This window comes from Vidua macroura, chromosome 5, assembly GCF_024509145.1.
Source record: "Vidua macroura isolate BioBank_ID:100142 chromosome 5, ASM2450914v1, whole genome shotgun sequence".
Lineage (NCBI taxonomy): Eukaryota > Metazoa > Chordata > Aves > Passeriformes > Viduidae > Vidua > Vidua macroura.
Genome location: NC_071575.1, coordinates 30,654,120 through 30,798,298, shown reverse-complemented (window position 1 = coordinate 30,798,298; position 144,179 = coordinate 30,654,120). Strand labels below are relative to the sequence as shown.

At 40.9% G+C, this 144,179-nt stretch overlaps 4 protein-coding genes and 1 long non-coding RNA gene across 5 annotated transcripts in view; 4 read left to right on the top strand and 1 right to left on the bottom strand.

Annotated features, from left to right (window-relative positions):
- Positions 1–6,648, top strand: part of LOC128807740 (sulfotransferase 6B1-like) — a 10,060-nt gene extending 3,412 nt beyond the window's left edge. The window contains exons 4-7 of the mRNA XM_053978308.1: positions 784–910; positions 3,111–3,205; positions 4,219–4,405; positions 6,530–6,648. Coding sequence (XP_053834283.1) covers positions 784–910; positions 3,111–3,205; positions 4,219–4,405; positions 6,530–6,648 — 528 coding nt within the window. The remainder of the gene's footprint in view (positions 1–783; positions 911–3,110; positions 3,206–4,218; positions 4,406–6,529) is intronic.
- A 5,741-nt stretch (positions 6,649–12,389) lies between these two features.
- On the bottom strand, positions 12,390–24,212 carry CMAS (cytidine monophosphate N-acetylneuraminic acid synthetase). Its single transcript, XM_053978800.1, has 8 exons — positions 24,002–24,212; positions 21,196–21,338; positions 20,823–20,978; positions 18,007–18,140; positions 17,053–17,147; positions 16,243–16,414; positions 14,584–14,734; positions 12,390–13,836 (listed from the first exon to the last, which is right to left on the bottom strand). Exons 1-8 carry the CDS (start codon positions 24,160–24,162, stop codon positions 13,562–13,564), a joined length of 1,287 nt encoding a protein of 428 aa, XP_053834775.1. The 5' UTR covers positions 24,163–24,212; the 3' UTR covers positions 12,390–13,561.
- A 26,179-nt stretch (positions 24,213–50,391) lies between these two features.
- On the top strand, positions 50,392–112,062 carry ABCC9 (ATP binding cassette subfamily C member 9). The gene is made up of 39 exons (XM_053978168.1): positions 50,392–50,539; positions 53,763–53,904; positions 54,263–54,384; positions 55,338–55,504; positions 56,184–56,426; positions 60,483–60,677; positions 63,165–63,329; positions 64,842–64,997; positions 66,825–66,959; positions 68,262–68,424; positions 69,053–69,093; positions 70,037–70,179; positions 73,639–73,747; positions 74,858–74,968; positions 75,505–75,577; positions 77,559–77,664; positions 79,210–79,248; positions 82,267–82,305; positions 84,168–84,269; positions 85,649–85,733; positions 86,216–86,296; positions 87,221–87,358; positions 87,834–87,959; positions 88,655–88,751; positions 89,681–89,928; positions 90,830–90,978; positions 91,752–91,821; positions 92,635–92,792; positions 94,918–95,010; positions 97,665–97,767; positions 99,981–100,082; positions 102,877–102,997; positions 103,965–104,095; positions 104,684–104,762; positions 107,127–107,235; positions 107,454–107,557; positions 108,288–108,421; positions 108,685–108,747; positions 111,136–112,062. The coding sequence occupies exons 1-39, from the start codon at positions 50,395–50,397 to the stop codon at positions 111,271–111,273; spliced, it is 4,725 nt and encodes a 1,574-aa protein (XP_053834143.1). The 5' UTR covers positions 50,392–50,394; the 3' UTR covers positions 111,274–112,062.
- Positions 112,063–121,565: 9,503 nt separating this feature from the next.
- KCNJ8 (potassium inwardly rectifying channel subfamily J member 8) lies at positions 121,566–128,852 on the top strand. The gene is made up of 3 exons (XM_053978683.1): positions 121,566–121,790; positions 122,112–122,558; positions 126,049–128,852. Exons 2-3 carry the CDS (start codon positions 122,194–122,196, stop codon positions 126,947–126,949), a joined length of 1,266 nt encoding a protein of 421 aa, XP_053834658.1. The 5' UTR covers positions 121,566–121,790; positions 122,112–122,193; the 3' UTR covers positions 126,950–128,852.
- A 403-nt stretch (positions 128,853–129,255) lies between these two features.
- LOC128808097 (uncharacterized) lies at positions 129,256–136,522 on the top strand. Its single transcript, XR_008437370.1, has 3 exons — positions 129,256–129,357; positions 129,588–129,774; positions 136,437–136,522. It is a non-coding gene; the product is annotated as an uncharacterized LOC128808097 (long non-coding RNA).
- Positions 136,523–144,179: the final 7,657 nt, after the last annotated feature.

Below are 144,179 nucleotides of genomic sequence, written 5' to 3'. Positions count from 1 at the left end.
CAGAAGTCTCTCACTGGTAATTGGGGTGTTCTCATTACCTCAATTCCTACTCTCTTAGAAAATCTTGGCTACTTACAGGCTGCTCTGGGATTAAAGGTACTCTGAACCTCCTGCTGGAGCTTTCTGAAGACCCCATAAAGGTATTGGGCAAACAGAGGAGAAATGAGATGAGGGAGGCAGATTCAGAGCACAGTTTTGAGTTCAGAGAATCACAGAATCACCTGGATTGGAAGAGACCTTAAAGATCATCTTGTTCCAACCCCCATGCCATGAGCAGGGACGCCTACTAAACCAGTTCCTCCCATGCTAATGTGGGAGATCTTTGAATATAAAATCTGAGACACAGAGCTTATTTTTTAAAGTAAAAAATTTCAGGATTACTCAGATCCAGACTTTTGGGACGAAGCTGATTTGAATGAAAGGCCAAAATTTACGTTTTGCAGCTGTCCTTTGCATGTTAATTAGTAAATGCTTTCATATGTGAGATATATGAGATAATATACTGACTCAAGGTTAAAGTTAACACAGGCTCTTTCATAAAACATAAACATTACCCAGCCAGGGCAAACACACCTCTGTCCACATGGAATTGTTTACTAATCATGATGGACTCCTTACTAAGAAGAGATTTCTGTTTTAATGGCATGGTCACCGAAGGAGGAATACTGAAGGAAAGGGTTTTGACACTGCAAACTGCCTATGACAATGCTCTATTTACACACAGAGCTCCTCTAAAATAAAGGGAGGATATATCATTAATAACTACATTTTCTTCATTTACAGATGATCTACATCAGCAGAAATCCAAAAGACACTGCAGTTTCCATGTTTCATTACTACAGAGATAACCCAAACCTTCCCACTGTAGACACCTGGACTGCTTTCTTTGACCTGTTCTTAAAAGGCAATGGTAAGGATAAATGTTTTCTCTTTGCAGTTCATGTGAGTTTGTTATGCACAGAAAGACTTAAGAAATTTGAACTGTGTGAAAACTCCTTATTGAACTCCTTATTCATATGGGATTGGTGGGGATAAATCCTAATGCCAATCTAAACAAGAGCAAATTATAGGATGCTCTCTTCAGCCCTGCAAGGAGTCATTCTGAGAAGCAGCTGCATCATTCCAGCTCTTTGCAGGTTTTTGCTGACCTTTGCTGCCCTGGGCGAGCAGGGCCATGGCTGGTGACAGAGCATGTGAGCCTGTCACCAGGCTGAAGGGATAGCTGTGACTGCAGGTCTGGTGTCTTCTCCAGGCTGGGAGACAGCCCTGGGCAGCCCAACAAAGGAGCCTGGACATGTTCCTAAAGCCCTTCTGCACACACACTCCCTGATGTGCTGTCTCAGAAATGGGGTCCAAAGACCAAGGACAAGAGGGAGATTTTTTTAGGAGTGGTGGGATGGCAGCTGGCAACAGGACCTTGTTCATGTTGTCAACTCCCATATTTAGTGTTTTATTACTCCTTTGAGGACATGTGTCACCACAGTGGTGATAACAGCAATAATGATTGATCACCTTGAAAACCCCAAAACAAAAGTGCCGCTGCCGTCATCACGGGCTCACATCAGAGCTCCAGGAGTCAATTTGTTTACTGCCTCCTCCAGGCTTTGGCTCAGATCTGGTGTTCTGAGTCCAGAGCAGCCATAAGGCACATGCTTCAGTGATTTGCAGGATCTTGGCTCGTTTGGCATCAACTCTGAATGTACAATAGTGAAAAAAAAGGAAAGAGGATTCTATTCAAGGCCAGGCTGGATGGGGCTCTGAGCAACCTGCTCTGGTGGAATGTATCCCTGCCCATGGCAGGGGAGTTGGAACTAAATGATTTTTAAGGTTTCTTCAAATCTGAAGCATTCTGTGCTTCAATTATTAAATTTTAAAAGCATCTCCTATTTCCCCATAAATTATTAGCCACCTTCTAGTTTCCAAGTGCTTATGTGTGGCATAAATAGATAACTATGTTGGTTAAAGAGAAATTTAGGTAAGAGGTGATGTGGAGGGAAAGGTGGTAATTTTTGCTCCTAGAAGAAACATTTCAAGGTTGTGCTGCTTGATCCAAATCCTGCAGTACTCTTGCAGAATATTAGTTCAAAACAAGGGTTAGAACATGCAGGGACAACTGTAATGAATTCCATGGAGTCTCCAAGTCTCTCCTGAAGCCACCAGGACTGTGCTATCACTGGCCACATCCCCAGAGTAGCTGGCCAGGGGAGCAGGGTTTAATTGCACACTGTGCACTTGTCTTGCACTTAGAAACTGCTTTATGTGCTGGAGACGGCTCCAGACTGGAGCATTCAGCTTAATTATAGCTATTAATTGTAATTTATACTTAATTACAACTCACAGTTTGTGACCAAAATGATGCCCATTACAAGATTAGAATTTTCTGGTGGTAGTGGTTATAAAGCAAAGTCACAGTTCTGGCTGAGACTGGCTGGCTGAGCTTTCCCTGTTCAGGCCTCTTCTCATTGCCCTGCAAGAGGTTTTCATCTTGCTTTTGAAATGGAGAGGTCAGAATTTTGGTTTTTAAAAGAAAGCTGAAATTTAGCTGTGTTCCCATGGTTCAGCAAATGGGGCATTCAGACAAAAAAAACATCAGCTACAAACCCTTCTACCTGTGTCACTGGCTGAATGAGGCATTTGCATGAGTTCTTTAAGTAATTCTTCTTCAGCATTTAAAAATTATATAGATTCCCTTCTGCTGGGATGAAAGAGAGGTAACAACAGTGTCCTCCATTTGCCAGCCTGCTCATTTCATCTCCTGTTGAGGTGATCATACCTCTGTGATCACAGATACGCAGTCAGTCATCTGTGAGATGTTCACATCTTGTTAGGCTGGTACATTTTACTTCATTATTGGCTTTGCCTTAGATCTGGAGCCTGCTTCCATTACAGAAACATATCTCAGAATAGTATCTGGTATGAAAACAAATTCTATCAAGAATGGAAACCTCTCTGGAAGTTACTTTTGTAAATTTACATCACTTGACACAAAGAACTGCCTGTGTTTTAGAGGATTATGGATACAAATTATTCCCCTAAATGTGTGAGGTAGCATCACAGTAATTTATGAATAAAGTTTTTCTGAATCTCTTTTACATGGGTTTTCCTTTCAGTTGTCTGTGGATCCTGGTTTGATCATTTCCTAAGCTGGGAAGAACATGAAGATGAGAACAACATCCTCTTTTTGTTCTATGAAGACATGAAGAAGGTAAATATGCTCTCTGCTTTTGGTGCAAAAAGCATTACTTGTAAATTAGCATCATTAAAACATCAAAATGGAAGTTATAATGAAAAAGGAGAAAGAAGGAAAATGTGAATATGTATCCTTAGGCATATTTTTTATTTGTATGGAATTTAGTATTAATTAAATAATTCTGACTGCACAAGTTATATAAATATAAAATCTTGGGAGAGATGCATTTCTTAGATGCAGGAATGGGACTCATACTAGACAATTTTCCTCAGGCTCAGGCAGAATTTTAAGTTCCCCTTTTTTTGTCCTATGGAAAGACCAACCAAGGACATCTATTGAGGACCACACATTAATTTGCTATGTCTGACATTTCAGGTGAAATTTTCAAAAAGTGATGTAAGACAACAGAACTACTCACATTTGGGACTTGTGTTCCCAATTAAAAAAAAAAAAAAATTAGAGGCTGGAGGGTTAGGTTCACTATTCTTAAAAAGGAAAAAGTAAAATATCAACATACATTAGCTTTCGGAGAATGAATTTTTAGGTGAATAGAATACACTTTCTAGTATCTCCATGGTAATAGGTTTGTTCAATTTTTGGAGGGGAAAAAATTCAACTATTAGGAATATAAACAAACCATTTTGGATGCTGAGTCACTTGTTAGATCTCTAGACATAGCACATCAAGTGAAATAAGCTACATGGAGCTGGGCTTTGAGTATTCCTCTGTTTCCAGGAAAGTAATTCTGAGAGACAGGAGAACACTTTATCTGAAGTGGGAGGTAAAATTGACAATGTGACTATGTGTGATATGACATGCTCTGTATTAATTTCTGTGAGTATGGCTAAGAGGGGAATCAGGTTTACTGTACCTGTCATCTGCACAATCCAATGACATATTTAGCTTTGCTTGAAAGCAAATAAATGTGTGACAAACTCATTATGTAATAAAAGGGATCATTTTCAAAACAGCTAAAAGCCTGATAATCAGCCCAGAAACATAAAAGTTGTATTTTTCTTATACCTCAGGATCTCCCTAAGGTTGTAAAGGAAATTACTTTGTTCCTGAGCTTAAATGTCAGTGACAATGATATCCAAGACATCTGCAGGAAGTCCTCGTTCTCAGAGATGAAGAATGACGCAGAAAAGGAGAACAGCGATCCCAGTCACACCGTGTGTGCTTTGACATCCAACAGGAAACTGATTTTCCGAAAAGGTAAATTCCTTTGTGCCTAACATGGCAGAAGGATTGGGAATCCAGACAAAGACTGCAGTGCAGGTCTTTCCTGGAGTCTTTGGGTCAGCCCTGTGAAGTGATGACAGGATTCTTCAATCTGAAGCCCTCTTAAAAATCACTTCCTAATTTCTCTGGCTGCAAATTCAGACTTGTACTAGAGAAGCACAGAGGAGTCTGAACTACAGCATGACTAATATTGCTCTGTGGGAGCTGTTGAGCCAAAAGGAAAGGTTCATCCAACATTACTCTTTATCTTTTATTTTTAATCTAAAAGTTGACCACACCTCAGTGTTTTACAACTCTGATATCACCTGCCAAGGTCACTTAGTTGATTAGAATAAGAAACAGCCAGACACATTCCTTCTGAATGAGACTGCTCTTATCACCTGTTATCTTACTGAAATATTCCTGAGGAAGGAATATGCTGACAACAACAACAAAAGAATGGTCATGGGTAACTTCCAACCTTTGGAAATTTTCCACAGTTCTTAGCTCACATGTGATTTTAAAGTACCCTCAGGAGCTGTTTTCTTGCTCCTGGCATTTCAGAAGCTTCCACAGGTTTGGGTAACAAGTCAATCAAACCCACCGTTTTTTACATGGATTTTGATTATTTTGATTTAGTTAATTTTTGAACAACAATTCACAATTTAAAACTAAGAGTTGTTTCAGTTAATAAACGGAGAAATGTTACCTTCTGTTAATTCACAATGGTTTTACCAGTCAGCAGAAACAAATGACAACATATAATCTGTCAATAAAAAAGAAACAAAAAAAAAATGAGGTGCATTTTTCTCAGTCAGTTAACTTTGATAGATATGATGAAAATTTAGAAAAATCTCAACATTTTCACTTCCAAGTAGTTCCTACACTAATCCCAGATGTTTAGCTAGTTTCAGGCAGCTTACAGAAGACTTATACGTATATATTATGCTTCAGGCTCTCTTCTCCTGTCCTTTAAGACTGAATGCTATTTTAATCAGAAAATGAAATGATTATTTTAGTCAGTTTTGGGCTGCAAAGTCTTTAGAGCATGAACATGAGGGGAAACAGTAAGTATTCTCTCATAAAAATGTATCAGTTTAAAGAACAATTTCCTTTTTGCTTGAACTGGGTAACAGTTGAAACACTTTCCTGATCACCAGTGTCCATGACCACCCAGAAGTATTTAACTGCCCACTTAAGTAGCTGGACATCTAATCCATAAAAATTCCTAGAATTTAGGAGCAGGTGTAAGGGTGGGATTAATTTGTCAGGCCATTCTGGGCTCCTTTTCTAGGAATGTTTTTTTGTCAGTGGCTTTTGGGCTACCACTCATTTACTAAGTTTAGATGGTGACTACGATTACCTGTAAAGGTCCCTTCCCACCCAAACTGCTTTATGAATCTATTAATTTTTAGACTATTTACAAGACCATCTAGTAGAGAGACTTTGTACAGGGGACTGGAGTGACAGGACAAGGGGAAATGGCTTCACACTGACAGAGAGCAGGTTTAGATTGGATATGAGGGAGAAATTCTTCCCTGTGAGGGTGGTGAGGCCCTGGCACAGGGTGCCCAGAGAAGCTGTGGCTGCCCCTGGATCCCTGGCAGTGTCCAAGGCCAGGCTGAATGGGGCTCTGAGCAACCTGGGCTAGTGGAATGTGTCCCTGCTCATGGCAGGGGGGTGGAACTGGATGTCTATAAGGTCCTTTCCAACCCAAACCATTCTGTGATTCTACAATTTCTTCTACTGATTGTGAAAAAACCCAGGCAGAGACCTTTAACTACATTCAGCTAATGCATGGCAAGATGTCCCTCTGCCCAGATCACTGGGAGCTCCAACTCCACCTTGGAAAGCTGCTGTTCTTCCTCCACTACTTGTGTTGCTGGCACTAATCAGCTCTGAGGATGAGGGTTCATCAACCTTCATGGATGATGATCCAGATCCTTCCACCAGAGTCTCACCAGAACAATTCTGATCCTGACCTACCACAGTGACTGTGGTTAAGAATATATTAATATCTGTGCCAACTACAACATTAACAAAACCAGGCTGTTTTAAAATAATTTCCTGCTCCACATATTGCTCACTTCACTGTTCTTTCTGTTCCTGCTTTCCTAGGTGCTGTGGGTGATTGGAAGAACTACTTCACTCCAAAACAGAACATTAGGTTTCAGGAGATATTTAATGAAAAAATGAAGCTCAGCAAGATGGCAGACAGTTTAATCTATGAGTGCTGAGTCCCCGTGAAGAACAATATCCAGTTATCAACAAACATGCACAGACCAGTTGGTGGGAAGTTTTGAATGGGTGCTCCCATCAGTTTATAATACTTCCAATAGGAAGGACTGTAAACATGGGGTTCTTGAGAACAGGGACATTCTGACACAGTGCCAGAGCTGAACTCAGTTCTCAGAGGGCAGGTGTACATGTTCACAGAGTCAGGTGTCAGACCTTGGTTTGACAACCAAATCTACTTCATCATTTATTTATTTTCTTTGCTCCAAGGGGATATGACTTTATAAACCTGAATTAGGAATTTTACCCAACATAATATGAAGAGAAAAACAAAAAACAAACTTGCAAGAAACTGAATGTATAAGAAATCTAAAAACACATAATAAGAAAATTACCAAAAATTTGACCCCAGACTTGCTCCTTCTGTGATACACCATGATTTGGAAGTGCCTATCTTATTGGACATTGTTATTGATAATTAAGTTACAACCTGCAGCATTTGAAGATCTGAAGTCTGTTTACAAAAGTGTTTATTTTTTTTTTCTTTCCTTTTCTAACAGTATATAGTTCTTTGATGTAACTTATTTCTGGATTAGGTACCAGAGAGTCTTTGTGTTTTAAATGCAACTGATACAAATCCAAATAAATTTCAGCACCACATGTTGAACAACCGTAAATGTGTTTATTTTCCATTTGATTTTCTTCCTGCAGAATTCCTGTTTCCAGTGTTTTGATGAGAATTATTTTACTTCCCACTCCTTGAGCAACAAAACCAAACCACAACTCAGAGACAGCTTGATCCAAACAGCACTTATTTATTTGCTCTGCCCTGATAAAACAGATTTTTCAAGAATCAGCTGTCTATGTCCACATCCCAGGGACTGTTCTACCCAACCACGCAGTTCCAAGGCAGAACACAGTTCCTGTATGTGAGAGAAGCTCCTCTCCTGGGTGTGTTGTTTCTGAGGTACAGAAACAACCTTGTTTCATCAACACTCCTCTCCCTCCAGCCACACACTTCACACTTGCCAGGCAGTCCATTTCATTTCATTTCATTTCATTTCATTTCATTTCATTTCATTTCATTTCATTTCATTTCATTTCATTTCATTCCTGCTTTGTGCAAACCGGCATCAACACCTACTGATTTTGCACAAAGACACAGAAGTTATGGTGCTGAGGAGAGTGGGAAAAAAGCCTGTGTGCAGTCCTTTGCCATTTACCAGTTCAACACAACCTGAGGGAGATGATGCCCTGCTCTATACAAATAACCATTTGATGGGTTGCTTTGCACTTCTGACATTAAAATCACTCACGCTTCCCCCAAAATTGCCCTCCTTTCAGGTGTTATTCTTCCACTATTAATAAGTGGCAAGAGATCAGCTAATGAAAATAATTGAACATTTTACTTAGAGACTTATTTTTTTCTGGCCCTGAGTATGGGAAAAAAGACAGAGGGTCCTTGGGGAAATGAGGTTTGCAAGTGAGTTTAGCTGCACTAAGACTGCTGTGAGCAGCATTTGCACCACACATTGTATGCACACACAAAAAGGATTGTTTACATCGACATCGTACTCATAACGTGGAACTGTGTGTGAAGGGACAGGATGAGGACTTGCCTTCTGGATCAAGATAAGCTTGGTAAACTACTTAAACCTACCCCTCATCCAGGGAGGCAACACTGTGCTGCTCAAAGTGCAGTTAGTTCCCTAGCTGCTTCAGGGGGATGCAGAATGAATGAATCAGTTTACAGCACGGCCTGTTATTGGCTAAATTAAGGATTTACCTAGATTAAAATTAACAAAACAAAACAAACAAACAAAAAAAAAAAAGGTTCAGCAGGGCTTAATCAGAGCTAGGCCACGTGTCTCTGTGCTATCCAAGCTCTGACAGCAATGACAGCAGCCTGGCTGGAGCAGCCCAGGCTCAAACTCCCTTGCTGCTCAGAGGCACTGCAAGGCCCTGGGCCAGTTTGCTCTCCACATTGCCCTGCACTGCCTGCAAGTTTACCCCAAAATCCCCTTAAAACCTCTTGACTTCCATAATAAATCAAACGTGTGCTTTGTTTGAACAAAGTGCTCCAAGTGTTGATATACTGATGTGGCGAGCCAGGAGCAGGGCCTGTTTGTGGATTATCAGAACTACTGCCCATAAAATCTGTTCAGACTCCAGGTGGAGATAAGTGTAGCTCCTTAAGGTCCTTTAAGAGGCAGCATTCAGAGAATGGAATTGATCCAAAGGTAGATCATGATATAAATATATCCAGGAACTTAAAGTTCATTAAGTGACATGAATGGGAGTGTTTTATGTTTGTCTAAATCGGGTAAAGGGCCTTGAGGGGAATGAGGAGAAGCTGAGGCCACTCGGGTCTGTTCAGCTGGAGGAGGCTGAGGGGAGACCTCACTGCATGTGCACTACCACGAAGAGGAGGGGCAGGCCCTGATCTCTTCTCTGTGTGACCAGGGACAGACCCAGGGCATGGCTGGAGCTGTGCCAGGGGAGGGTTAGGGTGGATATCAGGAAAAGGTTCTTCCCCCAGAGGGTGTCAGGCACTGAACAGGCTGCCCAGGGAATGGTCACAGCCCCAAGGCTGCCAGAGCTCCAGGAGTGCTTGGACAGTGCTCTCAGGGATGCACAGGGTGGGATTGCTGGGGGGTCTGTACAGGGCCAGGAGCTGGATTCCTGATCCTGAGGGGTCCCTTTTAACTCAGCTCATTCTGTCATTCTGAGGCACTTCATCCCATTTTCAACCTTTTAGACCAAGCTTTACCTGATGAATAGAAACACTTCTGCTGGGCCTTGCTGCTCAGAAGGATCAGTGAATGGTGACTGATCCCCTCCCAGCTTGAGTCTGAACTGCTGTGGACAAAGTGTAACCAGGAAAAAAAAAGGTGGGACAGTAAAAACAAAATCCTACATGGACTGTACTAGCCATAAACAGGTGTACAACTATACCCACAGTTAAAAGTTACACCCCTGGAGAGACTATCACCATGTTTAATACAAGAGTAGCCATAACTAGTCCAGATATGTCTCAATTTAGGCCAGCAACTTGTCTGCAAAGCATGTGAACAATCAAGAAAAACGTGGTATTTTCCAGTGTTCTCCAAATCTCTGAGTACATTTTGGCCAAGAAATTTCACAGCAATTTACTTTATCTCTGACTACAGATAATAATGACCGTATAATGACTGATTCATCCAAGGTACCTGTACTCTTACATAATTCTGTGTGTACTTTTTGCCCTATTTTCCATATTTTTTTAAGATTAGATTACTCCTATTAATAATAATAATGCCATGTCCTTCTGCCCACTGTGTCAGAGCTACACACTGACACGGAATGAACCACTAACATACATTGTGAAATAAAAATAAAATGCAGTTGGGTATTTCCTACACAAGAAATAGGAGGAAGAATCCAAGGTTCAGAACCAGAACTGAATCAAGTGTCAGAGTCATGAAACACAGGGCCCAAACCTGTTTTAAGTATTCTGAGGTTCATTAAATGTCTGTAATCCGTGTCCAACTTTGGAAATCCATGAGCTGCAAATGTGCTGAGGCCACAGAAAAAACTGGAAAGCACCACTAAATACATGGTAAATTTATATTCCTCAGGCACCTGATTTTGGTCACTGTTAGCTTCTTCAGTGGCTTTTCCATGGCTTCCCGTCTTTAATTTGACAGATATTTTAACACAACTCCCTTCAGTCCAAAGTGAAGAATTCTGGTTTGGCTACTGCTGCCAATGAACCTGATTCCTGTCTTCCACCATCCATTTTATCCTCCCACAACCCTTTGGAATGCTACAGCCTTTTCAACACAAAATAAACAAAACCTGCAGTATTCAAGATACACACAAGCCACTGAATTATACAATGGATTAATTATTTTTACCCTATTTTCTATATTTCCTTTTCTAATAATTTCTGCTTTTTTAACTGCTAGCACACACTTCAAACCACTAGATAATTTTCTGAATTATAATTGCTCTGTGAAAATGGATATTGTAATACATATGACATTAGGACTGTTTTTCAGTTAAGCTCAGCTTATTTTATACATATCTCCCCAGTTTCACCAGGCCCTCTCTTTACTAACCTGAATAATTTGGTAGCATTACCTTCACATTGCTCACTGCTCATTCTCTTCCATGCCTCCCTCACAGCAGAAGGAATGCTCTATTAAACCAGAGCCACATCCATAAACATATCTAGAATCAGAAATGGGGATAGACCAACCTGCCCCAGAAGGAGAGAAACAAACACACCATCCAAAGATTTTTCAGATAAGTGTATTAAACTTTCCAGATAACTGGTAAGTTTTTCTAACCCATTTATGAATCATGTTCACACATAACGGTGTTTTTCTTCTGTACAGCATTTCTGCTCTTGTAATGGTAACAATTAGGATGATTGGTCATGCTGGGTGGAATTAGACTAATTTAGACTTATTTCTGCAAAAGGTAAATAGTGTTTTAAGACCACACTAACAGAAAAAAAAAATTAAAACGAAAAACCTTCCTCCACATGGGCTCTGGAAAAACTAGTTACCTAAAATGTGTGATCTAGGTTTAAAAGTCTTAAAAACTTGAAATCAGCAAGTATGAAAACATACTTCTGACTTCAAAAGGCTGAGATATATGTGATTCATATTGATTTGAAATTACTTAAGGTCAGAACTTGTTGCATCACCGAACAGGAACTGGAGAGGAAGACAAACTGAATGGGAGAAAAAGCAGATAAAAATAAGTAATTGGGAGTCAGAAGTAGATGAAGGTGTGAAGGATTAATCTGGGCATTAAATCTGTCCGCCTTTGCAATCATAAGTCATTTATGTGGCACTTGTGAATTTGGGAGTGTATGATTTGCAGTACAGAAACTCACCACAAGCCAGCCCATTACCATTCTCTACTTAAAAGACTAAAGAAAGCTGTTTATTTAAAATTTGAGGTAATCAGCTATTTTTTCATAATAGCTTATTACAAATATTTACAAAGTTTCCTGTTTTTCCATTTCATATAATCATGACAGCCTACATTAACTAAGACCTTCTTTGGAATACCCTAAGTTAATTGAAGCAAAAAAACAAGTGCTCACATGGCCAAAAGATGATCTCAAAATTAGCCCAGAACATCAAACCTGACCATTGAAATCTACTCTGAATGAACAATACCCCTCTAATCAAAGGCAGATGTAGTGTCACATGTACTGGAACAAGCCTTGGAAAAATATTCTACACATATGAACCTTTCCTGGGACAGAGGATTTCACCTCTAAGGTGAAAGAGTTACCCTCACTGTCTGCCTCTCTGACTCCCAAATACTTCATATGATTGAGGCTCTTCCATAAAATCAAGAGGAGTAATTAAGGCATCCCTCTTCCTACCCTATAATTAGGCTTTCCACTACAGTGTGGGCAGTACAAATCTGAACCTTTCAGGCAACAGATCCTGCATATCCCTTATCTTTTTCTGGTAAACAGTCTCTAGACCTCTTTTATCCTTTGTACTCTTTCCAATGTAAGATTATACCATGTATTTCTAAACAACAATTCATCAAAGTGACAACACTGATGTCCAAGATGTGGCTCTCCTCTTGTCAAAGTCCATGGGATTTATCCAGCACAGAACCCTAAAACGTGACTGAAAGGAGACACTTAAATTTAGGTGACTTAGAGTTGATTAGTACAATAAACTATTTATCTGTTAACTGTAGATAGGCAGTAAATCATTTCAGTTCAACATTTTGTTTTGTGAAAGGAAGTAAACACAAAGTTTATTAGAGGCCAATATTTCAGGTGATATACTGGGAGTATAACTATTTATACAATACAATATTTAGCAGAAAAACAGAATAAAATGACAAGCATTATCATTCACCTCACTTGTAATTGCCTGCTAACCATGGTTATTTTTAATTTTTAGCATAACCCAAACCAGAACTTGACTCTGATATATACTATTGTATTTGTAATGTACAATACAAATCCTATTTTCAATAAATACAAGCATGTAAACCAGTTTTAACATGCTAAAAACAGTCTGTATATATATTTTATATAAACCCACATCAACTATGGTTTGGTGGCTTTTTTTTTTTAACAGCAGCTACTTTTCCATACAATAAACTTTAAGATTTTTATTTGGCTTTAACTCATTTAAGGTTGCAATATAGTCTTCATAGAAAGAAACTGAGTTTCTGCAAAGATCTCAAAGACAATGGGGAATTTAACTCCAAATTTGGCAAAATATTAATTTAGGCACTACAGTAACACCCAAAATAAACAGATTCCAACAAGCACAATTCCAAATCTGATTTAATTATTTATAAGCTTCAAACTGAACATATGTTAAAGTGATTTTTTAAACGAATATTAACTTGTTTTACAGTAACTGTGTTCTATTTTAAAAATAGAGGAGGAAGTTTTATTGATAAGTACTTTACACCTCTCTGGCATATGTTAAAACTCTTCCTTGCTAAGAACAAAGCCTGTAAAATGCAATCACACAACCACAACACCATGCATTTGATAAAAGAAATGCAAACCATATGAGCAGAACTGACAAAAGTTTTGGGTTTTTTAAGCCTGAATTACAAATCTTCAAGTCATGCAAAATCATTGATCCTTGAAAACATTCAGATTATGAAACAAAGATGGATAATTCCTGTAGGACAGGTGTGATGATTAAGAGCAGATTTACAGGGACACTCTTTTGTAGCATTCCTCCCACTGCACTTAAATGACTTTTAAAATCATCATGATATGATGATATTTTCAGCAGATAATCATGAAAGTGGGACCTGGAGTTAGAGGGAGACACCTTTTTAAATCTCCTGTGCTGTAAAATTTGAAAGGCAAGCATTCCTTTGGGATATGGATGTACTGAGAAAGAAAAGCAGGACTGACCAACGGTGTTACTCTTTTTCCATCAGTTCCGTATTTCCTTTCCTGCTGTTCTTATCTCTCCCCATTTCCTTCCCTGCTGAGCTGATTTCTTCCAGCTGCTTCCTTGCAGAGTTCACTTTCTCTAAGAGCAGGAATATGTGCTCTGCAAACTCCCGCACAGCTCCACAGCCACCTCTGCTCTTACAGATGTAGCCAGCAGCCTTCTGAGCAGCAGCACAGGCATCAGCAGGCACACCACTCATGCCTGCCTGCTTCAGGCACTCCACATCAGACTCCTCGTTTCCTAGGGAGAAAGATGACAGGCAAGACCAAATATCACAGAAGGGAAAGAATCAGTATTTTTCTCAGTGTTTTTCTGGGTATGCATTGATCTGATTTTTGAATTTTTTTTTTTTTGGTCACAATGTTCATCTCAGCAGCTCAATAGCACTTTGCACATGCAAGTCAGGTGTTGGAAAATCTTGGTGAACCATGTAAATGATGATCACATTTCACAATCTTCAGGCAAGAGAATGCTACTTTTAAGAGCAGTAAAATTATATGAGTAGCTGAATAAGCACTGGCAGGACTCCTCACTTAGCCGGTCACTGAAATACAGTTTAGCACAGAAGCACATGGTTTTCAGTTCTAATTATGCCCATTTCTGATTACCATTTCAGAAAATAATCTATACAATATCCCTCTGAAATGAACTAGAATCAGTTCAAAATTGTCAGCTCTAAGTGTATGCTTATCAACATTTTGATATCAAAATGTTTCCTAAAAACAAAAGCTTTCCTATATCCCACTGGAAAAACAGTGAAGACTTCCCTTCCCAAATTACACAGATTCATCAATGTCTGTAACAATTAGATTGAACCCTAACAGGCTTTAAAATACCTGCTTTTGGTGATTGTGTGCTGCAATGTGCACAGCAATCTCATTAAATTCAGTGTATTTACAAAGAGAAAAGTGGTTTGAAGCTCAGCAGCAGTATATTCTATTTGTCTATGCTATTTAAATTGAATAAACCAAAAGAAAAGGAACTGACCTAAGTAAGCCACCTCTTTCCAGCTCAAACCCATGTCCTCCTGCCAGTCCTTCAGAACCTGTAGTTTATTTGTTACACTGACATTTACTACACATCCCAGCTGCATGGCTGACAGAGTTTTTGAACAATCTCTGTCAGAGATGAGTCGAACCTATTGAAATAAAATTAGAGTAAGTTCTACCTCCAAAGAATAGGACATATAAGTTGATTTACTGTTACAAAAAAAGCAGTTTTGCTAGTAGAAGCTCTCTCAGGTACCAGAAAAGCATTGAATGACTGATTTTCAAAACTCAGAGCAGAAGTGATTAGCATCCAAAACCACACAGAGTCTTGAGGTTCCTTTAGAAAGGTGAGTACCTTTCTTCAGCCCTCTCTGATGTTCAAAAATAATTTACATTTGTCTTTTAAAATGCAACATGTACTAAATAAAATACTAAATATCACAGTATGGTGGCATGGTGACTATCTAGTGCAGTATGATCCAATTATGTCACCGTGTGGAATGAGAGAATTCCCAAGAAAGATTTCTGAAATATTTGCCAAAGTAGAACATGAAGTTTTTTCCTTGGCCCCTCTACTTAATAACATAACTTTATTTATAGCAGCATTTCAGAGCATCAAACCAACACTACACAGACTGAAGCAGCACAGCACATTTATCTCTGGAAGTTCATTCCAAATTCGAAGTTTCAGGAATGGTGCACAAGGTAAGCTAAAACCAGAAGATAATTTCAGCAGGATCTTTAGAAATCTCAGATGCAAATCTTTCAGGTTTTCTGTCAAAGATGTAGACAAGCTTATGTTCCCTCATTGCTTTTAAATACAAACAAATGCTTGACACTGATTTTAAGTACAGAATGAAGAGAAGTGGAGCACAAAGCAGGCTTGTATCAGCAACACAGACTAGAAATAAATAAAGTGCAGCACAAAGACCTAGAGGTTTTTAATGAAACATTCCAAGTCAAAGAAAGTATGGAAATGGGCTCCCACAGGCAACAAAACAGTGATTACAAGCTTGCTACCCCTCTGGCTTCCCAGAAAATGAAGCTGAGGGACTGCTGAAAAAACATCTACTCCATTTCACAGGAGTGGGCTCTAGGGTGACCTAAGTACAGCCTTCCGGTGCCTGAAGGAAGCCCACAGGAAAGATGGAGAGAGATTCTTGACAAGAGCCTGGAGTGACAGGACAAGGGGGAATGGCTTCACACTGACAGAGAGCAGGTTTAGATTGGATATGAGGAAGAAATTGTTCCCTGTGAGAGTGGTGAGGCCCTGGCACAGGGTGCCCAGAGAAGCTGTGGCTGCCCCTGGATCCCTGGCAGTGTCCAAAGCCAGGCTGAATGGGGCTCTGAGCAACCTGGGCTAGTGGAATGTGTCCCTGCTCACGGCAGGGGGTTGGAACAAGATGGTCCAGCCCAGGCCATTCTGTGATTCTGTGAAAGAGGCTGTAATTACTGTGATTGAGAACTTTCTCAAAACACTAATTTTCCTCTGAGGGTTCTGAGGATAACATTTGTCCCAACCAATATATTATGTTGCTTGATCACAAGTACTGTGAAAAAACTTCAACTTCTATGCTGCAAGAATGTAATTCTTTGGAATCTTTTAATGTGCAGGTTACATGAGACATGAAGGCTCACTCTTCAGAACAGCACTTACCTGGATTCCTTTTTTCTTTAACAGATCAATGCCAACAATATCTCTGTAATCGTAGGAGACCATTTCCTTGTGATCTTCTGTCACATAAATGCGACCATTGGTCAGGCATCCATCAATACTGCAAACCAAGAGCTTCACCTCTTTTAGTGGCTCCTTTCCAAAATATCCAAAGCTAGACAAAGAAATTATCTTTTTAGGATGGAAGTTTTTGCACACTTCAAAACCCCAAGTATTTCCCATACAATTGTAACCTTCAGACAGAAGAATCAGCTTTGAAATTCTTCTTTTCTAATGTTTTTTTCTCATAATCATCACTCTCCAATTATACTGTCCCTCTTCAAAGAAACTAACAGAACCATCCAAAAGACAGTTTATTTATGTCATCCATTTAAAAATTAGGATGAAAAAGGCACAGAAAATATACTCCATTCCCACCCATTATTTCCTTAGAGCCCTCTACACAAACATTCCCATTCCTGGGTATCAGTTATAGTGGTCTGGAGCATGGAAGTCTGAGGCACCTCAGCTGGAAAAGCTAGAGATGATGCTAACACATTGATGAAGTATAGTAGGGCTTACACTCTTCACCAAGCTGAACTTCAAGGAAAAAAATCAAACTACCAAAACCCCACTATGTAACAAAGGTAATTCAGCTGATTTCAACAGAGAGAGGAAAAAATCCTGGGCAGAAATAAAGCTGCCCAATTATCTTTGATCTCCATTGCTTACATTCCATACATTATGAATTCACATGACCACACTTTCAAACAAGCAGCACCAAAGAAATAAGGGAATAAAAAGTTCTTTTACCTCAACACTCTCTGCTCTGCAATAGGCCAGTCAATGTCTATGTCAATATCCACACTGTGCTCTGCACGCATTTCATAGTAGGCCATTTTACCACCCTGAAGGAAATAAAATCCACTCAAATTTTCTGCTTAGGTCAACACAAACAAAAAATTCTAAAATTTAGCACTGTGCAATAAAAGCCAAGTGCCTGGTTACACAGTGGCCACCATGGCTTATATAAAAGTGAACCATCAATTATGTTTCTGCCAGTGACACAGAACAGTTAATAACTATTGAAGAAATTTCTATTTTACAACTAGAGAAAGTGTGCAAGATACTATGCATTATAGCAATTACATCACACTAATTTCACTAGATCTTTTAATCAGTAAAATAGTAATACCTTCAGCATTTATTTAGGAAGACTACTATTATTATTATTTGCTTACTGTTACTTAATTTCCAATGGCAAAATATCCACCACACCCCAGTGTTGTTCTGCATCACTACGTTGAGATGTTAATATCAGGAAAGGGAAAAAGACTGTTAAAGTTACAATATAAATTTGGGGTAAGATTAAACTGGCTGAACATAGAAATTTACAGATTATGACAAGGCTCTGACACTGCATGAAGCTCAGTTTCACACCTTCAGTGGCACTAAAATGAATTCTAAGATACACTGGTGAACTCATGCAAAACTCAACTCAGTACTGTATTGGTTTAGGGTTAAAGCTATATAAGACATTTATTTGCATAAATTTATTTGCTATGGAGGATGCTGTTACTGGAAACTGGAACTGCCCTATAACTAGCCCTGCTAAGTTACAAACAAATAGCAAACTGTTCTGGGGTCAGAGTGCTGTTATTTCACACTGACTGCATCAGAAATCAAAACAGAGTATTGAATTCAGAACCCTCTACAGCAAGAGTAGATGTATTATTCTGAAGAGCATGAAAAGCCAGAAGCACTAACCTGCAAATAGCCTTTCTCAATCAGATGCCTCTTGGCAAAATAAAACGAGCCATTTTCATAGAGCTCCCCAGGCCAGTCTTGTCTGCGGTACCGCTTTGCTGGATTCAGGTTTTGGGGTTCTGTCATCTTGTTTTCTGTTAACAGAGGGAAAAAAAGACAAAATAAGCTTTAAATAATTCCTGTTCAGAGTCACTTAACATCCTAAACAACTTTCTGTTGAAAAATTAAGGGAATAATTCAGTCACCAATTTCTCTCATTATTGCCTCTTGCTGCTTAACTCTATAAAGAATCACAGACTGCTTTGGGTTGGAAAGGATGTTAAAGATGATCCAGTTCCTACCCCTTGCCATGGGCAGGGACACCTTTCACTAGCCCAGATTGCTCAGAGCCCCATCCAATCTGGCTTGGAGCACTTCTAGGGATGCAGAATCTACAACTTCTCTGGGGAAGAAGAAAGAAAAAAAACCCAAACCAACCAAACAAAAACAACAACAAAAACCCAAGAGGTTATTTGCTTCAAAACTGTTTCCTACAAGGAGTAGGAGGAACATTCTTCCAGACTGCCCTTGGCAATGTGAAAGAAATACTATTCCTGTACTCCAACTCCTAGTGCACACAGTAATGCCTGAATGCACTTTGATACCAGAAAGGACCAGCCTTAAATGTGGAAGGCGAAAAAAGAGCATATATGAATAATTTTTGCCCGTGAAAACATCTGACACTTCTCCACAATACATCCTATTTAAGGATATGCATTAAGTGTGTTCATAAGTGGTTTAATCAGTGTCCACAAATAAAAACAGCGGTCTGCACAAACACTCGGGAAATCCCATATTATTACCAATGACATGCAGGAAAAGATCCCATATTATTACCAATGACATGCAGCAGAAACCAAATCAAGGACCAGAGACTTTTGTCCTTAAGTCCCTTCAATCCAGATGTACAAAGCAGCTAAAATTCACCAGGTCTCAGGATCCAGTAACCACGAGGCACTTAGAGGGCATTCTCAAACACCCAAAACATCCTGAGGCTAACATCCTGATACACACACACACCTTGTGTTTCATAACCAACTAAAGCTTTGTGCTCACTGAAGTAATCATGTCCAGTCAGAGAGAGACTTCTTTCTCTTTCAGGATCTATCAATATTAAACCTTAATGCAGAAGGAGCAACAGAACTACACAAAAAAAACCCCAAAAAACCAAAAAACCAAAAAACAAAAAAAAAAAAAACCCAAAAACAAACAAACAAACAAAGAAAAAAAAAAAAACAAAAAACCAAAACAACAACAACAACAAAAAAACCTCCATGAAATTATTTTCGTATAATCAGTACTCTAAAGCTGTTTGGAAAAATAAAAATAAAAATAAAAACCAATGTATAATGCTGTTGTGAATCACTGTCACTTGAAACACCACACACCTGAAAGGCCATTTGCATTTATCCTTAAGCTGCTCATGTTGGCACAATGTGCTTCCAGCTCTCCTCAGTCCTTGCAGTTGAATGATTCCTTATCTCTCACCACATTAAAACGTTTAGATGTCACTTTGTGCTGAAGAATTACTTCTTTTTTTTAGGTAGGCTTCGAGGCTTTCTTATTTAACAATCTGCCTATGGGACACAACCACTTCAGAAAGCCACATGGCAGATCCACATGGGATTTATTCTTTCACATTTGTCCCTTCCAGCATCTCAAGATGTGCATTTGGCTTCCTAAACTGCAATCCACAGAACCATGAAATTGCCATCCATGCTTTTGATACTCCTCTTATACTGCACAAACAAAAAGTGTCACTTATTTCTCCTCTTATGGGGAACAATGACAATGTTCAAGTGTCCATTCTAAACAAAGGCTTAACTTTTATTTCAACTTATCTCTCAGATCAAGCCTCATTCGTTACACATGCTCTTTTACAGCATGATGCTTTCTAAACTCACAAAAAATGTCATCTGAAGCAATTTATATCTCAACAGAATAATTGTAATGCCTGAGTAACCTTAATTCAAAAAACAAACCCAAAAAACCCACCAAAACTCCTGAGAGCACCTGAAATAACCATTTTTAAAAAATGAAGAAAAAATTTCTGCTTTAATTACAGAAACAAAGCTAACATACAAAACATGCAGAATAGCTCTTTATACCAGGACAAAAGGAGGTTTATAGCTAAACCAAGGTGTAATCTTTATTTGTAAAATTTCAGTCTTTGGTCATCTTGGCCTCTGTGGCTGAGAGGCATATCTTCTCTGGGAAAAACCAGTCATGTTTTTCTGGATGAGCTAACCAACGTGAGTTCAGCTCTCATGACTCAAAGGCATTTTGCAACGTGACGTAAGTCAGCAGCCAAATTATCAGGATGAAACAAAACCTAAGTCTCCAGGCCAAGAGAGTGTCATCCCATCCTCACCAAGATTTTATTTCACATTACTGGTCATTTGTTAGCTACTGCACAGCAAGAACAAACAGTTTTCTAGTTAGGACCTCAGTGTCATGTCTGGATTCAAGTTAACATGTAAGGTTTTTTTTTTTTTTGGGAACTGTATCTTCAGCTGGACAAGCTAATATAATTTTAATAGAATTTTAATTTTTACAAAACAGTTACAGAAAGGCTCAGCAATGCTCAGTAATGGACAGTAATGGCTCAGATACCAATGCTTGGAGGGAAGTTCTAAGCCATCTCAAATCTCTCAGAGAGAACTCAGTCCATGCCTCAGACATCACTTCCTAAAATAGCACAGGTATGAAAAACAAGAATTTGGGAAAAAAAAAAAGAAAAAAAAGTATAACTGTAACCAGAAACATCTAAATATTACCTCCTTTCTTTACCTCACTCCATCTGAATTGATGCCTCCTCACAACAGAGAAGACAGAATCAAAGCCCTCCTTCTGGATCAAATCTGCCACTTTTATAAGGTCACTGGGATGTAAACAGGGAGATGTTGCTTGAATATTTCCTACAATATCCACCTCTAAAGAAAAACAAAGAGACATTTATGAAAAAATTCACATCTTTAGTAACACAACTGCAAAGTGTGATATGAGTAAGTACCCCACACACACAAAAGGAAAAAAAAAATCTTTCTGGGTTTTATTTACTCAATGCTTTACTTATTTTTCTAAATAATAAGTACATCAGCCCTCTGGGGCTACAATATAAAAGCTCAGCATACTTCATCCCTGATTTACCATGATGATGATTGAGAAACTCTGTGATGGCTTCTAGGGAAGTTGAAGAGTCCTGAGAGACTTCAGGGCTTCTGCGATGGACCTGAGCACCAAACTGCTTCGCAACCTTCTCGATGTCATCATGGTCTGTGGAAACCCATATGCTGTTGGCAGACAGTGCAGAAAATAATATAAAGAATAAATCCCACCATTGTTGACTTGCCTGTTGTAATTTAACCTGAAAAAACTCCCCAGCTTGTTTATGTCTGTACTACACCTTGCAATGAAAGAACTAGTTCTTGTATTTGTATTTGTGTATTAACACAATCTTTTATTGTGTTAATAAAACTATCCTAGTCAGCCCAACAAACAGCTTTTAACAACAGGGATAAAAACCACCAGTGTAAAATCTGAATCTTGAGTTGCATTCCATGCAGAAAGCTTAAGCAACATAAAATTTAAGAGTGTTACCAGAAAAATCCAGTGTCAGCTCAAATAATTTGTTAGGCATGTTAACAAATCAATGAATTGTGAATGCGTTGGATGTGGCATTCAGAATCATGTAAGAGTTTAGTTTACAACAAGTAAAACTGCCACAAAGTTAAAATATTAGCTAATGCTGCAAGTGTGTTAAAATGTGTTAATTGGGCTCCATGCACTCCGAGAGAAGGAGCTGTTCAAGTTCCATATGTTTTGGCACAGAAAACTTCCAGTACTGGTAAAGCAAGATTGCGATCGTTCAGGGAAAATAAACATTTACAAAAGGAAGGGCTAATTCTGAATATCATGTGATGACAAACACTGAGCAACTGTGAAGCCACGGCTGTCATCGTGGTGACAAAAAAGCATGAGAGGTGTAAAAACAAAAGCTATAAAAAATCACCCTTCCTCTCCCAGCAATGCTGGCATTCTCAATGCACTATCCACAGCAAATGGTGCTGCAGTTACATTACTTCCTCCAAAGACATTGTGGGATCATCAGAAGAAAAATATGTGTGACAGCGACAGCAATGGCAAGTCACACTCACAAGAACAAACACACAAGAGGTGTTTTCCAGAAACTGCTTTGGGATGGTGAACTTAAATACACACTCTCCATTCAACCACCAGAGTTTTGTTGTGTAACAGGTACCTTGCACAGCTGTTCCAAAGGTGACAAGGCAAACCTGGTCCATGTACACCTACTGCACCTGCCATGCCTCAAAGTCAGGCTGCCCAACCCTGACTTGTTTCCTCTTGGGAAAATTCAGATGCCAAACAGAAGCCACAGCAGGTCATTCAGCAATACAGATTCACAATCATTAAGAAATTATCAGTAACCAGAAGTGTTCCTGTCTGTTTCTTTATTAAAAATAAAAGAGAGTGCTGCATCCTCTACTTTTCAGATACAGCAAGACAGGTTTTCCAGGCTAGATAATGATAGAGCAGCCATGAGATACAGAATCCTCTCGATTTAGCTGGGCTACATTTCTCCTTGACTTGCTCTGAGCATTATGCAGCAGGTTTGCACTGGGAACCTGCCTCTAAGTGTGCTACACACCAAGCACATCCTAACCACAGCTTTAATTATCAGCAAATGTGTAGAAAATCCTCAGTCTTGCTCCTGCAGAAAAATCTCTCTATTCTCAACACCAAGAACACACGTGTTTCTATCTAGCTCTAATTATTGCTTCTGAAGTTTCAGGCACTTGGCCACAAACTGAGCTTCTCTTCTGTGTCACATGGGCACACAAGATTATCTCCTTCAACTTGACATTTGAGTGAGACTGCTTCTGATGTGCTGGGTCCAGCTGTGGGCTCCCTGATACCAAAAAGGAAAACGGGAGCAAGCTCAGCAGGAGCCAGCATGATGACTGGGCCTGGGAGCACACATGTGCCAGGAGATGCTGAAAGAGATATCTCAGCAAGGGGGTGATCACTGCTGGGCAGGTAGAGAGAAAATAAGGAGAATTTTTCTGGGTGAGTGCAGTGAAAGGAACAGAAGGGCTGTGGGGTCTCCATCCTTGGAGATGCCAAGCTCAGTGCCCACTGTCATGAGTCCCAAATGACCATGAACCAAAGTCATCCTGTGCTTCAGCAGTTCACAGGAGATCATCTCCAGCATGGCAGTCCCATTTAATGCAGATGTCTTAATGAAGTAAACCCATCAATAATTACAACATCACCATCTAGTAGCCACCCAACCACACATCAGAACAACTTTAATTTCAATTTACTGTGTTGTGAGACTTTAATTTCTTCATTCCTCTGCTGCTCACCCTCAGCAGGAAGGGACAGCTGTGTTCTTGACAAGGTTCTTGCCTTGCCTGACCCTTAACCTGGTGCCACAGTTTGTCTTAAGCAAGGATGAATCCTGCCTCACTGGCAGAGTCACAGCCTGGATCAGGCTGGAAGGGACCACAGCAGCTCAGCTGGTCCCACCTCTGTGCTCTAGCAGGGTCACCTGGAGCAGGCTGGAGAGGATTCCATCCAGGCAGCTTTTGAGTATCTGCACCGAGGGAGACTCCACACCCTCCCAGGGCAGCCTGATCCAGTAAAGGAGCTCTACCTCATGTCCAGGTGAACTCCCGGGCATGAATTCCTGACGTTTCTCCTGTCCCACTGCTGGGCTCCACGGCGCAGAGGCTGGTCCCTGCTCTGAGCCCTCCCTGCAGACACTGACAGTCATCCCTAAAACGCTCTTGACGAAGCGGCGGTTTCCCCCAGCCCCTCCCTGGGCCAGGGTCCCTCGGCACATCTATCCCGAACTGGAACCCCCCAGCACGTCCATCCCGAACCAGAACCCGCCGGGGGAAGGGGAAGAGGAGGGGAGGCGGCGCATGCGCACCTGTGGAAGACGCCGGCATCGATAGCGGCGCGCAGCACCCAGCCGATGAGCGGCACCCCCGCCAGCAGCTTGATGTTCTTCAGCGGGATCCCTTTGCTGCCGCCCCGCGCCAACACCAGCGCGGCCAGGTGGGGCTGCGGCCGCCCCTCGCCCGCATCCATGGCCGTGTCTCTGTCCCTTCCCGCTCCGCTCCCCTCCCGCCGCGCCCTGCCACGCGCACGGACTGCCCCCTGGGGCATGCCGGGAAATGTAGTCCTGCGCTGCTGTGCATGCGTGTGGGGAGAGCGGCGGAGAGACGCCGGGGGACAGCGAGGGACGCGCCGTGTGGGGGGCTCGAGTGGGGGGTGCGGGGGATCATCCGCCCTTTAAGGAGGAGAGGGTGCTCTTTTGGCACAAGGTGCCCCGCATAATCCGGTCTTCGTGCTTGCTTTCCACGGCTGGCTGGCTGGCTGGCTGGCTGGCTGGCTGGCTGGCTGGCTGGCTGGCTGGCTGGCTGGCTGGCTGGCTGGCTGGCTGGCTGGCTGGCTGGCTGGCTGGCTGGCTGGCTGGCTGGCTGGCTGGCTGGCTGGCTGGCTGGCTGGCTGGACGGACTTCTGCAGTGTGTATCTCTTTAGTCTAGATAAGACTGCGAGGGAATCTCATGTAAATATCTCAAAGGGTGCCAAGAGGATGGTGCCAGACTCCAGTGACAGGACGAGGAGCACTGGCCACAAGAAGCTCAGCAGGAGGGAGAATTTCTGCACACTCTCAGAGCCCTGGAACAGCTGCCCAGGGAAGACCTGGAGCCTCCCTCTCTGGGGACATTCCAACCCCACCGGGACACGCTCCTGTGTCACCTGCTCCAGGTGGCCGAGCTGAGCAGGGGGTTGGACAGGGTGATCTCCAGAGGTCACTATAATCATAATTATTTGTTAATCCTGTGGTTCTGCAGCTCTTTGCGGCCGTTGGCAGGACGTGGCTGCTATCCTGTGGGCACAAAGGACATGGCTGTAGGGGAGGTGGGCTCGTCCGCGGAGCCCCGGCCGCCGGGAGCTGAGCCCAGGCACCGTGCCAAACAATTCCGGGTTTTTTTCCGTCCCCAAATGCCGGGGGTTTCTCCAGCCTCATTCCCTTCCCTGCTGAGCAGCCCCGGCAGAGGGCAGAGCAGCCACACGGAGCCTCGTGGTGGGAAGGGGAGCTGGAATGCGCTCCTTGCTGCTCCTTTTCACTTCCTAACAATGTAACAAAGCATAAAAACACGGTGTTGCTATTCCAACTGTCTTATCGAAACCGAATGGGCAAAATAAAGTAATCCACTGCTGACATAAGGCTGCAAGGGAATTTGGGGTTTAATATAATTTAGAAAGTGGAAAGTAGAGGCTGTTGAAGTCACAAAGTCACTCCTGGAGACTCAGGAGCTCAGTCCTGTCTCAGTCCGTGGTGAAAACGTACCACAAGTGGGTCACTGATGTCCTCTGGTTATTCAAGATGTGTTGTGGAGCAGAAGGACCTTACCTATCACTGCCAAACTGAACATTCCCACTTACATTCATCAGTAGGCAGGCATTTAAAAAGAATATTCATACTGGGGGGTTGTTTGTTCTTTCTGAAGTGTTCCAAGAGACCCAGCAGAGATAGACAGCTTGCTCTTCTACTATGCAGATCAAGGCAGCACCTTTCAGGCTTCTTTATTTTTTAATAAGATGAAATTAGTAGCCATAGGGTTCTGAGGAGTGTGATTCCTGCAGGTCACTTTCCATGTACTTATTTTTAATTATTATTTTTTTAACTCCAGCATTTTAAATCTTTGCCACATGCAAACTGCCACACATTTAGCCCTATGCTTCTGTCAGAGTTTGCTGTGCCCACAGCAGACCAAGTTGGAAAAAACCTCCAAGATTATTGAGTCCAAACTTTGACTGAAAACCACTACATCAACGAGACCATGGCACTAAGTACCATATCCTCTGGTTTCTTGACCCCACTGCCTGCCTGGACAGCCCATTCTTGACCACAGTGGGGAAATTAAAACCCCCTGTAATTTGATTCACGACATTGTGAAAATTTTACGATTTATCAATACTAATACTTCAGCTACATAATACAGTTCAGTTCTCTTCTCACAGTCTAGCAATATCCCAAGCAGGGAGCTGAGTCTGGGTTCAACTTTCATTTACATAGAAAGAAATGACATTAGGATATGTGGCACACATCACAGATGCCATACTAGATGGGGTTCACGTAGTAAGAATATTTTTACAGGTCTGTGAATAATTAAAACTGATTTAATTTCTTTTTTCTCTTCGTATCAAAAACAAATCTTTCACTCACAGGGCTGAAACAGTCCTCAAACAAGCATCTTAAATACTTCTGTCCTTTTTCATAGACAGATATGTAACCCAGTCCTAAAGACTATCAGTGATGTTAACTGGATAACCTGTCCAGGCAATATAGAGATTTGTATGATAGCAAAGATTTTCCTAACCTTTACTAAATCTTCTTTTCTGTAATATGAGTCCATTCCTTCCTGTGTTATCCAAAACACATCTGGAGATTAGATTCAGCAGGCATGTGCCTACTTGAAAACAGGCCCCATCTCAGCTCGGACTTTTCCTTTTCGGGATCAGACCCGTGAGTTCACTCTTCTGGTTCAGATCTTCCAGACTTCCCATCATCACCGTTATTCTCCTCTGGGCTGCTTATAATGTAGTGCTCAGAATTAAACATGATATTGCAAGGGAGTGAATCAGAAGGATTACTGCTTCACATTCCTCATTTATACACCTCCGTCATTTACCTTTTCTTGTGCAACATTGACATAATTCAGCCACTGGCTTGCTTTGACCTCTGGTTTGTTTCTGTAAGAGCTGGGGCATAGCCAGAGACTTCCAGCCCTCTGCCTCTGGCTGTGTGTGCCCCAAGGAAATTTCCTGCAGTTACTCCTACAGCAACCAGCCCTGTCCCCACATTTAAATCATTTTGTGAAAACCACAGTCCTGTAGTTTAATTATGTGAAAGCTATTGAGAGTTTCACCGAGCTTATGATAGAGGGCATATACTCCATCTCCTCCTAGACACAGGCCTGGGTTTGTAGGTTGAAGTTATACTGGTTTGACTCATTCTCTGTAAATTTTTATTGACTTATTAATTTATTTTATGTGCTCACCAAAATTTCTTGATTATTTATTCCAGCTTTTTTTTTTTTCCCAGGATCAAGTGTTTGACTAATAGTTCAAATGCATCTGTATCAATATTTTAGATCAGATCAAGAGTGCATTTCTGAATTGAGTCTCCAGCTACCTAAACTGTTGCTGTGTGGCAGTATTTGCCAGAACAGACAGAGGAGATAGTCCCCAGGCCCTTCCTTTCTCCCTGTTTTTAACCCAGGGAGCATTTTATGCTTTCTGGTCTCAGTAACTCTGCCTTGTTTATCAGCCACCTGCTCCAGTATCCAAGGATGAAACTCAGCTCTGAGCACACATTACTCAGCTAAATACATCCTAACTCCTTTCTCTGTGTTTGTACTGACATCTTGTTCTTGGATGGGACTGTGTGGGTCACAGCACTCAGGGAGATAAGAACATTTGCTATTCTAATAATAGCAAATAAGAACATTTGCTATTCTAATAATAGAGAAATGGAGAACAGAACAAAGAATATAATGCTTTCTACATCTTTGGGACATGTACCCTGGTTTAGAGCATCATGAAAATGGCGTGCAGGAACAAGTTTCCCAGTCTGGAGGAAGGGTTTTCAGCTCCTCCATCACCACCAGCTACTGCAGCACTCATTCCCACATGCCATGGTGTAGACAAGGTCTTGGAACTGTGCATGTTCCCTTCCCCTCACTAATATCTCCATCCTGTCATTCCTGACTGTCCCTGAACAAGAAGAGCCAAACTGGATAATTTCAAGGAAATGCTGGTATAGAAGTAAAATCAGTGGGAATAAAGCTATTTAAAAAATATGTTCCATGTCATATGACTCCACTGGGAATAGTAAGATCTGTGAGTTTCCTTTCTGACCACCACTCAGTCACTATAAACTATTAGATTATTGTTTTTCTGAAGAAAGAAGTCCTTTCATTCATGTCCATGTGTAAGAGCAAATGGACAAACCCAGAGGTGTTCAGTAGGTGTGTGCTGAGCTGTTAATGCTCAGAGGCTGTAACCTATCAGGGAGCATGTCATGGAACTTAGCTGATTAATTAGGGAAATTTGCTGCAGTGTGGAGCTGCTATTAATGTCTATCAGGCATGGCTGGACAAGAAACCTCTCAGTAATGATGGCTGGGGTCTCCTTTCACACCAACACCCCCTGAACTGCCTGGCATGGGATTAGCCCTGCCCTTCCAAATTGCCAGGCTCGAGATCTGCTCTGCCCTTTCTGACATCCACACTTGGTATTGTGAAAAGACAGGAAAAGCATGTCACAGCAGTTCTTTCTCCACACTGGAGCCTTATGGAATGTGGGTCAAAGCCAAATGCATTAAAAAACCAGTGCCTAACTGCTGTTGGCCCAGCTGGGCCTGGGATTTAATTTTGTGTGCATGGAGTCTAATTGAGGCTCCATAAGTAGCAGTGCAGGTGGGCCCAGCACTGCCCTTTTCCTAGGACATACCTGATTTAATGAATGCTATGGAAACAGGTAAGGAAGGCTCAATGGAAGCATGTAGTGGGAAGTTCTGGGTTACACTTTCTGGGTGAACTGGGATATGCTCTTTCTAGGCCTCTCTGCAGCAACAGAAAGTTCAGAATTCCAAATCTCCTTTCCTGAACCATGGATAGCTACAGTGATCCCTGCAGTTCTGCTGAAATCAAACCAGTGTAAAGGAAACAGGGAATGGGCCTGGTAAAATCTATCAAATTACCCATTCCTGTTATTAGAAGCTTTGTGCAGGTCTTGGGCTAACACAGCTTGTCCATACATGAGAGTTAGGTGAATAAATGTTACCATGTTTATAAAAAAGGAAGTGTTCAAGGGTCTGAAATTTCTGAAAAGCAGGCAGGAAGGAATATGATTACTCGGAGTTTATGCTTGAACTGGTGTATTTCTTGGACTTTCTGCAGAAATGAATTGGAGCAAACTACTTTGCTGCAGCAGATTGAAATGCACGGTATTTAATTCAGTGCCTGCTGGATGGACTGTGTTAATTTTGGCAATCTCATGGACACAGAAGAAATCAGAATTGAAATATGAATATTAAAGAGTAATTTCAAACTTTTGAAGTATTATTATTATTATTATTATTATTATTATTATTATTATTACCAAGACTATTGCACTATTTGACAAATAGTGTAGACATTACCTGTCTGGATATAAAATACTGTGAAAATTATCAATTTTTGCAGTAACAACACTGATTTATTTTTACTATAAAAGGATCCAAGCACCTTGGCAAATCAAGTCAATGTTGTAGACATTTACATGTACACATCAGTTTTGATACAATGACTTATATTCATCCTGCATAAATCCAGGTGTCCAAATGAGCAATGAGCTGGAAGCCTGAATACCTCAGGTTCTTTGTACAGTCAAAGTTTACAGTTCAAATATCCTTCAGAAAGTACCTGTAGAGAACATTTGAAAGCAACTTAACTTTGGGTTACCCTGAGAGAGGGGACATCAGCAGCTTTCCCCCACTGGAAAATTAGTTTTAACAGTGCTAGGTATCCTCAAATACTCAGCTTTTTCAGATGCCAGGTTAGTTTGTCCAAATTACATGGACATGGTTAAGCTTTTAGCCAGACCTACAAGCAGAAGAAGTTCTCCCCTGAATTCAGACTTGCAAATATCTTTGTTACCTTGATTGTTTAAAAAAAAAATTCTTTAGCAGTGCTATTTAATATTGATCCTCCCTAAAATCCTCAAAATAACATCCTACTTAAGGGTCTTAATACAGGAATGATATTTTCTTTCTTTCTACTCTTTTTCTTCCAACTTGTATGTATATTCTTACAGTTTTGGGGAATTTCATGGTTCAGCATTTTGTGGGTGTTTTTTCTTTTTTCTCTCTCCCCTTTTTTTTTTTTTTTTAATGTAAATCTCTATCCCATGCATGAACAAATGATTTTTTTGTAGCCTGCTGTTCTTATATATTTTCTCTATCAACCAGCCTATGGGATTCTAAATCAACTCAAAAAAACTCTGGCAAAGAATTTTTTTAGCAGCCGGTAAAGCAAAAGACCAAAAATCCTGCCTGGTCTTCATTCTTATAATGAAACTGTGAAGAACTAGTGGAAGAAATTGAGCTCTTTTAGTAGAAACTGAGAGGGGAACTGATATTTATTGTCACACAAGTAAAAGATTTCTGAAAAAAAAAATCTTTGTTGTTTCAATAGCTTGTTTTGGACAAGTTACAAGCATGAGTTACATCATAGCATATTCAGGCCAGCTGTTAGAAATGCTAAAGGTGAAGACATCAAGGGACACAGAAATATTAAAAAAAAAGAGGAAAATTCAATGTAACAAAATCTTAGATATAGAGAAAGAGAACTTTTTACTGTATTACAAAATCTCTGTGTAAGTTGATGTTATGCACTAACATACCCTAAAACATTTCACTCACTCACAGTCCCATATCATGGCTGCAAGCCCCCATGTGTGTCTCCCCAGCAAGCATCACTTGTGTGCAACACAGAGAGCAGAGGACACTGTCTGTCATGTGCTCATAATTTCTCTGGTGTTATTCTTGATTGACAACAATTGGGGTTTTGATGGATCTTTGAAAACCTTTAGGAGTCAGTGTTATAGGACAGTCTGTTGTTTTGGATTCTTGCGTACTTCAGCCTCCATAAATCTTTGAAAAGTTGCTGATTTTGCCCATTCTAACTTGTTTACTTGAAATTTATATCTGTTTTTCCAACAGGCCAGTGGGGGAACAAAAGGCTGCAGCCTTGTTGCCATCCTGTTGCGAGGATGCTGGAGCATCTTGTGCTGTGAAGTCCTCTTGTCCTGTGGGCTTCAGTGCAGGCCTTTTGGGCTTGGCCTAAATATCACATGACTCAATTTTACTGCTGAGAACAATGTTCTGGGAACAGTGTCAAGGGAATGGTGTTCTTCATTACCAGTACAGGCTATTCTTTTACCCCTTGTTCTACTTTCTCATCTGCTGCTGTCACATACATGTGTTTCTATTCATCCTGTGTTCATAACACTCTTAATATATTTCTTGTTAGAACTCTCTGTCACTTTAGCAGCCAACTCACTCATTTTATCTGTGCACTGGGTCATTAAACCAGCTGAGAGCATAAACATCCTCAATCTGCTGCAGCAGTTTGCCCACAATATATGTCAAAACTATTTATGAAATGCATGTTTATTTTACATATTAACAAATTTCTTCACTCAAAGCACAGGAATGTGTATGTAGTGCCTCCTTTTTGCCTGACACTGAACATCCCTGGCTGCTGCTAATGGTTTTGGTCTGCCAAGTGCAAAGCTTTGTGTGTTGCCTCTCAGTAGGAGAGAGACCCACAATTTGAAATGGTGGCCTAATCATAACAGAGCTTTATTTCTGCCTAGTCTAGAGCAATTTATTCCTCTCTCAGTCTAAAGCAGTAGGTTTAATTATAGATCCACACAGCTCATAGTCTGCTATGCTTTCTGAAACTGCTGCTGTAGCACAGCCTGGTGTAACCCTGGGCAACTCAGAATTAGCAACCCAAAGGCGTGTTCACATGTCATTTTGGCAGCTGGTGGGACCAGTACTATCTAGTGCCTTTATTAGAGCAGCTTGAACACCATGTGGCACAGCAACAAGCAATTGAGAGAGTCATCATCAGAAGTGCAATGAATTACTCTTCTTACTATAACAGTGATGTCAAAATGTGTCCACTGAGAACTCAGCAAAATCACCATTTTTACTGTATACAGATTTCCAGACAGTTATCTAAGGCTGTTGCACAAGGAATGGCTTCTGCTGTTGCCATTATGTTAATACAGCTTGCAGTTTCTAATTTTTCTAATTGCTGGGTTTTTTTTTTTTTTTTTTTTTTTGGTGTTTTTTTTTTTGTGTGTGTGTTTTTTTTTGTTTTTTTTTGTTTGTTTTTTTTTTTTTTTTTTTTTTTTTTTTTTTTTTGTTTTTTGTTTTTTGTTTTCTTTTATGGCTACGTTGAGTTGGAATACTTGTTCTTACAGGTCTAGAGCAGTGGTGGTTTCCCTTTAAGTGAGATGAATCCCTTGGGCACGCATGTTACTCCTCTTCCTTTCAAAGTAAACACCCGCTCTGTGTCCAGAACTGAAGCTGGATGGGAAACAAAGAAGTGAAGAGTTGTTGTATGGGCCAGCTCCTGTGTCCGGGCCTGTGGCTGGCTGGGACCCACAGAGCAGTCCCAGGATGGGATCATGAGCGCAGGCTGAGCAGGAATTTGCAGGGTTGGATAAATAATCCTCTTCATAATTTCTCTATGAGCATGTGAATTGCAGAAGGCTGTACAAAAGATCAGGGACTCCTGGTCCCACCTTTGTAATTAAGGCTGTTGGGAAATCCCATTCCCTTGGGTGGTAGAGCCAGAGTTCCCCTAGCTCTGTGCCCCTCTGGGCCCAGCTGTCTTCTCAGATATTTTGTGTCACATTTCCTTAGGCTCACTTGCCTCAAGACAGTTGCTGAGAGCATTGCAGAGCTCAGGTCTGCACGTACAATCTTCCTGTGTCACTACTACAGAGAGTTTTGGAAGATGGTTTTCTCACAGTCCAACTCAGCAGCCAGCAAATGCTCATTTTGGACTACCCAGGCACCCCATTTCATGTGTAATTGCTGCTGGGAAGGCAAGTAGTTGAATATGTATTTGTACAGGCCACAGGACATATGTGATAAATTCTTATTTTTCATTAAATTAACCCTACCCAAAAGTAGTACTGTGCTGATTGTGGAGTAAGTAATTGGATTGCTATTTTAATGAAGACACTGAACATTCACTATAAAATGATTTTGTAGTTGGTTTTGGTTTTAAGCAGTTTCAGTCATGCAATTTTGATTGATTTCACTCTGATTTGTGGTGATCAGCTTCAGTCATGCAATTTTGATAGAAGTGCCTCCTGAGGGCACACAGGGGGCTGAGGTGACCATTTGGGCCAAGAGGTGACTAAGATGACATTGAGTAACTCACATACCCTTGACTTTTTTCTTGCTATGTCTTGCAAAAGAGTGGGGCACAGAAAGCTCTACTTTTTAGGGACAGGCATTATCTAGTCATTTTATCATCTTCCGTATTATGATACCCTTATCCTTGCCTTTGCAAGTTTTTTTGGTCATTTTTTCAAAATGAAACCAGTTGAGGAAATTTTGGTAATGGGGGACTCAAATCTCAATTTGTACTACTATGTAACCTCAAATCATGCTCTAAACCACAATCAGACATCACACCTCTGCCTTGTCTCTAAGTAAAGGACTCCTGGGAAACTTTAGTAACTAATGGCAGTACAGCACTTGCAAAGACCTGTGCTGGGAATGGTGCCAATTAGATCTCTTACCTGTCAGAGTGTTTGAAATGCATTAAATCTCCTTTAGCCCTCACCAACTGTGCAAACTACCTAAAGTACATATCTTTGACATGGAAATATTTTTCCATGGCTGGCTTAGTTGTACTGAGGCAGAAAGTGCAGGTAAGTGCCAGAGCACTTTGTGGCACTGACCACAGCCATATTGAACACAAGCACATAACAATTCCATCAATTATTTTTGTCTCCTGGTTAAATTTCAGGCTGATTTGTCTCCTGTGTGTGTTCCCATTTCCCCATATCAAGTATTCCACAAGCTCCAACCAGTAACTTTCTGTCTTTATTGATGTGTTTCTTAGAGCTCAGGGGGATGACACCTGTAGGTCTGAAAATAAGTTTTTAGTAGGGAGTAGGAATTTCCCCCTGTGTCACTCTTCTCACAGCTCCATACATAGATGGAAGATGCCTGGATACTGGTACATCTTGTTCAGGTACCAGAGTTGAATGCTTCAAACTGAGAGTGAAAAGGAGGTTGTTTCAAAATTGTAGTGGTACTTTTACTGGTGATACCTGATACCAAAACACAGAATGCTTTGATAAGAGAACTATTCTACCCTTGTAAATTTTCTTGGTGAAAGCTGAGATGTATTTTTGCAGAAGAGAAAGTTTTCTAAACAAGAATCTTGTTTTTTTTACTGTTCAAAATTGTGTCCAGAAACCATGGTAAATTATGCACTATAAAATAGCATTTCAGCTTATTTATCAGGATCCCACTTCATTGGGTTACCCAGACATAATAAAATGTTTAATACATTGAATAACTGCATTGCTCCATATATCCCCCATCTTCTATTACTTTAATTTATGTCTCTCTTTTTATCTCTGGAAGTTTCCTCAGGAGTTCAGGAATCTGCATTCCTCCCAGCTACAGTAGGAACACTGTTAGCACTGCTTCTTGAAAAGACAAGTAAAAACTTTCAACATATGGAGCCTTGGATTTTGCATTTTGAAAATGCTGAAAGAAATGTCATAGGAAAAAGATAGATAAATTTTTCACACACAAGAGTTTTCACAATGTTATCATAATTGTCATCTCCAGAAATACAAGGTACTATGGACCCTAAAAACATCAGAAAAATAAGATTTTCCAGTTTCTTCCTCTGTGTTTTGCTTCTAAAAGGAGAGAGGAAATAAAAGAGGGAGAAAAAATTAGAAACAAGAAAAATTACTGTATTTTTGTAAGTAAAAAGTAAATATATAACACAAATACTTCTTATTTCTTTTTTTAACAAGGAAGACAGAATAACAAAAACTTTTCAAAATAAAATTCCAACCAATTCTGCTAGTTGTGGTTTTCCTATCAACTAGCATTGAACCAGTTTAATTAAACACCAGCTACCTGGGCTGAGTGGTGATTTAGCCAAATATCCAGCTCAAATGAAGCCACCTACAAAGGGTCTGCTCAATGAAGGTAAGAAGGATGTGCAGCTGTATTTTCCCTGAAAGACACAAATATTCCCAGAGACAACCTCTGAAGTGGAATCCTCTCCTTTCTTTTCCCCTCACTTTTTCTCACAGTTTCTTTCTCATTTCTGTGGAACCACATGAATGACAATAGCATTAGCTACTTTTTTCCAACAACATACTATTGCCATAGCAACAGATAAAGTGAGTTGTATTTTTTTAGTCTAAATCAAAGAGTTCACATGCACATCAGCTGCTCAGGGCACCCTACAATGTATGAAATTACTATTGGACATATGAACTCATATTTCCATCTACAGTTTTCTGAAGAGAGAAATGGGAGTTTAACCTCCTGAAGATATCATTTAATCTTTTCAGGCACAACATGTGATATGTCTATGATTCTTATCACTAGTGGCTGTTGCCTTATGGTTCAAATTTAAACCCAGTTGTGTTCAACTTCTCTCAGACATCCCTCAGCCCCATCTTGCAGTCAGTTGCTGCAAGTTGGCTCACAGAACATGTCTCATTGTAGATATAACGCTGTAATTTGAAGCAACTGCTGGATGATGATGCATCTACAGACCAGATTTGGGTCTGGAATGTACAGATGGAGTTCATTTTTAATTGCAGCTAGAGTGAGAATGCTTAACACGTTACACACAGCATTGCACATACACCAGCGGGGTCTTCCTGAGATAACTGGGAACAGGGAGGAATCAGTTCATCAGAATAGCTGAGTGCAGTCCATTTACATACCAGTTCACAAAGTAAAGATTTGGCTAGGGTGGTTTTGGTCATATTATTTTGATGGTGTCTATATTGCCTCAGTGTGCCAGCATTTCTTATGCGAAAATGCAAAAGAACCATTGGGCCACTTGAAATGAGAAGGTGCTGCTCTTCACTGCTACTGGGACAAGATGTAAAACAGAGAGTGAACAATGATGAAAGTCTGTTTAATTCCCTTTTGCATTTCTCAGACCTTTTGCTTTATTATAGCAGATTTGATGTAAATGTCCCTGAAGTCACATTAATAAATCTTATGCTGTCTGCCAAGAGTCTGCCTGGAATCATTATGCACTTCAGGGAGGTGTTTTGCTACTACTGCTCCCCAGGAACTGCTGTTTTCACCACAAAGGCTGTTTCATGTTCTGTAATTTCTGTACTATGTGGTATTGTGGTTGTCTTGGACTTGGATCTGTGTTGTAAGAATTTATCCCATTTTTTCTTTACTTATATGAACCCTTTGACCACACTGTCAGACTGGATGTCACAGGCCTGTGATGAAGTATTACACAAGTACCTTAGATATACCTTACCCAGGAGCTTGAGAAGGTGTTTTGGGCAAATCTGTGGCTGCAACATTCCTTGTGACATAAAGTTTCTGCAGTATGCTGATTCCTGGATAATTTAGGAAGTTTTGTTTTCAAATTTGTTTTCTGCTAAGACACTGCCTTCCACTGCTAGGCCATTGACATGTCCTACTGTGAAGAAGTAGAGTAATTTTAACTTAATCTTGATATTTTGATTAATTTTTATTCCCAATTTTAATCCATGTAAAGTGAGATTTAATAAAGTTCTGTGCACTATAAAACGGACTTTAGATTTGCATTACCATTCCCTGATTTCCAGCAAGGGTAGCAGATGACATCAGGTAGAAGAGAACGAGAAAAGATCTGAGATCCAGGACATCAGTATTTTCTGCTAAATACATGGGTAGCAAATAACACAAAGGACAGGGCAGAGTGTATTAAATCCTTGACTTAATCCTGAACTTAATGTGCAGCAGTTGAATTACATGGATGACCAATCATTAACTGAAATACAACATAAAGTGTGATCACAATGATTTTGAATGTATTTGGGGGTTTGTCCTTTTTATGGAAATGAATTTGAACAGTTGTTCTTTTCTGTTCCCAGAAGTCTGAACAGAGATTTGTTAAGAAGCTTCCAGCTTACAGATATGCAGCTTCAGAGACTGGAGGATGAGGATTTAGATAAAAGACAGATGTGGGACTCTTTATGGTTGAATGTTTCTCTGAAAGTAAGGCACTGCACTACATATCTTGCCTGCAAAAAAAGATATGAATCTTCTTAAGGATTAAATACATCCTCTTAAGGTAGTGGAATTTTAAAGAATGTATTCTATATGGAACAAATAGCAGAAAAGAAAAGCAAACTGTATTTTGTATGCAACAGATGTCAGATTTCAGGGTTAGTATAGGCAGATGAATTTCATCTTTTCCTGTCAAAGAGATTTCTAATAGTTTTGATAATTTGTTTTTCCTTATGCTTAGGAAAACTTCTGGAATTACAATGAGAGATGGAAAGGCATATGGGAGACATTCTGTGTGGGTTCTACCAGGTGTACTAAAAATGGTAGGGATGGCCTCTACAAGACACTTGTCATGGTTATTGCCTTTTTAAAATATACAGGCAAAAAATATATCAGGCTGAAAATTTATTTCTGTACCTCAAAGAAGAAAAAAAGTAAAAGATACAAATAAAATTTTCAAAACTTTAACCACTGTCATTCTCCAGGGGATGAGATAGTCATATGCAGGGTGGAATTAGTAGAAATAAATATGTATCTTCTATATCTGGTTTAGAATGAAAAGAATAATCATCTGAAAATGTATTTTTCTCTCTAAATGCTATATAGGGAATCTAGTAGCAGGCAGACACATAAGCAATCAAGCATCTGCCATTTAATCCTGGGTGAGGCGAGTTCTGTGTTTAGTATCTAATGCCCCTTTCAGGCATTCACTCTGAAATTAAACACCTAAAATTTTTATTTCTGACTACTATGCGTCTAAAAGCCAGCATTTGTAAATGGGACTGAACAATGTAGGTGCCATGTTGAGTTTAATGGGAGAAAATGAACCTGATTCCACATTAGTTCTGTTTTGGTTGCAGAGAGTTTAAAATCTGACTGGTGGGTTTGCAGTGTTAGAAATAATGGTGATTTTCTGGGCAATGCAGAAGAATGGTCTGAATTGTCCAGTGTCTGCCTAGAGGACTCAAATCCAATATAGCACAGAGGAGGGAGTCCCCATCCCTGGAGGTGTCCAAGGAACAGCTGGATATGGCTGGCACTCAGTGCTCTGGGCTGGGTGACAAGGTAGGAATTGGTCACAGGTTGGACCTGATGACCCTGGAGGTGTTTTCCAACTTTAATGATTCTGTGATTATTTAAAAACAAAAAGAATCCCTTTTCCCCAGTTCCTCACACACAGACACACATGTAAAATCTACAATATCACTGTAATTTATAATACAAGTGGGTCTATGGGTTTGGTAGAACCTAAATTGTAGTACAAAAGGTTTACTTTATGGTATTTATGATGCAACACCTCTACACTCAGAGGATGTGGAGATCTTGCATTATCCTTGAAAAGCCCTTCAACACGAAAGGAATAGCTATCAGACTTTGTGGGTTTTTGAAGGAAAAAAAAATTAGTGTAATGCAAACCACATGTGTTTGGTTGCCTGCGTTGGTAGTTTGTTGTGGGGTTGCTTTGGTTTGGTTTTTTTTTTTTTTTTTTAGTAAAACAGCCTTTGTCAAACAGAACAAGTAAACCTGGAGATGTGAAAATTTGTGTTGTGTGCAGGATCTAACTTTTGCCAAGATCAAGAGCTACCAAGGCAAATGGCAGCATCGTATCTGGGGCTTCTGACTCCACCACGGCGCCATTGTCCCTCAAAGGTCAGAAGCTTTGTAAATCCCTGTTCAAGGCCTGTGGCTTTCTACACCTTTTATAGAGATGAACTCTGAGGTCTGGGATTTTCTCATCCTTCTCTATATAGAGTTGTTCACTACTTAGATTGCTCTGTTGAAATTTTGCTGTATATATTTTCCACAACACTTTTCCCCATAGAAACCAGGCATGATAACTTTAAAAAAAAAGCTGTGGAAAATATTTCAAATAATACTAAGCTTCTACTGCTTCCCCACTCCAAGCTTAATAACAATAAATATTTTAAACAGACAGAGAATTTATCCAAAGAACAGGCTGCATTTTCTATGACATTAAAAAAAATTAAATAAAAAAATTAAGTCTTTGCTACTTCATTACAATTTTCTTGGTGGATCCATTAATTTTTCTTTATATAAAATGAGCAATGTGTAATTAAAAGAAAAAATAAGAAAATAGCAAACTTTTTTTAAGTAGGGTTGTAAGTGTAAGTAAAATTAATCTTGGAAGCTGTGTCAGTCAGATCTTTTTATATGGTGGCACGAATTCTGACACAGCACTGTGGGGATTCTGTTACTGTGACAAATTTAGAAGCAAAATAAAGACTTGATAGTCCATAACTTGTATAATCGACTCTGCATTTTTTATTAGCATAAAGCCCTGGTATAAATTATGGAAGTTGGTTTAAAATCAGTCAAGGAATTTATCCAGTTCAGCATAAAGAGAGATTTTCTCCAAAACAGCTATTTTAGTGGATGAAATTATGGTGATTTCAGCTCTTCAGCTAAGAAATGGAAAAGACAAGGAGCTTGCAGGCATCTCCCTCAGTTTGGCTAATAAGTGGAAATTCATTATGGCCCAGTGCTTTGATTGCCATAAATGCTGTAGAAGGGCACCTATGGATTGGCCCACAATACGGGAAACGGCAGAGAGAGCTGCTGGCAGCTGAAACCAGAACAGTTTGTTGTGTGAGCAGGGTCCAGAGTGCAGCCACCTTTCCTTTCCTGGTTAAATAAACCAAGACAATTCAGGTGGAGGGTGCTCAGCCAGGACATGTGGCAAAGAAATTCACACTGCAGGGCCGTCGGGTCATTTTCCTCACATTGCTGCGTCCTAATTTATGAAAACCTTTCCCCACACACGCTATTCTGCCACCATTTTGTGTTCAGGTGGTCAAGCTGATGGAAGCCCACCAGGGTGTGGAAATCAGTGCCAGCCGGGCCGTGGATTTCACAGAAGGAAGGAGCCAAAACTCAGCGGTTTTGTTAAGATCCGCTAAGAATATTTTGCATTCTGCCTCTCCCTCCCTAAAGCCATCAGGTGAAGCAGCTTCTGCCTTTAAGCTGCCCATCCGCCATGGTGAGGCACTCCCCCCGCTCCGGGGCCACGGGGCCACCAGCCCGCGGAGGGACCCTGCCGCCGGTGAGTGCCCCGGGGAGCGGCGGCCGCGGGAGCCCGAGGGGGTGGCGCCTCCTTCCCCGCATCCCTCCCCGCATACCTCCCGGCAATGCCTCCCTCCCCGCACCCGCATCCGCTGCCAGGGCGGCAGTCCCGGTGCTGGCGGGGCCGTGCCCGCTTTGGTCCCGCGGTTCCGGTGCCCGGTTCGGTCCCGCACCTCTGGCACCTCTGCAGCTGAATCACCCTCGGCTTGGGGGGATGTCGGTACCAGATCTCGTCGTCTGGAGGCTGACTGGGAAAACTGGTAACGTGCAGGACGTGGGGGTACCTGAGGTTCGGCTGATGGTTGTTTCCATTCTTTTAAACGTCCAAACATTCCCTGAAACATTTTGAATTCCTGTAATTACCATTTCCCCCACCTCCTTCCCCCTGACAAATTGAAAAGCCCTGATACAAAAAGCCAGATCAGGGCTGACTGTTCTGACATTTCAGAGTTTTTAATTTTTCTTAATCCTTTTAAAATGCATTTCAAAGCACTTTAGCTTGTCATGTAGAGAAATGAAAGTACCCCATTTAGAAACAGCAAAATGAAACGTGCTGGCTGATTCCATGTTCATTTTGCCTTATTTTTTTCCTTCCTGTTTAAACAATTTTGTAGGAAAGACAGAACTGAATAATAGTGAACTAAATATTCATGTTTTGGTGAAGAAAATTATGACCATAAATGTTACTCACTTCTGTCGAAAATATTACATGACAATGCTATTTCAGATGATTAGATGGGTTAAAGCTTTTTTATTTTTTAAAAAATCTTCTTAACAATCATAGATATATAGCAGAACTCAGAGACTTTCAATCCATAATCTTTTTTTCTAAAGCATTTCATACATGAAAAGGGAAGAAATAAAAGGAAAAAAAAGTAAACACAAGTCAAAGATTTCAAAGTGCCTTGGAGTTGAGGTCTGTTGAAGTGTAAAGCTGTATTGGTATTTCAGATCAATGGGAGCTAACAAAAGGTACTAATTATCTCTTGCTCTGAGGTTTCTGATTCCTTATCCCTACAACAGTCAGGTTTGAAATATCAGAGAGAAAGGAGCAGTCTGGGTTTGCCAAAATTTTGATAAATCCTGCAGTGTTTTGCCTCAGCCATCCAAGTCCATTCTCAGCTCAGCATTCTCTGTAACCCCATTCATGGAAACATCGTTGGCCTCAATCCCTTGGAAACCATTTGCTCTCTAATGATCTAGATGCAATCCCTGGATTCTGCAAGGTCTAAGCAGAATTCTGTCCCAAGGGCCTCCAGCTCCACTACCAAATGACTGAACAGGAATTGGTTTGGATGATCCTTGTGTGTCCCTTCCAGTTCAGGCTATTCTGTGATTCCAGCAGCTGTACTCAAAACCACCCTGCACTGCCACATGTCCGGTGCTGCACCACAAGCCCAGATCTTTGCAATTTATGGCCTCAAGTTGTAAGGCTCAAGTGAAACTGTCATGATAGACAAGTCCGAATCTTGGTTCATCTTTGATGGCGCTGCGAGAAAATGAGCAAACAAACCAACCGACCACATGTGGGCTCTCTTGGGACTTCTTCACCTCTAAATAAACATATACAATGGATTTTGCAACTAAAAAATGTTTTCCCACGTAAATAAGGGCTATTGTGTTGAAAACTATATTCCTGGTAGGAGCATCAAATTAGTTTGGAATTTCATTTCAAGTATTTAAAAAGCCATTTCACGAGAAGCAAACCTGTGTGATCAAAAAGCAAGATTTGGTCTGTATTTTAAGCAGAAGAGCTGGAGGGACTTAGGTAAGTGAGTAAAGTAAAATATCTGAGTAGACTTTTCTGCTTTATATGTGGAAGGCATGCAAAATTATGTTGTCAAATTCAAATTATCCAAGATTATTTACATAGGAATCAAAAACTGAATCTCTGCAAGCCTGCCAAAAGTTAGACTACCTTGTCTAAATCAATTATTTCAGAATAGCTGTCTGCCAATAGTCCATGTGCTGCAATGCAGCTTCTTGGAATCTTACTGCTCCAGAGAGGGAAAAATGAAAATAAAAGCAAGCAGAAGAAATCCCAGAGGACTGTAGCTTCAGGAGGCAAAAAATTGGTGCTTTTTGCTTGTCCGTCTCTTCCCAGTTTCCTGCCCCCTTTAGCGTATGAGAAAGGCAAGAAGAGTTTGTGTGTTTGGAAACTCGATAGGAGGCAGCAGCTGATCTTCCCATCACCAGCCTAAAAATAATCCACTCCAGGGCTTGGAGCGGCTTCACTAAGTGGAGGAAAATCCTGCCATCGGGATTATATTGATCACATAGCACAACGGAGTGACACTTTGGGTTGGTATTTTGGGGTTGTGTTTACAAAGGTAAGCTGCAGAGTTTGATATAACATTCAGCAACCAAACGGGGCATGCGATGACCCTCCCCCCATTATCTCCCACTAACCACCTCCTCCTCCTCCTTCCCTTTATATCTGTGAGACAGGGCTGCTCCTCGTTCTTTCCTGGGATTACAACTCCAATTTCTTTTTCCTTTTCCATTCGCAGGCGTTCTCAGCCTTTACCATCCCCTCCTGCTGATGTTTTCTTTGCTGCTGTTCACAGGGTTATGTTTCTTTTTTTAAACTGTCCTGTCTTGGCAATGTGAAGTTGAAGGTTTTACAGCAGGCAGTGTAGCATGCTGGTGTTGGGGATCGCACTGTGTGGAGAAGCTCTCCAAAAAAGAAAGATAGAAAGAAAAAAAAAAAAGCGATGGATTTTCCCTGTGTGTTTGGAGCCTGATCCAGAAGGCTCCGAAAGTCAATGAGATTCTTTGCATTGACTTCAGCACCATTTGGATCAGGCTGTGGCACACGGCAGTTAGCGCTGCAAATGCTGACAAGCACCAGAGGTAATTAATCATCCTGAGGCCCAGGGGAGCTGGCACAGCACTTAGTGAGGAAGAGGGGTCTGTGGAGTCACAGCTTAAATAAGGAATAAAAAGAAAATTGTATTTTGTATCGGGTCATTTTTGATAAAGTAGATTTTAAAGGGAAAGTGTTTTCTGCCGTTACCTCAGTAGCACTCTTTGCAAGACCATAGATCACATGGGTTGGGTTAGAGTGCTTTTAGGAAGGTAAGAAGAGCAAACTAGAAGGGTTCAACCTAGAAAAGAAAAAGATTCAGAACACTAATCTAAAATCTGTGGAAAACCTCAAAGTTAGGCCTTCCATTCAAAGCTATAAATTAATCATTTGTCCTTAGTTAAAATTTACTACAGGAAATTCCAGAAGGAAAGACAATTTTTACTTTTGTGATTTATCCAGAAGATAAGAACAAAGTACTTTTGTAAAACTCGGAGTAGTTTCTTCACCCTGCACCTATATGCATACACATATGTATATACATACATGTTTATATGTATATATGGGCATATAATGCACATTATATGTAAGACCAAAATGAAATTTGATCTGAACTGAGACACAAGTATGCTCTGTAAATAGATATATTTTAATTAGAAAGTGCGACTATCAATTTATATCTTTTTTTAAAAGTATGGATAACAGAACTGCTGCAATAAATGTTTTAAAAATATTCTTATTCCCCCAAACAAGCTCCACCTGAGGAGTGTACTGATACTCATTTTTTTTTGTAGTCATAAGTACCTTGCAGAGCATGACGATCAGAGTGATAATTCAGGTAAGATGAAACTCTTGAATATGAAGATTTTTAAGTCCACTTTAAAAGACCCTTAAGGTAGTTAAAATGTCTTTAATTAGGATTCTTATAGTTTTGTACTTGGTGAGGATGTTCTCATAATTTTAATGGAAATTTAGATTACCTACCACTTTTCCATTGTCTTCTTCAGAATTGCTTATGGAAAATATATCTCATGAACTGGCTTAGTGCCCTGAGAATCCCCATTTATGCTTGTTAAAATGAGATTTGTGAGTGCTTAGGTTCAATGTTTTGTCATTTCCATGTTTATGACTTTGACCTATTTTCTTTCTTCCCAAAACTTCTCTCCTCTTCACAGTGAATATTTGTTCATTAATCACTTTTGTTCTGTTTTCTGTTTATTCTCTTATGACTCTGTCTGTCCACCTTAGCCTAAAACCAGGAAGTCTTAGCTTGCCAGTAATAGGGACCCTAGCATAAAAATTTAAATGCTTAAAGGACATGAGGGCTTTTTTAGCTATTTCACTGAAGGGTGAACTGCTGTTCAGATAGTTCATATCCTCATTAAAGTAAACCAACAGGGAATCAGATTCCCAAATGATGCAAAGGAGAGCTGAAACTGCCTTCCACTGGTACCAACATGGGCCCATTCTCATGATTGTTCTTTCCATTGCCCTCCTCCATGAAGTTTGGCTGATGGCTTTAGCTCATACTGACTATTCAGCATAAGCCATTCTCAAAGGGAGAAGGAAAAAACACCTCTGAGAATCTCTGATGAGTTGTAGAGTTCATAAAGACAGAAGTTAAAGGGAGTAATCTGGCAGTAACTTAGAAAGACGAAGGCCTTCCAGCCTACAAGTGTTAAAACAAAAAACTACCTGGCACTTGGCACTCCTGCTGGGTTGCTGAATGTAGCTGGTGTCCTCAGATGGCACATGCTTGTTATCAGATGATCTTTGTCCCATTACTACATTTCCATGTCTGAAATGATATATTAAACCTAGCATGCTTGGCAACATTATAATAAAGTATAACATTCCTGCTATAATTAGCAGTGAAGCAAATTGTGATGTACCCACATTGGTGCAATTATTGGTGCATAACTTGTTGGCCTACTGTACTCAACAGCAAGTGAAACTTTCTTTGGGAAAGCCATTTTTGTAGCGACTATAAATAACATTGTCTTTTTAAATGAGTTTATGAGCACTTCAACAGTTATTCTGAATGGCTGCTACTACCTGATGAGAAGTAATGGTTCATAACTGCAGATGACCAACAAATTTCAAAATAACTTGCTACCCCTTCATCAGTTTTCTCCAGAATATTCACTTTCAGGTTACACAATTTCTTTTTTCAGTGTGACAGTTAGACTGCCCCCATTTTGTTCAGACATTGCTGTTTGCCACTCAAAACCATCTTCCTGTAGAGAAGCTTTCAGCTCCAAAGGTTCCTACCTGAGCATGAGCTTAGAGAAAAGGTCAATCCATATGAGAAGAAGAGGCCTTTGCTTTCCAGTGCCTCTCCCTTCCTTTGGGACTCACAGAAAAAGTTTTGCTGAGAGGCTGGTGGACATTTCTCCACTGTTATGACCTTGAGACAATCCTGCATGAGCCAGCTTGGGAATTGAAGTAGGGCAACTGCAGCAGTTCAGCTCTGATGTTGAGCTTTATGTGAACAGGGCTTCTTATCTTGGGAACAGCACCACAGTGATTAGGACTGTTAATTGTGAGACTGAACTATGTTTGTGTGGCTCTCTGCTGGACTGAGCCCACAGCAAGGCAGGCAGACTGCTGAGGGAAATAAACCTACCTGGCTTTGTTGCTTAATTCACCCGTGTACCCTTCCAGGCAGTGCTGTTTCCAGTGTTCCCAAGGAGGGGTCATGGCAGGTGTAGGAGGGCAGCTGCTGCTCTGGAATGTAATAACCTCTCTGAGTTGGAGCATTAAAGGCTTTAATCTCTTCCATCCCTGTTACAACAGAAATCTCTTCAAAATTCTCCTCCTATGGCTCTGCAGCTCAGTTTTACCTCTTCGATCTCTCCCTACATACTTACTGTGGCCTAAAAAGTCTGTCTCCTCATCTTTGGGAAGGAGAAAATCACCTTTGACCACAGGGTGGGAAAACTTGAGTCAGCTCTGTATTCTCATTTGCTTAGGTCTATTTCAAAGACCTTCAGCATTACAGGTTTTGCTGTTCTGTGTGATCAGCATTCTGTCATTTTTGGTGGGAAAAACAGAATTAGTATTCAGTTTGTTTAGTTATGTACTTGCATAAAGCTCAGTGTGGAGAGAAACAAGCAGCGCTTCCTCACATGGGCAAGATACCTCTTTTTCCCTCTCTACAGATGTAGTTCTGACTGAAGCCCAGCATTTGCTTACTAGAAGAGTAAAAGCCAAGGGAAGAATAGTTTAATAGTTTAATTTTTATTCAGGGAACCAAATTTGACCAGTGGTCATTCATAGAAGTGTTCCATCTTTCTTTCCTGCTGTAGTTTTCAATTACTTACAACAGTAAGCACAACTGCAATTCTTCAATTCTTCATGTTTTGGCTTTGTTTTGTAGTTTGTTTTTTTTTTTTTTTTAAATTTTCTTAATTTTCACATATTCATTTCATTTCATGAAATCTTATGGTTGTACAGAAAGAAGGGAATGATGCCTTTTCACTCTTTCACTGGGTAATCAAGATCTTCAAACTGTCTTAATTTCCAGAATCAGTTTTTTGAGTGAAAGCTTTCAAAACTAGGACTCATTAAAAGTGTGGCTGAGGCCTTTTAAAACTCCTTAAAATTCTTAGAATTATTAAAGATATCTTTAACTTACAATACTGAAATCCTGTTTACAAGTGCAACATTGACTCCTTAATTAGTCTGAAGCTTACTCTGTTTGCAGCTCTAAAAATGTGTCCTTCTGTAGCTACGCTGAACTTTCCAAGCATGGGATCTGAGCATGGGCAGAAGAAATTTTGCCATTATATTATCAGTTTTTTTATTTGAAAAATACTGAAGGCTGCACTGTTTTATTGGATGAGAGATTGCATCTGAAAACTTGTCATGGTCCAACTCCTGCTATTTTTAGTGGAGCTGCAAAAGCATTGTTGAAAAATGCCCTGTACTGTCTAGAGAAATCAAGGATTTGTTCTTCTGCCTTAGGGACTTTCTTTCTGTCCTTCTTTGGAGAAGAACACAGCTTGCTAAACTTTGAGGCTAATGAAAATGAGCTTCTGGAGACATGCCCTGATGCTGCAGAAAGTAATGGCTAATTTCAGCTTCAAACCAAAGGGTATTGACTGTAAATGCAAAGCATCCTCCCTTTGATATCAGCAAAATTTCATCCAGTATATTTCCCTTATCTAGGAAACTTGAACCATGAGGCAGGAACTACATTGCATGCTTTATTCCAGGGAGTGATGGTTCTGTGCATATCTCTACCTCCAGAGTCTCCTCTTTATATAAGTTTTCCAAAAAACAGAGCAAGGTGCAGCGGTTTGAGTCACAAAACTGTGGAGGGTGTGTGGGATCTGCCTTCTGAACCAGAAATGGATGGGAAGGGAAGGATGGAGTGGCTCCTGTCTCCCCACAAGGCACACTGGAGATGACATTATTTCTCAGAGCTCCAAGGTAGTGCAGGGTGTTTTCACTCACCATTCTTGAAGATCCAGAGAACTGCCAGCAGCACAAAGTGTTATAAAATTTTGGATATGCCAACAGATGCAAAACATAAGTCCTCCACTCCCAGCCACAGCTCGTTTCCCAGTGGAAATGGAAAAATGAATGGAAGAAAGGACGAAAGGGAAGAAGGAAGGACTATTAAGGCTTCCACAGTTCTTATCTCCTCTATCTCCTATAAGTGCCAAACTGTACTGGATGTGTGTCTTGAGCTGAGTGCTGCTAAACAGGGAAGTTGTACATTTTATGAGGCCAAAGCTGCATTGGGGCAGCACAACAGTGATCAGAATATTTTGATAGATTTTAAGCCTGTGGAATTTTAATGAACATGGTAACTGGATAAACTGATTCATGATGAGGTTTTCTGATCAAAAATCTTAGGAATTTACTGTCAATTACCCTATCTCATTTCATTTGCCATGTAATCTTTTTTATTTTCAATTTTTACAAACTAACCAACCTAGGTTTGATTTGTTCTCTCTTTTTAAGAGAAGGCAATTAAATTCTACTTCCCTTTTTTTGAAATGAACAAAAGTATTGTGAATAGACTGCCCTTACCTTCTCTTGAAAAAGATCACCAGTATGATGGTCACTGTCTCTAGATATCAGTATTAATTAATAGGACCAGGTTCTTTTCTCAGCCCTGGCAATGTGCAAAGGACAATTGATTTTAAGAGTGTTACTGGACATACTCCATCACAAAACTAGGCACAGCACAGATTCTTGTGAAGATGTGATTCTTCAAAGACGCATCTTGCACAAGAGCTTTTAGCAACTATTGTTTGAGGTGTGATAGGAAACCTCTGCAAACTGATGGTGGTCTCCAGTTAGGAGAAAACACTCTTCCTGCAGTTAGTAGTCCTTCAGTTGAACATTTGCTGCGTCTATTCTATTTCCCTTCCAGAAAAATGGGAAAAAAAATCAACAGTTCCCTTAGCTTCCCTTGGATGTGGCTTTCATCCTTTCTCCCAGATTGATTTTTGACTAGAAGCCAAAAGCTACACAGGGAGTCAATGATTCAGTGCTCATCTGAACCCAGGATTCTCCTGCCTTTCAGTACCACTCCAACCACTAGACCACAACAGCATCTTATGTTGCCTCAGAAGAGAGTCATCCTTGTGGGAAAGGGAGGAAAATTCCCAGCAGAACTCCCTTGGACTTCTGACCTTCGATAAAAATGAGGAAACAGCACTTCTGATTTTCAAGAGATTACCATTATCATTATGTTTCCCTTAAAGAAGACATGTCAAGCTTTCACAAATTAAACCGAAACAGCCTCTGTGTAGATTTTTTTTAAAGTTCCTTATTTGTTTTGCTAGTAACTCCTCAATATATTCAGACAGATCCCGCATTAACGGAATGCTTCTTTTTTGCTACTAGCCTTATGCCTTTATGAATGTATTTTGGTATAAAAATAAATTTTTAGAATGATAGTGGTCATATCACTGTATTCATTATAGGGAATGGGCCAAAATCTCCATCAAATTGTGTTACAGCACATGGACTGTTAGCAGATGGTGGTTACTGAAGTTTGAGTCAGTTGACCCTCAGCTTCTGCCTCATAGTGAATACCTGAATGTGAGTGATGCTTAACTTCTGGTGAATCTCAGCCATAAACTGCTGATATATTTGGGAAAGGGAGCGCATTTATCACACTTCTTTCAAAGAAACTCCTCTTCTTTGATGTGTTTTGATATGGGTTGTGATTTTCAGATACAAAAGAACTTGCTTAAAAGCTAATAGAGGGTTTAGCAGAGGTTCAAAATGTTTCTTTGAATTCTATATTTTTGTGAAGATCTGCATATTTGTTCTGTCTCTAAAGGACTACCTGTGTAGTTTATGCTTACCTTGTTATGATTACCTTGTTTAAACAACTTACAGAACTAATAACTATATGAGGAAAGAAGGAAATCTTTTTCTCCCCATTCAACTGACTTTTTTTTTTTTTATGTTTTTAAGCTGTATTTATGCATTTCTGCATCCCTATCTTGTTCTGATTCTGCAAAACCTATTAATGCCAATGTTCTTGATAATTTGCTGAATTAAATCTATTCCTTCTATTTTAGCATGTAAAATTTGGGAAAAGAAAACGGTGTGGATAAATGAGTTTCCACAACTTAGTCTGCAGCACTATGTTGCTCTGTGTAAGTTTTGGGCAAAAAATGAGCAAGGAAAGACTTTGTTTGCAGTCCTGTTTCATCTTCTTGTAAAGAAGACTAAAAATAAATGATACACAGGTTGATTTAAGCCAGAACCTGGCCATTACTCTGGATCACTCTATGGCCCATGCTCTGTAAATATGAACACAGGAGCTTATCATGGTGTACAAAGATAATTTCACAAGAAGTCATGGAAGTCAGAGACTGCTGGGATGAGTCTAAGCATGTGTTTAAGGGTTTTCAGGATCATACATAAATGCTGATTTACTGCCTAGGCAATCTTCAGTACCATGTACTTTGGTGAAGAGTGTAATTTTTCAGTAATGTCTCCTGTGTGTGGCCATTGTTCTATGTGACAATGAAGAAATACAAAATATCAGTAAGTGCAAAGCTGCCAGATCACAAATACCAAAAGTTCAGAGCTTGCATGGGGAATGCTGTTGGAGATATTGCACAGACTGTGTTGGCTCACCAAAGAAACAGCAACACACAGATCAACTTATGTCCATTTGGGTTTTGTTATGAGAAATGGAAATATTTATTTTTCAAATCTTCTACTTTCTTTCTTTATATTCTCACAGAGCTATTTCAGCATAGTGTTTGCGCCTATAGTGAGCACTAGAAGTTATAGCATAATGTGTTTAAAAATAGTACTTAAATAATGAATGCAGCTAAATATAAACAATATTATCAAAATATAAATAATATTAATGTAATATAAACATGGCCTTCTAATGTGCTTGTATTTGACATAGCCCAAAGTAATTTTCAAAATGGAACTGTGTTGTTCTCTATGGGTCCTTCAGTATGCTCCTTCCCTGTCTCTTTATTATATTTATTTTGTCTTTAGCCAAAGGGAATGGTGGCACTCTTGGTAGTCAACATTTTTCTCATTTCTGTAGTAACCAGACCCTCTGGAAGAGATGAGACTTGCATTTTGTGGTAATGACAATGCCTCAGCCTACAACATCAGTGCTGGTGTCCTCAGGAACGTCTGCTTTGTGGATGCCCTCAACTTGGTCCCTCATGTCTTCCTGCTGTTTATCACCTTCCCCATTTTGTTCATTGGTGAGTTATTTCATGGAGCCCTGCCATCCCACAAACACTCGAGCATGTGTTTATACTCAGTCATGTTTGCATGGGCTTGATGGCACCATTAAATGCTTTGTATTTATGAATTCTGAAAAAGAAGAGGAAGACTGGCTTCACGCAGAGGATGTGAGGCCAACCTGCTGAAATGTGGGAATTTTAGATATAAATCTGAACTAATCAGCATGAAGAGATGGATGAGAACCAGAGAAATCAAATCCAAATTTGCTATGAAACTTCTCTCTGCAGAAGTTTTCTTCAGATTTGAAATTGGCAACTTGCAACCTTTGTTATTATTAGATATTAGAAGACTTAGAGCAGTGGGTCTGAATTTCCTTGAAGTTTCATGAATTACAGAGAATATCCAAAATGTTCACCTTGGATCTAAGGCTAGGACAGCTGTAGGAAATAGTTAAAATAGAACAATTGCTTCTTTTGCCAACATTTGTAAGAAAAAGTAGAGCAATAGAGATATCTTTTTTTTCCCCAATAGAAATAAAAAATAAGAAATTATAAATCCCTCTTGAGGAATTTAGGACAGTGGAGGGACTCTAACTCACAAAGTCTTGTAAAAAAACCCATCTAATCTAGTACTCTAATGATACATTTTTTTCTACGGTTCTCTTTTTATCCCAGTTAATTTGCATTGGTGAAATAAATACAATTAAATACTTTTCCAGAGAGGTCAAACAGTCGTGTTCTAACTGCTCATAGGAGATTATGAGACTTGAATAACCATCAAAAGTATTAGTGAAAATAAATATTCTCCTGACAACTGCATGAGAAATGCCAAGTCAGTTCTTCCATGTTGCCTTCCTGGTGTGTAGATGGTAATGCATTTCTTCCACAAGGAAGATTTGACTTTGGGACTGTATTTGGACATGAGACTTAAGGGCTTTCATCATGCAAAAAGACTCCAAAGTGGTTGAATAAAATGCTACAGGAACCTGTGGGCTAAGACACACTGTACCTAACTGTGACATGATCCAGCGACTAAAAACTAATTAAATAATTAAGCAAGAGAATAAGAAACAAATTCTAACAAATTATAAAGACTAGAAAGAAACCCCAGGGTTATGGAAACTCTCTCCAACAGTGCTGGACTTTTACCTCAGTCGTCGCTCTTCCTTTGTGGTGAGATGCAGATCATCCTTGAAGGACAGGGCTTTGTGCAGAAGTGTTTGATGGAAATACAATGCAAGGTCTGAGGGCAGAGATAATATTTTAGAGCCCTCTAGCATCAGGTGCTGCTTTGATTTTTTAGAGGTTTTAATTTTTATTAATTTTGAAATAGTATTGCAGCTGCTGAAAATTCCCTCTATTTTGTAACAACATTATGAAAAATATAGTATTTTAAATTGTATGCTATTTATGTAAGTATGCAATTCTTTGTTTTCCATTTTATATGCTAATTATCAGGACAAGTAGTTGTTGAATAGAGCTCTAAAAGCCAACTGGAGTCCATGGTATAGACTGACTCCAAACAAGAAATTTGATGATAAGCTGTGTTTCTGCAGATGTGTGGGCAAAATAAAAATAAAAAGCAGTTTTAGAGTGACAAAGACAGGAGCAAGGTCAAAGAAAACCACATTAGGTTAGGAAAGTCTTAGAGAACTATACAAGATGCTTGAGATAGCTATGGAGAAGAGAGAATAATTTGTTCTTGCAGAATTTTGTGTCTTAACCAAGGATGAAATGGTGAAATGCTGACAGTTTCCAAGAATGAATAAACTTAGGTTTTGGTTTATGTGTTCCTGAGTCACCTGATGAGTCCCTAAGCACGATTAGGCACTGCATCCTTGCGTAGCAAAAACACATCCTGGGTTTTAAACTGAGTTAGTTTTGTTTCCTTTTGTTTGGTTTCTTTACTTCCCCAAAATGTGCTATTGTTGGGATTCCCTACAGGCTTTGGGAAGCCTGTTAGGGAATTCTAGGAGTTGCTTTACAGTGGGAGGGACTTTTGGGCACTCTGACTCAGGACAGCCCTGTACCTGTGTGGGAAGAGACAGAGGCCAAGGCTCACCATGCAAGAAGACAGCCTGTGGTCAGGCCTCAGCTTCCTTGGCCCTGTCACTTCCCTCAGTCCTCTGTTTTGACACTCACATTCTCCAGACAGAGAGACATAATTCTGTCTTTCAGGAGAAGCACAGAGAGAAAAGAAAACAATCTTTATCTCTGCTCCTTTGTTTTCTTCATGTGGAATTTGGTATGGAGATTGTTCATCTGAAGTGATTGCTGGAGTGGATTCTGGTGAAGGTTGTTTGGGTTCAATGCCCAATCAGATCCAGCTGTGTCTCGGACTAAGCAGAGAGTCACTGGTTTGTTAGTTAGATAGGTAAGTAAGAAGTAAATATGTAGAATAGTATAGTAGCTCTTTAAATAGTATATTAATGTAATATAGTATAGTTTTAATAAAGCAGATCCTTCAGCCTTCTGATCTGGAGCCAGACATCATCATTTCTTCCCAACATCCAGGGTTGCAGCATTTTTTTACTATACTCTGTGTCCCACCTCTAGCTGGGTTGCTGGCCTCAGAGAGGATCTTGCCTGGAAAGGGCAGGTGACATCTGAGGTGATGACAGGGAAATTGGCTTCAAATTGAATTTGTTGATTAATTTGAGTCCTGGCGCTTTGTGGGGAGCTCTGGGGGGCCAGGAATGCAGAGGCCTAGGGGGCTGGGCTGCACCTGTGGGAGAGAAGCTGTGAAATCACTGTTCAACCTCCACTGAGACTGTGCTCCCAACCCCTGAAACAGATAATAAATGCTACTTGTTTTGAGTAAATGCATCTCTTTGAGGCTTCATTTGAGGATGCAACTTTTATATCAGTTGGAAATTTTTCCCACTCTTTCTGTGACTGTGAAAGACGTGAGGATGCCATCACTTCAGCTCTGTTGGTCCCTGTTGTCTGAGGGTGCCACTTGGGGTGGGTTTTTTTGTTGTTGTTTTCTTTTCATTTTTCTTGGTCAGGAAGGACTTTTCTTTGATTGTAATTTGAAAAAAGTGTTGTCTTATTGTCTTCAGAGTTTGATTTAAATTACTGGCCAACTGAGACACACCTGAGTCATCTTTTTAGTAACAACAGCTCTGTAGTCTGTAGTTTGTACTGATTGCATGTAAGTGTGGCCCAGAAAATTGATAAGCAGATCAGTCACTGACTTGCTGTGAGATAACCTTTCCCTTTCCTTGCTATCATTTCCCAGGCTGGGGAAGCCAGAGCTCCAAAGTGCAGATTCACCACAATACCTGGCTGCACTTCCCCGGACACAACCTTCGATGGATCCTGACGTTCACCCTGCTGTTCGTGCATGTGTGTGAAATAGCAGAGGGGATTGTTTCTGACACGTAAGTTTGGTGGATAACCACACTAACTGCATTTGTTAATGGACAGTGTTAATGTCTGATGGGCTGGCTAGTAAGGCTTGAGGAGGTTCCCCCCAAAAAGTTCATAGAATCCTTTCAGGAACTGTCCAGGTTTTAATGGGATGAAGGTGAAGCCGTTGTTCTTAGCATTTATTCTTCTCTCAAGCTATAATGACAAACAAATACTGATCAACGTTAAGTACTCATGAGGACAAAAATATTTTTGTCTCTAGGAAATTCATGTTTGTCCTCTTCAATAGATTACCAGAACACCTATGGTTTCACACAATGGTGAATAAAAGGCACCAAATTCAGTAATTTATACCATATTTATTTTCAGACAAATGAAATCTCGCCACCTGCATCTCTTTCTACCAGCTATAATGGGATTTGTGGCTGCCACTGTATCCATAGTCTATTACCATAATATTGAAACATCCAACTTTCCAAAGTTACTGCTGGGTAAGTCTAAGTCTGATATTTATGTGGTCTTGCAAATCCCAGTATTTTACCCAAAATCCGCTTGTGTAGGTTGAGAAGGATGATGAAATGTGTGAGAATATTAAAAGAGAGAGGAATAAGTCTCTGCTTTTGCAACTGATAGTATCATAGGAGTTATTGCACCTTTCATAAGGTACACACGGAAAACTACTTTTAAAATTATTACAAAAGAGTTGTAAAATTATAAAATTATTACCATGCATAACTGTGTCATTTCTATCATGAGATGTTAGGTATTTTTTTAATGCTGATAATAATTTTGAGGAAAAACTTGTCTGCATTCAAAAGGGCTATTTCAAAAGGCCACTTGGAATAATGATGTGACCACAAACTCCTGTGCAGATGCTGCTCTTTCTCAACATCTTTTGCATCTGATTCTGAGATTATCCCATCTGCTCTCTCAGTCAGGAGATGGTCAGACCAGACATAGCAGAATAATGTTCCATACAAGTATATTGTCCAAATTGCCTGCAACTCAACCACCTAAACAAGGCCTGACAGAGACCTGTCAGGTCTCTGTCAGGGCCTGTCTCTCCCTGACAAAGACCAGCCAGGATTCAGGCTAACACTAAATTCTATAAACTCTTTTTCAAAATGAGCACATTTCTATATTCTCACTTGGGATGCACCCTGCTTTTTCTAAGAGGCAGATGACTTCTGTTGTTTGCCTTTTCCTTCATTATAAGAACAAAGTTCCCCTTCAGATTAAGTCCCCTTCAGTGGACTTTTGTACCTGTGTGAAGATCTGCCATTGTGGATCTGTTTGAAGGGTTGTGGCCCAGGAAAGAAAACAGGGGCTGGTGACATAGAGGATCACTCTGCCTGCAGTGTATCAAGCCATGGAAGCTAAAATGCTGTAGTTACATTTATTTACTGATTTATTTTTTAACTATGCATGTGCACCTGTTTTACAGCCCTGTTCCTTTACTGGATAATGGCCTTTGTCACCAAAACCATCAAGCTTGTCAGATACTGCCAGGACGGGGTGCCTTTTTCTCAGTTGCGTTTCTGCATCACTGGAATCATGGTCATCCTCTATGGGCTGCTGATGGCTGTGGAGATCAATGTCATTCGAGTCAGGGTATGTGCCTTCTTCCTCAGGATCTGGAAAAATATCAGTGGCATCATGGGGGTGAAGATGGCTCGTTAGTCCCAGGAACTCTGACTTGTGTCAAGTTTAGGCCCAAGTTTAGCTTAGCCATAAAGGTTTGGTTAATTTTGTGGATATCAGTGGTGATTTAAATCTCTTTAAAATGTATGTCCTTGATGTATCCCCTGGGCTTGGTGTGTGTGCATGCCTGTGTGCATCTATCCACATAAAGTGTAGATGGATGCATATTTGTGCACATGAGGAGGGTATAGGTGGATGCAATCTGTAAAACATATGCTGTGTTAGTGCTGATGAGCTATTTATATAGTGAATCTTCAAGTTAGCATATGTTCTTACCCATGATAACTTATAATAAAATTATTTCACAACAATTCATTTTTACTGTTGTTCAGCTTGAGATAGGTGGTACTGGTAGGGTTCAGAACAGTGTCCACATCCCATGTTGCTCAATTGTTTGCCAGTTATCTGTCAAAATGGAAATGCTCCTATTTACACACAAATTTATATTTAAATTCAACATACCTTTAAAATACTTTTACCTTTAAAAGCAAATTTGAGACTGTGGTTGTTTTACACATAGTTTTTACAAAAAAATTACTTTCAATAATATAATTTCTGAGCCCATGTTTGTCTGTTTTCTCCTTTGCAGAGGTATGTGTTTTTCATGAACCCTCAGAAAGTAAAGCCTCCAGAGGATCTGCAAGATCTGGGCGTGAGGTTCCTGCAGCCATTTGTCAATTTGCTCTCAAAGGCAACTTATTGGTGGATGAACACTCTCATTATTTCTGCTCACAAGAAACCTGTGGACCTGAAGGCTATTGGAAAGCTCCCAATTGCAATGAGAGCACTGACAAATTATGTCTGTCTCAAAGAAGCCTATGAGGAACAAAAGGTAATAACAGATGTCCATGTCACTGCTTGGCCTTAGAAAGCCAAAGTGTCACTTTAAATTTCTTCAGCTTTCATGAAATCCTCATTTTAGGAAATTTTCACTTAGGACTGTTTGTTCCAAGGTGGAACATTGGCGTAGGAAGTTCCAATCCAATAGTTACTGTTTGGTTTTAAGTGAATTAATAGCAGGAGAAAGTTGCCAAACTGAATGCAACTGGAAACTAAAACCACAACAGACTGATCACTTGCTAGATTTTAACAATGAAAGATTTGTTTAAATCTTAGCTACTTATGAAACTGGAAAACATTCTGTTCAAAGTTTCAGCTGGAAACACTCATCTTCACCTTTTTTTCCTCCAGACAGAGAAATAGCCAAAACCACACATCAAGAATAGCCAAAACACTGGTGTCTTAGCAGTGATTTAGTCACCAATCCCAAACACAGAACCATATAGGCTGTGATGAAGAAAATTAACTCCATCCCAGCCAGACCCAGTACAGAAAGCATGGTTGGGAAAACTCCCTGGGTAGAGCAGGATTTTCCAGGGAAACTTCTGGATGCATTTAGGCAACTCTTTGCTCCCAGCCGCTAATGGAGCTGCAGGCTCCTTTCTGTGCCTTCTGAGATGAAACAATTATCAGTACAATTGTTTATATTTTAATAGATATAGGTTGTTTCTCTTTCCTTCTGCAGTTGAGGATTACAGAGACCAGAGATCAATATCCTTCTGCTTTAGGCAGAAAGCTACTGAGTTTTTGGAACTGAGGTTTTCACAGCAGCCTGGGAGAGGTGCATCCCTTAGACCAGCTCCTTAAAGTGCCTGAACCCTACTTAAAGAGGCAAAAGAGGGATATGCACCTACATGGCCCAAGGACCTGAGACTGTGCCATTCTTGGTGACAGGCACAACAGCTGGGTGCCAGCATTTGTCTGTAGCTCATTCACATCTGCAGGTACTGTCTATGCCTGCACAAAAATGCAGTTCAGATGCCAAAAGGCAAGATAAATGTGCATTTCTCATGTGCATGAGCACAAACTTTCAGTGTGTAGCTTCCCTCAGTGTGTGTCATGCACATATAAACACTTGCATAAATGTTATGTATGCACTTGCACTCACCTACATTTCTGATGCTGCCTTACATCAGGTCTTTTGTGTTCTGTAGTTGTTTAAAGCCTTGAGATTACCACAACCTCTTGCACATTTTTGCTCCTATTCAACAACAGGCTGTAACCCTGAAGTAACCTGGTGTTTTCTAGATAAAGTAAACCAAATGTCTAAAGCAAATCCAAGGAGCCAGGCAGTGGGACTCACTGCAGTTCATTCCTGTGGAGAAATGCATTGGCTTGTCCCTGGGTGGGCCAGAAAACAGCCTCAGAATTAGGAAAATTCTTCAGACTGGAGTGTGGTCTGCAGTCTGGAGGAGGTGATATGCCACAGTCTCTGCTGCCAAGTGTGTATTTTACACTAATCTCCTGCAACTGATGAGGGGAGCCCCACAGCCTTCTCTGGATTAAGTGGGGTTACCCCAGCCTGAGCCTGCAGATAGCTGATCTCAGCTGTGCTCCATGGCCCTGCAGAGAGAAAGCTCCTGTTCCTTCCCAAACCCCTCTTCTCACACCTTAATGAAAGATGCTGAACATGACCTTGAATACTTTGTATTGTGAAATGCCTTTGAGATGGCTCACATGACATTGTCTTGCTATCTCTTCTGCATGCTATGAAAATGGAAATAATTTTATCAATTCTCACATAATTCCATTTACACCCCACCCACCCCCCCCCCCCCCCCAAAAAAAAAAGTGATCCTATTTCTGTTGTTGCTTGGCTTTTGTTTCAGTTTCTATTGAAGCAGTCTAGATGTTTCACACCACATATCAGTGCATCATATATCACATATCCAAAAATAGATTTAGCACATTGATATTACATTTGGTTTACCCCACCAGCCTGAATCCTGTATAATTTGTCCTGATGGTTTTTCTTTTGGGCACTTAATAGAAAAATCAATTTTTAAAGTCAAGTACCATTAGTTTCCTATGTCTGTTATTCATGTGCTACTATGGATCTTAGCTTTTAGGGCCAAGAAAAGGAGGAATGAAATTGTGTTAACTATCAATCACAGGGACAGGGCATTGCTCTACAGCAGGCTTATACTGCCAGCTCCAGAACGATGGGAACAATCAGATTTCCATATTTACTGAGGCAAGCCTTACAGGTGACTTGATTTATCACAAAGCACTGTCTCACTGCCCTTTATTCCAACTGTGGAGTGCCCAAGGTAGAGAAAATTACAGGAATTTGAAAGGAAGTTGACAAAGACAAGGAAAACCTAATCAAGTGGCACAGCTGAGAACAGCAGCCCAGACTGGTTAATTAATACCACAACATTCTATGCAAGCCCATAAAACTCAAGGATCATTCTGGAAGAGAAATTATGATTAGAGAAAGGTCTTTCTCCCTTCTTCCTATTACATACTTCAGCTAATGCGAAGTCCTGATTAAAAAAAAATTAAGAAAAAACAGTGGTTAGCAATAAATTAGATAATTTAATTAGTATTTTTTTCCATTGGAAAGGAAACAGATTTCGTATAGTGATGGCCAATGTATGAATTGCAGTAACAGTGAAAATGGTTATTAAATTGTTAGAGAAATAAGGATTTACCATTGCCATTTAAAAAATTTACTATTAATTGAATGCCCAGAATAAGATAACAATTTTTTCCCCAAAAGATGACAGCCATTTACCCAATAAATTAGCTCCTCTCAAGCTGTTAAAGTTATTAATCATTTATTTGAGGATGGTGATTAATCCTTTTAGGGCACTCAAGCTCAAAACCCATTAGGCCACAAATTCAGAGCCTTTTGTCTGGGCAGCTCACATGAAGCCCTTGTGCTCTTTCCCTCCTCAGAGGAAGCAGTTTCATTCTCACCCCTTTCTGAAATGGCAGCTCTAATTTGACCCCATGGTGCTTATTTCTTCTTCCTAAGCTCCTTGGCATTGGCCTGACCCAGTCTCTGGCAGCCACCTGATGCACCTGCACATTTTTGGCACCATGCATATAATCCCTCTCACTGTGGAAATGGCATAAAGGGAAAAACTGAGAAAAGAAGGAGAAAAAAAGGCATGAGGCAGCCAGGCAGGTCACAGGCACATTTGCTTTTTCTTTTGTGAACTTGTTGGGCAGGGGTGGTTCTTGCTTGGCTGTGCTTAATATGTCTCTGTGAATGCTCAAGAGGGCTTGGCTTGGCTTGCAGCTTGCTGGCATCTGTGCTACTGGAGAAATGACAGATGGTTGTTTAAAGTGTCAAAAGCTGCTGCCTGAAGTGCAAGGAGGCACGCTGCAGAGCATGGCTCTGGTCAGTAAAACTCTTCCTTTGTTAAACTGAAAGGACCTCAGAGATATCAGAACTCTTCTGATTACACAAAGCCATATCTGCTGGTTGGTGTTTTAGCCTAGAGCTGTGATACTGTGTAAATTCACAAATCTGAAGGCTAGAAAGGACCCTTGGTTGATTTAATCTTACCTCCCATTCTGGTCTGCTGCTTTCATTTTTTGAGCACAGTTATCATTGATTGGTTGAAGTGTGTCATCCTGGAGTGCATCCAAGAGATGGAAAAAATTCCAGATAAATTAAATTAAACTATATTCTTGTAGTTGTCATGTGTTTTTCCTGCAATCAGAAGCCTTTATAGCTTGTGAAACCAGGATTACCCACGTGAGCAAAGGGCTGAAAGGTCAGACCTTTCTCTGAGCACACATGTGACAAGGGACAATGGCTGCCTGCCAGGATGATAATCTGTGCTTGCATTCCTGTGTCCACAGGTTGAGGAAAGTGGTGGGATGTAGAGGTGAGAAACCACAGTTAGCAAGAGGAGGCAGAATTGGAATTTGCTGTGAAGAATGTCTGAAATCTGTCGATAATTGCAGCATGTTTGCTGTCTCACCTGGTCCAAACCACCTTTCAGGAACATTTTTGGGCATCCAAACAAGAATGTTGCCATATAAAGCTGGGAGGCTTCTCTTATTTCACTGGGTACCTGTTTCTGTTTTCCAGAAAAAGGTGGAGGACCATCCCAACCGGAGTCCCTCCATTTGGTTGGCCATGTACAGCGCTTTTGGACGGCCAATCCTGCTCAGCAGCACCTTCCGCTACCTGGCCGACTTGCTGGGCTTTGCTGGGCCACTCTGCATTTCTGGCATTGTCCAGGGCTTCCAGAATACAACCAATAATACAAATACCACAGAAAAGGTAACCTGACAATGTGGATTGAAAGGCTCTGGTAGTAGTCTTAGAGTCATATCAGGTATTTAAGACAGCTGGCTGCATGCTTTGATAGGTCTGTGGTCATCACTGTGTTATTTCATGGTTTCTCTCAAGCAAATTGAATATTTCTGTTGTGAGAGACAGTCAAGTTATAAACGTGAGCAATGAGAGACTTGGGTAGGAATGGAACACAGGCCGTGGAGGCTCCCCCCAGCTCCCCAGCTGTCTGTCTTGATGGAGTCATCTCAGTAGTTCTGGGAAGAAGGAACAATTTCAGCTGTGCCTGTTTGTTTCAGGCAGGACACACACTGGTGGTGCCTCAGTGATGCATCCAGCCTGGAAATTTTGCTCAATTCCTGTCCAATTGTCAGTTTATAATTCACTGACAGTTTTGAGTTCTCTCAAATCTGGGAAGCTGGGAAGTATACACTGGGAAGCTGGCAGTAGCCAGTCCCTGTTTGTGGCTGATTGTATTGATTGCTGCTGTGATGAACTGTGTTGGCACATACTGAGAAATTGAAAAGTATCCACTTGACTCAATGGTGTTCTTGGTACTAGAGATGCACAAGAGATGCCAGATCAGTGCTCATTTCAAGTTTGACTGAGACTGAACTTTCAGGGATCACATCTAAATGCTGAGCAAGCCTCTGTTACAGAACATTTTCTATCACAAGAAAAAGAATTTATGAGTAACTAATGAAAAGATACAGGTAAAATTATTTTACTGAAAGCAGAGAAGAAATGACAAAGACATTTTCCTGCACTTGTCTTGTGACAGAGAAACATCTCCATACAGTTTTTGGAATGTTTTATCTCTGAATGAGCAGATAGGTATGTAATAGAATAGCATTTTCCTTTCCAGATAAAGTCTTTGACTCTCATCACTATCCACATATCTTTTTCTTGGCTGCTCACTCCTGACATTCATTTTCTTGACTGATGGTCTCAATTTGGCTTGAGGCTTACACTGCACTGAAGGAGAGTTTAATTGTACAGCTTATCAAATAAAGCTTTTTATCATCCTTGAACCTGCACATGTAGGATTTGAGCCACAGAGTTACAAGGCAAAGTGCATGCTTTTGTGCCTTCAAAAATGTTGGGGTTTTTTTGCACGGTGAACAAACAAAGTATTTAAGCTTGAAAATAATTTCTGGATCTCAGATTTAGGAATTTGTACCTTGTCTGCTTCCTTTATCTTTTGTCCTCTTCAATGTAGTGGCTTCAGTTGTGGCTTTTTAAAGTTTTAATGAGCATTGGCTAAAGGGAAGACTGGAATCATTGGAGATCTTGAAAGCACTTGGCTTGGTGACAGTCACTATTTCTCTTGGACACATTTCAGAATGCATGTGCCTTTAATTTATGGATTTTGATAAACTTTCCCTTGGTTGTTTTTGCTATTAAACATTGCTCCTTTAAATTCTCTCTAGTTCTGATTAATGTAAATACATTTAATTTTATGCTTATTCTGCCTTAATTCCTGAGAACTCTATATACATTGAAAAAAAGCCATCTACAAATGTTATTTTCTTAATGATATCCCCACTATGAAAGCAAGGGGAAGTTAGATGCAGCAGAATATTAAGAAGGAAGTTTTCAAATATATTTATCTCACCGTTCATGCACTTAAGCAACTCTTTTTTCAAGGAGTCTTGGGCAGATTGCTTTCTTTCTTATATTGCCCATACCTTTCATCTCAGAATCAGGTTGGATATTTCAGTAGAACAGGTTTTTTCCTTCTCTTTTTTTCCTCCTTGTAAGAATTCCAGTACATCCTGCTTCCAGCTGGGTCGGAAATACCAAAGGAACAGTCTTCCTTGGAGTATTTGGGTATATTGTTTCCTTTTCTGCCTGAAACAGAGCAAAACAGTGAACACAAAAACTAGAAAATGAAAACAAAGGGCTTTAAACAAGATTTTTTTTCTCTTCCATATTGAGGCATTTAAATCTCATTTGATGTGGAATACTGGCACATATAGTCTAATGTTATTCAGAATTTATGGCTATCATAGACTATACTTGTGGAAGGAATTGTTTCCATAATATGCAAATGCAACATAAATAACTAATCCCATATAAAAAAAGATATTTTCTTGCAGCTTCTCTGTGGGGCAGGTGGAATGAGCTTTATTTTCTACTGAGTAGCATTTCTATCCTACAAATCACCTCAATTTGATGGGGAAACTAAAGACAAGGCAGACAGTGATCTTACTGTTCCTTTCCTGCTAAAATGAAATCATTTTAGAACTGCTAAAACATCTCAATCCTCAGTCTTTGGAACAGGACCGGAGTTTTAAATTTGTATCCAAATGATTTTGATATAGTGGTCAGTGAGAAATCTGATTTCTATAACTTTCCTATAATACCAGCAATATGTTTTATTCTCATGCAATGATAAAATTTGCTTGTTTCCAGCTTCTCGGGAATATACAATCCCTCCTACGGCACTTGCATCATTTTTTCCTTTCTTTTCAGATGAAGGATCCATCAAACTCCTACCTTTCATCAGAGGAATTCCTCAGGAATGTTTATGTCTTGGCAGTCCTTCTCTTCCTGGCTCTTCTCCTGCAGAGGACATTCCTGCAGGCCTCCTACTATGTGACTACAGAGACTGGCATCAACCTCCGGGGTGCCTTACTGGTGAGCAAAGATCTGCCAGGAGAGTCACTAATAACAGCTCCAGCTTTGCCCTTTTGTTTGTCTCGTCCTTCATCTGAAGACTGACCTTGAAATGATGGTTTCAGAGAAGATATGTGCTGTATTTTTATACAGAAAACTGGACAAAGGAGTGCTGGGAAACTGCTGGCACCAATTCCTTTTGCTAAAAACTAATCCCATCATTCTAACCTGTTGGAAGTTTAATACCCATAAAAACCCATGCATATGAAAGCACATCTTTGCAGACAATGAAAGCTAGATGAAGATCAGCAGTGCCATTTTGGCTCTGCATCTGCTTTGTTCATTTGCTTGTGAGTTTGTTTCTGCTGACTGTGGACAGAGCCATCTGCAGCGTCCTTGTTTTATGGGAACGCTGTGCATGCGTCGGGAGTGGTGACTCTGGATATTTATGCCCTTTAGCACAGAGCCGTGTGGGATGGGATGGGAGTGATTCATCTGCAGGGCTGTGTCTGTAACCCCAGCATCCCTTAACTGTCTGTGAGAGCCTTGTTTATGGACTGGAGGCAGCACAGCCCAGCACGTGGTGGGGGGGGTGTAGCAGGGCTCTGCACAGATCAAACTCCACAGGCAGCAGTAGCAATCCAGAAGCAGAAACTGATGTTTTGCCAGATGTAACTAACCATGGGAATATCATCTCAGCGTGGAAGCTTCTTTTTTTTTGTATTTGCTCTGATTGATGGAGCTGCTTCAAACATTTTCTGCCTTCTCCCAGGATAGCTGGTACAGACTTGGGGATGAAAGAGCTCCTGGTTATTTCCTTTTTGTGACTCCTTTTTGTGACTCCCACTTACCAAAATTGGGACTCTTAAGATCTAATTCACCAGGCATTTCTGATTAATTCTATAGGATAAACTTTATTCATGAAGAAAATGGGTCAAAAAGGACAAATTATTTTTAAAACTTCCTTGGAGCTGCAGCATTTGATGTTTGGTCATAACTGCAAATTGGGCTCACAATATTTGTCTTAAAATTCAGTAGATGTAAGCCCTGATTAATTTTAAACCTTGTTTAACTCCTACACATTTTATGGAAAGGAATGGCCAGGTAATGGAGAGGAACCCAAAGGAATACATACCCACTCTGATCAAACTTCACAGCATGAATTTACTGTCTTATCAGAAACAAGGATCTCTTTGACAGACAGTGTCACAGAAAAGGAGGCTCACCAAATGCTTGTTAAAAAGGTTCTTTGGCTGATTTCCTGAATTTTGATATTTTGTTGTCATTTTTTGTTCTATTTTAGGTCTGCATTAAGCAACAAACATTTTAAGAGGAATTGGAATTTTTTAAAGTCAGTTCTTTCTCTTGTGCTTTCTCTCACTCTGTCCCCATCTCTCTCTGTCTCAGGTGAGAGACTGGGAGAAGGGCTGTCCTAGGTAAAGGCTGATGATGCAGTTTGAAACATCCCACTGCTACTATTCTTTTATAATTACATCATTTTAATAACTTCCTTTTTTCCCCCCTTTCTTACAGGCAATGATATATAATAAGATCCTGAGGCTTTCTACATCGAACTTGTCCATGGGAGAGATGACACTGGGACAAATCAATAACTTGGTTGCCATAGAAACCAACCAATTAATGTGGTTCTTGTTCCTGTGCCCCAATCTGTGGGCAATGCCTGTTCAGGTAGAGCATCCAAGTAAGGGACTGATTTCAGAGATCCTCCAGCCTGGCTGAGGAGAGTGCAGGTCTGGGACACTGCTACAAAATCCAGAGGGGAGCCTGCACTTCCCACTAAGATTAGCAAGCAGAAAGGTGGCCCAAGGGCTCAAAAGGTGTCTTTCAAGAGACAGTGAAGAGAGAGGGTTTTTTTAGCAGGATTTCCATGTCTGTGACTCGAAGAATGAGGACCTGCAATCCTTTTCCTGCTCATATTTCTTCCACTGCTGACACAAATCCATTGCTTTTATTTTGCCACCTGGCATCAGCCCTAAGCATTGCTTCTGCAGTGCCCACTTGTAACTGGGTTTTCTGGCAGGACCAACAGCAATTGAATCCTGCTCCATGACTGACATGAGCACTGACAATGCTCTCTAAGCAAATGCTCTCTAAGCAAACTGAGTCACTGAACACATCTGCTTCTTAACAAGGCTGGGAAAGAAATGGAGGAAGATCTGTAGGAAGGAAAGACTGAAAATATTTAGCTTGAAAGAAATCTTCAAAAATGCCAATGACTTAATGACCTGAGGCATGCTGATTTTCCATGAAGCTTGGACTCTTGTTGCCTCTTCAGAATTTTAGCTCAGGCTGTGTTCAGCATGGTCCTTACCTGTCAGTGATCCCACTGACATGAAAGAATTTTTAAAAGGGGTAGAACCAACTCTTATAGTAGATATGTTTTGCTGAATTTCCTGAAACTGTATCAGTAATCTATTTTATTAGTCAGTAATTACTACTATTAATGGGTTGGGTAGGGTTTAGAGTGTCATGAAATAGTTTATGAAAAAAAGGCAAGGCTACATGGAAACAGAAATTAGAAATAATATATATGGTTTCATTTCACTGTTTCATATCCTGTGAAGTATTGGATGGAAGTGTTGCTATCAATACTTTGAAAGTTATTTAAATGAACAGGTGATCTGATTGCTGTGGTTAGGTATGGTAATTTGCAGTACAGGAGCCTGAAAAGCTAAATATTGCTTTAAAAATGTTAAACACATTGATTCTTACTTCTGATATTGTATAATAAGAAGGTTGATTTAAAGACAGACTTGTTTAAGAAATAAAAGTATGAAATATGCAACTAATTCTGTATGCCCTCTTATCACTGAGGACATCTCTCTAGCACAAAGTGGAGCTTTTAATAGAAATATTTATATAGCAGAGCTCGGGAACCAGAATCACAGCAGTCACACCACAGCCATTCCCAGGTAACCTTCTCTGGGAAGTGTTCCCAAACCGTTTGCAGGGCTAAGGCAGCATTTTCCTCCAGAGCTGCACGGTATTGTTGCCCAAGCTCAGTTTGTGTGAGTGCCAGAACATCTGCTTCGTGCATCAGTGCCTGTCTGCCATGTCCCTGTGCCTGCAGTTGCACAGGGACAGTACAACACAGTGCAGCTGTGATCCATGACAGCCCTAAGACCTCTGAATGCTTCCAGAGTGAGGTAAGGAGCTCTAGTGTAAACAGGACTTGAGGCCAGGAGCTCTGTAGAATGCCTTGGGGCAAGCACCATCATTTTAGTGCTCCTTTAGTTTTGTGGAAACCCAGTCTGGAATTAGAACTACCAGGCACTAACACAAACTATTTAGTTAATGTCAAAAAGAAAGGCTTCTGGGTTTATTTCCCACACTTTCCAAATGTGACCTCCTGAAGTACGGGCTCAGATGATTCCTATGGACCATTTAAGTGTTTATTAGAAGAACAAACATTTTTCTCTTGGTGTGGTTCTGGCATATTGAAATCTACTTTTTTTTTTTTTTTTTTTTTTTCCTGTGTTGCTTTTCTCTTCACAGATAATAATGGGTGTGATCCTCCTCTATAACCTGCTGGGAGTGAGCGCCTTGGTCGGGGCTGCTGTCATTGTGCTCTTAGCTCCCATCCAGTACTTCATAGCCACCAAGCTGGCTGAGGCTCAGAAGAGCACTCTTGTAAGTGAATTATTTCAGTGACATTTTTGATCAAGAAATGAGAACAGGGTTTCTAGGTTCTGTTCTTCTAGTTAGTGAAAACCACTGTGTGCATTTGGACAGGCCATCCCTCAGTTGCACTGTCCCTCCCTGTCTGTTTTTCTGTATCTCAGTGTCTCTTCCTTCCTCACAATTTGTCAGAAGAGAATCTCAAAAAAGTATGTGGGCCTTGACCTGCCTACTCTGCAAAGAGTATTTTTAATCCAACTAGCACAATTTTGTCTGAATTCCACTCCATGAAAGTTGTATTTCATGGAATGTTAGCAAACAGTGCAAATGACTGATAAATTATAGCAGGAAAGTATTAAAGAATGTGCACAACCTCCCTCTGTAAAGTCTAGAGACTTTTTACTCTCAGCCTCAGCTTTGGTATTGTCTAAAAATCAGTTGGCACTGCTGGATTATTATATATTCATATCTAAATTCTTCTGTGCTGTAAGTTTATTTTTCTGTCTCATTTAGTTCACCAATTAGAAATGTCTTCTGCTTCTTTGTCTAATTTTTAACTTTATTGCTGTGAACCTTGAACTTTTAAAATAAGCCTTTGATGTTTAAGTTGCCAAATATTTAGAGATCCTTTTTATCTTAATATTCAAGTAAGCCAATTACTGATGCATGAGTCTAATTGCCAGCACACTTCAATGCTGTTGAGTTGTGCCAGTTTTTATAACCGGTACAAATTGTGCAGAGGACTTATCTTTGCATAATTTTGGAAATAATCTAATCTTTCCTGTTGCTCTATTCTGACTTCCTCTGACTCATAACATCTTTTGGATTATAATTTTACCAAAACTCATGTTTTTACCAAAACTTATGATTACTGTTTTCTGATTAGGGGAAATTAATTATCAATTAAATACATTGATAAATATCTCACTTATTTCCACAACTAGATCCCAGAATTATTCTTGCATCAGCAAATACACTGATTTAGGTTTCTGTCTATTGTTATGGACACCACTGACATACTAACCCACCTCCCTGAGTTTCACCCTCTCTTTTAAGGGTTGGGATGTTTGAGTTATTTTTCTTTGCAGAAAATGGTCACTTAATTTTCACCTAATGGTTGTAAATATTTTAATACCTCCAAAGAAAATGAAATTTTATATTCTTTTTCTCAGTATGGCACCTGTACAAAACAAAAAATGAATAAAATTATTTTTTAAAATGAATTTAACAACAGAAGTGAGGAGAAAAGAGGGTTGTCATTAAGACTACAAATGGTTATCAATTTTTTTCCCCTGGTTTTCTCTTGAAATGAAGGACTATTCTACTGAGAGATTAAAGAAAACCAATGAGATACTCAAAGGCATTAAGCTATTAAAGCTGTATGCCTGGGAGCACATATTTTGTACAAGTGTGGAAGAAACCAGAATGAAAGAGCTCACCAGTCTCAAAACCTTTGCACTTCATACATCTCTTTCCAGTAAGTAACTGTGTTTTTAGTGCTTGGAAGAGTATCCTGTTCTTCATGTCAACATTCCTCCCAACTTCAACTAAAGAGAGATACAGCTCTGCCTGTGACACTTTTGTCTGTGTGTGATGTCATTAAAATAAAAAAGCATGATAAATACATAACACAGAAATTCGAAAGGAAAAAATACTTATTATTGATTTTTTTGCAGTAAGTTTTCTGTTACCTTCATTGTGACATTACAGTTAGGAGTTGCTTTATGGTAAGGAGGCTCCAGATAATATTGGCAGCTCTGACTGCAGCAAAGATAAATTATGTTTTCTGCATATAAATTGTGTTTTCTGCAATGTAGAAGGGTTGAGTAATGTTTTAGTTGTGTTTCATATTAATTGTGCACATAATGATTCTTATCCTAGCTTAGTAGAGTAGACAAATGAGAGAATTCCATGGCTTATTTGTTGGTATGTTTAAGATCTCTGACTATCAGGGAAGGAAGCTTCTTCCTGCAGACTAATTTTCTTTTGGGAGTTTTATTTACTTGAATTGGAAATAACTGGATTATTTTAGTGTCATACAGTTACTGTAGAATTGTTTTTTTCTTATTTTGTATTATCTGATGCATTTTTTTTCTCTTTCCCAGTTTTTATGAATGCAGCCATACCAATAGCAGCTGTTCTTGCAGTAAGATATGGGTTTTTTTCCAGTTTTCCTTATAAAAAAGGGAGAGGAAAGTGGGGGGAGGAGATGTAAAAAGGAAGAAAGGACACCATTGTTATTCTTCATAAAACCAGCAGATGAATTAAAGTGCCCCTGCTAACTGTAGGAGAGCATGCCACTGGAGGTTTTCATTCCCAGAAGGTGGATTGGTAAAACCAAAGAGAAAAATAATTTTTTACTATAGGAAAGAAAAATCATTACATCATGAATTTTTTACAGAAAGAAAGAAAAAAAGAAAGATCATTGCAACTTGAAAGAAGACCCATTATGGAAAGCTCTTTTTGAAAGGGGTTTTGAGTGTGTTCTCTTGTTCTTTAGCAGCAAAATTCTTTCCTGTTCCAAAATGCATTATGAGTCACCATTAAAGTTTTCAAGAAAGGATACTCTGCAGTTTAAAGAGGAATAAATTTTGCTTATCCTCTAGCCAGGTTTAAGTCTCAGCCTCATGCAGTAGAGGAACTATGCCATGCTGGCCAGCAAGGAGCTTTCATAGACCAAATTTTGAGGTCAGAGTATGATGAAAGTGTGTACAAGAATTGGAACATTTATGACCAGAATTCTGCATCTGTGAAAAAAAAAACCCTAAGATTTTTTAGATTCTTACTGGGTTTTTTTCTGGGATGTGTGTTTCCTGTAAAGCCTAAAGTTAATTACAAAACTGTAATCAAATGCTAGATTTTACAATGAAAACTTTTTCACTCTTCAATATGTAAACCTCTTGAAATTACTGGCAAGATTTTAAAATCTATTTTGCTTTAACAAAACACACCTTTCTCTTCAGTTTATCCTGATTCCCAGTGAACTTAGGTAGTTATTAGCCTTAGGTGAGCAAAATACTTTGCTTGCTTTCCTTGTCCATCTTGTTCAAGAGTTCTTGTCCTGACATGCTCTTTCCCTGATGTGACAGACATTTGTGACTTATGCATACACCAATGACAAGCCACTGCAGCCCGCCCAGGCATTTGCATCCCTGTCACTGTTCCACATCCTGGTCACACCTCTGTTCCTGCTCTCCACCGTGGTTCGTTTTGCAGTCAAGGCCATCGTGAGGTAAGTGGTTCTCCTCCTTTCTCTGACTCCTGAACACTCATGTTCAGTACCAGAAAAGGTTTCTACCTGCTCATGTGGAAGAGTGTTATGAGGTGGGACTCTGATGCTAAAGATGTGAGAGAAATCCATGACCCTTCATTTTTACTGCATGGCACAGAGACAAAGAAACACAGCACAAGAAGGACAGGGAGCTGCTGGAGCCAGGCCAGAGCAGGGACACCAAGGGGATCAGAGGGATGGAGCAGCTCTGCTGGGAGGAAAGGCTGAGGGAATTGGGATTGTTCAGCCTGGAGAGGAGAAGGCTTGGGGTGACCTCATTGTGGCCTTGCAGTGCCTGAGAGAACCCACAGGAAAGAGGGAGAGAGACTCTGGACAAGGGCCTGGAGTGACAGGACAAGGGGGGATGGCTTCACACTGACAGAGAGCAGGTTTAGATGGGATATGAGGAATAAGTTGTTCCCTGTGCAGGTGGTGAGGCCCTGGCACAGGTTGCTCGGAAAAGCTGTGGCTGCCCCAGACCTGGAAGTGTTTCAGACCAGGCTGGATGGGGCTCTGAGCAACCTGGGCTAGTGGAAAGTGTCCCTGCACATGTCAGGGAAGTTAGAACAAGGTGGTCTTTAAGATTCCTTCCAACTTAGGCCATTCTGTGAATCCATGATTCCTAATGTTCCATTCTTTTTACAATTTCACTAAATTTGGCCATTGGGATTCAGAGTTGCACTGTCCTTCCTTGGGAGATGCTCCTCCTCTCACACTCTGGCCACCCACCACCGCTCTTCCCTAGCACTCTCCGGGCTCTTGTCAGCACTGAGGGGGTGAGAGAGCCTGGTGTGAAGCTCTCTAGCAAGACCAGCCCTGCTGAAGCAAGGAAGAGTAACTGGCTTAACCCTATCTTCACATAAAGTACATTGGGCTATAAGTGAGAATTTAATGATGTCCTGCATCCTGTTCCAGGTGTTTATTTCTGTAAAACAGCCCAACAGAGCAGCTTCCTCCATGCTGGGCTATAGGGCACTTAATCTTGAAGGAGCAGATTGGTATAAGTTGAATTTCAGGCTTTTGTGTCTATGGCTTGTATGGACAGAGTTACAGTCATAGTGTGGTTATGCAGACCTACACACCTCCAAGATGTCCCAAGATGTGCAAAGTGACACCTGGCTGGCAGTAGAGTGTCAGATGCCAAGCACTAGCAGGATGTGAAAACAGAACTAACCTTCCCACCCAGAAACACCATTCCTTCATGCCAAGGCTGAGGCACATTGGCAAGATATGGCATTGCTGCTGTCACTGCCTGTTTTTGGTGGGTAATGGTAATACCAAACAGCAGTCAAGGGGACTTCAGGCTCCACAGCTGTCATTTGCCAGTGCCACACTGACTTTAAAACAAGCAAACAAAAAAATTTAACAGAGTTTATTTTTATCAAAGCAGCAGCAGGAGCAGGGCCATATGAGATGTTTTCCCTAGACTGAAAATGATTTCTGAGTAGTGGAAAATCTCCAGGCTCCTCTATAAATCATCCAAGCCTCTACATCTCTGTACTATGTTTAGCATAGCCCTAATATCAAAATGGTGTGTACATTTTCCTTTACACTGCTGGCCATCCCTCAGGGCAATATTTAAAGACCAGATTTGCCAAAGCAAACTGCATCCTTTGTCAGATTCATTTCCTAACATCTTTCTCCCATGGACATCATGTCCCCCATGTGAAGAATAAAAAATGTGTATTTGGCCACTCCATGGCTCTTTCCTTCATCAAATACGTACACGAATATGTGCTTATTATTTTTGTGATTAAGATATTATACTTTGGTCAGAATCTCAATTTTCTGTTCAAGAGTAGGTCTAGTGCTACTAAAACTTATTAGGGTACCTCATTCAAATGCAAAATAGGGTTGATGCCATTTTAGGTGCATGATCAAAACAAGGTCTTGTATCTTCTACAAGAAAATTAATTCTTGCTTACCCCCTTATGTAAGATTGAAATTCTGATATGTAAACATATCAGAATTTATGTGGCACATACATTTTCTGCTCAAGAGAGGAGACAGGAACAGGCATGCTGGCAGGAGGAAATAATGACAATAGCAGTGCTTACTTGCTAACCTGTCTCTCTGTGGTTTGAAGGTGTATTGATAACTTAATACAAAATAGACAAGCTTTGAAATTGACTACTTTCCCATTTGCACATTAAAGTTCAAATCACTGATCTGAAGGCATATGTCCTTCTGCTTTCTCAGTCTCTGGCCCAATGCACCTTGATTTTAGTTTTTGCAAGGTAATAGCTTCACCATGACTGGTGTGTGATTTTGTTCATCCCTTCCCTGGAATGATAAAGACCCAGGTGCTTATGGTGTTCTGAAAGGAAGGGGGACAGAAAGAAGATCAAATCCTCCTGTGATGAAGCATGAATTGAACTTGTGTGCTGTATTTCCTAGGACAATTTTAAGAGCTAAACAAAGAGTTTCTGTGTGTCTCCAATGCTGGCCATGGCTGTGCTGAGGTGTGCAGTACCCAGCCCCTGTGTGCATGCCGTGCAAGAACCACAGAATCCCAGAATATGCTGAGATGGAAGGGGCACACCAGGATCATTGAGTCCAGCTCCTGGCCCTGCACAGAACACCCCAGGAATCCCACTCTGTGCCTCAGAGCGTTATTCAAATGCTCCCTGCACTCTGTCAGCTGTGACCGCTTTCCTGGGGAGCCTGGTCCAGTGCCTGACCACCCTCTGGGTGAAGAACTTTTTCCTGATATCCAACCTAAGCCTTCCTGACACAGCTTCATGCTGTTTCCTTGAGTCCTGTCACTGGTCACAAAGTGCAGAGATTGATAGTTGCCCCTTCACTTCCCTTCATGAAGATGCTGCAGAACTTTCCCCTTCACTTTCTCTGGTGAGGAAGCTGCAGAACCTCTGTGAGGTCTCTCCTCAGTCTCCTCTTCTCCAGACTGAACAAGCCAGGTGACCTCAACTGTTCCTCATATGGTTTGCCCTCCAGACCCTTCACCATCCTCATGACCTCCTTTGGACAGTCTCTAGTAGCTTTAATGTATTTTTTTATATAATGCAAAAGCTGTGTCAGGATGCACCCACTGCCCTGGCATTTCTGGAGGATGGAGGTGGGTGAATGGCTTATTTCTGCACCCTGCCTGCAATGGCCTGAGAAAGGCACAGAAGAGATAAGCCTGCCAAGAGGGAAACCATTCCCACGGAGTTCCCTTGGCACCTCCTGATTTGCTCTGCTCTTCATTCCCAGCTACCAGTACAATGCTTAATTATTTTCATCTGTCCTTCTTGCACACCCATAAATCTTCATTTGCCATCAGGGTGACAGATGAAAGTATCCCATGAACTTCTTTTGGAACATTTCTGATAAATCCTGCTGGCGTGACTGCACAAAATAGGAAATGTATTTGTGGAAACCTGGGTTTATGTAACTCACTGTTCTCTGTTTTCTTTCAAGTGTACAGAAGCTGAATGAGTTTCTCCTGAGTGATGAGATTGGAGATGACAGCTGGAGAGGAGGAGACAGCTCTGTACCTTATGAATCCTGTAAGAAGCACACAGGACTTGTAAGTTCTGCTTTATGACACTGAATTTCAAAGCAGAGAGGCCATATAGTGCCATACAAGGCCAGTGGCCAAACTGCCAGAGCCTAGGAGCTTTGATTACTAGGTTGGCTCTAATATTGACCAGTTTTACCTCTTTTATGTCCTAATCTCCGTGTTTGTATGACATTAAGGGTCTCCAAACACACTTAAGCATTGCTGAAGTGTCAATAGTAAACAAAAAAGCAACCTAAACCAACCATAATACGCCAACATATTTAAATATGACTAAAATTCAACCTTCTTTATTTTTCTAGAAGGCCCAGGTGGATATCTTGTGGTTATGGAGTTTGTACTGTATATTGCCTGTACAATCCATCTTATACTAGGCATCCTTAGGGAGGAACAATTCCTGCTTTGGGAAATTCAGAATTAAAAGTGGAAAAAAACAACACCAAACTTTGTGAAATAGGAATTAATTCCAAAATGCTGTTTCTGGAGTACTAAACATAGAGTTAATTTGAGTAAAATTTGAAGACAAAAAACCACAACGAAGATAATTTGGGAAAAGGTGTTTTTTTAATTTCGACATTTTTCTAAAGGTATATATTTCAACAGTTTAAACTGACTGTACAATTTGAAATGTGACAGAAACTTGAAGACAGAAACAGCAAGAAAGGATTAGCAGAAAATAAATTTTATTTTAGCTTGCTAACCTGAAACAACACCTTTCTTGTTTTTCTGGACTAACAATGATAATAAAAGAAACAAAAATTAGATTGTTTCAGTTTTGATTTTATTTGTCCTGTCCACCTTTTGCTTAATCCTACGGGGACTGTAGATGATGGGGAGAGGGTTTGAGAGGGATGGTAGAGATGAAATTTGGGATGGTTATGCATGGGAAGCAAAAAAACCCAATATTTTCTGTGCTTCAGCTAAGGGTGTTTAAAACATTTAAAATGTGTGCATGACAGTGGTGTATCTGTATTATCACATATTGAAAAGCACTGGCTGCTTCTCCTGACCTGGAATGGTGGTAGGAAAGGGAATGGATTGTTTGCTTTACAGGGCACCAAATGCAGTCTTCTCATGAGGATTCCAACTTCTCTCCTGTTTTCACTTCTCTCTGTGTAGCACACCAAGGCCATCAATAGGAGGCAGCCCCTGAGGTATCAGCTTGAAAGCTACGAGCAGCCAGCAAGGAAGCAGACACGGCCCATGGAGATCGATGATGTGGCCATTAAGGTGGTTTGGAAAATATTTTCCCTCATGAAAATAAAGGAGCAGGTCCTCCTGCAACAGCACCTGATGGTGCCCAATTGCTGCTGTTATTTCAAATTTTCCATGGCAAGAGCAAGCCCTTAAATAAGTTAGCACTTTAGCCAAATTTACAGTGACAAGAGCGAGCTTCAGACCAGTTTTTACAGTTATTCCATGTCTTCTCAGGAAACAAAGAGGCATCATGAATCTGATGTCCAAGTCTTTAGTCTCATGTTTGACAGAATGAAAGTATTTGGTAAATAGAGCTCAGCTCGAGATCATCCCTTTCTTGCCTTACGTACATTATGTACATTTGTGTATTTATCTTTTCTTATTCACAATTGTTGAGGTTTGGCAATATTTGTCAACTTAGCTTGCTTTTTTCTCTGTGTGTACAACCATACCATGCCGTGTTCATGAATCACAGACTTATTTTATGAAGATTTTTTTAATCTAAATTAATCATTCTCATCTTCGCCCTCCTGTGTTTAAATATCTGATTTGTGGTAATTGTTTTGTAGGTGACCAATGGATACTTTTCATGGGGAAGTGGTTTAGCTACACTGTCCAACATAAACATTAGAATCCCAACAGGTAGGATGAAAGCACACCTTAAACATGAAATATATAATGTTAAATTGTTATTAATTCCACTTCTTGATGTTTTGAAATGCTCAAAGGTACACATTTAGAATTTTATAAGAAAAAAATAGAAGTTAAAAGTGTATACAAGGTCATTTTATTTGTTTTATTCATATAGTAATATCATTAGATAAATTATGTGGCTTTTATATATCTATATAGTTTATATAGTTTTATAATTATAATAGCTCAAACTAAGTCAAGAATTAGAATAAACATGAAAAATGGTTGAAAAATATCATTATTATTTTTAATAGAGAAATTGGGAAAAAAAAAGAAAAAAGGAGAACTCTCACTCAAAGTTTGAGACTCATTCAAACCAAGGTTCCATCTAACTCAGTATGTTATTTTCAGCAACACTCATGTATTATACTTTTCCTTCTATTTATCCACTTTACAGTCTTCCAGTTCACAACTATTTTCATTCAGAAGATGGATTTTTTCTGTCAAGAAATGCTTAATTATTTTGTTTCTTAATGAATACCTCTTTATCAAGCAGAGTTCCTGCAACTCCTTGCATCCTCAATATCTTTGGCTAGGGATTCCACAGGTTTACAAAATGCTGGTTTCTTTTGGAATACTTGCATAGCAAGTGTGAAAAGTAGCAACTATTATTTTCTATTGTTATTATTAATAATAACAACTATTTTATTTATTTTTTTGTTGTTGTTGTTGATAATGCTGTAATATTTATAACACCATCTGCTGGCATTTCATGTTATTAAATAGTCTTATGCTTTGTTTTGATCTCCTATCAAGGGCTTTGTTTTAAAATAGAGTATTATTTTAAGTTGCTGTCACGTGGTAATTTAGTAATCCCCAAGCCTGTGTAATTTGTTTCCATGTAGCATTAAGTGTCACCAGCAGCATGCCTTTGCTCCAATGAGTTTCCAGTCTGAGGCCATGGGTTCACAGGCTGGGTGAGCGAGAGTTTGCCTCCTTTGGAAGGAATAAGACCCTTGGCTCCCAGCTGGAGTGGAGCTTAACTGGAAAATTTCCAGTACCTAAAGGGGGGCAATCCTCAGGGGAATCCTGAGTTGGAATCCTCATGAGAAGAAAGCATTTGGTGCCCTACAAGAAAGATGGAGAGAGACTCTTGACAAGGGCCTGGAATGACACAACAAGGGGGAATGACTTCACACTGACAGCGAGCAGGTTTAAATTGGATATGAGGAAAGAAATTCCTCCCTGTGAGGGTGGTGAGGCCCTGGCACAGGGTGCCCAGAGCAGCTGTGGTTGCCCCATCCCTGGCAGTGTCCAAGGCCAGGCTGGATGGGGCTCTGAGCAATCTGGGCTAGTGGAATGTGTCCCTGCCCATGGCAGGGAGATGGAATGAGGTGATCTGTAAGGTCCCTTCCAACACAAACATTCTGTGAGTCTATGAAATGGACTGCCCAGCACAATTAGTGAGTTCAATCAGTTTATGGGAAGATCTGAGAAGCACCCTTGTCACTGCAGAGTAGGACTAGAGGTAGGAAAGTGTCTGTGTGTGGGTGAGAGAAGAAGTACAGCAAAGCAGAGAAGAGAAATGGATCTTCTTTCAGTTTATTTATTAGATTGGCCCAAATTTATTTCAGTTCATTAATTAACTGGTCCAAATTTTCATGGAACTCCAAGCTGACTCATCACTCCCCGCCATATATCATTTGACCCTAAATAACTTTCACAGAGTAACACTGTCCCATAAAACAAATGTTAACATAGGTGAGAGCAAAAATCTCATTCCTTTAGAGATTAATATGTTACTGAAATCCATTAATGTTTCCATAGATGAATACACACAATATTGCCCATTTATGTAGTGGATGCTAAAAAAATTATTGAATCAGTTCAAGTGCTCTAGAGATGAATCTAGCTGGGCCTTGTGAACTAGAGTATAACTGCGTTTTTTTTCTTTTTAAAAAATGTTTTGTTGTTTTTACTATTGTCATAGGTCAGATGACAATGATTGTGGGCCAAGTTGGCTGTGGCAAGTCTTCACTTCTCCTTGCTATATTGGGAGAGATGCAGACCCTGGAGGGAAAAGTTGACTGGAGCAAGTATGTTTATATAGCTATTTATTGCTGTATTCATTTAAGGAGGAGGCTGAGATTTGCTGTGAGAAATGTAAATTTTATGCCTCAGAACTGCATGTTGAGTGATTGCCATCACCCAGATCCTGTCTGGAATGCATCACCTGCAAACTCAGGAGGGATTTTTCACTGTTTTGTCATGTGCAGAGCAGGGTGCCCCAGGAAGGGAAAGAGGCTAGTCTAGTGATTAATATCTAATATATTGGCCTAGCAAATGACCTGGATAGAAAGCATAAGCTATTCCTTTTATCAAATAGGCCTCAGTACTCACTATAATTGAAGGCAGCATTGTCACGTTGTTCCTGTACCCACCAGTGAAAGGGTGGAGCTTCTCCAACCCAGTGGGATCTGTGGTGTGCCAGCCTAAAGGAAAGGATGTATTTCCACTCAGAAATACTGCTGGCAGAAAAAAAAAAAAATACATGTGAGCAATGCTTTTCTCCTTCCCTGGTACTCACCCAAACCTCACCTATGGAACAGTGTCACTCTTCACAGTAATACACTCAAAAAGCAGCCTGAGCCCAGCAAACACCTTAAAAGTAAAGGCTGGGCAAAAGCTGTTTCTGAAAGGAGAATTGCCCATGAGGTCAGGCCTTGGATCCAGAACCAGTGAATGAGAACCTCCCATGGAAATGAAGTGGGACAGCAAGCACTCTTCAAGCCTAGGCAGGGCAGAGACAGTGGATGTACTGTAACCCCAAGACTTATTCTTTGGTTTTAAAGATCAGTTCTGATTCTTTAAAACTATCAAGCCAAACTCTTCTCAATTATCTTTTTGCTGAGAAAAGAGGGTATTATGTCACAGAGACCAATATTTTATTGCCCCATCCCTTGACTTGTAACCTCCTTTGTCATATTTTTCTTACAGCAATGTTATAAACTGGATGATTTTGCTTTTCCTGTGATAGTATCCATGGCATTTTTGCTCTCTAGCTATACTTCACTTTCTGCTATTCTAAACATATGATCTCACTGGAGTAGCAGGTACAGTTGAAGCCAAGGCTACACTAAATTTAGTTTAATTATATATGAATTTAGGCTTTGAAGGAACAAGAATGTGTGACCTACCACAGTTAATTTCTTTGAGATATGCAATGAAGGTTTTTATACCACAATCAGGCATTGTTTTTCTCAGTAGTTAAAAAAAAATAAAAGGAACAAGTAGAATGTACCTTCAAATGATTCTCACAATTGTTTTGAAAGAAGTATTTGAGAAAGACTCAGATTTTTCCTAGATAAAGATATGGAACCTTGGAAAGATTAGAAAAATGAGAAATCTTAGAAACATAATAGATACAGCTTATGAAATCTTTTGTTATTATGAATTGTCAAAAAAATTAAGTTTAATATTGTTCAAGAGATAGAATCATGCTGTCAGTTGAGGAGCAGTCTGTACATCACCACAACACCAAGAAACTCGGATTTTAGCAAACACCTCAGATTTTTTTCATTGCACACTATAATTGTCATATAGCTGATGCAAACATGGTTATATTTTGCTGGTAATTTCAGACTGCTTGGCAGACAGATGAATACAGAAGGAGACTTCAGGTATTTAACTAAGTGGCTCCTGTATTTTGTGAAACCATAATGAAGCTCCTATTTACTCCTTTAAGTCCATTTCCATGTGATTCTCCATGCATGACTAACACAGCTACTGATCCAGGGATGAAATGCAGGCTAGGTGAATTCCTTTACAAATTCAGCTCAGTAACAACACAGTAATTGTAAGCATGGGTAAGATTGCAGCCTCAGTTATATTGGGACAATCCTGCAAGGCATCACTGATTCTAATACCCTGTTGCTGTGGAGGCTGACTGCAGTGAGAGCTGTGTGTCCTGCTGCCAGGGTTGTCACTGGTTTGGCATCTCAGGGAAATAAAGCATGGCCGTGTATCTTCTTGTAAAAGATCTTGGCCAGGGCAAATCTTATGGGCTGGGTCTCAGTTTTCCCCAGTTATATGAGACATGGCCCAGAAATGTGACATCCTTAGACATGGAGCTGGGTTTTTGTTTTCCCAGTGAGCAATCAGCTTGAGAGGCTTGTTAGACACTGGTGCATGGGGCTGTCTTGGTGTAGTCATTCAGCCATGCTTGTTTCAGATGAGAGTTATTTATTATTAAGTTATTTCTTAATAATTTGTGGGCATCATGCAGAGACATATATTCCGCTCATGCACATCAAGCCAAACAATCAGAACCTGATTATCTTCTATTATCTGATTATCTATTATTATCTTCTCAGACTGCCAAGACAAGAAGGGCTAAGTGGAAACTTTCACTTGCTACATTTTTTTTCTACATTGAAATAGTTTCTGCACAAACAGCTTGTTCTATACTAAGTGAAAAGCTTAGAAAACACAAGAACTGTTAAACAGATCCTCAAAAATACCCTGTTTTGTCCTCAAGTATGCAGAAGAATGCGACAAGTATTAGGAAAAGTCAGTGCTCCCCTCAGAAAGATTGCCTAGTGCAATACTCACCCAAAAATTACAACCACAGGAGCTCACAGAAAGCACTGAAGGGCATAACGAGCACTGGAGGGATAAAAAATCATCCACATAAATGTCAGTGGCCAAAGCCAGCAGAACTACCAGTTCTGGTTGCAGGGACAGGCCTAAATCCCTTTAAACTCCTGTATGGAATTTGTATAGATGCTTGGTCTTCATCTTGCCTCAAAAAAATGAACTAGAGGAAATAAATGCTAATCCCCTCAGGCAAATAAAATACCCTTTTTAGAAATCTCAGGAGCTTCAATTTCAGCCCACTCCCATGCCCTGCAATCACATCACTCTCACAGATTCAGCAGGGTAATAAAGTATAAAACCAAATACTTAATCCCCTTGTTTGTAAAGGTCCCAGCTCACTAAAGGTCTTCTCTGTGTTTTTTCATGGGATTATTGGTGAATATGGGTTCTCACAGAAATCTCATTCATAATTTGGGAGAATCAAAGTCTATTTGTCAAGCTAAGCTGAGAATGAAATGTCTAAACAAAGAAAAAGGATTTAAGAAACAGAGCTCCTAAAATTAGTCCATGCCCATTGAGAAACTCTGGTTATCATGGCAAGCATATTAAATCTGGCATGGAATTGCAAGGAGTCTTGCAAGGCTTGTGCCCAGTTTCTGTTAACTTGTAGTTCAGAGGGTGCTCCCAAACTTATACCTGAAAGCATTTTCTCTTTATCACTGCAGTGCTCTCCTAATAAAAGTTTGGAGGTCTTGAATAGAGCAGATTTAGGATTTCTTCTTCTTGTTTGCCTTCACCTAATTCCCAGCCTCTTGTCAATATCTTCTTAGATTTCATCTTTTGCTTTCTTGTAACTATTTTCCATTGTAGAGAAGACTGGAAGCTTCTGCTGAATGAGAGACCAAGTTTTAGTGAGAGGCTGTCTGTTTTGAACCTCAATGTGTGGCTCTGTGACACTTCAGAGACTTATTCCCCTCTGATGCAGCACATTTTCTGGCAATTGGTGTATGAAGAAAATGCAGACTGTGCATTTTAGGAGGCCTGAATTATCCAAGTCCTCAGAGAGCTGATGTGCAGAACAGAAAACAACATGTCTCAGTTCTGGCATTTTGGGAAGACGCTTAATCCATGAGTCTGGCATTTCAAGGACTCTGCATGCTATTTGAATTTTTATGCCCTTTCTAAACTTGGGTATACTGCTGATGATTGCAGCTGCATTTACTGGTATCCCAGCAGTCAAGCAGTCATTTCTCCCTCAGAATTAAAGTGTATTATCTGGACTGTTCATAGACCTGAGAGAAGAGGATTTGTTGGTTCATGGATTTCTTTTAAAGTCAGGAAAATAATGTTTTCCAATACCCATTTCTATGCACCTGATATAATCTCTTTTAGGCTTTGCACTTTGCAGTGATACATCACCATGCCTGGAATGAGCATCATTGCTGGTCCAAAACTGCTTTCTCTGCCATTCCATGCTCTTGGAACTGTTAAAAAGTCAATTACCAAACAGAGGGAGTTGCAAAGTCATTCATGTCACTGCTAATATTTGCATGCTCTTCAGAATGTATTAATTAAGAATATGATCCTTAAGAAGTGGAGGATGACAAGGAAAACCTACATGTTGTAGAGCTGTGCACAGCTTTATGCAGCCTTAGTGCTACAAAGAGATTCAAAACTAGTTCTGATCCTACAGCAGCTGCAAAACTCATCTTTACTCCAGGGGAAACTTGGCATTAGTTACCAACTTCTGCAGGCCACTGGCAGAACTGTGTGGAGAAGCTAACTTATTGCTTGCCAGGCAATACTAATATTTTAATTCTTAATAGGTTTTATGATACAATTTTCATTTTTAATACATTTTCTAACAACATAATTTGCCTGTTTAGCCACTATGCCTCGTAGATACAAAACTGTCACATTTCAAGAAGTATTATGGTTTTGCTTAGACCTTGTTTGTTTTCCCTTCAAGAATATAAAACCCCAAACTTATGTTGAATTCTTAAAGTATGTAATTAACTCCACGTTCACTGTGTGTAAAACTAGCACAAAATGTTATTCTTTATATTTCCTGCTTACTAAATGTCATTTACCATAACTTACAGTGTAAATGAAACTGAACCTTCTTTTGAAGCATCCAGAAGGTATTATTTCTTTACTAGTGTATCATAAAACACTCATTAATTTCTTCAGAATTTCCCCAAATCCTCATCTTTGTGCTCTTACGCCACCTCCATGTTTCCTTACCATGTTGATAATTGTTTACTGTGGGATTAATTGATAGACTGTGCAAATCCAGTGGATCTCACACTTCTCCAGCCAGTGAACCACTACCTCTGTCTTTTGTCTGAAAGATGCTCATCTCCCATCTGACCTCAGTGGGAGTTCAGTGTGCTCCTTGTCATGCAAGGCAGAATCTCTAGGTATGAGGCATCATTAGGTGTCTCTTCCCATGTATTTTTGGGTTTTCTGCCCAGCACTGGGTTCCCTGTGGTGCCTAACCTGGGATGGAATGGAGCAGGGCACAGAGGAAGCCAGCTCCTCAGCCAGCTCAGTTCCAGCTGAAGCCAAGCAGGGACTCCACCCCTGGCTCCAGGTTTAAAAGAAGGACAAGCTCCACTAAAAGTATGTCATAAATGACAGAGAGGTAGTGGCACACAGAGCTGTGGTTGGGAGCCACACCATGGTTTGTTGCCCATAATCTTGAGGAAGTATTTCATACATGTGCATATGAACAGCTAAAACTGGAAGTTTTGGGATATTGCTGACAGCTTCTAACCAGCTGTTTCTCCTACCTTAGCACCCCCTCTCTCAGTAGTAAATCCTACATGCTCACAAATGAAGCTAAGCAAATGTTTTGGTGGATGCAATACCATCAAAGAGACTGAGAAGGAACCTCAATGTGGCCTTCCAGAACCAGCATAGAGCCTAAAGAAAAGATGGAGACAGACTCTTTACAAGGGCCTGGAGTGACAGGACGAGAGGAATGGCTTCACACTGACATAGAGCAGGTTTAGATTGGATATTAGAAAAAAATTCTTTATTGTATATGTAGTGAGGCCCTGACACAGAGTGCTCAGAAGCTGTGGTTGCCCCATCCCTGGAAATTTCCAAGGCCAGGTTGGATGGGGCTCTGAGCAACCTGGGCTAGTGGAAGGTGTCCCTGCCCATGGAAGGGATTGGAACAAGATGATCTTTAAGGTCCCTTTCAACCCAGGCCATTCCATGTTTCTATAATAAGTGTTCAGATCCATGAGCTGGTACCAGTTCACACCTCCTTCCTCACATCACCTTGGACATCTCAGAAAAATTTCTGAAATTACATCACCCTTTTTGCTGCTGTACCTTGGCAAAACAGACAGAAGTAAAGAACATTCATGCCCCTATTGACAAATGTCATTAGGTATTTAGACACATTTAAAATATACCTAATAAATCCTTGGGAGGCTACCATGATTTCTTCCCAATCTGTATTAAACTGCCCTCTTTTCCAATATCATTGAGGATCTAATAAACTGAAAGGAAAAAAAGTATTCACTGAGAAAAAAGTATTTTATATGTGTGGCCACATAAAATAATCTCACACTTCAGAAAACAGCAAGTGAAATGTGCCAATGCCATTTGAACAGTGCTTTTTCTCTCTGTGTTTTCATGTTAGAGAAGATCATGCCAAATAACTACTCCTGTGAAAATTTAATATTTCTAGTTTCATTCATAATTCACCTTTGCATTTGAATTGCAATTACTAGATTGAGGTGGGTACCAGCCTTTTGTAGTAGAATAGAATGCAACCTAAAGCATAGATTTTGCCATCAGGGGAGAGAGTGGGTGCTGTTCTAACAAAAGCATTGAATTTAAAACTCTTCCCTTCTTTTTGTTTTGCTTATGTGTTTCCCTGTATTTTTCTGAATGCACATTCATGAAACTCATTTTAAAAAACCCGATTATCAGACATTTCATAGTGTGAGGGCTTTGTTTCTTACTAAAGCTCTGTGTCTGTCTGCAGTAGGAACAGGTATTCCGTGGCTTACGCAGCTCAGAAGCCGTGGCTGCTCAATGCCACCGTGGAGGAGAACATAATCTTTGGCAGCCCCTTTAATAAGCAGAGGTAAATATCCACCTCCTTGCAAAAACACCTGGCAGCTCCTTTTAAAGTGGGTTTTTTGGCATCTTCTGGAGGAAGTTTGTAGATTCTCAAAATATCAATCAGTGCATGCTGAACCTGTGGTGGATTTAGCTGACCTGACTTTGTTCACCTTAGAGGAAGGTTTCTGGTTTAAGCCAGGATGCTCCTCTAACCAGAGCATGTATCTAAGATGTTGTGAGAAATCCCACAGTGGCAGTGGCACTCCATGGAATACAGCTGAAGCTATATGTGTCATTTCCAAGGTGAGACGAATCCTGTCTCTGGAGACTACTTATGTAATTTTATTTAGTTTAATGGAGCCCAAGGTTGCCAAAGGACTCTGGAAACAGGGATTCTAGGCATGTTTCCATTGAGTTTATGTGCTAATCCTGCTGTGATCAAGTTACTGGAGCAGCCACTTTCCAAAACCAGCATTTATGAAGGTGGGGTGCCTCCAGGGAATGACCTTAATTCTTCCTTTAGAAATACAGGAGAAGGAAGTGTGAAAGCTGATGTGCACAGCTTCTATTGTGCCTATTCTGCACCTACTTCTTCCAGCCTTTTAAAAGGTCATTAACAAATGTGGGAAAAGTGGCTGGACCTAAGGAAAACTAATTGCTGATGTTTTCAAAGGCAACACTCTCTCTGTTTTCAGTTCCTGAAAATACACCCTGTTCCCCTCAGTCTGTGCTAAGATGTATGACTCTATTCTGACTTGATAAAACCTAACCATGACCAAATGACTCAAAATCCAGAAAAGCACCAAAATTTCAGGGGGGACCAGATTCTTCAGCCACTGCATCCATCAGCTTGTTTCACTAGCTTCAAAGGGGCAAGGCTGAATTTCATCACTCATATAGTCTGATCCCAGCTGCTCATCAGCAGATCACCTGCTACAGACCCAGAAATCTCACCAAAAAAATTCAAAATTTTGCAAGTGGTTTGCTGGTTCTGGTAAGACCAGAAGCACTATAAGGATCCTTTGTCCTGTAACATCACTCCAAAGAAAATGAAGAGGCACTTAAAGGGGGAAGAATAAAAACTCAATGGAAAATGTCTTCAAACACTCTGCAGTCCAACAAAACAAATCCATGATAAGGAGGAATGTACTCAATAATTTACATAATTAAAAAGCAGTCTTTTGCAAATAAAGGCTTCTAATAAAGATGTAATTTTTTTACAATGCTTCATTTACAATGCTCTAGGAGTATTTCTCAATAATCATTTTGCCCTACTTATTTTTACAATTATCCAGCCATGACAGAGCAATAAAAACTTCATGGTGATGTCTACCTGGAGATTTTTGTGTTAGCAGAGTGAATGGCTGGGTAAACAATTGCAATGACCACGTTGTTTTTCAGGTACAAGGCTGTTACAGATGCCTGCTCTCTGCAGCCTGATATTGACTTACTGCCATTTGGTGACCAGACAGAAATTGGAGAAAGGGTAAATAATGTGAATGTTTAATCTCTGCTTGGTCTTTGTATTAAGAAGACACTTCCTGATGTCACTCAGACAGTTCTAGTCTGTATTGGGCTGCCAGACTGGTAAATAATTGTAAATCACCAAGGGTTACTACCAAAAAAGTTGAAATCTCTTCTGCTTCTTCAGCTATTTCTCAAATGGGATTTCTTGACCAAAGTCTCCCATATTTTGCTTGCAAAATTTGATGCTGGTATTGGTTACATTTTCAATCTAAAAAGCCTACTGTGCTCAGAGCAGTTCTTCATAATTTATACTTACTCACTAATAATAACTTTTCTTCTGATGTTGTATGAGGACTATGCTTGTTTATCAATAGAATTAGCAATTTAATGAAGGGTTTTTTTTACTATAAACTCTGTAATTGTAAAAAAAAATCACATTTCCAAAGCCCTGTCATAATGTTTATTCAAAGATGACTATTTCTTATCCATTTGAATCATTAGGGGATTAATTTAAGTGGAGGCCAACGACAGAGAATCTGTGTAGCTCGAGCACTCTACCAGAACACCAACATTGTCTTCTTGGTAAGATTTTTCTTTTTCACATGGAACATGCAAAGTTAGTAATAAAACTGTAATTCCATATATTTAGTTGATATTTAGAAGACCCATGAGGACTTGTATTCAACTCCAAAACCAAATTATAGAGAGGCAGCATCAAAACATCCTGGGAGACTGATGAAGGTGGGAATTCCTGTACAGATTTACACTGGAAGAGTGGAACAGATTGTCTTAACTCCTTCTTGCTCTCAGGGGTGACCTACTATCAGTCCCACAGAAATCAGCAGGATTTCTGATAAGGAGCCATAATGAACAGTCTGAGGGCTCAGCATGCTCCTGCAGAGTGCTGTGGAGTTGGACAGCCTTTCCCTTCTCTGATATTACTTTCAAGGCATATTAGGAATTTCAGGAGGTTCATGAAAGGGCTGTTTGAGCCTCTTCAAAATTAAGGAGAGACTTCTTGAGTAAACATTGAAAAAATGTTTACATATTGATATCCTTATCTGAATGTTGCCTTATTTCCAGGCACACTCACTCACAGTAAAGACCAAGCACGTCTGTAGTTTAGTTTGGAGGAAATGAGTTGCTAATTCTGCTTTAATTTTCCTGTGCCAGTTTCACACCAAAATTGGGCCCAAGTTTGGCTTTGGATCCTGGCATTTTTAAATTTGGATGGGAAATTTCAGTTCTGGTGTTCCTGCATTCTGTCAGTGAGGCACCAGCACTACACACAGCCAAACACAAGAAATGAAACTGAGTCCATTGCTGTGAACTGAAGAGCAGTGGAGTCCAGCTCATTGGAGCACAGCCCTCTGACTGGGTCCTAGTCACTAGAGAGAGATGAAACATCAGTAAAGACAGGTGCCTCCTATTTTAAAAATACTATTTGAGGAATAAACCTCACTTTTGTATCCTGTTCTAATATTTTTTAATTTGATGTGGTTGCAGGATGACCCATTCTCTGCACTGGACATTCACTTAAGTGATCACTTAATGCAGGAAGGGATTTTGAAGTTTCTGCAAGAAGACAAGAGGACTCTTGTTCTGGTGACACATAAATTACAATATCTGCCACATGCTGACTGGGTAAGAGAAGAGGTACCAGGGGAAAATTTGAATGTACGTCTGAAGTTAACACTATAACATTTAATGGGATTATTGCTTTTCTCTGCAATAGAGTCCCTCCTTAATTCCATATGCCATGTAGCTAACTGCCACTTTAACTAACTCAGATTTTATAGTGGAAGAACTATTTCATTTTTACATTATTTAAGTAGAGTTTTTTTTTGTTCATTAAAAGGCCTGAAGAATTTTGATTTAATTGCAACTGTCTATCCTTTCTTTTCAATACTTTTTACATGTGCAGGAAAGCATGACTTACACAAGTTTCAGTTTAGGAGCTGTGCCAGCAAACTTAAGACGTTATTAATAAAATATTGAATAAAATGAAAACAGAAATTTGCATAATGGTAGTGTCAGTAATGGTGAGACATATATTGTAGGATCCAGGTCAGTGATTATGGTATTTGTGTTGTTGAGTGCTGGGTGTTTTCTCCCCTAGATCATAGCAATGAAGGATGGAATGGTGCTTAGAGAAGGGACACTAAAGGATATCCAAAACAAGGATGTTGAGCTATATGAACACTGGAAAACTCTGATGAATCGCCAAGATCAAGAGTTGGAAAAGGTAAATGGGAACATTTAGGCAAGGATGACTTTTCTGCAAAGAAATATTTGTCATTCAATTTCAAAAAAACCCCAAACCATGTCTGAAGCAAGTTTTCAACTTGACTTTAGGGCAAAACCACATGACCTGTAAGGAGTTTTAGGGGCTGGAATAGATTGTCCAGAAAGTGTGTGGTATATCCATCATGGATGGTTTGTAAGCACTTCTTAGCCAAGAAACCCTTGGAAATGCGGTGCACAACTGATCCTTTGGTGGGGCAAGGGTTGGACCCAGGAACTTCCTATGGTATCTCTTATCCTTTTATTCTGTTATTGCCAGGAACATTTAGGATTCTCTAAAGATACTTTTGAAGTTTTTACCTTTCCAGAAGAGAGGGAATGAAAGAATGGCAGAGAGAGGGAAAGAAGTGGGCAAAGCTGAATTCTCTGAAATTTAAATTGAAAAATACTGTGTTTTTCCATTCTATGAGTTAAATGATCCATATAAAGTCTCTTTGAGATTACTGCAAATACTACTACAATTGTTGAACAGCTAAGCTCTCAAATTAATAAATGATCTCTCAAATGAATACAACCTATTATTAATTAATAACAATAATACTAATAATACTAATACTAATAATACTAATACTAATACTACTACTACTACTACTACTAATAATAATAATAATAATAATAATAACCTAATTATTTTAGGATATGGAAGCTGACCAGACAACTCTTGAGAGAAAAACCCTTAGAAGGGCCATGTACCCCAGAGAATCCAAGTCACAACTGGAAGATGAAGATGAAGGTTTGTTTTACAATTTCACTTTATTTAATACCATTTTTCATTGCCTTTCCACTTTTATAGCTGGTAGTTCTTAGCAGCAAAGTGTGACTCTGTTGATGACACTTGGTAATAATAGTGGAAAGCTCAACATTTTGACCTGTTTACAATTGGACTTGTTTAAGGGATTCTCCATATATTTCCCTAAACATCATGCACAGATAAGGGTGTATCAGAACAAGTTAATGTCTTTGCTAACTCACAGTGCCTGGAGTTACTGAGGGATGAGATAGAAGTAAAAATTGTAAAGAAAAAAAATGAGGTAGCTGTCAAGAGCTGTCAACATTTCCCTTCCTCAAGTGCAGCCTGCAGGACTGTGAGATATATATTCTTATTATCTGGGATAAAAAAATTAAATTTCATGTTTATACACCTCTGAAATATATATTTTCCATAGCGGAAGTCTTCCACCATTTGTGTTTCAACAGAATGTGATCAATTATCATTTTAGTACTGTTGATTGAGGGGAAAATTGAACTTTTTCATGCAAACAGATGATGAAGTGTCTGGATGGAAAGGTTTGGAAGGTTTCCTAAAATCTTCCAAATTGCTCTGCTGACTGTATAATAAAAGTTGACGAACAGGTTGGGAAAGGCCTGGTCTCTGCTCTAAATAATAAGTAGTGAAGACTTGGTTTATAAAAACGTCTTCTTAAAACTGTGACAAGTCAAAGACTTGTCACATGACAAGTCAAACTATAGAATTCCTTAAAGAGCACAGGCAAAGTCTTATGAGAATATGTCTGAAGTATTTGCTGTTTTAAATGACAAATTGAATTTTGACTTTAAAATTTAAATTCAAAGCAGAAGAAAAAAAAAGCCCAACAAAAATGGTAAAACAAGGTATAGTTATTATTGAATCCATGCTAACTTGATCAAATGTCTGAGTCGCAGAGGAGGAAGAGGAAGAAGATGAAGATGATAACATGTCAACTGTCTTGAGGCTCAGGACAAAGATGCCATGGAAAACCTGTTGGAGATATCTCACCTCTGGAGGATTTTTCTTGCTCTTTCTGATGATTTTCTCCAAGCTGTTGAAACACTCAGTTATTGTGGCCATAGATTACTGGCTTGCTACGTGGACATCCATGGACAATGCAAATGAAGCCAGGAATGCTGATGAGGATAAAAGCACAGAGAAGGTGAGCCAGATTTTGGAGACTGACAGGGAAAAAAATTAAAGAAAACATGTTCTAAAGTAATTTTTTGCTGTTCATCTGGAAGCCAGCTGGATTGAAATGCCAGGTAGATTATACAGGATGAACAGATTCTTAATGTTAAAATAAGACAATTCAAATTTTATCAATATTTTTGACCATTCAGAACTGAAACAGAAGAACATTTGAGGGTAGAAAAATAACTGACCTTTCAAAGTAAGGAGCCTTACACTAAACTTTTCCATCTGAATTTTACAACTGGTCTTCTAAGTCAATGACCCCACTTTCCTAAGTACTGGCTTTCAAGTAGTGTCCTGCCAGAAAAAAAAAAGTAATGGAAGTCTTCAATTGTTCTGCTTAAGTACAATCTGCTTATAACTGTACATTTGAGTCATGTACAATATCTCATGGAATCCACTTACTAGACTTTCAGAAGGCTTAAATGTGCTATAACCCTGGCAGATCAGTTTAGGACTTGCTCTGTGAATTTCATAATGCTTGAACTTACTGAAGTGGAACTTTCCAACATCTCTCAAATGCCTTATTTCTTGAGAAATTCTACTTGTTTTCCCTAAGTTTCTTGGTTAACAATCCTTTCTTTTTTGTCCACATAATCAGTCTTCACAGTTCTAAGAGCTACCATTTCAAGGTAGAGAGTGAGGAATCTTAGACCTGCTAGAACTTCTAATTATGTGGATTTAATTAATTGCAGTTCCATCATTGCAGTTCCATCATATTTCTTTTATTTCCCAAAGGTGGTATATAATTATGTAATACAAGAGATATTATATATTAGCTGATGGGTACCAGGTACCTTGGAAACTTTCTAGCAGAAAAGAAAAATGGGTGTTTATTTCTAGGATTGATGTATTTGTCATTCCATTAGACTTATCATGTAGCTGTCTTCAGCATCCTCTCTGGAGCTGGGATTGTCCTTTGCCTCATCACATCCCTTACTGTGGAGTGGATGGGCCTCACAGCAGCCAAGAACCTGCACCACAATCTCCTCAACAAGATCATCCTTGGACCGATCAGGTAGAGCAAAAACGATGTCCCTGAAAAGCTAAATGGTCAAAACCTGTCCTGTTTGTAGCTGCAAGGGTACTCCCAGGAAAAGCTCTTAAATTTGACCTGTTTCCTTCAAGGCCTCAAAAAGGGAAAATAATTAGTGAGATAACCATGGGGGGAAAACATTCCATGAGAGAACATGTGAAATTTTGCCCTGATTTTTATCTGGTTGAAATGTTTCAGAAAGCTGGCACCCCTTTAGTGCTGGGGGTTCAAGGACAGCTCTGAGGGCAGTTCAGGCTCCAGAGCACCCAGCTCCAGCTCTGAGCAATGGCCATGGTGTCAAACCATGTGGGCATCAAGGCTTCTTCTGTGCACAATACCCAGGGTCTCCCAGGCAGCAGAATGGCCAAAGGATGCCTGAATAATAAATAAATTTATCCCAGTGCCTCCATGAAACATCTGGGGTTGGTGCACATTAGAAGGAAGCTGAGCAGCAGCCAGGAACAGGCAGTGATCTTTGGAAGGGATCTTAAATCCTGATGGAGCAAGAAGGAAAAATCAGGACATAAGACAGCACGTTTTTGGAAGAGGAGACAATTTTTTTTTTTCAGGGGAAAGTGCCAAAAGAAGCATTTAGACAGTCAGGATGCAGATAAGATGATCTGGTATGTTATTCATATTTATTGCTTGGTTTTAGACAATGGCTATACACAGCTCTGTGTTCTGTCTGACTGGACTTTAAATCCAAAACTGGAATTCCTTTACAGGTTACTTTTTGGTTTTAATATGTCCAACAGGTTCTTCGACATGACTCCGCTGGGGCTAATTCTGAATCGCTTCTCTGCTGATACAAATATCATTGATCAGGTAGATGTATCAATATATTCTGGTTTATTATCCTGACTTTGCAAATTTTCATGTAGATCTGAATAAGATGATGTAATAAAATATTCAGTAGAGAAAAGCATAGCAAAACCAGGCTCTGGGAATGATAATAGGGACACTCAAAAAGTGCACACAATTGTAATAATGAGGGCAGGTAACCTTTAAAATAAACATAGTGGGAGGTGATGGCTCTTCATTTCTTCATGTTCAGACTGTTGATTCTGTTGGGAGATCTGGATGAAGAAAACATCAGATTTTGGGCTTGAAACAGGAAACACAGTAGACTATAACAACATACCTACAGGGAGTAGGTATGACAAATAAATGTTCCACCGTGGCTGGCAGAACATGTGGATTTAGAGCAGTCAGGGAGAGAAAGGGCTTTCACTATGGCTGTGCACTAAAATTTTTGGATGAACAATAATCCTGAATGTAAGGTTGATGGGAACATGGAATAAAAATTGTGAAACTCTGAGACAGAGCATTCTACTTCTTTAAATATCGGGCAGATCAAGAACAATTTTCTCTTCCTTACCTGATATATAAATGAGGTGGAAATGGCTCCTATTTCCTCATGATCTTTGAAACTCTGACCTTTAGAAAACAAAAACCTACTGACTCATTTTTTAACCCCTGTACATTTGGCTAAGAGACCCACAGAAACAGAAAGACTCCTGATATTAGGAGACTTTCAATGAGTACATAGTGGTATTATTTCACTTTTCCTGTAGGAAAAGGTGTATAGTGGTGCTACCAGGGATTTTTTCCTCATGGATGTTTTTCATTTCCCTCTAGCACATCCCTCCCACCCTGGAGTCTCTGACCAGATCCACCTTGCTGTGCCTGTCAGCCATTGGGATGATCTCCTACGCCACTCCATGGTTCCTTGTGGCCCTTGTGCCCCTGGGCATAGCATTTTATTTCATCCAGAAATACTTCAGGGTTGCTTCCAAGTAGGTATTAAAGAACTGCCCCGAAAGTTTCCTCCATGAAATATTCTACATAAGAACTGTGGTGGAATGTGAGGTTGTAGGAGCTAAAAAAGAGGGAAATGGCCATGGCATCCTGCTTTTGAACCTAAGGCATGAGTTTGAGACATGCACTGGGGAATATTTCCAACTGACCTGGCTATAAATAGGGTATTTGGAGAAGTAACAACAAGGGGATTGGTGTTGAATGGATTTTTTTGGCTCTAGAATGAGATGAACATGAAGTTTGTTAATCAGCTGAGCTTACAGCTGGTCAAAACTCCTCTTTGACATTTGAGGGTTCGTAGAGAACAGAAAATAACTCCTTTGATTAACAGCTTTTCCTTCATACTGGGGAAAAAGCTCCACAGGAAGTAATTTCCACTATAGAGTGTTCCATATTCAGGGTGGTTTGGCTGTGTGTAAAGAGTACAGTTTTTTCAGCAAAAAGAGAGTCATGCTTCTGGTGCTAAATTCATCCTATAATTTCAGAAAATGTCTTCAGCAAGCAATTTAAGTTTTTTCTTAAATTCAATCCCTTAGTCTTTTGTTATCAGCCAGAATCTTTCAAGAAGATTTATCTAGAAGAAAACTCTGTAATCAGAATTCACAAACCAGAAATGTTTAAATCTTTAATAAATTGCTTAACTTGTCTGAGATTTTTCAGAAACCTTGTCCTTGCCCCACCAAACCTCCAAACTGAAGCTGTGTGTGGCAGTACACCAGATCTCAAGGTGGCTGAAAAATCAGGAGAGCTGGTTTTCACTCTCAAATTATTCTGTTAAATTAAACTATTTTAAATCACTTGAGATGTGACTTGTATTCTTTTGATGGACAAAAGAAATTAAATTCAATTTATTCAAATAAAAAAATTAATTCATCCAATTTATTTCCCTAAAAATTAGTCTTGGGAAATGTAGGATGAAGGAATAAGTTCAGCTAGTATTTGTAACTTACTTGCATGCAGTCCTTTGCAGGCATATAAGCCTCACTAATTTTTAGAAATGCAAATATTTACAGTATTTCTTGCAGCTCTTTGACTCTTTGTTGTATTTTCCATTACATCTTTCAAAAACTTCTGTGTATTTTCCGTCATAAATTTGAAAGATATTTATCATCAAAACATCAGCAACAAATTCAGTTCTGCCCACTGCAACATTCAGCAAGATTGAACAGTTGTTCCTCCTAGCCTATGTATTACAGTATACAAAATTAGTAGGATTTTGGTAACAAGTTTTAATCTCTAATGATCTGGACTTTCTTCTGTTTGTACAACTGGCTGCTATGCCAATGGCAGAGTGTTACAGAAAGATGTAATTTTTTTTCTGTAGTTTGGAAAATGTTCCTCTTTTAAAAGACTGGAACTTAGTGGACTGAAATACTGTTGTTCCATGCAGGTCTCAGAAGTGCCATTGCTGAGTAATTAGGGAAAATTATCACTCATATTATTTGTCTGTCAATGCTGTCTCTTCTACAACCAATAACACAGCACAAAGAGAAGATCTGCTATCATCTGAAATATTTTACTTTCAGCATGTTGTGGTACTTCCAGATATGGAAAATGAGGCCAGGTTTATGTGAAAATACAGCTTTTTTCTTAGGCCAGCTGTTGTCATAAAATATATAAACTTCCTGATACACAGACCCTATTATATACCTGACCTAAGAGTCACAAATAACATGCTATAAAGTTTAAAATCAATGGTTTTGAATTTAAGTTGATTTTATTAATATATCAGAATCTGTGAGAATAAAAGGTAATGAGGATCTGTCTAAAATGGATAGCAGGTTTTTATCCAGGAGAGACATGATAATGCCATTATCCCTGTGGGGCAAATAGAAGCTTAAAGTGACCAAAAGTAGATGGAGAGGGCAGCAGGGAGATGATTCAAAGGCTTTTGTGGCAAAAAAGGAATGTTATATTCCCATGCCAGTGTCTTTCTGTACTGTCAAAACACTATTTTTTGTGATCCTGACAAGAATAGTGCAATATATAAAATGTCTGTTCTTGTCCGCTGTGCAGCAAAATTTCTACAGACGTGTTTAAACAGAAATGTTAAACAGAAATGTTTACATTGTAATGGGCATCTGATGTTTTTTGTACTCCCAGGGACCTCCAGGAACTTGATGACAGCACCCAGCTCCCTCTGCTGTGTCACTTCTCTGAGACAGCTGAAGGCCTTACCACCATCAGAGCATTTGGGTAAAATTTGTAAAACAAATTATTAGAGGGAGGCTTGGGGGTCAAGCTGGCCTGTTCAGATTCCTTGGAGCATGTCTGAGGGCAAAATGTTGAATGTGAAGAACTTTATTAAGCTATTTTGAAAAAAGAGAATGGATGTTTTTTCCTGTTGCTTTGCCATGCCTCTTAAACATTTTGTATATTTTCAGTAACGCATGTATTGATGTTCCACTGAAGTAAAGGTTATTACATTTTTAGGATATGATATTTAAACTTTTAATGAGTCTATTTTAACCATGCCTTTAGTGTGGACAGCAGGGAGCTCTGTTTTGCCAAGCAGGCAGAGGCACTGCCCCTTCAAACCTCCTGCTATATCCAAGCGTCCCTGAATCCGTTCTGTCTTTAACCCACTACTCAAGCAAGGAGACATCATTATGGCACTCTCCAATTGAAAGGCAGTGTGCAACTTGAGAGACTTTCCAAGAAAACTGCAGCAGAACTTGATTTTAATATTGTAAAACCTCCCTTTGTTAATCAAAACTGAAAAATCAATTCTGTAGCATCCAAAGGGTTTTGCCAGCTTTCCATGCATATATTTTCTTTCTACTACATGAAATATAAGCCAAACTCTCCTATGTTCACTCCATTATGGTTATGACTCTGTCAAAGGGCCAGCTTGAGCTTTTTCCCCAGTAAGTGCACCTTGCACCCATCCTGCACTATGCAGAATTCCAAATCAGAGCAGATCTCACTGCAATGACATTTCCACACCTATTTGGTCAGCTTAAGGCTGTTTCCTCACGTCAAGCTAAGCTTTAGGACCTCAGCTATTAGCACAGAGTGTTGCAGTAAGGCCTGTGGAAGAACAAGCAAAAACACTGTTGTGTTGAAGAGCTGTGAGCCAGTGGTCAACCAGAAATACTTTAACTAGCTTTATCAACAGAACGATGTATTGAAACAGGAAGTCATCATTAGGGCCTGATGCTGGTGTATGCTGAGTACTTCTCAAGAGGTTCAGAGTGGCCTTTCATCACCTGAGGAAGGTTATGAACCTGAGGTTATCTCCTGAGGAAGATGAAGGAGCTTAGCACTTTCTGGGTGATTCAACTCTTTTTTGCCTCACAAAAAGGCAATGTGGTCTTGGATGGCAGGGAGCAAAAGACAACCCGAGGGCACCACAACAATTGAGTTTTTCAGGATTTCTGGTGCTAATTGAAGCCATTTCATTTCCCTGACTGTGCTCTGCTGCCCACCAAACCTGAAGTCTCCTGCATTTATTGTCTGCAACTTTGTATTTACTGCTGGTCCTGTTAGTCATTCTCTGCAGTTTAGGTTCAGTATGTTCTAGGATAAAACTGAGCAGCTCCTCACATAACTTACTGCAAAGCAGTACAGTTGGATCAGAGAGCAATCTCAGTGACTTTTGCTGTTCGTCATCTGACAGGATAAAAGTCTGAAAGTGGCCAGAAGATGAGCTGAACGTGGATGAAAACACAGATTGAGCATGTCAGATTTTCCATTAGGAGAGCAGGAGTTTTGCTGCCAGGAAAGCAGATGAGCAGAGTAGTCAGTGCATCCTTGTTCCTCCCCACATCATTACCATTACCAGTTGTTCTGGGAAGATTGCTTGTCATGTTTACAAGCTGTGCAGAGGGAAATAAAATATCAGTGGGAAATAGTAGGGGAAAAAGGGAAGTTTCTGGAAGAACAGGCATTAGGGGTTCTTCACAGCAGGGTCCTGAGACTTTGAAATGAAAGGTAAAACAGACACTGAGCTGCTGACTGAAGTTCAGCTGGTTTAATCAAGTGAGGTTATTCACCTGACAATAGAATATGGTTTCCAGCAAAATGGTTTCCATCTGACTGTGCAAGGCACCATGAATTTAATTCACTTGCACCAATAGAGATTTTCCCCTCCCCTCCCAAATGTACCTTGGCTCGTCAGTGCTCTGGCATCCTTGCACTGGTTTTTAAATGTGATGGGCATTGTGTGGGGGAGAAAGGAACAAGTGGCAGCGGAGGTAATACCACTCATTTTTCTAATTTAGAGGTGACCTATAGCTCTCCCTGATTGTAGTTTCCCAGTTGTTTAGGCAAAGTGTGACTGGCTGAGAAAACAGCTGAGCTGAGTAGCTGAAAGGTTTGATTTCCATATCACTGTACATCCATATTAGTTGAAACTTTAGGGATGCCATCCCTGTTGAAGAGCCCTGCAGCTGGCCAGGTAACTTCTGAAATCAGGTTTAAGCTGACAGGTGAGCCCTCTGCCCTTGCTAGTGGCCTGTGAGGAGTTGCTGAGGGACCACAGCAGCACTCAGCTGTGGGAGGAGTGGACTACAATCCACAGATATAAAAAGTGGATCAGCTCTGGGAAACAAAACCTGTCCCAGCACCCTGGCATTGCAATCTCTTTGAGGGGACAGTCTGTGGTGTAAACCCTAGTCCAACAAAATTGCTTGTCAAACAAATCCCAACTCCACATGTCACTCTGGCTATGGGCAGCTGTGGCAGCAGATGTGCGTTCTAAGGGAAGAGATTCTAACCCAAACTTCAGCAAAAATAAAAGAGTAAAAAGTTTTGAGCTGGGAGAAGGGAAGGCAGAACAGAGTTAATGCTTCACCCTTTTGTGTGTGAGTGTGTAATGTGTTGTAATGTAACAACTTTGGTCTTGGCAGACACGAAGCCAGATTTAAACAACGTATGCTGGAGCTGACGGACACGAACAACATTGCCTACTTATTTCTGTCAGCTGCCAACAGATGGCTGGAGGTCAGGACGGTACGTTCAGTTTTGTCCCAGCCATGGTTTTGAAACCTTGGAAGCAAACAGAGAGACTTTGCCTGATGCAGAGAAGATAATAACAAGTATTAATCTCACGAGGAGATTATACACATGGTTCCTTAAAATAGATCAGGATTGTTATGTTAAACCCAGAGGGTTTTTTCAACTTTCTTGGCCAGGAGTAAGAAAATACAAGTCTGCCTCATCTTCTGCTGCTGTGCTGTCTAGCGTCTGAAGGGAGTGCAAGAACAAACATTTACATAACTTCAAACAAGACTTTCTCTACTACTGTGCAGCATCCACAGACCTGCCACAGCAGGAACTGCTTTTAAGGCAGAAAGTGGCTCTTCAGTGGCTTTGTGAATTGTGCCATCCTTCTGCCAGGGCTGTTTTAGGCACACTGATCACCCAGGTCTTGAAGTAACTCTCCAGAAGCAGGGTTAATCCCACAGCTGTAAGATAAACCCTTGCAGGTCCATACTGTTTGTAGTTTTATTGTTTGATATCATGAAAGATACCAGAAAGAAAATGACAGTAGGGCACAATGCAGCAACTGACAGTGACATAGATTCCTGGGGTTTGTGAGGGCTCTCTATGAGGGACTTTCCTGATCTGCGAGGCAAGAAGAGGCAAGCAAAGCAACTGTGATTCCCTTATTCATCTGAAACAGAAAGAGCAGTGAATAAACAGAGCAGTGGCCTGATTCTGCTGGACATAAATAGCAACAGGCATGATTAATCCTCACATCAAAGGCTGTATACTCACCTTCTTTTCTTGCTGGAGCATCAAAGTTATTCTCCATTTTTTATGATGGCAAATCTCTACATTGTGCTCAAAGCTTTCAGCTTCTTACAGCATCCAAAATCAGCTGAAATTGCTTCCAAATCTAAGACAGATAAATAACAGAGCAACAGCCAATCCTGGAATAAGCCTGTTTATGTCTCACAGTCTTAGACTTGCTTACATGCAGAATGAATTTGGTCCAAGACTACACCTCACCTCATCAGAGCATTAGAAATAATGTGGTCTTGCCAAGGAATAGTTGATCTAGCTCTGTCTAATGTCACAGTGGTACTAAGACCACCAAAAAGTTTGTGGGATTTAATAGCAGCTGTTAAGTCCTGTCCTAGCAGATGATGGAGACTCAAGACCATTATGCTCCATAGGTGTGGGTCACAGAACCCCAGAATCACAGAATGATTTGCACTGGGAGGGACCTTAAAGCCCATCCAGTTCTGACCTCTGCCATGGGCAGGGACACCTTCCAGTAACCCAGGTTTCTCAGATCCCCATCCAGCCTGGCCTTCCAGAGATGAGGCAGCCACAGCTTCTCTGGTCAACCTGTGCCAGGGCCTCACCACCCTCACAGGGAAGGATTTCTTCCTCATAGCCAACCTAACTCCCCCCTCTGTCAGTTTGAATCCATCCCCCCCTAAAATTTGAGTCTCTATTCTGCTCATCAACACATTTTTTAGACAGATGAACTAGGCAGCCCTCATTTCAAATCTCAGAAGGAAAGATTCCTGACACAGTATTATGAGACAGGAGGAGAAAAATGAATGGAAAATGTGATCCAAAGTAAATGTAATGCCGGCAGCAGTGGGAGAGTGGGAATACCAACTATACCCCATTAATCAGCACCTAGACCCCATGAGATGATATGTGGCATATACTTCAAACCTGAGGTAAACATCAAGAAAATGGGTTCCAGCTCCTGCAAAGCTTCTGCCAACAAAACGTGCATGACCTGTATAAATTCAACCAAAAGCCTTCCTGGACTTTGTGAAGTCAGTGATACTTCCTTTTTTGAGGAGGCAGACCCATAGTTGAGAAGACCTGAAGGAGAGTGGAGAGAGTGGAATTGATTTGTTTTAGTAGTGGGAATTAGGGGTGTCACTGTTATATCCCTCTTATGATTTTTTTTTTATATGCTTATTAGATTTTTTGATCCCTGCTCTTTTTGGGGTGGATACTATGGATGTATTTGCAGCTATTAGTGGCCTGTTTCATTAGTGTTCAGCAAGTTGCTTTGAGTATTTCAGCTTGGGTATCATAACCATGACCTCTTCCAAGGAAAAAGAACAAACCAAAATGAAGGGCTAGGTGTCATTATATAAATAATTCTTGGTAAAGCAGAACTGCTCCACAGGTAAAGAAATGTTCTGCTTGCTCCATTTTTTCCTTTTTTATCCCTCTGTCTCTCATTCCAGGATTATCTGGGTGCTTGTATTGTCCTGACTGCTGCTGTCACTTCCATCACCGAAGGGCCACACTCAGGGTTCGTGGGGCTGGGTCTTCTGTATGCTCTGACGGTACGTACCAGGGCCAAGTGTAAGAACTTCCAGACCAACACATTAATTTTATAATATTTTTACGTGTATACTGTCATCTCCCAGCTTTCTTAATCTTGAAAAAAAAGAATCCTACAAATAATGGACTCAAGCCAAAGTTGAGACAGTTCAGGGCAACTTGGACTTGCTTCAGGTTTTATGAACCAATTAAAAAAACACAACCATTCCCAGGCCCTGCATGCTCCCAAGTGGAGCAGGAAAATTAAAAATGCGTAAGAGAATCTGCTGTGCACTCTGTTTTGTACAACACAGTGCTGTTTCCACCTCTACATGGCAAAACCTGCCAGGAAATAAAGATTGTCATCATCTGGGTAATCTTTAACCAAAGACCAAATAAAATAATTGCTGAAGAAACAGAATTATCAGTTTTGCCCTTGGAGGGAAATTACTGAGATGCCCGAGATTATCCATGCAATTATTAATGGATTTGGGGACTGGGACCTTTATGGGCATGGTTCATCATGCCAGGTAGCAGTAGGAATGCAGAGGAGATGGGCTTAGGGATGACAAGGCTGTGGTGGTCCAGTAGCTGGTTCATTCTGCCACTGTCATTAGCAGTGAGGAGAAGGAACAGTATTTTAGAGTACCTGGCTGCAAGAGAGGCTGAGTGTTCATCATGAGCACAGAGTGAATGACAATCACCACAGAGAGTAGAAGTATTTATGAATTACAAGAATGGGGCCAAAATATTACTGAATGAACCACGAGAGTGGGGACAAAGGCAGGATGATGATAGTGGCAGGAAGAACTTTTGAAACCATGACTGGCATGGCAAAAATCTGTCTGTTTTGAAGCACTGGTATGAGGAAAGGATAAAGGTGTAGGTCTAACCCTGAGATCTGGCTTTGCATATAAAAGCTGATGAGCCTATGGCTACAACAGAAAGTCCTCAGCAGCTGCCTTAGGGAGACCTTAGATCCCCTCTGTGCTGCTGTTGCAACAGTGTGAGAATCTGTCAACAACTGAGAATCAATCCCAGGGCTTCAGCTTCACTCTGAAAACATTCCTGGTAATGCTGCTTCATTAGCAGAGATCTGGAAGCATCAGGATGTCTGCATCATACTTGGCTTCTTTGTTTTTAGCCTGAGTTTGCAAACAGTTCATTGGTGGGAAATAGGCACGTGCTGAAGTCTGGCACAACAGGTGAAGAAGAGCTTTAGGCACCAAGTGGTCACCTATCTCTCTCCTGCCCCACAATAACCGTGATGAACTTTTGAAGGCAGCTGGATCATTACCTGTCTCCCCTGGCATAGTTTGGTGGTTTTTTTTAATAATTACTCTTTGCAGCTGAGAGAGGGCCGATATTTGGACCTAGATGAGAGCAAACTGTTTGTACTGAGGTTGTGTTTACAGTGGACATCCCGAGCTTATTCTCTCCTCTTCTATAAACACTGCCAACTCCTTTGCACAAGTGTGATGAAGCCTGATGTAATGGGCAGAGTTTTTGAGTGCCAGGCTGGGTTATGAAATCTGCCAGATCGAGGATAGCAGCCTGCCACTGCAAGCAGCAGTTCTGCATTGTTTTGCTTGTCTGCAAACTTTCCCATTTCTGTAGCTTCCTAACTCAAAAGCTGGACATCAAATAAGCAGGTATCTGAACATAAAGGAGAGAATACCCCATCAAGAGCTCTATCTTAAGGATAAAGCATGCAGCCAAGTCCTCTAAATTAACAACAATTTTTGCTGAATCTCAATGAAAATTATTTCCTGTTTGCTTCCTGCATCAGTATCAGGTTAGTGGTAAAGAAGTGAGACTGGCTGATTTATTCTTAATAAAGTCCTTATTTAGCACTCACCAGAAAAAATGGCAAAGTCTTTCTCTGAATATGTTTGTGTATAGGTATTTTTATTTTTAGGTTTCTAAAACTTCATTCAGGTACCTAAAATATCTCAAGTTTTAAAGGTTCTTGGCAATCAACTCTTCCTAATAAGATCAGTTCTTCTTTTTTACAGAAACACCTAAATACAGACGTAGGAAATAGATTTACAATTTTCAGCCTTAAATAGTAAGTCCTGCCTAGAAAAGAGTTTTTCTAAGCTACTGAGTATTGTTAGAGAACTAATAATCAACAATTATCTACTAAAAGTAATACCTTTACTGTTGATTTAACTATTGATCAAATCCTTTTCATTACAATTGAGAATAAAAACCAGGAAGGAAATATTGCTGAACTGATAATACATTTTTCCCTCATATATTTCTATGCTAAAAACTTCTCATCTTTTCCACAGAGAGAAATGTATTATCTAAATATGTGGAAATGAAACTATCATAAAATGTTTTCAATATATTTGCAAATAGTGAACTTTCTTAATCTTTAGTTGCAGTCTTTGAAAGATTAGAATATATATAATAGAAAATATTTCCAAACAGCACTTTCAATTTTGATTATTTTCTGTGTTTGTGTGCTTAAAGAAGACACCTTTCAGTACTGATTATTAGATGCTGAAAACAAGAGATTCCCTCAATCAGTCAGACTTTAGGTACAACTTTTCCATACTTCTCTTTCAAAAAACAAGGATGAGAATACCAAGTACCAAATTGCTGTATTAGGGCTAATTGTGTCGGAGTATGACTGGCTTCTTGCTGATTTGATGCTGTTGCACTGAGTCTTGAACTGCTGTAATGTTAAAGAGACCCATTCTGTTGAGTCAGGCCAAGGATTTTCACAAATGTATCCAACCTTTATTTCCAGATGGGTAGATGAACAGAAAGAAGGCTGAATCCTGTCCTTGTTTTCATTTTGTGATGCAGATAACCAACTACCTGAACTGGGTAGTGAGGAATCTGGCTGATCTAGAAGTGCAGATGGGTGCAGTGAAAAAAGTACACAGCTTCCTGAACATGGAGTCAGAGAACTACGAAGGCTACCTGGGTATTGCTCTTAAGCTTTTGGGAGCTTTACATGGTAATGTGAAAGAATGGTGGACTTGGTCATGCAAAATGTACACACCTCTCTGGGCAAAATCTGTTCTCACTGAGGTGTAGGAACTGCCACTGGTGTGAGTGACAAGGATAGCTAAGAGAAGCTATGAAAATATGTTGTTCATGTTAGTCAACATGAAAAAAAATCCTATCAAATGCCAGGGAGACAGAGCAGGACTCTGTAGTACAATCAAAAATACCAGTTATAGACAAGATGAGCAAAACATCCATGTAAGTTATTTAGAAAACAAACAAAAAAAAAAGATAAAAATTAGAACTGTCACATAGTTCAAAATCTCTGATCTTTCTAGCAGATGGGGACTAGAGATAGGGCCACGTTGGCAAGCAGACCTCAGCAACTCTTGTCTGAGCTGCACATTGGAATTTGTGCTCCATACACTTCAAATTGGCCTTGATTGCTATTTCAGAAGTGGTTGAAGTGCAAGAAATGGCTCATAGGTCAAGAAGCTTCCCTGGAAAGCCAAGCTCCTTAGTCCAGAGACAAAACCTGCTGTGTATTCACAAATCAGGATGAAACAAGAGCTGTGATAATGTCAACAGCTCACGCTGTGTGGCAGTAACAACTTCCTTCCTCAAGATGCCCTCCCTGTGCAGGTCACTGACCCAAGGCCACGCTAACACTGCCCTGACACCGCGTTCTCCGCTCCTTTGGCTTCTCCCTCTTGCAGTGCCACGAGACACTTTAGTATCTGCCCTCTCTCCCTGTGTTTGGAGATCTGGAAGCCAAGTGCCTGCCAGGCAGTTCCCAGCTCAGTCCTTGGCAGGGAACTGGAGCTCTATTTCCCCAGTGGCTTAAAGGAAGGTGCCCAGGCAGGAGAGAGGGGGAAAGGTGACTGTTGTAAAGGGTGACCCTCTAGCAGCACTCATTTCAGTTTGTTTTTCTGTAACTATTTCAGATCCCTCTCAAGTCCCCAAAGACTGGCCCCAGGAGGGGGAAATCAAGATTGAAAATTTGTGTGTTCGCTATGAAAACAACCTGAAGCCTGTTTTGAAGCATGTGAAGGCCTATATCAAGCCAGGACAAAAGGTACCATGTCCAGCAATTGCCCATCATCCTCATTCTGGTGCAGATCCTTTGTTACAGAGCTTTCCTTTCTAAAGTGGCAGAAGAACAAGATTAACAACTTGCATTGGCAGATATATACATTTACAGTCCTCTCTGAGGTCCTGGGCACAGATCAAGAACTTACACTGATAAAAGCTTATTCTTGGCTGGGATCAATTTTTCTTCTGAGTATCCCATATCTTTCCAAGTCCATTTTCCTTGCATAAAAGTAAGTCTAAATGGCAGATAAATTAGAAGGACATAAGACTGAACTGTGTAAAAACACAAGAGTATCTCACATTTCAGCATAGAGTGCCATTGGCATCCATGTCAAAATGCTGAAATGCTTGTGGGACAAGTCCTTGTGGTGAGGGGCAGAAAAGGGGAATGTGCTCGCTGTCCTGTTTTGTGTTTTCCCTGGTGTGCCACCTGCCATTGGGAAGGACCTTTCTACTCACCAGTAGCACAATCCAGTGCAGCTTTCCCAAAAGAACTGCAGGTGTAAGTAAGGAGCAAGTAGGTGAGTACGTGAGTACTCTGTGAGTAAGCGATATCCTCCATGTTTTGCAGGTTGGGATCTGTGGTCGCACTGGCAGCGGCAAGTCCTCCCTGTCCTTGGCATTCTTCAGAATGGTGGATATTTTTGATGGTCAGTTTCTCCAGAATATGTTGTCACTCCTCAACTGCTCCCCCCTCATTTCCTCAGAAGAGGGGAGGAGCCTTTTTGATAGTTTATAACCATGTTATCTGGCTCAGAAGACATTTGATTAGAAGTGTTATGCCTAATCCTTCAAAGTACAAAGTGCCCTATTGTGAATAGCACTTGGTTCTCCCGGGACATGTTGTGCACAGATTATATTTCTAATTTTTTTTTTTAAATTTTGCATATGGTCTGACAAAACAATATGCAATTTTTGAGGCAGGACAAAAAATGTAAGTCTCTGGAGTGTCTAAATGTTTCCCTAAAGAATAACTGCCTCAACTTATTATAGCTGTCAAAATATTAGCAGAATATAAACTAGAACTCAACAAGTCCATTCCCTTGATTTTTTTTATTTTATTGTGCTTTCCCACAACTGCAGCATAATCGGACTCAAGGGTTGGAAATATGTTGCTATGTTGTCACTCCTGCAGCATTTAACTCTGCCAGCTGATTGCACAAACTGCTTTTCAGCATTTATAATACAGATACATGTGTGCTGTTGAGGGAATATAGAAAACCACCAGAAAGTAATCTTTTTGTTTCAAAGATTTCCACATCTGTCATTTAGTCACTGTGCATGGAATGCTTCCCAGGGAAAGCCCAGTAGGATGGGGAGTATAAGTGAATCTGATGCAGCTAATATTTGCTTTTGTTGTGGTTCTGGGCCTATATGTGTCTATGGTCACAGGCTTCTGATTCATGACTATGATTCCTGGATATATAAATATTGCAAAGAAATAATAACCATGCTTATGGCCAGCTTGAAGTTTCCTTCTACTTAAATCTTCTTTCTGTATATTTTTTTGTCTGCTTCTCCTGTATCCCTGATTTTTCCAATGGGAACATCTAAGCCTTTTCTAATCAAGCTCTGTTTATCCTTTGTGCACATCCCTGTCCCCACTGGACCCATATTTGGCCTCCATGCTGGTCCACTTCTGGTTGGGGTCCTGACTCTAATAAAAGTTACATAATAATATTTTGAGTCACTTTACTAGAGCCAAAATTTCATTCATGCTGTTCCTTAGGTCCTTATCTCCTTAAATTTCTATCTGTCCCATTTTATTTCCCTACTTTTACTTTGCTCTTTAGTGTTTCCCTTCTCTTGCCCTATGTTCAAATAACCTCTAATTTCTCTTGTGTCTTGCTTGACCACCCCTCAATCCTTTCCCAGTTTCCCACCTCCTCTCAAATTTACTTTTTCCCTTAGCTCCTCTCATCTTCTCTTTTCTTTGAGCACCCTGGCTTCTATCAAATATGCATTTCCCTATTCCCCAGGCATACCATATTAATTTTCCCCTCCTTATTCTACCTCATCTTCTGCTAACACACTCTAATGTCCTTGTTTGTGAAGAAAAGGAATTGCTTAAGTTTATGCAACCACCAATGTCTCAAGCAGAAGTCCTATAACCTGATTTGGATTCTCTTGAAGTATGAAAATAATTGGACTTTGCACCTTACAGAGAAAATCTTGATTCTTCTGGCCATATAGTAAAAGCATAAAACTACAATCATGAAGTAGTCCATCTAGGGGGCAATGAAATTTTCCACTGGAACAGGGTCACAGAGAACAACCTACAAAATGCAGTATCATGACAATGGGAATGACAGAAGGGACACACATACAAAGCTCTGAATATCCATGCACCTGCCAGTTCACAGTTATGTTCTCACTGTTGGGAGAGAGAACTGATGAAATGAATGTTAGGTACATCCCAGGGAGGAGTGCAGCTGCTTAGTGAAGCAATCCACATGAAAACTGCAGAAGTGCCTGATGGAAATAGCCTTTACCATATTCTCATTCAGTTTGCCTTAGCCCATCCCTTCCCCATCACCTCCAACCCCCCATATACACGCATATATTGTGCAAAAGAAATTGTGCTCCTTCTCAAAGGAAATATCTTCAGCAACTGTTGAATTTAAGGGGAACAAAGAAAGGCACAGCAACATAAGTTGCTCTTGTTCTTGCTCTGTTTGGCTGTAATTAACCCATAATAAATTATCCTTCTGGTGCTATCATTAGTCACACAGAAGGGAAGACATGTAATTTCCCTTAAGGGAGGGTGGAGGGAAGAAAAAGGAAAAGAGCAAGGCAGCAGTGTCACTAATAAACTGGGACATCTCTGGTTTGTGTTATTAGATACATTCACCTTCCCCATGTGTCTGACAGTGCTGAGAGCTCACGGAGACAGTGTCTCATCATCTAGAGACCAGCCTAGAGGGGCTGTTCCACCTTTCCACCTGCTACCTGTCGATCATGTGCTTTGTGCTTTGTGCAATTCCCTCAGGTGTTCTGTGTGTTGTTTGACACAGGGAGGATAGTGATTGATGGGATAGACATCAGCAAACTGCCTCTGCACACGCTCCGGTCCCGGCTCTCCATCATTCTCCAGGACCCAATCCTGTTCAGTGGCTCCATCCGGTAGGTGTATGCCATCAGGGGGTGGCAGGCAGCATTGCACAGCCTGCCTGTCATGGGAGCTGGAGGACAGGAGAGGATGGAAAAGGCAAGGAACCTTCCTAGCTCAGTCCAGTCCATCTGCACAGCCTTTCAAGCGACACAGAATGCCAAGGTGTTCATTTGCAAAAAACCTGAAAGTAATTGCAGTAACAAGACTCCTGCTATGGTTTTCTTTGCAGCTTTAATTTGGATCCCGAACGCAAGTGCACTGATGACAGACTCTGGGAAGCTCTGGAGATTGCTCAGTTGAAGAACATGGTCAAGTCATTGCCAGGAGGCCTTGGTATGTCTGAACCAATTTCTGGATCATGGGCCAATAATGGAATCATGCATGCACACAGATAAACAGATCTATCCCATCTGACATTCCGTACCATCATGTAGGAGTGACAGGTACATAAAGAAGATTCTCTCTTCATAGTAGAGAGAACATTCTTATTAAAAAGCTGAGCAATAGTCTGGTTTCCCATGCACTGTGGAAAAATCCTGCAACACCTCAGCATCATGGTGTGATTGTTGAGGCTGTCCTGTGCAGGTCCAGGAATTGGATTTTGGTGGTCCTGTGGGCTCCTTCCAACTCAGGATATTCTATGATTTTGTGATCACAGTGGGATAATTAGTAAGGAGAAAAAAGAGCAATTTTACCTCCTTTAGCAAAATCTGTCTCTGCAAGCAGAGCTGTAAACACTGACAGAGCACTTTTCTTACCATTTCAGATCAGTTTCATGAAGGAAACTCACATATTTATTGCCATATCAAGTATATTTCGTATTACTAAGATATTATTATCCTGCAACCTACCAGATTTTCTAACAATTTGTGCCAGCTGTTTATTTTATTTCCCAAGAGGCTGTGCTCATTTTTCTTGGTATCCCTCCATCTCACTGGTCAGTCAAGGTTACGGTTATTGGCTTTTATGGGGATTTTGCTTGGCCCTGGAATAGTGCACAAGCAGAGCTCTCAGGGGCAGCATTTCAGGGGTGCAATGTTCACAGGAACTGGTTCTGTTACAGATGCCATGGTCACAGAAGGAGGGGAAAACTTCAGCGTGGGGCAAAGGCAGCTCTTCTGTCTGGCTCGAGCCTTTGTCCGCAAGAGCAGCATCCTCATCATGGATGAAGCCACAGCATCTATTGACATGGCCACAGTGAGTACAGCAATTAACTAATTAGGGATCTACCAGGAGAAAGACATCTTCCCTAAGTGTCAGCCATGAAGTGTGAGATCTCTGTAGCAGAAAAAGCAGGCAGTGTTTTTGTTTCTCTCAGGATAAAATACTTTAGAGAACCCCTGCTTTCATATGTGTGACATTTCCCTGCTGGGAAAGAGATAGTGTGGAATATGCTTGAAAACATGTGACTTAGAATGTAACAGGATGAAGTAACTGGAGTGAGCCTTTTCCTCTGACAGGAAAACATCTTGCAGAAGGTTGTGATGACTGCCTTCGCCGACCGCACGGTTGTAACAATAGCGGTAAGTATTAAGCCAGAAAATGCTCTTTTTACCTCATTCCTCAGGCAGTTAACCTTGCCCTTCATCAGTTAAACACCACTACATAAAACTAAAAGCATCACAAAATAGAACTAAACCACGAGGCACGAATATTTCCATGATACCAGAACAAGTCAGACACCTACTGTCAACCTGAAATTTTGCAGTAAATGCTGTCTTGCTATCAAATTAAAACACTTGGATCTGAACAAAGACTTTACAGGGAACTTCAGCATCTGCACTGTCTCAACAAAATTTGAAGTGATTCTCACTAAAAAATTGAAACCAAATGCATGGTTTGAACCATTACTGAAAGTTGCATCAAAATCTAGGTTTGAATTTTGCTTCTGAAGGCTATGTATGTATAGTGCCTACAAACACAGCACAAATTTGAGTTGAGATTTCATAATATTCTTGCTGTGGTTTCTCAGGCTGGGTTATCTTTTCTCTCTTTTGGAATAAAAAGCTAGGTTTACATAAAAAGTTTTAAAAACTGGAATTGATGCCTAAAGAGGCTACCAGAAGCTAGACATTGTTAAAGAATAAGATAGATATTTATTAAAAGGCCTTCAAAGGATACGCCTTAGGCAGTACAAGAGCCTGGCCATGGCTGCACCCAAGATGGATGATGGGTCACACATTTTCACACTTTTATAAATTTTGGTCCATTTATATATTTGGGTTAGTTGTCCAATTACAGCTTCAGGTTATGAAGTCCCATCCTCCCAGATTGCTCTCCTCAATTTGCTTCTTTTTATACTTTTGGGGCCTGAAGCTGCAATGGTGCCTGTGGTTCTCAGGCTGGGAAATGATTGTTTTGTCAAACTAAAGTGTGAAGAGAACTTGCTAACACTTTATATGAAGTTCAGACTTACACACTAAAGCAGTACAGAATCTGGAACATATGAAAGCTAAAACTTAAGGCATCAGAATCAATGGGAATTACCCCCCAAAATAATAGCTTTTCAGCCAGGGGTTTATGATGTTCTTTCCCATTTTCCTGCCACTTCTAGTGCCCAAAAAGTGTGTTCCATATATCCATGCATTTCCATACATATACATGCTCAGACATGTGGTGGATACCATTAAGAATATTTCCACTTGTGACAGCAGCATTAGTCAACAAACAGAGGTTTTCTCCACGAGATAAATATGTGTTTCAACAGCTGTTTCATTTGCCTTGTCTGGAATCCAGTCTTGTGGTTAGAGATTATAGTCAGGCCTCCTGGACTCTGGTTTCAAGCCTGTCATCAAGTAGTTTGTGTCAGGCAAGCCACTTAACCCAGCTCATTTACAATGTGCTCCAAGATTCTTGGCTGTGTAAATGCTGAAGATTCTGGTGGTGAGATTGTTGTCCATTAGTTCTATGCTTATTGTCCTTCTGGCTGGAATCTCACTTTTCTTTGGCTTTGCCTTTCCAAAGTCAGTGTCTCAAGTGAAACAGCACACATTAATATTTAGCTTTCCTAATGGAGTTGGCTTCATTCCTTCCTCTCCTCATTCACAGCTGATCCTTCCTTCACCCACCTATTTTTCTGTTCTTTTTTCCAGCATCGTGTGTCTCACATCTTGGACGCCAATATTGTTCTAGTCCTTTCTGAGGGCTTTCTAGTTGAATGTGACACTGCCTCAAACTTACTCCTCAAAGAGGACGGCCTGTTCACCACTTTGGTGAAGACTCACAAGTAGACTCTCTCAGTCCACACTGTTCACAGGACTTCTGGCTCTTTGGTAGTTATTTTTACCTCTTTAGTTTCCTTTCACTCTGCTTCCTTTCTACTGCACAGCTTCTGAGAGAACAGTGCAAGAAGGTGTTTCTTGTGTGGTTCCTGGGTTTGTTTAATTTCATGACTATTTATGCAGATCAGACAGGCAGCTGACACTGAAACTACCATGTCAAGGGAAACCTGTAGCCTATGGGATTAAACTGTTGCCTGGAGCACACTCAAATTAGATCTCAGAGGGATTTACAGTAGGGAATAACCCAGGAGTGCCCTGAGATTGATGGAGAGCAGACTGCTGGGGTGCAGAGAACAAGGAGCAGAGCAGGATGCCAAGCTACCTGGCAGTGCAGGGATGCTTCTCATCCCTATTTCCCACGGGAGAAGATGTGTTTCAGTAGGACCGTAGGATTTATTCCACCAGTTGTGTTGTCCATAATGGCAAAAAGCAAAGTTCATGCTTAAGTATTTTCAGGCTTGGTGGCAGAGGCTGTAAAGTAATTGAAGATCTCTTCAGGTTAAAGTACAAGGATCTATTCCAAATATTGCTGTAAACAAGGACAGGCTTTCCCCAATGGGGTTTGCCTTGCATGAGGCCCATTAGTGACAATTATCCAAATGAAAACCTGTTTGCTTTCCTTTGTGGCAGCACCGGGTTCACACCATCCTCACTGCAGACCTGGTCATCGTCATGAAGCGAGGGAACATTCTGGAATATGATACTCCTGAGAACCTGCTTTCCCAGGAAGATGGCATCTTCGCTTCCTTTGTCCGGGCTGACATGTGAACAGGCACACAATACATTCTAACAACTTATTTTTAAATGATGAAATACAAATATTTTCTACTCAGTGTAACATCACTTTTATCTTTTTTGTTTGGTTTTGTTTTTTAGAGCTTCTTTCTTCACACTTCCATCTTCCAAAATAATAAAGCCTATTGCAACACATGTATGCCTTGAAGCAATAAAAATGTCACTTTATTCAAAACTATTAAACTTCACACACACACACACATGCACACATGGAGGGAGAAGTTTTTACTTCCTGAGAATTTGGCATTTTCCTTAGACTTTTTATTGACTTTATTTTTGTTTAAAGAGAGAAAAAGAATGCACTGATCTTATAAACTGCATATGTTATGCTGGAATCAGAAATCAAATCGTGCAGTTTGTCAAGGAAGCAAGAGGTTCCCCAGATGCATTCTGTCCCCAGAGGGAAAAATTAGGAAAAACATCCAAGCCCATAACATTTGGGGCAATCTGCTGCATTCCGAAGGCATAAACTTTGCTCTCCAAGTTGTAGCAGGGGGGCAGTGAATGAGAGAAAGGAATTTCATCAGGAATAAGGACATTCTTTCTGTCCTTCACTTTAGTAAGCACACTTCAGTCGTGACAGAACTATTTTCACTGCAACAATGGTTTATTCCTACAGTCAGTTCCTACATCCATATTCATTCTTCCAACTTTCACTAAAGATTCAAATCATCCTATGATTATGCATGCTTTGATAGGCTTACAGAGGAATTTTGTACAGTATCTCAAGACTTTGTATTAAAATTCATATGAATTTATAAACTTGATATTAGCCAATCCTTTAATCATGTCTACTAAAATAGTCTGCTTAAAATTGCATGTAATTAGCCAACCACTAATTATTTTATATGTCTTTAGTCCTTCAAGTTCTATTTGGGGACAACCTTTATTTTCCTTTACATATTTGTGGCCTACCTCTAAATCAGATCTAGTGCAAGAAGGTGTGATTTTCAAATTATTGCTACATCCTCAAGCATGTAGATGAAGTTAGACACATATTTACATCAGGTAGCTTTGCAAAGGTTGCCTGCACCTGACTTTCACACATAGTTTGATCCTGACCCATGGGCAGTAAACACCCAGAAGGAGTTTCACAGGCGTATTTTCAAAGGTACATCTTGAGAGATCAGCTTCACTGGTAATATTCAAGTTGATTCTTATTCACCTGCTGCTACAACATTTAGGAAGACCACTAAGTGCACTTAAGCCTATTTTTAGTGCATTAAAATAACATAAGGTGCAGCATTTATCTCCCTGCCTCCCCCCCACCCCTCCAAAAAAAGCAATAATTTTGGAGAAGCTGTAGGACTTGAAATTTGGCTTACATTTAGTCTCACAGTGTAAAAAATGATACAGTGGTTTATCTTTTTAAATTGATTTTTGGAAGTTTTTTTTTTCTCTGAATTATTGAAAATAAAAGCTGTGTGACACAACTAAACAAAAGAACTCAGCGTTGAACATTTTATGGGAGGAAGCACTTCTGTGACTTCCCTGTCTACTGCTGTGAAAGCATTTTTGTTCTTTTCTGGATTAATTCCCCATGGTGATCTTTGTCATTCAACTAAAATATATTTTTAAAAAGCTGATGCCTGCAGCAATCCAAATTTCATGGCCAAAAGGCCAAAATTATTCTTTAATTTAATTGTCTTCAGCAAAAAGATAATTGGATTCCTTGCTGTCAGACTGGGTATAAAGATGAAGCACAAAAAGTTTTGTTGATCTGTGTGTCTTTGGTAACAATGCAATCTTGATTTATTTTAAGTGGTGCCAGCCAGTTCAATGAGATCCCTGTTCCCACTGCATTAAAGGGTTGCCATGGGCCTGGGACTATGTCTTATAATACTTAAGAGGGGCCAATAATTAGCACCTCTTTTCTCTTAGGTTTGTCCCAGAGCCATTACAGGTGTGAGAAGCACTTTTTTTGCTCACCCCTGGCTTTAGAAGTGAACTCTGCTGTTTGAACATGTGGAAAAGAAAATATGTGAGAAAATGAACACATGATGGGGTGAGAGAACTTCATCGTGCTCCATTTGTTTGGAGGGAGGAGTGCAGGAATATTGGCCCCAGTGTTAGATTCACCACGGCTGAAGCATTGGGTGACAGCATGTCCTACTGCTGCCCAGCAGGTTTAAAAGCACAATCCCATTTCTAAAGCATTAATCCTATTCAACACACACAAATCTTACAAGATATCGAACATAAACCACCTGCTGCAGACACAGGAGATCTCCTCCCATTATAGCTGCTGTCCACATGATGGTACAGACTCCCCAAGGGCTTAGGCTGAATTTTTGTGTTTTCCTCTAAAGAAGGAGGGTGGTGCCAGTGGTTGCACAGCTGTTTTGTTACGGAAAAGGGTGCAGAATCTTTGAAACAAATTTTTGATTTCATGTAAAGGTCTGAAGTGTGTTCTGTTTGGGAGCAGTTCCCTAAGGTTGTCACGTGCACAGTAAAGGAAACATCAGCCTGGAGACTGTTTCTTTGATTCTTGTCACACTGCCTCTTCTGCTGTGTGAAAAACGCCAATCACTTGGTTTTTAAAATTTTTAAAGTTTAATAATAATAAAATGGTTATAAAAATAGTAATACAATTAGAGCAATAAAAATTTAGAGTTAGGACAATTACAAGACAATAAAAAGCAAAGAATTACGGACGTCCGGATGCTCTCGGGCACTTAAGCCACGACAAGCATGCCTTGTGAACAAAGGAATCACCTTAAAAGCAATAGCCTGTTGCACATACAAAACACTTCATGATTATGCATATATTTTTTTAAAACAAGAAATTCATCTGGTACTTGTCAAAAAGTTTCTGTTAATTCCCAGGCGCCTTTGAGTCTAAGTCAGGCTTGAAGAAGTTCGTTTCTGTTGATAAGGAAAGCCATAAATTCCTCTCCTCTGGAAAATTTAGGGGTTTCTGTAATTGTTATCCCTGTGCGAAGAATTCCTTGATTATCTCATCTCTTTCTTGAGATAGTTAAAAAGTATCTTACATAGTATAGTTTCTATTTTAACATTGTGTTATAATCTAAAAATACATTCAACACACTACTTGAGAGAATTAATACAGCATAACTTTCCAACATTACACATATAATATTCATTGTAACTATTGCATAAAGCCAATCATAAAATATGCATTTTTCACATGCTGGTAAATCCTTCTTCTCTGCCACAGCCTCCTTGCTCTTTTTTCTTCACCATCTCCTTGTGTCATAGACCTTTAAGGCTCCTGCTTTTATCTCTGGATGCTCCTTATTCTGCCTATGCCCTCCCACTCTTTCCTAGGTGAGCTCCATGCCCTTTGCCCCATTTTTTCTCTCACACAGCTCTGCACTCACTCTCCTTTCCCCCTTCCTTCCTGTCTTTCTGTCATAACACCCCTGTTCAGGGGAACACTTACTCTAGTGACATCATGTTTGGGGGTTGGTTTGTTTTTCTAAGCATTAAACTAAGCTATCTTTCAGTATTGTGATATTGTGCTTCAGAACTATGAACTTCTTCCTTTTGCAAAGGAGCTTTGAATGTGAGCACTGGTTATGTGTAAATTTAACTATGGACAGGGGAAAGACATCTCTGTGATAGATTCTAAATAATATTTCTCATTCCATCTGCACTATTTTTCTGTTAACTGTTCCTCGGAGAGAAACAGCAAAGCTGTTGCCAATCATAGAATCACAGAATGGTTTGCGCTGGGAGGAACCTTAAAGCTTCTCTTGATCCACCCCATGCAATGGGCAGGGACACCTTCCACTATCCCAGGTCGCTCTGAGCCCCATCCAGCCTGGCCTTGGACACTGCCAGGGATGGGGCAGCCACAGCTGCTCTGGGCAACCTGTGCCAGGGCCTCTCCACCCTTACAGGGAAGAATTTCTTTCCACTATCCAATATAAACCTACGCTCTTCCAATTTGAAGCCATTCCCCCTCCTCCTACCACCGCACTCCCTCACAGAGTCCCTTCCCATCTTTCCTGCAGGTCCCCTTTAAGTATAGAAATTGGTTGTGCAACTGCTTGTGGAGCCACAACAGTGTTTCTTAACCTTTGGCTTACAACCCATGGTTATCTTTCCCACTCCTTGAGCCAGGTCTAAGGTCTAAGGGCTGGCTCTGCTCCCTTCCTGTATGTGGCCTTTCATCAAACTCATCACAGCTCATAACAGCTCATCCCTGTTTCTTCTGAACTAGAAATATCCCATAAAACCTCTACTCAGCCCAAACTTAATTGTGCTAGCAAACACTGGAACTTCCCCTGAGCAGTTTGGGATAGCTCTGTTAAGCCAGGGGCATAAGCAAGGCAAAGTCTGCAGGTAGAGATCTCTGCTTTGTCAGGCCAAGTGATATGTACAAGAGGTATCTCAAGTGTTTATAAGTTCCAGTCTCACTGCAGACCTGAAAAGGCTCTTTATTTGCAGGAGTGTGCCTGCTTTTCCCAACTGTATCATGCAGCTGAAAGAATATATTCTCCAACACTTCTCAAGCACTTGGACAAGCCTCTCTTAGGTTTGTTATAGCAGAACAGCTCTGCTATAAATTCATACACCTCCATGGAACTCAGTACCAACAGGAACATAGCCCAAAGTTTGCATCTCATTATATATAAAACCTATGCAAAAAGCAATAATATTGAATTGTGTTTTCTTAAAATAGAAATATAATTTCAACTGTGGTCAAGTACTAAAAACTCCTTGTACAATAAGTTGTTTCATTTAATTGATTGTGTTCTTTTTGCTTCGCAAAGCAATGGACTGTTGTGCTTTATAGTGTAAAGATGTCAATAGATTCAAAGGCAATTTTGTTAATGCATAATGAAAAGCTGAAGGAAACCTCACACAAACATTTTACATAAATGCTTGTAGGTATTTTATTAAAAAAAAAAAAAGAGATATAACACACTTGAGTCAACAGCTACCTTTATAAAAAAAGCTGTTGACAGGGGCCATGTCTTCATTATCATGTTTCCATTATCTAGAGTCAGAAGTTGGAGTATGTTCCCATTGGAAGCACTGTAACCCCGTGTCCCCAGTGTGATACTGCTAGTCAAAATCAACTCTAAAATATCCACTAAAACTACAATGCCACTTGTAAAAACCTCTCTGGAGTAATGATTTTCCCACTAAATGTGATTAAGAGCAAAAATTAACTCAGCATATTTGTATCCTCAAGTAGCATCTTTTGACAGCCTTATTTAAAATCAGAATATGTTATGTAAATTCTCTGATATGAATTCCATGGTGGCATGTGAAGAACTCCTCAGTTTCTTTGGAAACGAAATCCTTTCAGAGGCAAAACTAAGAGACTACTAAGAAAAGTCTGAAAACAAAACTGTAAATCAAATTATTCGTTGCCATGCAAACATCCCAATCGTTTCCACATTGGTTTTTTACTGCTCTGTTTTTTCTCCACTAGAATTGACCTCTGTGCAGAACTGTGGGGAAAGACTATCAGGTATTCAGATGATGAAAAAAATTGTCATGAGGCAGAAGTTCGCTGACTCGTACAAATTAGCAACTTGCTGATGCTGTTTTGTTTTGGCAGCACAGCTTAAAGTGTTGGCTTGAATGAAGCCAAGAAGCTTCCAAGTGTAATCTGTCAAGAGGAGAGATTTTTAGAAAATCTATTTACTACAATTACTATTAATTATTCACTGTTGATAGCATTTGTCTGCTGCTAGATACTACCCATGGAAACAGAGCAGACATTCCTGGCAGGGGCTGCTCATTTCTCTAATATAATAAACCACATTCTGAACACTATAACCAAGCAGTTATTTAAAATATATTTTAATTGGTTTCTACTAGGTGTAATTGTCATTCATCACATGAAAGATGCCTCCTTTCATTTTCACGGAACACAGGGATTTTCATCTCATGAGCTGTTATATAATAATACAGCATCCAGCACACTGCACATTTCAGTGGCGACTGTAATTCATTCCCATGTATGTATATTAGTTTGTGTTATGCATAAATATGTTGCATGGTTATACAATCTTTGGATTAAAGGTATAAGTAAGTAATGAACAGTCCCAGCGAGGTCTGTCCAGAAGAGTTCCTCACAGCTATTCCCATGACATTTCTTAACTCTTCCTTTATTTCAGGATTTTTGGGCTATATCCATAAATATCATTTCAATGTGCAGTAAAATATTTAACCATGTAACTAAGGAACTAATGCAGCTTTGTGTAAATGACATGGTCCAGAACCTCCACCCTTCAGGATCACAGCTACAGACGCCCCAAGGCAGCATATTCTTCCATCTTTAATGCTTATATGTGTTTTTATTCCACCAGCCACATTAGGCCCTTACTCTTTCAGCAATATGACCATTAGACTTCTCCATCAGAGGCAGGAAGGTGGGAGCCTAAGAATCTCTGAGTACTGCAGATTTTAATGGCTGAATCATTCAGATTTGGGGCCATCTATTTCTTCAGGTCCCACCAGACTACCTGAGATTTGAGGGCTTGGAGTTGCCAGATATTGTGTGATAAGATCTGAAGGTGAAACATGGCATCTCCCTTCTGTCAATGGCATAATCTTAATTTAACCCTGGAAAAATCAGTAAACCAGGGAGGGGAAGCACCTAAGGGACATCACACTCTAGGAACACAGCTAGAGACTCATTGTAACCATGTTCAACCCACCTAGAAACTGATTTACAGCCTTCCCATAAATTATGGCAAGGGGAGGCAAGGAGACAGTCCCAAACTGGAGTTGCTCTTCCCAGAGCCTTAGGATAAATTCCAGGAAAAGGCATGTAATGAACAAACTTCACTATACAACTTATATTGGACGAGGGGCATTAGTTACATGTATTCTGATGATAAAAACTATTTTTGTCCTGCTGCTCTTGCATGAAATAGAGGAGGGAGGGGCAGGAGGAAGAGCTGGTTCAGGGTAAGAGATGCCCTTAGTTTGCAGTTTCTGTTCTTTCATGTTTGATGGATGTCCTGCCAGCTCATGTAGGGAAGAGTTCACCCACGCTATCCGAATATGGCTTATCAGCTTTATGTCTCTGTGGAAGCCTCGCTCTAAGTGCATGACCTCTCTGGACGCCTGCAAAGTCATCCTATCTCTAACCTAAGATTAGAATTTCAAACAAAACTTACTACAAAGCAGGATTTTCTGAAAGGGCTGGACAGGGCTATAATGTGGAAATTTCAGATTCATGTCTAAGCACATTATTTAATCCTGTTTTTTAGATAGGCATAATTGTAAAGTGATATTTACCATAATATCAGTAATGCTTGTGGGTGGAGGAGAATGAAACAGCACGGAGGCACATTAAGGGCCATAAGAAAAGTGGACCTAAAACTGCCATCAATTCTGGTCATTTTTTTTCCTGAAAAGGCTGTGTTCACAACACTTCAGACACTCTGCTCCTTACCAAATGGGTTAGGAGACGTTTTAGGAGATTTTCCCAGCTATTACTTAAATCTCAGACTGAAGTGTGCATATGGCAACCATGCAAGTCTTTAAAAGGTCAGAGGGGAAGGGTTTTAGTAGCTGTCACTCTCCAGAGCATATTCATAGACTGGAACTTGGGGAAATGGATGCTGTCCTCAGAATCATGGCTGGAGCTCCTGATCCTCACATCCCTGTGGTCATGGCCCAGCAGGCTTCCTCAAAACTCATCTCCAGCAGAAGTGAGGAGGAAGGCATCTCTTCCAGTATTGAACAAGCAGAGAGAAAGAGATGGGATTTTGTGAGCACTTTTTCTGCAATGTGTGATGGTGGGTGAAAGGATCAGTTACTTTTGTTCAGCCACACTGGGGCTGTGACAGGACTATTTGCATGTGTTTGATGGATCCTTTCCTATCTCAGCTACAAGAATTCCAGCCTCTGCATGGTGCCCAGTTAAGGGGGAGGAAACCTCCAGCAGGTTAGCAGGAAACACATAGGACTGAGAGCTCACAGGGAACTCCTAACAGTGCCAGTGCTGGCAGCAGTTTCTGTTCCACTTGAGTCGCTCGAGGAATGTTGCTCCTTGCTCCCACTTGCCCGCAAAGATGGGCTTGATCTAAACTAGCTGCTAATCCACACACTAACTGTGTGTCACACAGTTGCACTCGCTACCCGCAGAGATGGGGTGGGGAGCAGCAGCAGCTTGAGGGACTGAGTGAGAAGGGATGAGGCTGAAAACAGCCACACACGTGGGTTTATGCTTTGAAGTGGCGAGTAAATAAAGCAACATTTCTTAGTGTTTCTGTGTCCCCGATTATAAAGCTGTGGATTTCAAGAACTTCAGAGCAAACTCTGCACTTGGGCATGTGGCAGGAGCTAATTTGTGTCAGAAGCAAAGTCATACAATTCAAGATCTCATGAAGAAGTGAGGGGTGGGAAGTGTTGCAAGCAGTTCCCAGACAGTTATGTTTTGAGTTGCACCTAGCAGCTGTACTGGGGAACACTAATCTTGTTTCTAGCCCTAGAACAGAACAAATACTTCAGAGGAGCTAAATGGGAGAAGGGCAGAGGAAGAGAATAAGGAAAAGGGAAAAAGGGAAAAAAGGAAAGGGAACTGGTATTAAAGCACTTATTTCCAATAGTTACATCCAAGTGAGATGCAGTTTTGGGGCTGCATGAAACAAATGAGTCAGCCACTCCAGAGCTGTCTCTGCTACCTCATTTGTAGAAGGATAATTTCCCAAGTTCTCCAAGCCCAGCCCATGAAGTGCCACACACCAACAATGCTGACCCTGCAGATACCCACCCAAGTAATTTTATGTGTTTGTACTCAGAGTCTGGTAAGAATGTGAAGGCATTTGGCTTAGACCCTGATTTTTCATCTTCCCATCTGCCTAAAGTTAATTTCACACATAAATATTTAGCTAATTGCCTAATATGACTGGGGCTTTGGATCTGTCTCTCCTCTGGCTACTGGGTATGTGGTATTAGCAAAGGCCAGTGCTGGAGAAGTTTCCAGGAACCACTCATCTATTTAAAGTTGAGCATGTGCATGTGTTCAGCAGGGTGGATATCTGCAAGCTGAGGATTACGCTGCCTGTCAAATGTGCCTTCTCAGTTTTTCCAAGCCTGAATATGCTTAAAACCTTCCTGATTGCAGCAGGCCTGTCGAGTTTTTCCCTAGTTTACAGAGGGGAGTGAGGTATTTTGTTCTGTAGAAATTTTATACCCTAGAGGTGATTCACTTGAATGATACACAGAAAAGTTTGGAACCTCCCTACCGCACACACACACACACACACACACACACTCTCTCTCACACTCCTTGGATACGAGGGAGTTAATCTGACACATTCTCTGCATTTTGCTTCATTAAAATCTGAATTTAGATATTTTCATAAAGTTGATGTACTGTTTATTCTTCCCATTACAAACTCTTAAGACTTCAGGACAAAAAAAAAAAAAAAAAAAAAAAAAAAAAAAAAAAAAAAAAAAAAAAAAAGCTGCAATTTCCAAGAATGCAAGTTTCCATTAAACACAACGGCCAAAACTATTAACCTCAACCAATGGGAAAGAGAAAGAACTTCAGGGATTTCACTGGGGAGGTGGGGAAGAGGTTGTCGTTGTACACAATTCCTCCTACACCCATCCCAAATACAAATCCCCATTTGCCAGTGGCCATTTCCCAGCTGAACATTACAACGGGCCTAACCCGGCTCATCAAGAGCTGTGACCCGTTAAAAGAAATGTCTTTCTTCCTTTCTTGCAGAGACAGGTAATTAAGTTTGTCCGAAGCTGCAAAGGTCATGAGATTCTGGCTTTGGTCCCCCAAACACTTACGCACGAGCCTCGCTTCCTCTGTCTCAGCTAGATTCGAGGGAAGATAAAGTTAGGAAGGCCGCAACTCGTGGCTTGCCAGGGGAAGCAGGCACGAGCGCACCTTTGTGTAACTAGTGAAATGGCACAGACCAGCAGCGTTAGCACCTCGTCCTGCTGTTAAATGGGCTGGAACTTGCCTAAAACCCCCTCAACCCATCGTCCACAGGCGCAGCGCAGGGAGCTTGTGCTCCCGTGCTCCGCATCCCGACCACCCGCTCCGAGCCCCGCCCGGCCCCTTGCGCATCCCCCCGAGCCCCAGCCCGTTCCGCCCGCCCCGGTCGCGTCCCGCCCCGTTCTGCCGTGAGTGGCGGCGGGGCCGGGGGCTGGGGGGACCCTGCGAGGCATTGGAGGGTCAGACAGCCCTGCCCTCCCCCGGTGGGACGGGCCAGCCGCCGGGGAGCCGGGCTTTCCGTGGGTCTGTTCTGTCACCCGTTTGGGGACAAAGTTTGGGAATAAAGGGAGGGTTTCCCCGCCTGATCCCGGAAGGGAAGGAGAGCTGCGAGGGAAAATGCGACCGCCTGCTCCGAGGAGTCCCGCTCCCTGCCTGCCGCACCTCCAGCTCAGCTCCTTCTTGTGATGGTCTCGGGGGACGAGGCAGGGGCTCCCGACAGGCTGCTGGATGCGCTGCGGGGCTGCAGCCGTAAGGAGGGAGTCTCCACGCGTCTCCGCAGACTAACTTCGGCTCTAACCACAGACGTCTGATTCTTCAGGTCCTGAAGGATGCGAATAACTTAGTGCTTCGTGTTCTGTCTCCCGTAGAAACAGCCTGAGGAACCGAGCTGGTGTCTGTCACGGTACTTTACACCGACTTTGTGAGACTGCTGTGCAGCCTTCCTTCCTGCAAGGAGTCTCCAAATAGCATCTTTCATTTCTGCTACGAGCTGATACCAACTGCTCATATAAAAATGACGGTCTGAGAGACAGACGGCACTGTAGAACCAGCATTTAATGTAGTGGGGTTTGGCAGGGGGTACCTAGTCGGGGCTTCTTGCGCAGCTGACAACTCTGACCAGGTTCACTCTTTTTTGCAGGGTAAAGCAAGCCCTGCAGATACTTGCTAGAGGGACCACCCCCCATTTTGCATCTTGCTGAGTGGACTATGGTGGCAAGAAGATGTTGGCTCGCAAGAGTATCATCCCTGAAGAGTATGTGCTGGCACGGATCGCTGCCGAGAACCTGCGCAAGCCACGCATCCGCGACCACCCGCGCAAAGCCCGCTTCATTGCCAAGAACGGCGCCTGCAACCTGGCTCACAAGAACATCCGTGAGCAGGGGCGATTCCTGCAGGACATCTTCACCACCCTGGTGGACCTGAAGTGGCGTCACACTCTGGTCATCTTTACCATGTCCTTCTTGTGCAGCTGGCTGCTATTTGCCATGATGTGGTGGCTGGTGGCTTTTGCCCATGGCGACATGGACCCGAGCACGGAAAACCCTTCAAACAGCACGAAGTGGACGCCATGCGTGACATGTGTCAGGTAAAGTAGAGTTTGGTGGGATGAAGGAAGGGTGGGGACAGAGCTGCCAGCTGTCCTGGAGTTGTCTGAAGTGCAGCTTTTGGTTTACATGAACCGTTGGGTTTGGTTGAGACAGTTGAAAAGTGCAGTGTTTTCCTCTAGATTGCATAAATTCAGCAAGCCTCCCGGGCTTGGAAAATACTGTACTGTAGATGTCTTTGATTCCTTACAGGATCTGAAAGAGAGGGAGACCTGCTGCTTTTCATGTGTCTCCACACTCTGTGGGTAACTCGATTGCCTGTCGAGATAAGAGCCTGCTGCAAGAGTGGGTATGTGTTATATGTATTGTAACGTTGTCTACTGCAGTGGGAGCATCCCCAGCGCCACGCTGGCCAGAGGTGCTCCCTCCAGAGCGATGCCTGAGAGGCAGGGAACCAGCCCTGGGTGTCAGGCAGGGCACCAGTCAGAGGTGCCAGGAAATGTGTCACTTAGGACAAAACTAAGTGTGTTTCAAGATGACTCTCCTGAGAGTGTTAAATATGCGGGGCTTCAAAATACCTTGGTGAAGCCATAGGCCAGCAGCTGGGCAGAGGAATGCTTTCTGCACTGTGCATTTGTGTCAGACAGTGAAAGCTTAAGGGATGACTGGATTAAATATCGCCTGTTGAAGTATTTTACTCTCTGTCCCCAAAGCCATGACAATTGTCAGGGCACTGATAAGCTGACACAAACATACATGGAAGAGAAGACTGTGAATTACAGGTGGGGAAAGCCATACGATCACTTCAGGATCTCATCAATTAAATCTGCTTTTTTAGCACTAGTTTTTTAGATAGAAAAGTCCTGGTTCTGTACCACCAGGCTGCCCCAGGTCATCTGCCTCTACACATTGCAGTGCTGTGAGGGTCTGGGGGCTGCAGGGTGCTCTGACATATCAGTGAATCCACTTCCCTTTTCTCCTTTCTCACACAAAGTTTTGAGGTACCTCACCAAGTCTGAAGGGCCTTTGTATCTGGCTTATGAGGAAGCAGAGATTTAATTCTCCCTTTGTTTTGACAGTTTTTTTGCTAAATAGGGATTTTCTAAGGTAAAAGAAGAGGGGATTTTTCCAAGCTACCCTTCACCAGGCTGGGGGGAATTGGAGCAGGGATTGCCCTCTTGTTTCTTTTCTGATGTCTGGCCACAAGCAGTTTCCTCTGAAATGAGATGTCATGACCCAGCTTGCATCCACAGGAGCGTTACCCCCAGCATTTCTGGGATCTGTGGGATCTGTCCAGCCGGAATTAGTGAACAGCTACAACCCTGAAGCTCTGCAGGGTCAGCTGAGGGAACATCCCTGTGCGTGGCTGGTGGCTCCCTCAGCATGGCTGCTGTGTCACCCTGAGCTGGGGACCAAGGGCTTCATGCCACTGGGGCCAGGTACATCCACAGCCAGGACTCTCCCCCTGTTCCCTCCCCATAGCTGCCTGTGGCTCTTCCAGGATGCCTGCTAGGAAGCAAAATGTATGAATCAATATCATTTCAGGTTTAGCCCATGCCAAAGAATACACACCCCTCCCTCACAGGATGTCCAGGCAACAGCTGCTCCAGTGCCCATGTCCAAGCCATGGGAAATCTTTTCCTTTCCGGCTACCACTTTGGTCAAAGTCATGAAGTAATGATGTGATTGCTGACGTCTTTAAGAATAGCAAGTTTTGGGGTGTAAAATACCTTTAGTATTGGAATGCCAAAATCATGACAAAAAATTTTTAGCCTACTCCACGAGGTTTAGACCCACAGATATTTCAGGACAGCTTGTTGGGTAGGTGCCATTACATATTTACAGGAAAACCTGGCTTTGGAAATTTTAACCAATGCCTAGAGCTTGCACAGCCCTTTCATTTTACAGAGTAGTGCAGAAATGTCTAAGCATCACATCTCTTTGACACAGAAAGCAAACATCCAGAAAGGAAAGCTGCTACACAGCTCTGAGGGGAAGGACCTGGGAACAGTGTGATTTGCACTTTCTCGCTCCCATTTCACATGGTTAAAATGCTTTCCAAATTTGCTCTTCCACTTACTTCCACTGTTAAAAAGGTGGATTTTTTTCCTTTTTTTTAAAGAAGGGTATTGCTAAAGGAAGTCAGACTACTTACTGGACAGAGTTTTAAGCTGAATTAAGCTGACTGAAATTGAATCCAGAAGCTTCATTCTGCATGTAACTGACTATTCATGATTATAAGAAATCATTCCATAGATTCTATTAAGTAACTCCTTTGTCCCTGATTTCTTCAGAGTGAAATATAAAATAAACTCCCTCAATACAAAGGAATTTGTTAATGATTAAGAGAATAGAAAAGGCAAAATAAGAAAGTTATTTCAAAGATACCTGCACAGAGACTGGTTGGTTTTCTCAAAGATAGATTTTCTCATTGCACAGAAAATTATCCTTGATATTGCCTATGCTATTTAAATGTGTCCTCAATACCCCAGTGAAAATATGGCTAGAAAAGAAAAAAAAAAGTATTTAAAAGCAGGTTAATTGAAAAGCAAAGCTAACCCAATTAATTACTTAGACCCATCTTCATGGGCAGGATATATTTTCCACTGGTATTACCCTGTTAAGCACTGGGATGCTTCAGATTTATTGGATTGCACTGGAACAATGTATCTGGAAGGAATAAAGAAATAAATAAATATAAAAGGAAGTTAAGGACCCGGATATATACAGGGGATTTGACTTTGTGGCTACTATAAATAATGTATTTTGGGAAGTTTGTGGACAGCATTTGCTCATGTCCAGCACCATAGCATTTTAGGGTATTTAACTTAACCCACACTTCTACATCCCACTTCTGTGTTGAAATTTTCCTGCTGGTCTTGCCCTGGCAGTGAGCTGAACCCAAGCCCTGGGTCACAGCACTGTCCTGCTGCCAGGTTGTGCAGGGGGCACCTGGGGGCCACTGGCCTCTTTCTGCAGCCTCATCCTGCTCATTCACGAGGCGAGAAAGGGTTTGGGAAGTGGCACAAATCTGGGAAAGCCCCTTTTCCCCCCGCCAGGAAATTCTGGGTCACGATTCATGTGACATGAGTGAAGTGCTGCAGTCTTCCCTGTTTCCTTTCCCTGAACAGGCTGGTGGAAAGATCTCAGTGTGCCAGCTGATTGCCCATGCTTGCCAAAACCACCTCTCTCCACCAAGGGCTTCATGGGATAGAGAAGGTGGAAAGCCTAGCTGTTCCAGATCTGTTCACTAAGCCAGTGGGCAGCCTGTGCTCCTGGACAGAGATTCCCTGAGCTGCTCCGGGTCACCTAGATGGTCTTTGAGATCAGGCTCTGAGGTCTTCCCTGCCACCATTAGACACTACACCAGCCACCAAGCATGCAATGCTTTGGCTGGTGTTGACAGAAGGGTTATGTGTACTAGAGCCATACAAACAGGTCCTTAAGTTTGTTTCTGGAAGTGCATGTTAACAGCTTCTCAGTCTGTGCTCAGTGTCCTGAGAGTTAACTGGGTGCAATCTTCCCTTACAGGTCTTTCACCTCCGCTTTCCTCTTCTCCATCGAAGTCCAGGTGACCATTGGCTTTGGGGGCAGGATGATGACAGAGGAGTGTCCCCTGGCCATCACGGTCCTGATCCTGCAGAACATTGTGGGGCTGATCATCAATGCCGTCATGCTGGGCTGCATATTCATGAAGACGGCACAGGCTCACCGGCGGGCCGAGACGCTGATCTTCAGCCGGCAGGCAGTCATCGCTGTCCGCAACGGCAAGCTCTGCTTCATGTTCCGGGTGGGGGACCTGAGGAAGAGCATGATTATCAGTGCCTCAGTGAGAATCCAGGTCGTGAGGAAGACCATGACCCCTGAAGGAGAAGTCATACCCATTCACCAAGTGGATATCCCCGTGGATAACCCCATTGAAAGCAACAACATTTTCCTGGTGGCTCCCTTGATCATTTGTCATGTCATTGACAAGCGGAGTCCTCTTTATGATATCTCTGCTTCCGACCTGGCGCTCCAGGACCTGGAGCTCATCGTGATACTGGAAGGGGTCGTAGAAACCACGGGCATCACGACACAGGCGAGAACATCCTACGTGGCAGAGGAGATCCTGTGGGGTCACCGCTTCGTGCCCATTGTCACCGAGGAGGAAGGTGTGTACGCTGTTGACTACTCCAAGTTTGGCAACACCATCAAAGTGGCTGCGCCGCGCTGCAGTGCCCGGGAGCTCGATGAGAAGCCTTCCATCCTCATCCAGACCCTGCAGAAGAGCGAGCTGTCCCACCAAAACTCCTTGAGGAAACGCAACTCCATGAGGAGAAACAACTCCATTCGGAGGAGCAACTCCATGCGGAGAACCAACTCGTCGCTCATTGTGCCCAAAGTGCAGTTTATCACACCTGAGGGGAGCCAGAGTGCCTCAGAAACGTGATGCACAGCTTTGTGCTAGGGCACTGGGCTTCGGAAGGAGGAGGCACCTGTGGTGTTTTGCTTCAATTTCTTTTTACTTAAGAAAACAAGAACACAATGCAGAAAAGAACCGTGCAAGAGCTATTTATTCCATTACTTACTGAAAGCACCACCTAATGGCATTAGAAAACACCTTAGCACTTAGTGTATGAATTAATAAAAAATGGCACATACACTAAAGAAAACACACTTCACTCATGTAATATAATGTGTATTTATACTTGTTTTAATGGCATGCTGATTTTTTAAATTGTATTTTTCCTATCAAGGGTCTCTTTCTTATCTTCTGCTGGCTGTCACAAAATGTGAGGCTTTCCTATGCAAGTGAGTGCTTCACAAAACTTCTGTATTCAACAGCTCCCACAGATTTTGTGCATGACATTTGGATATTGATCTTTTTGTGTGAATTCCTTGTACTCTTAAAGGGAGTAACTAAATATATCAAGGATTTCATTGGAGAAGAGCCACCATTTCACCTTTGGTTTCCCAGGCTTTTTCTTTTTTGTTGGTTTGTGGCAAGGGCATTTTGAGAGCAAATTCAGGTCAGGTGGAGCAACCTGTCCATCCCACAGGAAAGCTGGTGTCACCCCAGGCAGAAAAACCAGTAAAATGATGGAGTGCTGCTCTTCTTCTCAGGGTGAGATACTTGGCTGCAGAACAACACACATCTTAGATTAGCTGTAAGCCAAGCTAAGAAATCCCAGTCCTCCTGGCTGCCACCTGGGCATCTGTTTCATTGAAATTATTCAAGCTGGAAAAAGCAGATGCCTCTTTACATTCTCTTCATGACGGAAGACCAAATCCTGTTTTGCTTTCTCTGATAGATTCATATATGGAAGGAAACACGTGAACTTGTTTCACTTATTTTTCATAGGATTAAGTCTGCATCCTCCAGAAGAAGGTTATTTTTTGCCAGTGGGAACTCATGAATGGGAATGAGAGGGAAGCCTGCCAATAATATTAGACATAGTATTTTCAAAACTGTCTGAATGCTTTTCAGGAGGACTTGGATGCTGCTGCTGAATTCCTGGGGTTTTAGCAGTGTCTCACCTGTGTTTTTATATAATCTGGCATTGAGAATTGGTGGGAAAAAGCTTTCCTCTTCGAATTAAAATGGGCATTTGTTACCTGGGGCCTTCCCAAAAATGTCATCACAAGTTTTTCTACAGGAATACATAAAAGTAAGACAACTAATTCTGTCACATTTGGTAGCCTAAATTGATACATGTTTTGTTCCCGTGTAAGTAAGCATAACTATGGACAAGTTCCTGTTCAAATCTCTTGCAGAAATTGTCTTACGTCTGTGGCTCGAGACAAGTATTATCCTTGTTCTGACCCTCCAAGCCACTCAAACATTTAAATGTTTGCTTTTTACTCTAAGGTCAAACAGTCAAAAGTCAAAGCTGGATTCTCATTCTCTTAGGAAGTAGCTCATCAGCAATTGTTGGATGGATGGTTTCAGGCTTCTCAAGGTGTTGGATGATGGCATGGAGGGGCATTGCTCTGAGGTGTAGACTCCCTGCATTTGGAACAGATGCTCTTCAGAACAAAACCTCTGACAAAATACTTCATCTGAATCAGCACAGGAAATTGAAGTTTCTGCTGAAAGCATTCATTCCCTGGCCTGCCCATTAATGTTGTGGAAGGGTGGATGGTGAACATCTGGAGAAATTAATCTGTCCCTTGTGTGTCCAAACAATGATCAACTGCAACTTCCAAGAAGAGTCAGAGTGAAGTACATACAGTTTGTCTCTGAACTCCAGGACTGTGAACTTCTCTGGGGCTCTCTATTGGATACATGGTTAAGTCAGATGCTGTGCAAAAGCAGATTTTATACAAAATAATAATAAAAAAAGTTACAATGTCTTGGTTTGAAAGACAGGTGTCTGCCAAGGAAGGTGGGAACCTCCCTTGGAATGGAAAAAAATATGACCCCTTTCCCTCTGAATTATTACAACTTTGAAATTAAGAGGTTTTCAGGCAAAGATACGTGAAAAGGAGTAACAGTTCTTCACTAGTGTGTATAACAAGGCAAACAAACAACAACAATGGCAGGAACGCACACAGAACCAGGAACCCCCCGCAGCCATCTCTCGGCCACAGCGCTTTCCCCTTGGTGCAGTTCCAGTCACGGCCAGCAGGCGTGCTGCTGGTTCCCGGCTGGGCAGGGTGGGCACGATGATTCCCCCTTGCCTGCAGGCGGCGCTCTGGCGCGGGCTCGGCTGCATCTCCCTCACGTGGTAATGGCAGGCAGGCTGGGTGGCAGAAATGGGCCGTAGCAGGAACCGCGGAGCAGTGGCTGGGACAGCAGGGATGAGCAGACACCAGAGTAGCCAAGGAAACGTATCAGAAACTCTACAGCTGTAGCAGGTGTCATGGCAGGCAGGGGGTGCTGGGTTAGAGTGTAGAGGAGAAAGCAGTGGGACTGGGCAGTGGCAGCCAGGCTCCTCCTGTAGCAGCTGCCGCATGCAGCCGAGAAGGGGAAGAGGGTTGGCGTCCTGGGTTTCTTCCCTGAGCACCCAAATAGATGGTAAGGGTCCATTCCAGTCAGATTGGATGTTAATATTGTCCCAATCCAACAACTGGTCTTATGAGCAAAGGCTCACCCACAGTAGGATACGCAAAGGATGGACAAAAGCTCCATCATGGCAGCAAATCCTCTGGGCAGCGACTGCAGACCAGCTGTGCCTACTCCAATGCCAAGAGTGAGAGGAGCCTAGCCCAGCCCCTCGCCACCCAGCCAAAATCTCATGGCATCTTTGCCCTTCCAAAGAGAAAACCTCCCAGGTAAGAGTAGCCAGCTGCATGCTTCCCCTGCCTTTTTTGCCTCTCTTAAGTACTGGTTGTTATTATCTCTTAGCCACAAGTGGGACAAAATTCCATGAGAGAAAGAAACAAAAGGAAAAATCCTAACCCTCAACAAATAATTATTTCTCCCATCTCTGATTTTCCCCTATTTCTTTCATTTTTATCCCTTTGTATTCTTCATTCATTCCTCTATACTCTTGGTCCTTCCTGTATCCCAGCCTTTTCCATGGTCCTTTTGAATAATAATTTTATGTTACCTATATTACCTCATTATTCTCTCAGTATTTCAAATGAGCTTTTTTTTTCCCCAGAATAATTTTCTCATTTTCTCCTTCCAAATTTTATTTCATCTTCACAGCTCTCCCTGCTTCACATCTAATACACTCTGTTTCTTGGAACACTACTGCAGGGATACTGGTATTTTGAGGTAACACTAAGACACCTCAGTCATATGCCAGGAAGCTGAACAGATAAACAAGGCACAGCTTTGTGCCATGAATGTTATGTTCATATATGCTGTGCTCCTGTTCCGTGCAGAAAATCCTTCAGTTCAAAGCCCCTTTCCTGAGCAAGTTTTGCAGTCTTGGAAGAGGTCAGGGACAGAGGCAGCCAGTGGTGGAAAGCAGGAGGGAGGTCTTTGGCCCGGGAGCTGCTTTCCTCACTGAAAGGACAGATTTCAGACCCAGCTTAGCCTGCTGAGAGGGGATCAGCTGGCAGCACCACAGCTCAATACATTTAATTATTTATTCTCCCTGGCAACTTTGTCAGAAAGGGGCTTTATTTTAAATTTGAAGCCTTCTGCTTGTAACACAGACTGACAAGTCAAGGATGATGATGAGATTTCTACCAAATAATGCTGACAGTCCATGTTAGCAGTTAACCGTGCATCTCATTGATAATAATTTAGTAAATTAGATTCAATAAGGTATCAACATCATCCCTTCACACTTATTTGTGTCCCTACCATTCCCATCCCTCTGCAACATGGTGTAACTAGAACTGCATTATTTGACATCACTTATTCTGTGTATTTAATATGCTTTGGCTCTTTGTGCAGCCTACCAGAAGAGCAAAACTGTTTTTTAAGCTTAGAAAAGTAATTTTAAAGTCCTTCCAGGGCAGGCATCATGTCTGGGATTGCACTTTCTTTTTTCTTCCTGGCTTTCACCTAAGGAGCTTCTCTGTTTTAAACAGAAAAATGGCAGTGAGAGCCTTTGTACTTGTTTGGGACACCCAGAAGATTCAGAATTGCCGTGGTGGGGACACAGAGCAAACAAACACAGACAGTGCTTACAGGGATATAAAGATTAATGCTCCAGGGTTGAAGCCAAGATCTGAGTAATAGGATTTGGAGGAAACTTGCCCTGTTGGCAGCTGATTCTATGGCTGTCACCTTCAGGACTCCTTAGTCACCTTCAGGACTCCTTACGCTCTCTTTTGCAAAATCTGGTATGAGCCAGGGACAGAAGCTGGAGCTCAGCACTGGCAAGGCCCTGCTGCAAGCCACACTTTGAACCTCTCTGCTACCCCTGGCATCACTCTGGCCTTGTAAAACAATTCTGGCCTTGTAAAACAGTTCTGCCCCTTGAGCATGTCTTCATGAGCACATTGTCCCACAGCGATCTGCCCTAGCCTATACAACTGCCTGGCTCTCTCCACAGAAGGGTTACCCTTCTTCCTTCTGGGCTTTCTGGGGTACTCAGGACATTGTAAAGTGAGAGCCAGAGGAACATTCAGATTTAGTTAACACCTCATGTGTGCCATAGCCCTTTGCCCTCAAGCCATGTGTCACTCCAGGACAAAGGGTCATTTTAGAGGTTTTGCCTCACAGCCATCGTGAATTAATTTCATAGAAGTCTGAGCCTTTATCTACACTTTATAAAGTTCAGGAATCATGCTTTTACTTTGCAATCTGGATAGCAGCATGGACACACTATTTTTTCTGATTGAAAATAAAAAAGATGGTTAATTCTCCACATCTTTTTTTTCTTCACAAACTAGAGACTGAGGACATTTTTTGAAACCAGTTTCCAAGCACTCCCGTGGTTATTATTAGCAAATGTTTTTCGCTGCAAGCTGCAAAAGTAGTTAGTCCAAGACCAGAAAGGAGCTCTGACAGGAGAAAAAACATTAGATATTACATGATGAAATGAACAAAGCTTTCATTATTTTCACAAAATAGAATCTCTGCTGGGCCTGGTGTTTTCAATGCACTGGTGGGGGTTCCTTGAATAGCCAGGTGAGAGTTAACTTTTTCTCCCACATGCTTATATGAAAATATTTTTTCCCTATATTTGTGTTTACATGACATCCAGACTAATATAAGATGACAGACAAGAATTTCTAATACCCTTAGCATATTCATAATGCTTCTCTGCCCTATCTCCCTGAATTGTGTTTTCTATTTTCCCTTAAGAATTCTTTGAAAAAAAAAAAAAAGAAGGAGATTTTTCATGTGATAACTGGACAGTAAAGATAAAATACGTTCCCATATTCCCTTATTGGATGCTGAAGAGAAATTTAGCCTGCAGAGACAAGATCAATGCTGTTCAAGAGGAGCAGCCACTGGGATTGAGGCACTCACAGTCAAAGAAATAGTAAAACAGTAAAAGAAATATTTAAAAACACTAAGTATTCAGGGGTTTCTGGCTGAGGACTCTCAGAACACTGATGAGTTATTAGCTAGCAGAGAAAGGAATGTTCTAGGATCATCAAGACACACTTCAATGCAAGGAAGACAAAAAACATCCATTTAAGGAAAATATAGTCCATACTTTAGTTATTGCTAACAATTATTTTAACACTTAGTTTATTAAAAATTCAAAGAGGCAAAAAACCCATGTTGGATTCCCTCTTCACCTTTAACAAAAGTTTAACACCTTTTTTTTGTACCCTGAGGAAGAGTTGATCTATCTGAAGACACCACTCCCAGCACAAACATGCTGTAATTTTCTGGAGGATGTATGTTAATCTCTGCACACCTTTCTGGGCCCAGTGCAGGAGTAGCTGTGCATGATGTCATGGCCTCTATTGCTCAGTATGTCACATGGGATGATCTAATGGTCCCTGCTGCACTCCAAATTTATGGATAGGGAGAGTTTAATGAATTTTGGTCAAGAGAAAGCTTTCCTCTGAGTCTTAAATTAATCTCCCACAGAGGAAACAAACAAACATGGGAGAACAGAAACCCCAGCAGAGTTAGGCATCCCCAAATGGTTGATTTATTTTGACAAATGCGTTTCAATGCTAATTATGGATTCATCAAACAGTATTGACAATTGTCCCTGGGGACAATTTGTAAAAATTAGGGTATCACATTGTTACAGGAGTTTACTTGGATTCCTGCTGTTGTTAAATTTTGGCTTAGTAGCAAGGAGGAGAAAGCCAGCTTTTGTGTGGACCAAAGTGAAATTATATTTCTTGATTTTATGGTCTGAGGTCTACTACAAAGATCATAAAACTGAGGAATGGCACTGGAGTGACTGCAAAGGGCTATTGTGGTTTGGGGGCTCAACATCTTCCTCATCCAGGGAACATGACTGCTTTCCTCAAGTGCTTTTTTTTTCTTTTGTAACCACAATAGTAATGAAAATTGATTGTATCCTCCCATGGCCCAGCCTTGTTATCCTTCAGGGTATGTTTTTTGATGTTAGGTCTTTCATTCTGGGTCATCTGTGTTGGTTTGTCAGAAAGGGGCTGCTTCTGCTGACTGTCACAGTTTCCAAATTCAGTCAAGGGCAGGACATGAAGCAAAACTGAAAGAAACTCTGCTGAGCTTGAGCAAGAGCAAGTGACAATTGTTTTCCCCTTGGGTGGTCAGCTTTTTGTCTCACAGCTTTTCAAAAATATATCAAGTACTAATAAATGTTGTCTGCTCAGCTTTAGCTGGTGTTTTAAATCATATTATAAACAGATACTATTCTTGGCTGATCAGACTAAATTGTTTGGCATGTGCTATTTTTTTCCATATACAAAATCTCGCTGCATTCTTTAAATATTTTGTGTTAAATTAAGAGAGTAATAAAATTTCTGGACTGAAGCTTTCCTTATAGTCAGCTCCTTTATACTGTCAACATCCACATGAAAAATGGAACACAAGACTGAATGTGCTCCATAAAATATTAAATTTAACCTAAGTTTAAAGATGTGAATATCCTTCAGTTTATATTAGCAGCAAGTATGGTGTTATCAGTCATGGGTGTTTTCTTTAAGGGACAATAATCTGTTCAAATATCAATTCAATACTCTGGTTAAAGGTAAAAAGCAGCAGGCAATGAGTTCTAATTCAGCCATATAAATTACAAGAGGAAAGGCACAAAACTAGAGAAATAAGAAGTTCAGAAGACTGAAATAAAGATTTCTTGACCATGTACTGAATGGTAGGTGGAACAGTCTTCAAAACAGAGGTGCTAGAGACTTTACAGGTAGCGATATTTAATCTGAAATCATGCACAAGACACGTACAAGCACAATAATTTAGCATGGAAACACGTAATCAATCATATCTTTGTAATTTCAGATGCCAACATCTGAGCACTTGCTCACTGAGAGACTCTTAGTGGTATCCACAAAACAGAAATATTATTTTAAGTAAGTAGTCACACCTTGCACAGTGTTTGCAATCCACTGCAGATCATTCAGCCAGCAAGTGGTGATAACTCCTTAGTCTTTCCAAAACCATGCATCTGTGAATATCAATACATTCTTTCCTATTCTACTTCAAGCACAGAACTATTAATTTATCAGTAAAATACTTCAACTTAAGTTCTCCTTGGGCACATTATCAAATCAAAGGAGAAAAGCTTGTTTACCTTTATATATATATATATACATTTATATATTTAAAGAAGCACTGCCAGATTTGACAGTAGGGATTCTCCAAGTTATTTTTACTTTGGTTTTCTAGCCAAAAGATTCCATTATATATATATATATTTATATATATATTTATATAAAAATATATAAAATGAATCCTCATTGTCAGAGACTCCATTGTGCTTTAGGGAGAAAAGACCCTTGCTAAGATGGACTTCTTTCCCACCCTGGGCCTCAGCTAACTACACTGACATCTGAGCAAAGCTTCCAGCTCCATCTCTTCTGGCAGACATTAAGGAAGGTCCAACACAGCAGAAAATGCATTTTTTTGTTTGGGAGAGCAGGCTCTGAAGTGGGAGTTTTCATCCTTATTAGGTCAACCTAGCAGTGATTAATGTGACATGATGTCACAGGAGGAGCGCTGGTTTTGAGACCACTTTTTGTTTGTAACTCTTTCCAGTGTGTTGGTTTAGATTTCTGTCAAGTGTCTCAGTGAGTTTCTCATGGTCACTTTCCTCTTGGCAATTTTCAACTTGACTTATATTTGCATGCAGTGGTGGAAAAAGGCTAGGAACTCTTACCCCCCATTAGGATTTCCAGGCATTTCATATGGGTACTTTGGGAATGTCATTTGGAGTATGTCACTGGGGAAATAAACTGCAGAGGAAAAATGTGTGCATGTACAAATGTTTGTGTGCAAATATATATCTAAAGTTTGTTGATGTTTTGTTCCTGTTGTGAAAAGGGGAATCTCTTAGTAGTAAGAGATTCCAGACCTCCCTTTGAAAAAATTGCCCACAATAATTTGGTACCTGAAATCATCAAGAGGCTGTGGAATTTCAGCTTGGTAAAATTGCCACAAATACGGACGCATCAGCACTGCACACAGAAGAGGGTAAAAATACCTTTCAAGGGGTGAAATGTTCATTAGCAAAGACACAGAGAGCTTGCCACATGGTTTCACTCAGAGATGTGAGCTTTTAAAGGGTAGCACTTACTCTCAGTGCCCATTTGTGTCCCTGTGGAGCTCTCCAGCCATGGATGATTCCGCAGGGGAGCTGTACATGCCGTGCAGGACATGGAATTCGGTCATGGAAATCAGCAGCCAGCACAGAGCTACGTGCAGCCCCTTCAGCCAGGCAGGGACTTGCTCCCAGCTGGGTCACACGCCGTGACCATGCGAACTCCCAGCAGCAGCAGCAGCGAGGATCAGCCCTGGATCCTCTTGCTCCCCAAAGCACATGTGCCTGATGTGCCCCCAGGGAAGGCTCCCTCGGAGCTGCCAGAGCACAGTTCAAGGGGCTGTCAGAGGCAAACCAGATTCCTGCTTCCATTCCTTGGCTTTTGCTTTTCCTCCTGCTAAGCCACTGATTGTGGCATGTGAGGGCCTTGCACACACTCTGAGCACTGACTACATGGATTCTCTGTGGTAAACAGAGGAGCGTGAATGCTGAAACAATTTGGCTGGGCCACTCCATTGAACCAGCTCAACAAAGAGCTGCTGGGCAAAAGGAAGAATAAAACCCTAGAATGGTAGGACAAGCCATCTCTAGCACACATGGAGTGTTATAATGAGACAATGACCAGGCAAGATGGAAAACAGGGATATGAGAGACAGCAGACTTGAAGGAATTTGTCATCCAAGAGATGAGAGGACAGCCCCTCTAGGGAACCAGGCTAATGTGGGAATGCTCTGAAGAAGTCAAGGGATGGATGGTTTTTAAGGAAAGCAGAAGTGAATGTCAGCTGGTCACAGTTTTAAAAACATTTCTTCGTTGATGTACTATTCTTTCTGGTGAAGTAAATGTGGTTTTGGTTTATTTCAGGTCAAAGGCTTCTGAAGGGGAGATCTGCAAGTGCTGGATTTCAGATGTTCTTTTGGGAATCACTTGCTAAGACATAGATACCTAATAAATTGTGAATTATAGAGTTCTGTCTGCTAATATGAATAAATAGAACAAAATTAAAACACTGGGGATGCTGTTACCCACTGAGATAAAAAGTGTTCAAGGCCAGGCTGGATGGGAATCTCAGCAACCTGATCTAGTGGAATATGTCCCTGCCCAAGGCAGCGGAATGGAACTGGATGAGCTGTGAGGTCCCTTCTAACCCAAAACATTCTGTGATTCTGTAAAACTCCTGACCACATCTGAAATCCTAAACAGTTCAGCAACCCCTGTACACTTGTGTGAAGTCCCCTTCAAATTAGGAGAATTCTTAAGGATTCTACAGTTAAATATCTACTTAAGGAGTCCAGGCAGGAAGAGCAATGAAAGGGAAAAGTGGCAGGATCTCCAGAGCATAAATCTGTCTAGCAGGGGAGTTTTCCTAATCCTGTAGCAGCTCTTCCCAGGCAGCGTGGGTGTGTGCCTTCCAGCCCCAGGGAGCTCTTTAATCCTAAACTTCCATACAACCACAAATATCTTTGTTTAGACATTTCAGTGCAACCTCTGATGGAAAAGGAAACAGCAGTAAGGTTCTAGCTGCCCTTTCCATATGGCAGCAGGCAACTTTTGTTCCATAGTTTTCTGGCAAAAAATAGGAGAGGAAGATTATGTAGCATCAAAACCTCACTTAATAATGAAAAAAATCCAGTAAGAAAACAAGATTTGATGTTCCCTAACATAGTATCTCACGGTTCAGTGTTGGTTTTGAGAGAATTGTCTCCTTTTGGAGACAGACCTCCAGACACTGCAGGGTAGACTGGTGCTGTTTGAAACGCCAGATACGAACACTGTACAATGAAAATAAATTTAAGTAGACTGTTTGGATCACTTGTGTGCATTTATTAGATATGTCCTGCCTGTGAACCTGCAAAGTGCCTTCCAAATGCTGTGAATGTGAGCAGCACATATCTGAAAACACAATCAGATGCAAAGAAAAGCTTCAGGTTAACTAAAATTTGTGATTTCTTCTGACATAATCTGAGCATAATCTGAATCTGGTGTTTTGTGGAAGATTTCAAGTTTTCCAGATGCAACCTCATCATATTTTACAATCTTTATTCACACTAACTCTGCTGTATTTCCAGAAGATAGAACAAATATCTGTTTTAATTTTATAAATAGGGTTTGTTTCTGGCTCAAAAAACATAAGAAGTACACCCTAGTTTGCACTCAAGTATGTAGGTCCCCAAATTTCATGTGGGAAAATGTATGAGAGCAGGGAGGGGCAATGGCCCACCACTGAACAGGGATTTCCTGAGCTTGCTGTGCTACCTGCCAACAAAACATGGCCAAAGTAACACAGCCCAGCTCAGTATGGCTTAGAAAAGCTCTGGGAGGACAACCCCCTGCATGTCCACTGTCATAAACCAGTTTAGCCTAAAGCCTTACAATTACATAATTACATGTACTTCTTGTAGCCAGGGAAAGAAAAATGACTTAATTCATCTGAGCAAAGGTCCAGCAGTCACTTGAGAAACAAAATGTCAAGCAAGAAGAATCTCCAGGGTACTGAGCATTCCCAGAGGAAGCGAGGGACATGTTTCTTCTCAGGAGATTTTCCCACCGTTGGAAAGCCAGGCTATCATGCAGTTTACATAACAACAACAAAAAAAGAACTGATCCCAGCAGTAACAGATCAATTGTGCTGGTTTGGCATGTGATTGTTTGGATTTGGGGTTTTTTCTGCTTCATAAACCTGAAATTAAATATCCACAAACAGTATTTTATATAGTTTTCCTGGTGGTACAGCTTTCCCTTTGCCATTTGAAACAGAAGAGCCAGGACTGCAATACAAAATCTCACTGGTATCAAAACCAGACCACAGTGCACACATCCCCTTATGACATACATTGCTGTGCTACATGAGAGGAGTCGGAAAACATGATAAGGATGTCATAACTTAATTTACAGGAATTGGTTTTCTGCTAAATTCTCCCATGGAACACATCCCAGAGTATAGGAAAGGGAGGCTCTGTCTAGTCCCTGATGCATCAATCAAAACTAGATTTCTCACAAAAATGGAGAAACACCTAAATACCCAAAATACATGTCCTACTTTGCTATAACCTTTCTTTACTAAGTGCTAAATGCCAGCATTCTAAGGGAGAAGGATAATACTTGGATTATTTTTCTGCATAATAAAATGAAGTTCTTGAAAATTACCTTTCTTTCCTCATTACCTTTCCAGTAGACTACAGAGTAGGATGAAATTACAGCTGTAGGAATGTGTTCTTATTATTGATCAAGCCTGGAGGCTTGAACAGAGAGTTTATCAGACCGGCTTTACCAGAAACCAAAGCCTCAAAATCCCCAGGCATTCATTCCCTTCCACACAGTACAATGTTTTGGGAGAGTGGAAAATCAGAATAAACATTCTTTACTCTGTGTATATATCTCCACATAAACACGTGCATATGTATGTCGCTGTTGAGCAGGACAGGAACAGAGAACTCCAGATCAGAAGGCAAAGAAAATGAGCTCTGATTTATTTCAAATATACCACCCTATATAGAGAGAACATCGAGAAGACTAATTTCATTGGTCTTAGAGTAAAAACATGTCACACCATTGGTGTGCAGTGAATGACGCACAGTGGCAGAGCATATCTATAAACAATGTGAATAACAAGATAGATTAGAGAATTATTTACATTCTTTCCCAACTGTTTCCCAGGCTCTTGCCTGGTTAGAAAACCTTTCTCTTTCTCTCTGACTGAGCTAAGACTATCCACATATGTAGCTCAAGGAACAATTTCAGAAGCGAAGATTAACAGATATCCTACATAAAAGTCTTGTGTGTTGTTCTTCTGAAGTCTCCAATGGATTTCTTCTGAAAGCTTTTAAAAGATGGATCCTGACCTCTCCTGCACTGCTGCCTAGCTGGAAGATGCAGAGCAGATCAAGGCTTGAGTAAGAAGTACATATTCTCTCTGGTCGGACAGTGTTAAAAAATAAGCCCTGGGCACAGTATCATCCTTCAGTGATAAGCAGCTATTGGATCACACTTCGTGCAGAGGAGAAGCCATATGGCAGCATATTTCTTGCTGCTCTCATCAGTAAAGAAGAGCCAATCATTTACCATATATTTTGGCAATCCATGCTCTGCATTTCCCAGCAAACACATTCTTCCATAATTTAACCATGTCCTATGTCAGTGGTCATTTCTCTTAGTGACAGATATAGGACAGAGTTCCAGTGGAACTTGATTGCCTTACTCATGCTTTTGTCCCTGTTTTGGCTGAGGCAGACAAAGCTGGTCAGGGACAAAATAGAGAGATTCAATAAATACAAGCATAATTTAGTTTGATGAAGATAAAAATGAAGGGTTGGTGGATGAAGAGAGTTCCCTGACTCTTAAAGGGTAGTTGGGAGCATTGCATTCTTCAGTATCACTGGCCTGTCACCTTGGGGAGTTCATTTCCACATAAATCAAATGTTAACCAGACAGAGGAAAACTGTTCTCACTGTTACAAAGAAGGCAGCTGGCCAGCTCAAAAGGACAAAATCTCTATTCCTCTGGGACATATGGAAATGGTCATTACAAGACAATATTTATTTATAAACACACTTGGCCCCATCAATTGGGCTTGAATATATAGAGGAATGGAGCTTATTAGTAAGATAAAAATTTCCCATGACCTATAGAGGACACTGCATAGGGACCACAGATGTTCTGTATTTAAAAAGCTGGAAAATTTATGTCAATGAAATGGCCATGAAAAGCTCAGTTGGAAAATAAGTAAATAAATAAATAAGGAGGTCACCAGCAAAGAGAAGGTTAAGGACACTGGAAAATGGATCTTCCAGGATATTTAACCTTTATTTATTTAATTAAGCGGAACAGATCCTGACCTCAGCTGCATGTGTCTCTTCTGAGCAGCTCTGCTGAAGTTACCCAAAATTCTGGATTTGCACCACCAGAGCTGAGCAGATAGCTGGTCTGTCACACAGGCAAACAACCTTGTGGCAATGGGATCCACACAATTAGTGCCAGGAAAGGCTCAGGGAAGGACTGTACTTCAGAAGTATGTGCCACTTTCTGATGCAAGTATGGTGAAATCTCTGTCCCTATCAGATGAACTTGTAAGGACCCAGCTTCAGCTGTATAACCTAAATCATAGAGCTTCTTAGCACAGAATTTGTAGCCTATTTTGAGATGGAAAACCAGAAAAATGACAAAGAAGCATCACAAGACCAGATTGAGTTTTTATTTACCAGGGCCTTCAGATCACAGAATCTGAGAATATTCCAGGTTGGAAGGGACCCACAAAGATCATTGAATCCAACTCTTCAGTGCATGGCCCATACATGTGGGATCAACCCTCTTTGGTGTTATGAGCACCAGGTTCTGACCAGCTGAGCTAACTTAATGCAAGCTGGGCTGTCTAAGCCCATGGATCCTCTCCGCTCTCAGCAGCTCTGATCGTGCCCCCAGCCAAATGCAAACAGTTCCCCATCCTGGCTGGCCTGAAGCTGAACTCTTGAATCCAAGAGTTTGTGTACCTGCTCACTCTGTGGGAGCTGTGGCAGCATGGGTGATGTTGTTTGCACAGCTGTGGGCTCACTGAGCACCTGCAGCCTGGCTCACAGACTCTGCCTGCACCTCAGCTGCTACTCCCTCCAGCATTCACGGGTGGAGCATCACAGCACATCTCCTCACCCATCTGCATGGTCAGGGGCTTTCCTGTCACACACCAGCTCCTTGGGTCCCCCCATCTGCCAGAGGGATGCCTTTCCTCAGAGCCTTCTGAGAGACATCCAGCAGGGAGTACTGATTCTTCCAACTATTCAAATGGATGTCTCGTGTTCAGGTGTGCCAAGACACTCACTGACACAGCAGGAAGTAGGAAAAAAAAAAAATCCCTGTTTCTTCTTCTTTCTGAAAGAAGTCCCCTTAATGGTTTAGGAAGAGAAGTGAGGCCACTGGCTGGGGATGAGACCCACTTCCCTTCAGAGTTTCCCAATGAAAATGTTACAACTGTCAGAGCACCACAGGTATGTGAGGGACTGACTGACCATCATCAGTGAAGTCCAAGATCTTCTAAATCCTGAGGGTGCTGCAGCAGGTTTCCAGCTGTCCCTTATATTAGAAGGCCAGGCAGGCATTCACGCAAGCACAAAAATATGGGTGCACCTCCACTCTCAGTTTGCCTCACTTTTTATTCTTCCTTAAGCCCCTGATTTCACAGATGACCTTTCAGCTCACTCTATTCCAGAGCTACCCAGCTTTCTCCCAGGCAAGGAGAAGGCAGGATATCCTCTGGATATCCCAGAGATATGGGTCCAGGCTGATGTAGTCCTGTTCTCCCAGGACACACCCAGCAAGTGGAATTCCTGAGCTGGGGGCAGTCACCCTGCAGCTGGTGAGGCCATGGAGGAGCAGGGGACTATGAGTACTCCAGAATTGGAGCACCTAAGAAACATTTGTAATTACTGCTAAAACTCCAAACAAACCACACTGCAATTCAACATTATCTAGTATTGTTTCCCATGGTAGGATAGATATAATGTCAGTTTGATTACTGCAGACTATATTTACAATTACTGAAGAATTTTTTTTTTCTTTTCCTGTGACCTTGGTATAGTTTACACTGAGAGAAAAAAAAAAAAAAAACCTCACGGTGTTGTTTTACAGAGTAATTTTCCTTACATTAGTTTTGTTTCAACTTCTTTTTTTTTTTTTTTTTTTTTTTTTCAGTAGTAAGAAGGAGCAAAACAGTTGAAGCACATATAACCCTCTCTGGTTTATGAAAATGCAAGAATTTCTCACTACTTTTCAATGCTGAGGTGAAAATTTTCATCTGGAGTGTAATAATTACTGCAATATGGATTTACTTGGGTATCTTCAGTTCAGTCTTTGATCCAGTGAAACTTCGTGGGGACTTTTGCAACTGGATGTAAAACAGGATCCATTATAATTTTTCTTTGCAATAAGAGAAAGAAATCAAACTATCATCATTTTTATACATCATTAACATAATTTAAAAACACTGTTGGCCCCAGTATGAATTCCTGCATACCACTGGTGAGTGGATTTCATGTCATAGATGACAAGTGTTTGATCCTGCAGGTCAGCCAGTTTTCAGGTCACCTCACTGCCCACCTACCTGAACTCCACTTTGCCAGTTTGTCTGTGAGGTTATGAGCTTGGTCAGGCATGATGTGTACATCTGTGCCTGACTATTCCTAGTCACCTAGTCACCTTCTTGTCCTTTATATGTTTGGAAATAAATTTCAGGATTAGGTGCCCCATCACCTTCTCAGGGATTAAGGTGAGGCTGGCTGGCCTGTAGTTCCCCAGAAAGGCCTTGCCCTTCCTGAAGATAATGGTGAAATTTGCTTCTTCCAATCAGCAGGAATTTGTTCATGGGAGTAACCCATCAGGACCTATGGGCTTGTATATGCCCAGTTTGTTTGTTTTGACATTTACTAATTTGTTTTAATAATTTTTGGACTAACTTCTCTAGTTCTAGAAACAGTGGTGCTGAACTTGTCATCTCACAGTCTGCAAGTTTTAAGTCCATGCACCATCCCATTAACAGAATCAGAAGTTAGAGACTTCTCCCACACTGCAGTCTTCACTATCTGCTTCATCCCTCAAGGTAATCTAGTTTATAAAACATAAAGAAGAGGAGATTAAATAATTTTAATGTTGTTCTCTGTAATGAGAGGCCAGAACCATATTTGTGCACATTATTTACTCTGGCTCCCCTTGAAACAAGCAGCAATGTTTCCAAACATTGTTTTGAAACAATTGTTAGCCCCAAACTGTGTTTTGGGGCTAACCTCTCCAGTTCTCACAGAGGCTATCCTGGGTGGAATTAGAAACACTGATTCATCCCAGTTATCTGTGCTCAGAGCCATTCCCCATCTTCCCATGCAAGATTCTGAGTAAACCACAAAGGGAAAAATACTATCACACTGCAACCTTTCTTTCCAAATCCTCCACTGTCCCTGGATACCACAGGAGCCCATTTCAACCACAGTAGGGACAAAGATATTTATTTTGATTTATGCTTTCCTATCTGCTCTGCCTTAGTCACAAGAAACTGATCTCCAAGCAGGCACATCATCTCTGCGTATCTCTGCTCCCCAACCAGACAGTGACCTATTTCAGAAGTCAAACTGAGATCAAATGTTACTCTCTGGTTCATGGGTGGAAAAAACCCAACTTTGAATCACAAGAGGAACTAAAGGGAAAAGATGTCGATCCTGCACACTGCTGTGGTCACAGTGAGTACGGTTGGTTCCTTTCCCACACATCTAGGCTGTTTATTTGTTTTTTGATTAAGCTAACATGCATTTCAACAGCTGCATCTCTGAGAGTTTTAAAACTTATCTAGGAGTAGGTTAACTCATCAGCAGGAAAATAGGACTGGGAGAAAGAAAAATCCAAAGTCATGACAGATGCAGAAGCTTTTCGCATAGTGAGGTAAATTCATGTGCAAAAATTTCACAAAGCACACAATGACAACACCAAGTGTGTCTGCCCAGAAAAGTTGTGGATTTGTCATCCCTGGGAGTGTTCAAAGCCAGGCTGGATGGAGCTCTGAGCAACCTGGGACAATGCAAGGTGTCTCTGCTCATGTCAGGGGGTTGGATTAAGATGATCTGTAAAATCCTT

Coding starts and splice junctions, on each gene's coding strand:
- ABCC9 (XM_053978168.1), top strand. CDS start 50,395: ATGAGACTTGCATTTTGTGGTAATGACAATGCCTCAGCCTACAACATC. Junction 63,330..64,841: donor ACCTCCGGGGTGCCTTACTG/GTGAGCAAAGAT, acceptor CCTTTCTTACAG/GCAATGATATATAATAAGAT. Junction 107,558..108,287: donor GTCATTGCCAGGAGGCCTTG/GTATGTCTGAAC, acceptor GTTCTGTTACAG/ATGCCATGGTCACAGAAGGA.
- CMAS (XM_053978800.1), bottom strand. CDS start 24,162: ATGGATGCGGGCGAGGGGCGGCCGCAGCCCCACCTGGCCGCGCTGGTG. Junction 18,141..20,822: donor GAGTGAGGTAAAGAAAGGAG/GTAATATTTAGA, acceptor CTCTGTTAACAG/AAAACAAGATGACAGAACCC. Junction 16,415..17,052: donor GCAGAGCAGAGAGTGTTGAG/GTAAAAGAACTT, acceptor TTCTTTGTCTAG/CTTTGGATATTTTGGAAAGG.
- KCNJ8 (XM_053978683.1), top strand. CDS start 122,194: ATGTTGGCTCGCAAGAGTATCATCCCTGAAGAGTATGTGCTGGCACGG. Junction 122,559..126,048: donor CCATGCGTGACATGTGTCAG/GTAAAGTAGAGT, acceptor CTTCCCTTACAG/GTCTTTCACCTCCGCTTTCC.